This window comes from Melopsittacus undulatus, chromosome 4, assembly GCF_012275295.1.
Source record: "Melopsittacus undulatus isolate bMelUnd1 chromosome 4, bMelUnd1.mat.Z, whole genome shotgun sequence".
NCBI classification, from domain to species: Eukaryota; Metazoa; Chordata; class Aves; order Psittaciformes; family Psittaculidae; genus Melopsittacus; species Melopsittacus undulatus.
The window spans coordinates 61033538-61177716 of NC_047530.1; the positions used below are offsets into that span (position 1 = coordinate 61033538).

At 41.7% G+C, this 144179-nt stretch overlaps 4 protein-coding genes across 5 annotated transcripts; 2 read left to right on the forward strand and 2 right to left on the reverse strand.

Moving 5' to 3' along the window:
- The first annotated feature begins 20802 nt into the window (after positions 1-20802).
- On the forward strand, positions 20803-60550 carry CDHR1 (cadherin related family member 1). The gene is made up of 17 exons (XM_005153629.2): positions 20803-20990; positions 21751-21846; positions 29890-30035; positions 30891-30941; positions 31872-31961; positions 32469-32555; positions 33144-33260; positions 34911-35054; positions 37700-37778; positions 40662-40762; positions 41625-41828; positions 44776-44928; positions 47637-47801; positions 49475-49542; positions 52009-52237; positions 53160-53414; positions 59691-60550. The coding sequence occupies exons 1-17, from the start codon at positions 20930-20932 to the stop codon at positions 60240-60242; spliced, it is 2598 nt and encodes an 865-aa protein (XP_005153686.1). The 5' UTR covers positions 20803-20929; the 3' UTR covers positions 60243-60550.
- A 3764-nt stretch (positions 60551-64314) lies between these two features.
- LRIT2 (leucine rich repeat, Ig-like and transmembrane domains 2) lies at positions 64315-68340 on the reverse strand. The gene is made up of 3 exons (XM_034062489.1): positions 68105-68340; positions 66935-67716; positions 64315-65132 (listed from the first exon to the last, which is right to left on the reverse strand). Exons 1-3 carry the CDS (start codon positions 68332-68334, stop codon positions 64315-64317), a joined length of 1830 nt encoding a protein of 609 aa, XP_033918380.1. The 5' UTR covers positions 68335-68340.
- Positions 68341-75438: 7098 nt separating this feature from the next.
- LRIT1 (leucine rich repeat, Ig-like and transmembrane domains 1) lies at positions 75439-83972 on the reverse strand. The gene is made up of 4 exons (XM_005153630.2): positions 83792-83972; positions 80493-80959; positions 78215-78520; positions 75439-76409 (listed from the first exon to the last, which is right to left on the reverse strand). The coding sequence occupies exons 1-4, from the start codon at positions 83911-83913 to the stop codon at positions 75439-75441; spliced, it is 1866 nt and encodes a 621-aa protein (XP_005153687.1). The 5' UTR covers positions 83914-83972.
- A 14968-nt stretch (positions 83973-98940) lies between these two features.
- On the forward strand, positions 98941-116769 carry RGR (retinal G protein coupled receptor). 2 transcript variants are annotated; one of them, XM_005153631.2, is made up of 7 exons: positions 98941-99076; positions 102218-102374; positions 104093-104214; positions 113046-113199; positions 113750-113867; positions 115326-115439; positions 116329-116769. In XM_005153631.2, the coding sequence occupies exons 1-7, from the start codon at positions 98998-99000 to the stop codon at positions 116470-116472; spliced, it is 888 nt and encodes a 295-aa protein (XP_005153688.1). In that variant the 5' UTR covers positions 98941-98997; the 3' UTR covers positions 116473-116769. The 2 variants fall into 2 exon arrangements, with proteins under 2 accessions (XP_005153688.1, XP_030909169.1); XM_031053309.1 differs by lacking the exon at positions 115326-115439 and having other exon boundaries at positions 98967-99076.
- The last annotated feature ends 27410 nt before the right edge of the window (positions 116770-144179 follow it).

The following is a 144179-nucleotide window of genomic DNA, read 5'->3' on the forward strand; positions in this document are numbered from 1 at the left end:
CGTATCATTATTGGTGGCAGCAGTAGTGGTTTGTGTTATACCTTAGTTACTGGACTGTTCTTATCTCAACCCATGGGAGTTACATTCTTTCAGTTCTCCTCCCCATCCCTCCAGGAGTGGGGGGACGAAGAGGGGCAGTGAGCAAGCAGCTGCGTGGTTCTGGATTGCTGGCTGGGCTTAAACCACAACAAGGGGATATTTTAAAAGCTGACCTGAATGAGTATAGTATAATTACTGGCAAATATATGCTGAGTAGAGGACACAGGCAGCTGGCAATGGCAAAGCAGAGTGCGTGAAACAAAGGTTGAGGATCAAGAAGTGTAAGACTAAGGGTAGTTTCTCTTACAGAAGGTGATGTGTCTTCAGCAGAACAGATGAGAGTATCAAGGCAGATGAGAGTATCAAGGCTGCAGGTACTGTACACATTGGAGAAGAGGAAAACACATAAATTGACCATTCTGCCACATTCAAATAGCAGTCACTGATCCTCTCTGATCTGAGGACCAAAACCACTTTGCAGGTAAGATCTTCAGATTTGCTTGACCAAAGATGTACAGATAGTGGCAGCCTCCTTTGGTAGCAAGCGGACTTGTAGGTTTGTGGGCAATACTTCAGACTCATCTGGCAAAGTCCTTTGTGCTCTTTTTTGGCACAATAGCTTTTAAGTAAGTTGTTGGTTTGGCTTCTCCAGGCTCAGAAATACAAGGGCAGGCTGAAAGGCAGAAGCATAAACCATATAAAACTGTTCCCCTGAGCAGACAGCAGAGCTTCCCACCAACTGTTTCACTGCCCCTCTGTGGGGTATTTGTGTGTGCAGTGATAAGTGTGCAGGTCTGCTTCATTTCCCATCACAGTAGCTGGAGGGCTTGGATAGACTGAGAGGCTGCCTGTCTCTTTCAAGCAGAAAACAAATGGGGCATCGAAGCAGCACATGCAGCTTTCTTGCTTGGGGTGGATGGTATGATTATAATGCAGTTATCTATGTTTCAAAAACATCTTTTGTAAACACTCCTGTTGCCAATATTCTGTTGTAAATGTTTCAGAAGAAAAATGTTTGGGGGTTTTTTGAAGTAGGTGTTGGCAGCAGCTGTAGTTCATTTAACATTTCAACATTTTTCCAGTTTAATTAAATTAACATAGCTGGGAATGTCAGTAGCCATCATGTGACAAGGTTCCCTTACGCAATTCATCTCCCATCTTACCTGCTTACCTTCCTCTTTTGTATTCACTTTTATTTCTTACTGTGCACACTGGAAGAGAAGGCAATGGTTCTAGTCAACACTAAAAGGACATGAAGAATTCTTTGGATATTGTTGTGGTTTACTCCCACTCAGCAACTAAGCACTAACCAGCCTCTTACTCACTTACCCTCCTGTCTGGACAGGGGAAGAGAATTGGAAGAGCAAAAGTGAGAAAATGCATGGGTTCAGATAAGACAGTTTGATGGGTAAAGCAGAAGCCGCATGCACAAGCAAAGCCAAACAAGGAATTAATTCACTACTTCCCATCGGCAGGCAGGTGTTCAGCCATTCCCAGGACAGCAGGGCTCCATCACATGTAATGGCTATTTGGAAGACAAATGTCATCACTCCAAAGGTCCCCTCATTAGTCCTCCCCCAGCTTTATATGCTGACATGACAGCATGTGGTCTGGGGTACCACTTGAGTAAGCTGGGGTCAGCTGTACCAGCTAAGAGTCTGGAAATAAGGGTTTTTTGGTGAAAATTGGTAGGTAAAGAGGTGAACTGATTTGGAAGGCTGCTGATCCAGTGCAAGAAACAATCCAAATCCACAGCTTTAAAATACAATAACTTTGAAATTTGGGGAGGGGAAGAAGGGCAATGTATGTGCACCAGAGTGAAGCAACCTGTTCTGCTGCAGTTCCAAGTCTGAATGGCTTGCAGGTACCACTCCCAGCTTTTAAGGCTACATAGCTCAGAGTATATTCTGTTTGCTGAACCTTGATACTGTGTTGAATTTGATGGACTTCTTAAAACTGATTGTTAACTGGAATCTCTGTAACAGACTTAGTTATCTGATATAATAGATACTGAGAAGTTAATAATAAACTCAGAAATCTGCTGCTTATCCAGCTGTCCTGTTAATTGTATTAACAACACATTGGCAGGTGCTTTGATTTAAACACTACGGGTTTGGTTTTCCTTTTCAGTTCCCGTTCATTGTCCACACACCTTTATTTCAGTGTACTTGCTGCTCTTCCAAGCATACAAAGGAGCACACAAGGTCACCTAAGGAGGCTGCTGTGAACCACACTCAAACTCTCTCCATCCCTGTATACTCTAATACTGAAGGCCAGGTGCTCCTTTTTAACTGGAGCCAACTGCTGCCTAATTTTGAGTAAACTGCTTCCCGTAATAGGAATGGCTGTTTCATTTCATCCACTGAAGTGCAATGCAAAGGCCAAAGCTCCACCCATTCCAAACACAACATTCCTTTCATCTCCCTTATATAAAGGTAAGGTTGCACTGGAGGCAGACTGGAATGCTTGTTCAGCCTCGGTAAAGACGTCTGGTCTCATGATAGTTGGAAAGATGAAGCTTCTGGTGTTCTGTGAATTTTTGTTTGTCTTTCTTTTGTTTCTCAATGCCTTTACCGCAGAAGGTACAGTATATCCTTATAACAATTGTCTCCTATCTTATTCTTTCCTTTTGTGATATAAAAATACTATTCTCTATGTTGATTTTCATTAAAACAGAGCTTGATAACTGGAAAGGAGAAAATAAATGTAGGAAAGGAATTAGACTGCAGAACGTGTTTGCATATCAATGCTTTGTTTGGTATGGACAGTAGTGTTTCCTATCTGTTACTTCCTCTTGCATTCCCTCAACATGATTAACTTTTACCTTAATCTGTGTTCTGAAACCTGCTCCTCTGAAAAAAGTCTATTACTTTTCCAGTAGATAACCATCTGCCAATCTAAACATTATATATTTTTTCTGAATTGTGACAAATGCATTAATGGAAAAAGTTTCTACCCTTATGGAACAAGGGAATAGGTAGCATTCAGGTCACCAGAACTGGAGTAAATGAGAAGTTCTTTATAGAACAGTGAAACAGGTGGGAGTAGCTCTTCTGACCTTCAATCAGTCTTGACTCATTCTTTAACCACTGGTATTCCACTTTAATGGCAGTATTAGCTTGTGGCACTGAGTTACCATTTTGCAGTATTCCAAAGTGTGCAAATTCATTGAGCAGTTTAAATCTTAAAAACAGGGGGTTTACATCTATCTGCAGCCACATCCCTAGGGATGTCATTCCGGGTTTGCAGGGAGACAGTTTAGTCGGACTTTTAAATTGAAAGTTGCAACTTTTAGAGTGACCTGTTCAGATTTGATGTTTGATGTTGTAAATCTTGGAGAGCTACCATGATTGTTCCACGGGTTTATTTTACACAAGATGTAAAGAATGAATGTGAGATAAGGAAAACCAAATAAGCTAAATGTTCCAAGGTCGGGAGCAGCATATTTGCCATGCTTTGTATTTTCTAGACCTCTCATTAGAATCACTTTATTTGTAAATGAGTGTGGAGAGATGTGGAAGACAACATGTGATTGTCTTTCAAACGCATCGAGTTAGCTGCCCAATTTCCTCATTTACTGGAGTCTGTTCTGAGTGGTAGAGCTGTTTGCCAGAGCGGTGAGACCTGAAGTTCTTCTGCTCCCTTTGCATTTTCCACTTCTCTATTTATTCAGGCTTCCCAAATTCATTGATGAAAATGTAAGGAAAAGTGCTCTTCAGGAACATAGCAGAAGTCTGTCCAGAAAGGACAGGAGACAGGAGTACCCTGTAAACCTAAATGAATACGCTCAGCATCCTGTAATAATGCTCTCTTTTTATTACTGTGTGTCCTAGGAGTTTGGTCCTTTAATGAGTCAGGAGGTGGAGAGAAAGTGTGCAAAGGACACTGTTCCTTACCCATAAATACACTGATGGGAAGGTAGAAGTGCCTGGGTGTGCAAGATGAATCTGTTTTTTTGTGTAAAGCCTATTACATCAGAATGAAATGATGGTGACAAGATACTTCAAACCTCTTAGATGCTACAGCAGCCACAACCACTAGCCTTGGCTGTAGAACTGTGCCACAGGGATTTCCAGAAACATTGAGCACATAGGAGATTTTGTTTCTGAGAAATCACCTACCTCTGTCCTTTCTGGTCTACCTCAGCTCCAGCATCAAACTTCCTTCCCCCTTTAACGTGTCCAGCACATAACATGTCAAGTGCAAACAACAGCTCACTTATTTAGGTTTAGTAGGGAGGGAATAATTAAATGGCTTTGCTCACCCAAGGTAATTTACTCAACATTCCTGTTCATATGGACACAGAGATGCGCTTTCTCCCGCTTGGTAATCTTTTATATATCCATTAGTGATGTAACTATAAAAAGAGTGCAGAGTTTTCCTTAGGTTAAAACATCTAGAATTTGCTTCTTGTATTGCCTGCCAATATGTGATGTTCTAAAGGGTAAATAGTCTTCATGTATCCAGTGTGTGTTCTAGTGATGATGGAAAAGAACAAATTGATTTCCATTCCATGCTAGGAATGGGAATAAATAAGTAAATAAATAAAGTTGTGCACAGATGTAAGCATCAGTCATGACAATGTTTTGTTTCACAGATCTTTCTGTTCAAGGATTTCAATGGTAAATATGGTAATTAAAATGTCTGTTGACTGTAACCCATTTAGAATACATATGTAGAGCTATTTGCATTATCTGTCTCCACTGGTAATGTATTCTTCTTCACCCTTAGGTAGGAAGGTTAAAGAAGTCAGTCGCTCAAAACTACCCAAATTCAACAAAAAAGTGCCTAAAGGTAATAAGATTTACAGTTTCATTGCATTGATTAGGTAATCATTATAGATAAATCACAGCATCTAGAGGTTTTTCTATTTGAAAACTTTGCAGAATTTTCCATGAAGGTTTTGTCTTTATTGCACTACTGAAATTGTTCTCTTTTCTCAATTAACTTACTGAATGCTTGGATCAGGAAGAAATAAGAGTAGAAGAGAACCTGTTTAGTGCTCACAGTGTAAAACAAGCAAGAGAAATGTGATTTAGTCTGATCAATGCATAAAGTATTCATATCACTTCCTGCTTCCTAGAAGCTTTTATTCTTGTTTTGAGAGCAGGAAGAACAGTATCATAGCATAGTTCCTCATTAATAAGAATAGTCTGCAAAAGTCAAGTTTTTTCATTCCTTTGCCTTGCTGTATTCCATCATTGCTTATTTGTGTCTGCATCCATCTCCGTGTTTTGAGAGATCAACCAAAGCGTGATTCTGTAAATTCCTAAAAATACAGTTTTTGAACCAGGAACAAGAATTACCTGGGATGGAATTTGTCCTAAATATGCGTGTCTAAAGACTGCACAAGTAGAAACCCACTTGCATTGAAGTACACAGTGGTTTTTTCAAGCCAAATATGTTCCCTGCTCAGAGCAAGTGGAAGGGGAAGACCACCCTGTGGTATTTTGAGATGATTTATTCTAAGGGGAAATAGAGACCAGCCTTCAAAGTGAAGGCAAAGCACCCTGCTGCTTTTTAAAGTAACCACATTCTAGAGAGTTTAAAATGGTGTCTTTCCTTTGAGGAAACCAGTCTTCACTATTTGAGTTTTAGGGCTTTTATTCTTTCCTTGTTTTCTGAGTGGCTGGTGTCTCATTGTCAACTGGAGTTTCAATGCAAATACTTCCAGCTACAAGCTCAGTATTCCCTGCCTGTGTACCTCTTTGTCTACTTAAAATACTCTGTGTACCTACACAAACCAGCCTAATTTGCCTGGCTCTGCAGCAAGGTAATGGCAGGAAGGAGTGAGGCAGCTCAGAGTTACCTTAGCTTCTCGCTGCAATTAGAGAACTAAATCTGAAATTCAATTTCCCATTCTAGTTAGAGCTACTTTTGATAGCAAAATGCAGATTTCCTGTGGAGTCAGTGCTTTCTAAAGCTGTGATTGGAATTTCTGCCACCAAATCAGTGCTTTCACTGTATAAATATGGCAGTTTTATCTCTTAGCAACCTTGTCCACTTTCATATATCCTTATTACGGTGATTTGGCACTGTCACTAGTCCAAAAAAGCTTAGTTTACTTCTTTCTATATGTCCTTTCTATATGTCTATATGTCTGGTTTCAGTAAGACCCCAATAAAAAAGCCTAAACCATAAACAAGTTTAGGATAAAATGATTAGGTATGCTCTTTAGGATAACAGTTTCTAAAGTCACTAAAATGGCTAGCTGATAACTTACATTAAACTCTAAAGATATGGAATTTGATTTAAAATAGTCTATTTCCTATTTACTTATTTACCTTCTAATCTTTTCATCATAAAATGACTAATTTGGAACTACATGATCTTAAGGTCCTTTACAACCTTAACTATTCTATTAGTCGATGATTCTATAATTAATTTGAAATTCCCAGCAAATTCATTCCAGCTGATAAAATACTTTAAATGCTTTACTCCTTCTTGTATTTAGATAAACCTAGGTGGAAATCCCTGTGCTTTTCTGTGGTTTCCCTTTACCTGGTGTCTTGCTGAATCATGGGTTTTGTTTTGTAGGCAGTGTCTAATTGGTACCAGGAGCAGTGAACCCATTTCGGAGTTATGCCTGTGGGTCACAGGTTTATATCTGTTTGGGGTCTTATTTAATTGGTAGGTGTACTAGCAATGGAGAACTTCAGCTACAAATGATCTACAGCAACAACAGTGGGTTCCCAGCCCATCTAAAAGGACCGTGGCATGCAGTGCTGAAGGCACAGATGTGGCTTTTGTCACTCTTGGGCTGAAAGGGATACTGTGTCTTATCTTTTGAGGCCATTAACCTTTCCAAAGTACTGAGACTTCTTACAATGAGCATGGTTATTACTTTTCATTCTGAGGTATGTTCTGCTATCTGACAAAGTAGGATGTGGTTTAGGGTTTTTTTATGCAACAGGCATGAAATTCTCTGATAAAACGTGCTTCCAAAACAAATGTTCCTTTGAAACTGTTCCCTGTGGGTAAAATACTGGTCTTGCAGAGCAATGAAAAGTACTATGTTGAGGGTGAGAAAGAAGTACAAAGGAAGCGCTCCATAAAACCCTGTCAATTCACCACAAGGATCTCTTACAAAAGGAATCTGAAATGTCTTTCTCTGTTGGAGACCTAGTAATACTTGATGATGTTTCTTGTCCTCGTTAGACTCTGCCCTTGCTCTCTGAGCACTTGGACATGCTTACAGTGACGATCTCCTGCCCGTGGCTGCAGTCAAACCTGGTTTAGGTCAGGGATTGCTGTTTATCTGCTTTCACTCAGGGTGCCCCTGTCTGCTGCACATGCCTTCTTGTCTCTGCTACAAACCTGCTCATATGAAAACGCTTCACCTGAATCTGTTTTGACTCTTATTGAGAGGCAGGTAACTGCCCAAAGCTGAACACAGTGGATTGCTTCATACATAGTTATGGACTAGAATTGTACAATGTTAGATTCGTTTTGTGTTATTAGGAGAGTTCTGGGTGATTTGTGCTTCTGTGGTGCTCTCTGTTCTAGAAGAATGCTACTTGCTTTATACAGAATGGTTACTCTGCACCATTCTTTGCACTGGGCATGTGCTTAGGGGAAGCTGCAAAGCCACTCAGAGGCTAACTCAGTGTGGCTGAAGGAGGCAGGTAATTTAACCATACTGACCACTTTTAAAGCAAAACCACTGATTTTGGTTTAAAACAACATCCCAGAAAGAGAATGTTTCAAGACAATGTCAGCCTGTGGCTTCTGCCCAGGAAAGGTGGTGAATGTGATGATAGTAAGGGGAAGATACTGTTGACTGTGGGACTCAAGCCCTGGAGAGAAGAGTAGCACTGCCCTGTAACTATGAAGACCTTCATCTGACTATGGAAACTTCCAGCACCATCAATCATGATTTCAGTGATTGTGGACCCTTGGTACTGGGAGATAAACCTGCTGTGAATGATTGATCTCCAGGAACCTAATGACAAGGGAAATAAAAAGGAAACTGCTATCACATCTGCTTTCATTATCCACCCTGATAATCTAAGCCTGCCCATACAAACACAGCTCAGCTTCAGGTATTAAGGTTTTGTGCCATGCTCCACACTCACAATTAAACAACTCTTTCCATTTTCTCTCCTTTCCATCTTTGTTTTGCAGATGTGAATTTCAAAATGAGTCTGATGGAAATGAGGAAATACTGCAAGAATTGTCCTCAGAAAGCCCTTAAAAAAGTTCCTGGACCCCTTCCACAGTTAAAATGAGTGGAGTGAGAACAGGATGAAGAACATCTGCCTGCTGGCACATCTCACAGTGCTTTATTTGGTGGAGGGCCCTGCTTTCACGGACAGGACATGAGTGTATCTTATGTTTTGCATTTGGGAAAGGCTTCACTACTGTTTATTCATTCACTCAGGCTCCATCATCTTGATAACATCAGCCTGGCAGCTAAAGAGTCAGGAAAAGCTTTCTGGCTGCCACCAGATTTCATGTCACTTGTATATTCCTCTGCACCAAACAGGGATTTAGGTCCTCCAGTGAGAGGAGAAGGAGAGCTGTTTGAAGATCTGGCTGAATCAGTGTATTTAGTGTTTAGGGGTTGCCTGACAGGTGGTAAAGGACTGATGTTATTGTTTCTAGTTATTGGTATATGTGCATATTTAACCTTTTCTGTGAATGATTAATTTTATATTGACAAAATGACATGTTCGTAGCTTGGCACATGATGATTTTTCCTGCAGCCTTTGCTCTCAGTTCCTGAAATCCACTTGAAATTACATTCCTAGCAAGTGAGATAGAGTTCGTCATTTAGAAACAACTGGGAAACTAGATAAGCAGATTGTTAAAATAGTGGTAAAGGACCAGATTTGGTCCTTACAGTGGTAAGCCTTTGAATATCTCCTCTGAGGACTTAAATCTGACTTGAAAAGCAAAGAGGCCTGTTTAACTTCCTAGAAGAATGTCATCAGGTGTTATTAAACAGCATACTGGAAAGTGTTAAAGCTAATCAGATTAAATACCTTCCTTCTGAAGCCAGAAGGCGTCTGTTCTTTCAAGACACCTGAGTTGTGTGATCACCCAATAAACAAAAATTGCTGGAGCATGAAATTAATGCAAAGAATAATACCAAAGGGCTGAACAACAGAGAAACTGGAGCACACTCTGCTGATGCCATTAGCAGTGATTGGTGTCTTCACTCACGTACCTTTTGTCCTTTCCTAATTGTCCTCTGCGTATGCTATTTCTCTGCCTGGAGGTGAGGCCTTAACAGAGTTATTTGGTTATTCATAAGCTCATTTTTCCTTCTAGTGACTATGAGGAGGAATAGGAAGATTTCCTGCTCTTGGGGAAATTGCAGGTTGGAAATTACAGTTTTTCCCTCAGTACTCATCGTACCACTGATTCTCTGAGAATAATTTTCACTACAATAGGAATGGTCTCAGTGCCCTTCAGAATTTGGGGGAGTTGAATAGGGACAGTCAGAGGCCTGTTGTAGCCCACACAGGCAAGTGCAATTGCCAAGGGTCACATTTATGGGCAGTTACATGAAGCCATGCTCTCACTGTCAATGTGTCTATTTGTAATGAGCAATTGAACCTATTTCTCAGTCTCCTGTGTGCTTGTTATTGTTTTATTTTCTTATTAGTTTTGAGATTAGATAGATCTGACTCTCAGCTTCCTATTTTTGAAGAGCTGACCATGCATAGCATTTTTGTATTGAGGATGAAGGAGCTGCCAGTTCTCCTTGCATGATGCTTGAGTCAGGAGGATGGCAAAGCAGTTATGTTTGATTGTTCTGTTGCTGATCACTGGGCCAACGTATTTCATTTCTATTTTGTCTTTTGTAGAAGGAATCCATAGAATACAAATGACAAATAAATGTGAAGAGAATGTTTGGTATTAGTTGTTTGCAACAGGTTTTTACTCTGTAAGATACAACTGTGTGTGTTTTCAGCTCTATGTAAAGCATTGTGAACAAGTATGAAGTTTTCTTTTACATCTGAAACATGCTGTATGATTTTTCTCTTTGCCCCACACTCTCCAGTTCTCTTCAGGCAAAATGTTTTCTCTGATAGCAAAAACATAAGCATCAAAGACCAGTAGTACAATCAAAAGAATACTATGGGTCTCTGGAAGGATCCTGGGATGCCACTTAATGCACTTCAGTGTTTTTACTCTCTGAGTTTCCCTAACTGGCCTTAACCTAAGGTTAAGGGCTATTCAAGTTAAAGATGCTACTTGTGTGAGGTCCTAGTCTTTGCTGAACAAAATAAAACAGATATTCTCAAGTTATTTCAGCATAGATTGCGACTGCTGCCCAAACATGCTTCTTTTTGATCTAGAGGTATCAGGATGTTGTGCGTCAGCCGTTGAAGGTGATTCCTCAACAGAGTTTGACTTTTATGTACCAGGCTGTTTTCCTCATGTGGTAAAACAGAGCTACCATCTGATGCTGGGTTCACTTACAGGCATCTGTTCTTCATTTTGTTTTCCTTTCACTTCTACATACATTTGTTTGGTATTACCTGAGGAGTAACATATATTTGCTTTGTGGGTTTTCAAAGTGCACAAGCTGTACGCAGAAATAAAGTAGTAAAATTAGCTTGTCCAAGCTGACAAATGTTTTGGGTGTTGGGTTTTTTTTGTATCTTGTGTTTTTGTGTGTGTTTGTCTGTCAAACAAGAAAATTGCACAATAGGAATAATAGTTCCTTCAAGTTCCAGTAAAGGTGTTTTTGAAGCATCTCTATGCCTGTCAGAACAGATTAGATCCTGGTCTAGACCTTGTGAACTAAATGAGCCAGGTAGCCCCTCACTTTGTTTAGAGCTTAATGCCACCAGCAAACCCCAAATCAGTCTGTCTTATTTGGCACTATGACTGTGAATTGTCAGGAGCAATGGAGAAATGATCCCTGCTGTCAGGGGTGTTGGTTGGTGCAGGGGCAGGTTTGGGGATCTCTCCTTTCAAAGTGGGTAATAAAAGAAATGAAACTACGTGGGTTTTATACAGAATGTGATCCTGCTATTGGCCTTTCAGCCCTTTAGACTGTAGCAAACAACTGAGGCAAAGGCCTAGGTATAGTTGAAGAATTTAAGATTTTAGCTCCGGAGAAGTTCTGTTTATCCAAAGTATGGACTAATGGCAACTTCTTGGAATTGTGTTTGCTAAGGAAAATTAACATTCTTCATGGGCATTGTCATCTCAAATAATAAACTCAGGTGAAACATAAGAAAAGAGGGATAAATACTTCCTGTTGTAGATATACATGATATATAAGATATATAAAATAACTCTTGCCAGAACTGAGTGGAAGACTCCTGGTGACTTCAGTATTCATTGGATGAAGTCTGGAGATCTGTTGCCTGATTCTATTTAGTCTGATATTGTTGCTACACACACACACACACACACACACCCTGCCATGAATAGCTTTAGGAAAGTATTGTCAGATGGTGAACGCAGATCAGATGTGTATACCCTTTTACTAAAGATCTTCTAGGAAGAATTTGGCCAAAGCTTAGCACTGACTTTCTCCTCTTGTAGGTGGAAGGTGAGGAGAAAACCCCCTTGCACATCAATCTTATTTTTGCCTCAGATCAAGCAGTTCCTATTAGACGTGAGCAGTTGTCTTCGTCGCGGCTAATTTCTCTGCAGGACTGATTAAGTATTCTTTTAATTGCTGGTGGAAGCAAGAGAGCTCCTTAGTCCTACATGAAATTACATGAACAAGGATATTGATTCCAACCCATGTGTGTCTGTGATTCCCAGTAGCCCTTCAGTATTACAAGACTTAGAGCAACCATTGGATAACCTGTATATTGGTATTGAACAAACAATGGTCTTGTCATGCTTTGCCTTTTAAGCTTAGAGGAGGGGTATTGGCACAGAAAGCGTTCCCAAAAATTACTTTGGTTTTCAATATCTCAGTGATATTTGCCAGCAAATTCAGTGTCTGGACATGGATTTGTTCAAGTTGTCATTCAACCTTTGTGCCAACATTTGTTAGTGTGTTTCAGATGCCCTGACTGTGAGTATCTTCAGAAGTAGTGGATTAAATTCCACGTTTTCAGGCTGATGCTCTGCAAGGGAGTGGCTAAGGCCAGAGATTTGCTGTAGGATAAGCACCTTACATTCACAATGCCATCTGGTCAGCCTCTTTCAGAGGCTTTCAGCATTATCAGAGAAATCAGGTCACTATGTGCCTGTGAGAGAGAGATCCTAAACTGAACATGACTTGTCTGTCTCCTTCAGCCTGACGCTATTGCAAAAATCTCTGTAAGAAGCTGTCCTTCCAAGCCCAGTTTCTGTCAGAAACTCAAACTGCATCCAGAATGATGCATAATGATCCAGTTCAAGAGTTGATTAGTCCCAGCTGGCAATACAGCTCAGATACTCACAGGTGATGATTTAAACCTTATATAGGAGGCATTCAAAAGTTCAGTGCACACAAAAAGGCCCGTTCAGTGGATGGTTGTGATTAACTGCCCATGAGGCACTTGTACAATTTCTTAACTATATTAATGTACACATGCATTTCTGGTAAGTGTAATGCAGTTGAAGCAACTTATAGAACCTGGCTAATAGGATCTCCAAGACCAAAAGATAAACAGCAGCAGTTTTTCCTCATTTGACTGGCAAGATGGCACTTCAGCGCTTAAGACAGTGAAGAAAAGTGGTCTTCTACTGGGTTCTGTGATTGTTGTTTGGTCATCAGCAACGATCTTAACTTTGGGGGGAAAAAGACATTCTTGAGGCACTGTTCAGTTAGACTGTAGCCTGTACAGTTTCCCTGGTCTATGAAAATCAAATCTCTCTATCATGCTCTTAAAATCAACTTCCAAAACTGAAATGCTGTCTTTGTAAAGTGAGTTCTAAAGACAAGACTTCCTGTTTGCACTGTTGCAGAGCCCTGTTGTGGTCAGTGCCAGCTGTGTGGTCTTACACACAGCTTTAGCAAGGCTAAAACCTATTTCCATCCTGGAATTTTCCCCAAGAGGTTAGTATGCCTGGGAAGAAAGATGTTGTCATACAAAGAGATGTGTGAAGAAAAAGAGAGAGCATTTACAAATGCTACCAGAGAAGCAGCAGATGGTTCAAAACAAGATACTGAATGAGATGAGGTAATGCAGCAGTGTTCTCAAGTCCCTCTTTAAAGTGTTCTTTCCAACTCACTGGCTTTCCAGTTAACTTTTCGTTATTTGGGAAACACTAAATGATGGCAATTGTCACCGGGCTCTTATCTTGAAGCTGTTTGAATGCGCCAAGGTTAAACAATTCGTCATTATCCTCTGACTTAGTTAATTATCTACCAGTATTGCTGCTTTCTTCTGCAAAAATCTTCAGGTGAGTGGCTGATGAAAAGAGAGATTAAAAGAACATCTGAGCTGAAGTTATGTCTAGCAAATCACTATGTGCATGGTCGGCCTTAACCTCATTAAGCTCCACCTTCAATGATCTCTGGAGAGAATTCCCCTGGGTTTCCATCAATTTAAGTCAAGACTCAAGAGATTTTAATACAGATCCTTAAGTCTGAGAAGGGAAACCAATCTCCTCTTTGTGATGTTATTATAAATGTGCTTTGCACCTTCTCCTGTGTATTGAAAAAAAAACACCTCTCTGCTTCCTTCCCCAACATTTTTCCATGCTTTCTTCTGTTCCTACACGTGTTTACAGTCTTTGATGCCAAGCCTTCCTTACTGGCTGCTCTCACTGACTAGAAAAGTCATCTTTTGTCTAGGGCATGATGGCCCCCCACCCATTCCTTATCAGATCTATGTGAGATCTTATCTCAAGATATTATTCTGCTGTCCAAATTTCCTCAAGTTGTTCTCCTTGTGCTGAACTCCTTTGACTCTATGAATTTCTGCTCATGAAACTGACTGGAGTACACATTGTCAAAAAGATGTGGCATAAAATATTGCTGCATTGCATTGTTGTTTCCAGACATAATTTTTATACCAAGGATGATTTCAGTTACAAGATTTGAGCATCTCTGTTTCTAGGCATCATCTAATCATGTTAAAGTCACAGAACGAGTAGGGATTTTCCTGTCACTTCGTTTGTGTTTCAGCCTTCACTGCAGTAATTTTGGATCATGTAATCTCAGTTACCAGATATGGATGTCTGCTCCCAGATAATTTTATTAATTTCTCAAATTAAAATTTGTTGTTGAGATTCTTATATAGTTCTATAGATTTGCTTTATTGACAGATTATCATAATTAAAAACAACCCAAAGAAGCACAGTACTTGAAGGTGTGGGAGGAAATGGTAAGAGCAGAGGTAGACAGGAGACATAGGCAGAGCTGGTAGGCACGAAGAGCTGACATCTGGGCTCTAGCAAAGTTAAACTATTTCTTTTGAGAACCAACATATGTACAGGACTGTTGGCTGTAGAAGTCTCCTCAGGCAAAGGCTAGAGCTGCTAGAAAAGTGTATGTGGGAATAGAGATAGTCCCACATATCTTTGAGGTAAGGTAAATTGCCTCAAAGTGGAGTATTTAGGCATTTTGTTATAACTAGAAAACTTACTGAGATACATCTTGCTTTCTAGGTTAAGGATAAGCACTACTTTCATCTAAGGCTGCCTAAATGCTCAGGTTTCTCTCTGTTATAGAAATCGAAGGCTGAGGTATGCCATGGGTGGTTGGACCTCCCAGACCCTAACAAGGTAAGTAAGTACCTCAGTATTTGAGAGTTGCTGAGTTCTGGGATTCCCTTCTGAGGATGCTAAGGCTCACATCTGCATTCCAAAGAGGCATCATAGGAAGACCCATCTGCAGCCATGGTGTCACACATATATCTGAGTAGAATCCAGGTAATTCACTGCACCAGCCCCTGTGGCTGAAGGGCTGGTGTGGTCTAGAGCAGATTTCTAGCAAGGGTTCATCTAATGGTATTCATGCCATTCCAATACTGAACAGCTGAGTTTGGTTATACATGGCAATGAAAGGAGCATGTTTATTTTTCATACATCCCCTGGTTCTACAGATCACATTACTGCCATGTAAGCAAGGCATCTTTACAGTGATGCCCATGGTGTGCATGGCAGCCAGAAGTTATGGGAAGAACACAGGCATTTCTTTGCTCTGCCTTGACAAGTCTTGTTATTTTTCTCAGACACATCAAGTAAACTGTAAAACCTTGATTCATTTGTTATTCACACCCCATCTCTGGGTTACATGTACAACTTTTACAGGAAAAACAATGAACTGTACTAGTTCTTCCATAAATAACTTAGACTGTCTGTTGTTAAATGTCATACTTCCGATCTGTGTCATGCTCTGTGGCACCACATCCATCAGAGATCATGCTGCTGAAGTGAATGTAGGCCACCTAAATATACCCGGGTATTCTAGGGACTATTTGTTCTTTTTCGGTCCCTGTCAAAACAAAATGAGGAGAGTGATATGTAGCTTCCAAAGAGGCAAGGTTACTGAAGCGTAAATGGATTTTGCAGAGGCCTTTAAAAGCCTCTAAGCTAGTTAAATGGCATAGCAGGAACCTTAATTACCTAGCAGCTGTGGCAAATGTTCTTCTTTCCCCAGTTACCTACAGCACCTTTATTGCAAACGCTATAAAACACTCTTGGCAGACTACAACCAGGATGAGCTGTACCTGAGATGAAACAATGGTAGCATTACTTCTTTTTCCTAGGCGTTCCTAAACTTTCTCTGCTGCCACTCAGTCAAGGACAATAACTCGTGATGAATCATGCAGGCAAGTGCCCCGAGGTGTTTGTTTTGCAGACTATAGTTTCTTTTCTGAGGGGATGACAGCATTGCCTCTTTACCTATATGGAACAAAACCTCACTACAGTTTGGTGGGAAGCACTCTGACATCTGATTGAAAGCCACTGTGGAAATCATAGAATCATAGAATAGTTAGGATTGGAAATGACCTCAAGATCATCTAGTTCCTTACTAGATGCTTGGTGTCTGCAGTCTCTCTGTTTTCTTCCCATTGTCATTTCTTAGTTCCTTTGGAGATAAGGACATCACAGCTGTGTATCTCTCATGATGGTGTTGTACAAAGCTGTAGTATGTCATTAAATATACTGTGGTATGTGAAGTAACAGGGCTGTCTGACCTCACAGGATAGTGTTATTAATTTTTTAAGACCACTTTGTCTAAAGGAGCCCCGGGTACATCCTGCTCCTAGACCATTATCTTCCTGCTACTTGTGTACCTTTATTGGTTCCTGATGTGGTGCAGTGAGTCATGTCTCACAGTTTGTGCCAAGCAGAAACACTGTCAGAGGTCCTGTAAACTGGGGTCCACAGAGAATTAAAATGGTTCCTAATATATATATGTGGAGTTTGGCCTTTAAAAATACTCCCCCAGCAAGAGAAGATTCTGGTCTGACTCAGCTATATATGACCATTTAAGAAGTTAGGGACAGGAAAATCTGACATTATTCTGTGCCCTATAAAATATTGACCATACATACCTCCATAATTTGATCTCTGTCTGTGCATGCTTAAACAATGAAGTATTTCCTCCTTCAAGGTTTGTCTTGTAACCTTACAATAACACTTCACAAGCAGTTACTGGAACAAGACTGCTGACTTCCTTTTGGCTTTTCATGGCAGTGGGAGTGAACACAAGTAAGTGGTTTTAGTGCAGGTAGACTCAGTTTGGGGTCATTTTCTTTGAAAAGCTCCCACCCCCAGATTTGGTCATGGTTTTAAAGCTCATTTTCACAGGTATGAGATTCTGTATGCATATGATTGTATACCTGCTCTTTTAGAAAGTCTTACCATCCATTTGGAAGAGAAGCTTCTTGCTATACTTATTGCTTTGTATGCCAAGTGTATATGGGATACACATATGGGACAGCCAGCTGTGATTCCAGCTGTGTTAAACTCAGGGTTGTTAGGGTGTCTGTCTTACCAGTGCTGTACATTGCAGACACCCCCTGCTCACCTGCCTTTGCTTTCAAATCTATGTAAGAAGTTTTCTATCACATTCAAATTTGCAAGAATAAGGAGAGTTTTAACTCAGAAGCAGGCATAAGATCTGAAGTCTACATAGTTAATATAAAGCAAAGCAGGGCAGTGGAAAATAATTTAGTCTCTGTTATCTCTCTAATTTTATTTCTTTCTATTCTTAATTGCTAAGTTGCAAATACACGTATCCATCTGAAAGCTGATTGAAATGCAACTCATGGAAACCTCACATTTATATGCCAAGCAGGCAGTCTCCAGGTAGGAAGCTCTAATGTGATTGCCCTGAGGTGGAAGGGCCACCCACAATGTGGAAAGAGTCATTTATCTCTGTGCCAGCTCAGACTTTGCCCTCTCTGCTCAGACTGCCAATCTGGGTAGCAGTGAGTGTCCACAGGGATGATAGTGGCCAAATAGAGGTGTCTGTTCATTGCCAGCTGTAAGCAGGCCTCCTGGGGAGCCTGAGCTCAGACTGGTGTTCTGCAGGGGTGAGGGGCTGGGGTCCTGTGGCATTTTATGTGTCCTTTTAGTGCTGGCATCTGTTGCTAGTTCTAGTCTGGCCTACATTTTCTGTGTAGCACTGGGGCTGGGCTCAAGAACAACTGTCTTGGGGAGGCCCATTATTCCCATAGTCAGGGATGTAGAAAGATCTGGTACTGGTGGAAGGCCATTTCTTCTCAGCCATACTTGGCTAAGGAAGACTACTAGTCTCAGACTTAAACTGGGGTTTAGGGCTAAGAAAAGTAAACATGTTGGCTCCTGGGCTTTTCCAAGATTCTTGAAGGCTCAGAGCAATAAGAGGGAAGAAGTTGGTAGGGACTTGTACATGGTCAGCTTTTTGTCTGGCCCCTATGCCCTGTAAGGATCTGGTTTTGGTTTGGGGTATGGGTTTGTTCTGGGGGAAGAGAAGCTTTCAATGGCTCAGGGTATCTCAATGGGCTTAACAGTGCCCAAATCAGCAGTTGCAACAGTGCTGTCCTGGTACTAGTACACACATGCTGCAGTCAGAAGGGGTGAAGTCTGCAAAAGTATTCATTGCATTGTCGTAGCATCCTTCAACACTAAAACAGTTAGATCGTGTAGTAGATCGTGCTGTCAGTGACCCAGACCCAGAACTTCTTTCCTGAAAATATTGGATCTTTCCAGATATGCTTTCATACTGAACATTATATATTATATTTCATAGTAAATATCAATATATTATATTTCATAGTAAATAGAACATCCTGGGAAAATAAATGGTTCAGATCAAATGTGTATATTTCATTCTTCTTTTATGGTTCTTGCTACTTGATATGCTAAAAATGTATGAAACCAAAAGTTTCTTCTACATAGAGGGATCTTTCTATTGCTAAAACTCTTGGGACAGAATATACTGCTCTCCAGAAACCCCCTCCTGCACCTTTTTTTCACCAAGAGAAAACGTATCAAAATCAGCTTGGATCCATGAGCTGTATTAGCCTTGACCAAAGTATATGTTCTGAGAGAAACAGAAGTACTGTCAGAGTATTGCTGTGTTAAGTACGTATCTGAGTGTGCATAGACACATATTAGCTAAGTTTTCAAACTCTAAGGGGATTAAGAGCTCAAATTCATTGAAATTCAGAAGTGAGACATTTTGCTTCCTTGGAGATGCAGCCCCTAAAGATTTAGATTCCCAGGGGAGGCAACCAGGGGAACAGCTATTAACTTGAACAAAAACTATCACTTTTGCTAGGAAAATAGTAGGTAAAACAAAACAAGCTTGTTGTTAGTTCTGCATTGAGGAGGCAGGTGAAAGGACATCCAGATGCTATTTACGTTTCCTTTTGGGCACCATGCAGGTGCATTTCTCTGATTTTATCAGTGGTTTAATATTACTTTCGATAGTGGTGACATGGTTAAATCTGTAACAGGGACTACATTTGTATCCATCTTCTATATGTGTATCCCCTCCCACACAGTTTTCAGCTTTAGATACCCATATCATGAATTTAAATGTACTAAAAATACATTTGTTTTCCTTGGTTGCCTGCTGCAGGCTCCCTTGAGCTTTGCAGTCACGCATGGATTTGACACAGAGCCTTTGCAAACACTGCTCTACAAGAACAGTCATGCAGTCACACCTAAAGCCTGATCTTCAAGGATGTGGTTAGGAAAAGATCAAGATGACAAAGAGCCTTTCCTTAGTTTAACTTCCTTGCTCCTGGCAGATGGTGATTTAGTGCCTTACCGAGCCAGGGTTTGCATCCGTATCGCATTTGCTAGTCACCGATGAACCTAATCTTCAATGATTTGTCTAATCAAACAAACTGGAGCCTTTTTAGGCTTTTGCTCTGTGTCCCACTATCTGGCATGTTCCACAACGGGTGAGGGATTTGGGCAATACTGTATCCAAGAGTTCTACCTTTCTGGGAGCCTTACAGCTGATTTATTCTCAGGCAGAGGTGTCTTCCCAGCAGTGCTCTAGGCTCAGGGAAACCTGAAGGTGCAGAAATGCTCTGTCCACAGCATGGGAGCACTGTGTCTGCAGCAAAGACTTCTCTCCTGCGGCCTCCTCCATCATTCATTCACCCTGCAGCTTCAGCAACTGGTGAGTAAGGTATGCTTGCTTTCTGTGTCTCCAGCCTGTTCTGGAGCTAGCAGTGGTTTGCCTGCCCACAGCCTAGCTGGATGCTGCAGCACATGCAGCATCCCACTGAGTTACATGGGACCCCTGCACTGGTAGTGGCATGAGGTCCTGCTGTAACAGGAAAGCTCCTCAACCCTGAGAAGGCCCCGAGGGGCTGACAGCACCATCACATCATCCTGTAGCAAGCTCTGCAGCAGCAGCTCTGTGGGAGACCTGAGTGTACCAGATGGGGTACCAGGGCTCTCCTTGCCAGCACCAGTGCCAAGGGGTTCTGCCTTGAAGAAAGTGTAGCTTCTGTCACGTTTTAAAGGGTTGTAATGGAGAGCTCTGTGATTAATTTCTTAGACATTTCTTTCAGGCAGGCTGTTAATTAAACCCCAGAAAACTCCATTAACACATCCTTATAGGGCAAGAGCTTTGCCTCACTCAGGTCAAGTTTAAACAGCTAAGCCACTATGTAAACATCTCCTTGACTGGAAGCTAAGTAGTACCACTGATGAGGTTTCTTTTAAGCAGCCGAAAGCTTTGTATGTGAGCAACTTCCCAGGGTTACTGCTTTTTAACTCTATAATTATTGGATGGTGTATATTGTGCAGTAGTGCAAGCACCATTTATGTGCAGAAAATCAAAGCAAGCAATGAAAAAAAGCTACTCTGTTAACTTGGTGGTTCAACACAATTTTTAGTATGTTGGTCAAAAATTACCTGCTGAATGTAAAAGACACTCTGAGAAATTCATGCAGTTTAAGAATTAAATGATCAGGCCAGCTCTTCAAAACAGCATTTTGACTTGTGCGTTTTTCGCATGCAATTTTGTGTACTTTTTGCTATCATAAATGTGATTGTTTCCTTTAAATGAGGAGCAATCACATTTATTGTTTGTTGCTAATGTTGGATTTTCTTCCTTTGTAGTTTCTTAAGATTACCAAAGCTAAAATAAAGGGGAAACTCTTTTAGTTCTCAAGATAGAGGGCTGGATTAGAGAGCTGAAGACAGAGTTTAGAATGAAAATGGTTTTTTACTTTACCTTCTGTCTGACTTGTGTGCTTGGACATCACAAACACGGTGCTAAAAGCAGAATCTGTGAGAGTTCACTGATTCCTCCAAATTTTGACTCAGAAACGAGTCCCACAGCTCCCTGCAAAGTAATTGATCTAATTAGGTAGTAGGAAGGAGCTTCTTTAAATTCCTCAGAAATTAAGACTTGTCATCCGCTTAACATCTTAGCATCTGTTACTGCCTCTTGCACATTTCTCTGCTACATCGGTCTGAAGGACACTTTCCTGGACCTTTCACAGAGAAAACCAAATCAAAACAAACCAAAAGACCCATACCTTGAAACAGAGAAGAAATTGGCACTTTCTGCAGTGGGATGAAGCATGTAAGGCATTTCACTCCCTCCTTATTTCTCAGTTTGGTGCACGTTTGTCTGGGTGAGTACAAGAATCAATTTGTTAAATAAGAATGCAGGAGGGTACAAGCATAACCTTAAATCCTGTATTAATCCTTACTGATGTGGTAATGTTGTCCTGAAATATTTTCCTTGGCAACTGATCCCTGTGCAAATGTTACTCTCTGTGTTTATAATTCAGAGTTCCGTTTCAAACGGGCTGTTTTGAAGCTCTAATAGTCAGTCAGTAGAATGACAACTAATTTGTTGTTTCTTTTTTCTTTGTTTTAACTTTGCTGTTGTCTGGCAGGAAGTAAGTAACTATTTCATTCTGGGTAATTGCTCTTGCCATAGGCGTAAGTTTAAGGCACAATGTGGTTAGAATACTGGGTAAGGTACTGAGGCAGTGGGAAAGTTTCAGACTTATATGTATAGGGTATGTGAGAGGTGTACAGTCACTGGAAGCTGAAAGGGTTAATTCTGCAATGAAGCTATGTGTGACTGAGATGTTTTAAAGAGACCCTGCTGCTTGGTGTATTTCTATTGGTTTTGTTTGGGGTTTTTTCCATATACTCTTCCTCTATTTGCTGCTGTGTGAATACCATCACAGTGATATGTAGATGCAATATTATTTCAAATACCTGCACAGATATAGTTCTGAAAGTCCATTGCAGCAAATATGTAAGTTACACACTCATAGTATTTCCCAATCAGTTCGTGTTCACTGAAAGTCAGGTAACAAAGCCAAATAACTGCCACCTACAAAATGCTTTTATTTGGCTTCTGTTTTGTTTTAATTGCAGTTCAGGCAAATTATGCCCCCTATTTCTTTGATAATGGAGCCAGAAGCACCAATGGGAACATGGCACTTCTCAGCCTTTCGGAGGACACACCTGTGGGTCAGTATTAAAATGAGTATGTTTAAATTGTGGCACTGGACCTTCTTGCTCTTTTGATTAGCAACATATATCTTGTTGTCGGTTGTTGTTATGTACTGTGGTATTATGTGCTTTTCTCTCAAGCTTTTAATTGGCCCAAATTTAAAATGACATGTTTGAATTTGAAAATGACATGTTTGAATTTCAATTTTGAATGGAAACACCGATTTTAGCTCCGCTTTTCTTGGTCCACAACATCAGAGCACAGATATTTCTGGGATCTGAAATGAATTAATGGGGGTGAGGGGCTTCTTACCAATTTGTAGATACTTATGAGAAGAAAGCCTAGTTGTTAGTAATTTTATCAGCCTTGGTGAAAACAAACCGTACATTGAAAAGTAATGATTTTCTTCAGCAGTTTTCACATTTTTCATGTTTATGGTACAAATGTTATGGTAGAAAATGTTTCTACTCGGAGCGAAAATTGCTTTGTCCAAATAACTGATGTTTTCCAAAAAGGGTTTGTTTTATTGAACATTCAAAAATTGATACGTTTTTCAGCTTTCCGCATTTTAAGGCAGGTCTATTTATGCTTCTTTTAACTGTAGTTCCATTAGGAAAAATTCAGTAAGAACAAAAATGCCATTTATAATCAATATTTTTCATGGAGAAAGAATAATTTCTGAACATTAAAGAAAAATATATGCAAAATCTATTACAGTGGTGAACACTGCCTTTTCTTCAGACATTGTACTGAGGTTTGGGCTAGGATTTTCTCCTGTTTGTCTGTAGCTTTTACAGTCTATATCAGGAGAGTGCTTAGCTATTGCAAACTGAGTACTATCTATTACCTGCCTCATGCATAGAGGAAGGAGATGGCTGTGCAGAGGTTGCACCCAAACCCTTCGCAGGGCTTAGGCAGCGGGGCAAGAAAAGGATCCAGAGGGCACAGCCCCATCTGGAAGACCAACACTGCTGGCCTTGCCTTCCTAAACATGACCAGGGTCACTCATTGCTCTGGGAAGCAGTTACCTGGCCTTTGCTCAAAGTCTCCATTTCTAGCCCAGTAGTCAGTGTCAGCCAAGATCCATGCTGGGCATTCCAAAGGATGAGGAGAGGGTGACTAGGAAGCAATGATTTCTTCTTTGCCTGCTCAACTGGAGAAGAGGAGAAGGTGTGACATAGCATAGAAGTGACGCATCTAGCCAAAGAACTTAAAAAGAGCTTGCTTATGATGCAGAAGGGATTTGCTAAAAGCTTGGCCAGGCTTAAGGTGGAAACCTCAGCTGAAAGCCAAAAATAATGTAGTGGCACTTGCAAAAGCCAGAAGCAGGTCAAGCAGCTGCAGGTTTTGCTGTGCTTCTTTCTGGATTCATGCAGAAACCACACTTGCTCAGCCTTGGTGACCCAGACAGCTCTGAGGATTGCTGGAGTAAGATTAGCCAGTGGAATCACTCGTCTGCTAGTGTACATAAGGCTTGTAATGCCAGATAGCCACAGAATGGAGCTCCAACTCAGTTTGGGGTGGTGTTTGCCAGCTCCACCACTCAAACTGCATGCAGTACAAGTTGCTTGTCATCAAACTCTCATCCCCTTGTGTGGTGCCAGACTGCAGACATTTACAGAGCATCAGCCTCTACCTGCATGAGGCTGGGGAGCTAAAGATGGCACAGAGCTGCAACACAGTCAGAAATGTCCTTCCTATCAAGAGCACAGCACCACATGTACTCTCGGATGACAGCCCTCCCTGAAGCAGCAAAATGCAGTAATTTGCCAGCACTGAGACACAGTGCATCAGCTGTGGGGCTCCAGGTAGGGGAAAAAGGAGAGCATGCGTGCTTCAACAGGAAAACAGGAGTGTGGGGGATCAGAACCCAGGTTACTGTTCTTCTAACTAGCCCAGGGAAGGATTATGACAAATACATGGTGGGTTTTGTATGTGCTTTTGTAACATTAGCAGCCAGTTTAGGTACATCGGGGTCCCTGGAGAGTTTATAATTGGGTTGCAGCAGTGAAAAAGCTCAAGCTGCTCTGCCTTCAGTGCTGCTGTGCCTCACGCCTGCTGGTTCATCCAGAGTGTGGTTACAGTGCCTGGCTTGAAATTCTAATTTGCTATATAAATGTGCTTTAAAAGACAAGAGAAGAAGCTTCTGAGCTGACGTTGCAAAGGTGCCACCAAAAGCATTTCTCTGAGGTGAAAGCTTAGGAAAGTGTTGAGCTTAGGTTTTTCCAAAGGGCCTAGAGAAACTCTTGGGAAAGGGAGATGAGACCTTACTTTTGAGAACTACAAATGTGGTAGCTTTGCCATGCAGCTGCCAGTGATTCTTCGGGCTAATTCCCAGAACACTTTGACTAAAAGCTGTGAGTATTGCAGGGTCCTCTCTCCTGAAAGCACTTTGGGAAATCCCACTGGAATATGGGTGTTTGCAGTTCGCGCCATGGAAATTGCTGTGGCTACCCCCTACCCATGTTAGCACACTCACCCCGTGGAGATGCTTTGGCAGGGATTCTTCAAGGGGAGGGCACAAATGACACCAACACTTCAGTGCTGCAGTGCTGGGTGTGCATTCAGCTTTATGCAGGGTGAAAGGACCGGTGTTCATGTCAGACCACAGTCAGAGCTTCGTGACAGAGCTCAGTTGTGTTAAATGGCTACCAAGCTTACCCTTTTCTGTGACCCCAGTGATGGGTCTCACACCACAGAAGAGGCTGTTGCTCTTCATCACTCTACACTGATCTTCTCCAGAAGGAGGAGAAGATATCTGGTCCCCCATATCCATGTGCAGTCTCAAGCATCCGCACTCCAGCAGTCATCTTCCAGTTTGAGGAGGATGATCAGTGGCAAAACAGGGGGATTAAAACTTCCATATGTTTGATTCTGGATGGCTCCACTCAGGTTTAGGTGCTGCAAATTAGGCAGGTTGCCATTAGGTCTTCACTGTGCTTACATAAAACATGGAGTCATAGGCAGGACACTTTTCTCAGCAGCAGCAATGTCATGGACAGAAGCTTTAATAAACCTCCAGGAATTTTACAGTCTTTGGCCTTGCTGAGATTACAAGCAGTTGGCAAGGTGATGTGTACTAGTTATATTCCCAGGCATCTGTAGGCAAGGAACATGGAGCATTTTGAGCGCTGAAAGGAGATGATGGATTGTCTTTGTGACTATAGAAAGAAAAATTGCAGTGCTGAGGCTGCATGAATGCATCAAATTCAAGAAAATCACATTATCCTGCTTATATCATTCTTAACTTGACTTTCTTTTCCCTTATGCAATTTTGCTTACTTACAGATAGTTGTAATCTACCAAGTTACATACACTGTGACAGAAGCTATCCTAAAAAGAGCAAATACTATTTCTGTATGAAAGCTTTAAAATGTCTGCAGATTCCCAGATCCCATTTATTGCTGCAGAGCATGAGACCCCCTGAGGTAAGAAAGGCCAGAACAGCAGTCTTTTCCTGTGCCAGATTTAAGAAGAATGGGGAAAGTTATGACCTGAAGTAGCAGTTGCATTTTGTGTGGCTGTTTGTCTTTGCAAAGAGTTGCCTGTGTACATACAAAAGTACATGTGCTTGTCCTAATCAAGGTCTTAAGGCATGTGTGGGATGCTATTTCAGGTTGTTTGTTTCATCTTACCTCATTAATCCCTGTAAGCCTTCATAGTGAGGACAGAGTGGGACTGAGAAGAGCTGCAAAGCCCAGGGAAGGCCTAAGTTCATTACTCTCTCAAAGCCCAACCATCATCAATGCCCTTCAAGCTTCCCCTGCTGTTCCTGCACACTCCTGGTCTCAGTTCTTCCCATCCTTCTTAGCTGGCTGTGGAGAGCCCTCTTGTCCTCTGTGGTACCTATCATTTCTCACCCTGATCCAATACTGGTGAGAATCCCTGCTGAAGTGTTTCCTTGTCCTTCCTTCAGCTCTCAGCAATCCCACCCTGACACTGCCATCTCTCTGTATGTGGTTCTGTATTTCATCCTTCACAGACATAATAGCTGAACCTGTAAGGATTTTTTTCTACCCCCCATTTCCAGCCCTCCTTGTCACCAAGAGAATCCCAGTGAAAGAGTTGACACACATCTTTTTTATCTTCAAAAATGATAATTCCTTTCTGACTAGAAAGGACACAGACCTGGATGATTTGTCCCAAACTGTGCCTTGAAACCTATAGACCCACCAACACATCACATTCAGATGGTTCCAGAAAGGCTAATATTTTGAAGGGGCAAAAATATTCAGGTTTTTGCAGAAATTAAAGTCTTCCTCCTATAAAAACTAGAAGCTTCCAGAATAAACCTGTAAACCACAGCTTTGCAGGCAGCACAGTGTGCCTGTGTGCAGGGAGGGAGCAGGACTCACCTGGCTGTGTGCAGGAAGCAGGTAGCTGGTAGTGAATGGGAAGGTAGATGTTCTTGGTCCATGTCCTCCAAGAGCCTGAGCTCTCTTTCCTGGGGTGAGCTTGGAGTGTAAAGCAGCTGTATGTAGGTTTTGTGTTAACTGTCCATCACCTTTCCTGGTGGGGAAATGAGTCTATGGCTGAGACAGGTGCAGAGCAAGCATGGAAAACTGGGCAAGATGGTATTTGCTGTGACACTGGCAACAAAGGTGCCCTGTCCTGGGAGCATGGCCATAGATGTCCCTCTCAGCATCTTGTTAACAGATGTAGTGACAAAGGACAATGGGGAACTTAGCATGAGTCCAAAATGTGTTTGGCTTGTTTGGCTTGGCAGGGAGAGGATTTGATTGCTGAGATGAGATGAGCAGAGCTGAGAGTGTGTCTTCAGTGAGAGGACAAAACCAGCCCCCAGAGAAAAACAGAGCAAAACCAGCCTGGCTGTGAATAAATTTAAGTCAGAAATGAAGTAAAATGGAGCAATGGCATCATGGAGCAGCCATTCATCTTCAGTGGCAGGAGCAAAGAGCAAATGATATTTAAGATGGAATAGGAAAACAGAGTGAAAGCCTGGAATGGCTCCTGGGAAGCAGCTGTAGCAGGGAGCAGCATGCAGCAACCTGGGGCTTTTCTATCCTAGCTTGCTGTGCCATCCCTTAGGTACTCAGAACATGTAGCTCTTCAACCAGGGCCCTTACACAGTATTTGCTAACTCCTTGGGTAAAGATTCTTCAATTCCCTTATCTTTCTGACAAGGAGAGGTTGTTTACTTGGTCCTCACTGATAAGATTTTAGCTGTTTTTCTCATTTATTTTCTTTTCAGCAAGTGGAGACACACTGAGAGGAGATTTTTAATTGGCATTAACACTGTGCTGAGAAGTGTTCTCAGAGGTGTTAATGATACAGAGAGTACTGTGCAATTCAGAGGAGAAAAAGAATTATAATGAGCTAGAGAAAGAAATTTTGATCCACAATCTAATTTAAAGTGCACACACGTGTTCTGTGTTATGAAAAATGAAAAAGTATCAGTTTTAGCTAGGAAACAGACAGTCCAATGTAAATGGATCAATGACATCCCTCATTACTTCCTCAGAAACCTCAGTAATCTGAGTCTGCACCGATATCAATGTTTCTTCTCACATTCAGCAGCCAGAAAATTCCTGTTTTCCTTGTAAGAAAATTCCTAGAAAATGTGGGAGAGACAATTGTGAGATTGGAAGAAGCAGCCCATGTTCAAACATAATCACCTAAACATTCGTAGTCCATTATTCTTTAGCACATGTTCTGTTCGTACTACCAGGGTGGGTGGTTCAGAGCAGCCCCAGTCATAGCACTAGAGCTTGTGCCTGCTTGTTGCCTGCAGGCTCCGATAGACTCCAGATGTAGGTCATGATGACCATCTTGTTTCTCCACTGCACATGAGGTAGAAACAGGCAGAACAGTCAGAGGTGTATAAAGTGGAAGGGACAGGAAAAGTGAAGAAAAAAGGACAGAAAAATAGCTAATAATAAAAACTTCTAATGGCCAAAAAGAGGCTGAAGGAAAGCACTGTATTGATAAAGATGCCAATGAAGCGCTGGTAGTCAACACCTGAATTCTCCGTTTGGCCCCAGTTGTGATATTAAGACAAAGCTTTTGAAAAACACGAATAAATGCACTCAGTTCTGGTGCTGCAGAACCTTCAACAGGCTTGAAATTGCTGTCTGTTATGCAGACAGCTATGTTAGGATGCAGGTGTCCTTTCAGGACACTGTATTAGCCTAGCTTATTCCTCTCCTTGCATTTCTTTGTACTTACACATTTCAGTTCCAATGAGAGAAGTGTCTCATCATACCACCCATTGTCTTTCCCTAATAATCTTGGCGAATCTCAGTTACAGATGAGTTGTTATTTTGTACTCTGTTCTGTGGGAAAGACTCCAAGAAAAGTGTTTTGTAGTTTTATGAACCTGTTTTCCAAATCTTGAACATTTGTCGGATGGCTGAGCCAGCTTATAACAGGGTCTGTGGTTTGAGCCCACTGGATTTTGCAATGTGAACATTTGTCTGTACAAAGTCACCCAAATATTGTCCTGGTAATTATCATAAGAAAGGTTACTCATAAGTGAGCACAGATCCCCCATGGCTTGGCATAATCTGTTGTTATGCAAAGATGACAGCCATGTTTGCTAAATATCACCTCTGAAGCCTGGACGTTGCCTGTCTGTTAAGCCCACTGATCTGTTTGCTTCACATTTTGCATGCCAAAGAATAAGGACATGAGGAATGAAAGGTTGCATTGCAAAACTGAGGAAACATTCGACAAGCTGATCTGTTAGTGCTGTGGGCAGGACCTTAACCAAAGCTTAACAGAAGCTTATGGACCAGGCCAGTGAAAAACTCCACTGCTACTGCAGAGAGGGCATGAGAACAAAAGGTTATGACTTTTGAGTACAAAAGTAAAAATCATGCAAACTCAGGGCCAGGGTAGAATTGAGTCAAAATAGGAGTCCTCTGGGCTCCCTTTAACAGTGTTCTTCCTTCACTTTTGGCTGTCTTTCTTAGCAGGATCCTCCCATCATATCTTTGAGTCCCATGCACAAGCAAAACTCACAACTAACCACTGAGTCACTTGGCTACAGTATTTCCAGTGCAGAGAACTTAGATGTAAAGCTGAATTTCTGTTCCAGACCTCTGCAACTTGAGTATCTCAGATAACATACACAAGGCACAGTGCATTGGAAGGAAACGATGGCATTGGTTTATATTTCAGGCTTATTTAACTGATATTTGTAAGGTGCTTGAAGTTTTATTTGCATGAAGATATTCATGCACAGTAAAATGACAGACGTGTAAGTTTAAAACATAGAATCCTGATAAACCCTTCCTGTGTTTTGAAACCGTGAGTGTTATAACTCCCCCAGGAAGCAGCACTTGTGATAAACAGTCAGTTTTCTGGGATAACTGGCACCAACTTCTCACATGTCAAAAAATAGCAACAGCAATCTCTGTTTCCTCAGCCTGGAAAGAAATACATTGATGAGAATTTATTCATTGGCATGAGCATGAGTGGGTTTGCCAAGTAGAGAATTTAATGAGAGGGAGCTAATGAGGGGGAGTGAATCAGGAAAGAAGCCTCTTGCCTTAATTAGTTCTGAAAGTGGAAAAGTCTGCAAATGCCCTTGCATCTCCTGAGCGTCAGAGCCTAGGTCCACTCCTGTGGGAGTGCTGCTTTCCATTGCCAGATCCTTTGCCTGCTGCTTCACAATGTTATTGTTTCCATAGAAAATGGGAGAGCCTCTGGTACTGCTGATGTTGTCGCCCAGTCCTATAACAGCACCACTTCTGACTCACCTGGGCTGACAGTTAGTCAAGAGCTTGTCATCTGTGTAAACACAATTATGTGAACAGTGTTGATCTAGGCACTGAAAAGCCCTGAAGTGGGAGCAACCAGTGCAGATAAACTTGGTTTAATCAGTAGTCCAAAAGATGGCAATCAGGAGTATTGGACTGTCTTCTTATCCATACATCCTATCATATATATCATATATATAAATCTCCATATATATGAGTAAGTGGGTTTTCTTCAGAAAAGGTTTGCCTGCTGCAATGTAGCTAAGTCCCTAAAGAACAGACCTATGAAATACTGAGTGAAGTAACCACAGCAAAACACTGTTAAATGCAAAATTTCAGGTACCCATGTGTACACTCTTAATGGAACTGACCCAGAAGGAGATCCCGTGATGTACAGCCTGGCCTATGAAGCTGGATCAAGACGCTACTTTTCTGTTGACCAGAGCCTTGGAAACGTTACACTGATTGAGGAGCTTGACAGAGAGGTAGAGTGAAATGGCACCACTCCCTGTGTTCATGGATGTCTGTCTGCAGCAAATGTCCTTGGTTTCAGCTTTGAGTCACAACACCAGCTTATTTTCCCCCAAAACATGTAATATGCTTTGTAGTTCTGAGACATTATGCTTCACTCATTAAGGGTTTTTGTCAGTTGACTTTTGCCACTGACACAGCTATCAAATTTCTCAGCAGCTGTCTGTCCAGCTTTTTGTTAAAGAGAAGTTTATTCTGTATTCCTATCTTCCCCCAGCTGCACTCCATCAAGCACTTAGGGTGGTTAGAGTCCTCTCATCCTCAGACAGGGACTCACCTGTCATTAGGAGAGAGATTTGTGGTGTTCTGGAATACTTCTATAGTTCTACCATAGTCCTTCAGCTCATGTAAACATGTAGGGTAAAGATGTTCCCAGCAACAGTGACCTAAGGCAGCTGTATTCTGGGAATACAGACACTGAACCCTTCACGTTTCCTTCACAGTGAAGGGTACACAGTTCTTATTATACCCTTCAAAATACTGCGTACTGTAACAAAATAATTTTGAGCCAATTGTACCTTTTTATGGAGTATTTTTTGAAAAAGATGACTGATTTTCCTTAGTTGACTGACAAAGATGACTGATTTTCCTATAGGACAACAGGGATTCCCAGACCAACCAGTTCCTGACAGTAGCCACTGAAAGTCCAAGGAAGCCCACAGCTGAAGCCTTTGAGTGGTCTTCCTAGCCTCTGCTGTGATTGATTTGTGGTATTTCACCTGCCTGCTGAGACACATTTAAATCTGCAGTCCCTTTTTCAATCAGGGCAAACACCATCTTTCTAACAAAGGAATTTTCTTGGATTACAGAAGGAAGATGAGATTGAAGTTATTGTCAGTATTTCAGATGGCCTGAGTACAGTGAGTATTTAATTATGCTGTAGCTTGTAAAACTGTCTGTCTCCATATGCCTCCTCCTATTAAATTGCCTTACAGGGACTATCTCATTTTATCAGAAAACATAATCTCATTAGAGTCTTACCTTCTCTTTCAAGAGCCACTGAGCTCCCAATAACTCAAGTCTCACTCCAGCTTCTTGCTCGGATATTTGAGGATAATTACAGTGTAGTGTGAGCTGAAAGACTGACTTACTTAGTGTCTTGCAGAATTACAGCAGTTTCCTCTGAAGTTTCACTCTCAGATCAGTAGTATTTGTACCTAAGAAAGATCTTACAGGCTCTTTGGAGAAATACATGTCATTATAGGAACTAGCATTGGACACCCAAGAACTGACTGTCCCTCCACCTCCGCAATGTTGCTCTAGCATGTGATGTTAAGATTTGCTTAGACAAAGGTGTGTGTGGGTTTCTTGTCTGCTGCTGATCAAAACTTTGCTCACATCTAACCTGAGGATTTATCTGAGGCATTGCGCAAACATCCAACCTTAATTCTACTTGGCATTTTCAGTTTATGGACAGATGCTGCCACAGCCAGGTTATTAGACCCGGGCTTCATCACTAGATGTGCCATAAAAGTAGGACACTTACTATAGATAAGACTGGATAACTCTAGAGCCCTTCCTCATCTCACACAAAGTAAGTGAGATTACTGCTGTGCCAGTGTCCTACAGCCACAACTGCCCTGGCAACCTCTGTAATTAGGAAATAGTGGGACCAAATAGTGGGAAACCAAATGGGATTTCCTCTATCTTCTTTTGTGTACTCACTTTTGGTAGTGTAGTGCAAAGATATTCTATTACAACATAATATTTCATTAACTTTGACTTCGTAGGCATATGAACATGTTGAAAATCAGCTTGAGTCCTAATATGCCCTTCATATTCTACTCCAGGTATCTGAAAAAGTCAGGATCCTTGTAATGGATGCTAATGATGAGAGCCCAGAGTTCATCAATACACCTTACATAGTCCAGGTCCCAGAGGTTGGTGAAGTTATTTTGCATACTGGAAGTATATATCAATATGATGTAAAGGGGAGCTAGTATTTTTTCAGTAAAATAACAAGGTGTGCAGGACTAACTTGCATTCTTTTGGTATAGGGTTTGGATAGATAGTTAATATTCACTTCAAACTTAGGGAACAGGTCTGTATGTACTTAAAGTGTGCTATTCTGTGGGTAAGCTCCAAGATGTGAGTCGCTGGGGGCTTTCAGACTTGACTTCAGAGGGAATAAATTGTGTCCTGTCTTAGCTGAATTTTTTTGTCATTTTTATTCCCAAAAGTGTTTCTCCCTTCTTGTTCTTCTCCAGAACCCTCCATTTTTAATCTCTTGCCTCTCTTTTCCTTCTGCTTTTTGGTTCCCTCAATGCATTTATACTCTTTCTACCACCACTCTCTTGTTCTGCTTCCTTGCATGTTCATTTTCCACTTCTTCTAACTCACCCTGTTTTCCACTTTGGCATAACTCTGATAACTCTTTCTGGTCACAGAACACTCCCTCTGGCAGCAGTATTTTTAAGACTGAGGCAGTGGACAAAGACACAGGCTCTGGAGGAAGTATCACCTACTTCTTGCAGGTAAGGTTTTACCTGTACCCTCAGAAGTCATCTCTCATTTACTGAGATCTCAGAAATCAGGTTAAAAAAAGAAAGACTTTGAGGATTGAGACTGCTACTAGTCCATATAGGGCCAATTTTGTCCTTTGAAGTTTCATTTGTGTATTGCAAAATTCACCGAAACACGACTCTATTGACAATAATCTATGCAAGCAAACTTCCTACTTTTGTTTAGGCCTGTAGAAGTTTGAAATACTAAGGGACAAAACCTTGTTTTCTTTTTCCTTTTCCCCTCATCTTTTTTTCTGTTAAGCCTCCCTATCTCTTCCCATGCAATGAGCACTGTTAACCGAAGTTTAAGGTTTCAAAATGAAATAATAAAAGATTGCAAAAATCTACATTGCAGGTTACTAATTTATTCTGAATAATGATAGACTTGTGGTTGGTTCATGAATTGTTCATAAACACACAGAGGTGAAATTCATTATTCACCCAAGCCATATCATTATTCTAGTTTTTTCCCTTAGCAGATGAAATTAAAGATGAATCCCTTTGGCAGTGTTATTTCCATGCCTGTAATCTCTCTCTGTTTCATTTCTTCTCTTCTAGAACATCCATGCTAATAAGTTTACAATAGACCGTCACAGTGGTGTCCTGCGCATCAAAACAGGGGTCACCCTGGACTATGAGAAGTCACGAACACATTTTATTGTTGTCGTAGCCAAGGTATAAAGCTTTTATCAAACTACAGAGGTAGGGGGTTTATCTGAGTTATTAGTTCAAATACAAGTGTGACTTAAAGGTTTGCTGAAACATGAAGCATAATACTGAGGCAGCAGGGTCACTCCGTTTGTAACATCTGGAGGTATGTGGGGTAACAGGGAAAAGTGAGAAGGACTGATGGGGAAAGATGACTGGCGTTTGGCACAGGGTTTCCTACATTTCACTCATGCTGCAGGAGCAGGATAGCACGCCCCACTGTAGAAGGTCACCTGTGCATTTTGAGACTCACCTAGAAGTGAAGGGTTGTGTATGCAGTCCTAACTCCAAAAGGCATCAGCATTCTGTCAAATGGAGGAGTTCAGGGCTCTGCTATGCAGCCCAAGGCATGGCCTTACTTCAACAAGTGCAAACCCCTGGCAGGCAGGTTGTGCAGGTCACAGTCATTAGCCACAGTAAGATACAGGACACAGCTGGACCCAGTGCAGCACAAGTGACTGACTTCTCTTCTGGAAACATCTGTGGATGGTTAAGTTTACTTCTCTGCTGCCTTGTGGCAGGAGCTTATTCAAATCCTGCAGATATTGCTGCACATCCCTTCTTGCCACTGTCATTGTCAGCAGTGCTGTGCCTGTGGCTCAGCTGAGGATTCAGAACAGGCATTAAAAGTTTATGGGTTCTCAAGTAAAGTCTCTCAGGATCCTGTGAGGACCTGTCACACAGACAGACTTGCAGGGGTGGAGAAAGGATGATTTGGGTGTTACTTATGGGGACTCGGAGTTTCTTATATTTTATGGAAAATGTACAGATCCTTCTATGTATTTATTTAGCCAGGGTTCTTTTGGGGAGAAGTAACAATATTTGGCTTTAATAGTGCCTTTGGGGCAGGAAGGAGGGGAAAAAAACTGAAACTTTAGAACTGGTACAGCAGACATGCTGAACAAGTCACACTTTTATACAGCAGCATGACTACTGACTTCCAGCCGGTGCTCTGAGACTGAAGGTGTTAAAAGCTTCTGAAATTGCAACTCATCTTTCTAATTGGCTCTGTGTACCGGTAGCACAGTGTTGATTGTAGTCAAGCCCCCAGAGACTGTTTATACACTTTGGCTATCTAACAGTTCTTGGCTGCACAGCTCCTCAGTGCTTTCACTTTATCACGTAAGAGGCCCTAGGAGACTTTGATCATGTGCACTATTTAATTTCCCTCTAGAAATGCATTAGCTTGCTACTGTGCATTGCCTTGTGTTTATGACAAGGTTACATGGGATGAAAAGCTATAGACCTTAGCCACTAACTTTTTACATCAGTTTCTAACATTCTTTTTTTCTCTGCAACAAAAAAAAAAACCACAAAAAAAACCCTTGAATTTCCTGTGTCCCCTGTGTTGTTGATAAAAGATCATGTATGACTGCATATATTGGCACAACTATTTGTAATACAAGAAATTACTTCTGAGGAGCTGCAGGCTGTCTTCCCCATCAGAGAGGGAGCAGACAAATGGAACAGAGAAGGGAATAGAGCAGCAGAGATTAATCTGTGTATTGAGAGAGGGAAGGGATTCCTGGTACTGGGCTTCTGAAGGCTCATGAGGCACATGCAGCTGATTTGCAGACATGTTTCAGCAGAGGGATCTGATGCTGACTTCTCTTCTAGGATGGTGGTGGGAAGCTCCGGGGAGACAACAAAGTCTTTTCAGCCACAACAACAGTTACTGTCAATGTGGAGGACGTTCAGGACACTCCTCCCATGTTCATTGGGACTCCCTACTATGGATATGTTTATGAGGATACACTTGCAGTAAGTGCTAGGTTTTGCCTGTAAGAGAACAAATGCAACCTGTCACATCTCAGTGATAATGGCCCTATGGTTTCTAGCACAGGCTTTATTGGAAACTGGGACCTAAACTCTGGTTTGACTCCTAGGTGCAATGAGATGACCAAATCTGACTTGTTCTTATTTATATTCATTGCAAATTTGTCATGAAATGCTTTCTGTTGCTGTTATTAAAATAAAAAAGGATTCTGCCCATTTATGTTGGTCTAAGCCCAGACAGTGACTAAGAGCTCTTCTGTAGCTGAGACCTTGCCTGAAGGCTTAAACAAATTGCCAGCTACCTCACCCAAACACATCATGCTAGCAGCTTTTATGTGTTTGTGTGCTGTGTGGTTTCACAGTGCTTTTATTTAACAGTTGATCAGTTCAGTACCAATAGCTGTTTGTGCAAGGTGTGATGAGAATTTGTGCCTGACTGCTCTAGACTCTTTCTGCTGTCCTATAGATATAACCTGGGGAAAAGCAATCCTGACACCCCCAAAATGCAGGATGCTTTCTGCTCAGTGATGGTTAGACAGGCAGAATGTCCTCCCAGGCCTAAAACCCAGCAGATGATCAAGCAAGCAGGTTCACACTTAGGAGAACTACTCACAAGCGGGGACGCTGCATCTGTTGCATGGGTCTGCTGATTAAAATATCACTTTGTGTCTGTCATAGACACAGAATCCAAGGAGTACACTGAGATCCTGGTTGTGCCAACTCCTCAGAAATGCCTAACAGCAGATTTGCTTATAATAAATTATTTGCTATGATATTTTTTTTATCCACCATGATGCTTTCAGCCACATATTCTTGAAGCTGCAAACTAATGTATTTTCTTTATATCTGAGCAATGGCATGATATTGTGTACGGATCAGTTTTCACCCTGATATAGAAGATTTAGTTAAAATTTTCTTCATACATAGGATGAGAAATGGTATCTACTAATGAAATTACCCAACATTAAACTATTGCTCTCTTTGGCAATGTGATTGCATATTATTCAGCTGATCTCCCTTTGAGCTAAGGAAAAGATGGTGTCTTTATTTTCTGCCCAGAACTCCAGTGTACACTGCAGCCCTTGTATGACTGTATATTGTAGTTCAGTGCTTAGGCTGTTACATTTCAGCAGGGCAGAGAAGCAATGCTTGTGTGTTTTGCAGATGTTCATAATGAATGATATTATGTATATTGATTTATTCTGCATAGTTAGGTATAGATCTTGAAAAACCTATCAGGTGCATACAGGAGTTAGTGTTTACTATGGAAACGGGAGTCAATAAATGTTAATTACATCCAGCTTGAGCTCATAACTTACACCATTATGATATTATAATGATGGAAGCACCAATCAGGCCTTCTCAGTGTGGATTTTGCTATTAGAATGTAGTCCACAGAGAGAGAGGCACTAGCTGATTTTAGTGTTGTTTGCATGTTTGGTGTTAATTTTGTCACCTTCCTTTGTTTCTCCTTGTTGGCATTGTCAGGATTTATAAGTACTCTGTCACTTTCAAAGGGACCGTACTGCATTTTGCTCAGTGGGCAGATTTTATTGCAGCTTCCAACATAAATGATAATAAATACAGTTCTGTATTTCCAGTTGCTCTAACAGAGACTCGCTCTTGTTTGAAAAATTCACACAAGGGCTGCCATGAAAATGTAGACATTTGTGACTAACTGACTGTTGCTTCGGTGTTCCCTGGTTTTACAGCCCCAAAAAGTAGAACTTCAGTTGAGAGGCCTAAATTACACAGCTCATTGCCACTTGGGTTAGCATTTTAATGCTGACAGTCATCATCGTTCTGAACTGATAGAAGTAGTCACACGAGCAAATGGTCTCCAGTACACGGTACATATTGGCCTATGGCCATATTACTTGCACAGAAAGAAAGACAGTGAAGGTGTAAGGACAGTTAAATCATAATTTACATCACAATTTTATGCCCTAAATGTTCTGTAGGTCAAGTTGCTTTGTGATCTCTGCTTTTGCAGACTTTAATTAGTTCAGATGACTCCTCAGTAGCTGCCTGTGTCTCAGCACACTATGCAGCCATGGGTCACACAGCTACACCAGGAGCCTGCAACAGCAGCTTCCAGAGGGCATCTTGGTAGTGACCCAAACTAAACCTTGAGTCTCAGACTGGTTACGCTAAAGCCTCTGTCCAAGTCCGTGGCTCAAAGTAGGTGTACCTGGCCATGGCTTCCGACTACTCCTGTGCCTAGCCAACCTCTGTGGCCACACAGAGTCTGCAGCTCTTTCACATCCATGCCGTTGGCACTGCACAGCAGTGGGCACTGAGCAGCCCGTGGGGAGCATCCTCACATTGTCTGGAGGTACAGTGCATGGGTGACATCCCCAGAAACAACTAAAACTATTGATGTAGGAACAACAGAGTTGCTCCAAGGAGTAGTATTCAGCTCCTGCCCTGCAAAGCCAAGCACTGATTTTTCTGGGTGGTAGTCAATTGTCATTGCTGTGTTCCCCATGCAGCACAAGCAAAATTACTTAGTCTGCCCCCTCCACCTCATTGCAGAAAGACTTACAGAAGTTCAGTTTATTAATATGCAGTTGCAGTTTCATTTCTCTTTGATCTCATCACACAGACTGTAATTTCCCATTACTTCCCAGGGCTCGGAAGTCCTTACTGTTGTTGCTCTTGATGGAGACAGAGGAAAACCTAACAGTATTCATTACAGCATTGTGAATGGTGAGTAGACTTCTCTTTTATGAAATTTGAAGGGCAGTTGAAACCAGATCTGACATTAAATTAGAATGGGATATGCTAGAGTTTAATAAAGCTGAGATAGACTCTCATGAAATAATGTCAGGTACCTCAGACAACTTCTTCTACCAGAGAACAGCCAACATACAATCCACTAAGTTTGAGTTTTCCAGTCCACAGAACTACACTTGGAGTTGGTAATTCTGGTGTTTTGTTAGGCATCAGTAGGCTGCTTGTCATTTTAGAAAGCATACAGGGAGATGAATTCATTGCTGCTGAGCATCAATAATCTGAGAGGCAAGAGAGTGCATTGGGTGATGCAGAATTGGTATCTAGAGGAATATTTTTGTTAATATTGTGGTAAAGTAGTTAAATGGTAAAACCTACGAATTCTTGGAAGAAATTATAAGTGAAGAGACACTGTCTGTACACTGCATTGGAAGAAAGCAGATATTATCTGAAGATTAATGCTGTTCATTAGCTATTCTAGGAGTGTCTGTCACACGTCTTTTAACAGCGTGAATGTGAGACTTAGCTGAATTGATAATGACTTAGCTGAATTGATGATTTATTAGCTAGTGAAGTCAACAACTTAGCTCAACTGAATTCCAGGATACAACCTTTTCATTTTTGTTTGGTTCCCTCTTCTTCCAAACCAAGACTTCCATGGCAACTGGGCATCCCAACTCCCAGATGTGAGACATCCAAGAATCTCATAAGAAAGATCTGAGATTTAGTTGCAGAGCTATGCAGCAAGTTCTTCACTGTCATATGTGATCTAAAAATCAAGGTCTAGAGAGAACAGAGAAGGTTGCAGCTGAGGTTTTATCTTGATGCGGGATGGGATCCCTGCTGAGGTTCCTTCTCCTAAGTACAAGAGAATGGGTGAAAGAGTATAGGTAAAAGGAAAGTAGAAACATTGGGGGGAAAAAAAATAATGGATTGAAAATGAGGAAAGATAAAAAGAAAGGTGGAGAATGAGGAGTAAAAACAAATAAGTGGGATGAAAATATGCTAGACAAGGGAGAAATTGAGTGAGCAGAATAAGCAAAGGCAGAGGAACCAGTGAAAATGTCAAAGGGAAATAAGATTAATAAGGAAAGTTATTAGATTTCCAAAGAAAATAGAGAAGGACCAAAAAGGTGGTATGGGATAAAAAAGGTAAATGATTCGGCAAGAGTGGAAAATGAAGATGGAGGCAGATGACAGATAAGTAGCATAAAATATAATGAAGAGCAGTCTTTCCTCATGCACATTAACAGGGTTTTGTTAGCAAGAAATGGAAGAGAGGGGAAGAGAATATGCTTTTAGTGTGTAGATAGCTGAAGAAATAAAGAACAAAATATGAGAACAGCCAATCTGTCCTGCACTTCAGATGTGCATTACGTGTGACAAACTATCATTCTAATACCTGCAGGCTGGGTTATCAAAGGGTGAGAAAATACAGCAAATAAGAAATTTATTCTTTATAAGCATTTTTTTTCTCTGGGGAGTATGGGATAATTTTAGAAAATACTCCAGTCCTCTGAACATGCTGTATGAAGGAACACACATAATGCTACACACTTAGAGTTACCAATTTCCTTATGATAACTAGGCAATAACAGAAGTATGGTGGTTTGAAACCACTTCTTCTCAATTAGGCTGTACTTTCCAGGCCAATGTATCTTAATAATTGACCATTGTATAAGTCGATATCTGTTCAATGTTGTATCTAGTGTACTTTAATGAGGTTACAGTTATTGCAGGTATTACCAAAATGGTATACTATCAGAGGGTTTAAAAATTAGCACTGGAATTGAGTTAGAGGGAAAGAAAAATTACTGGGCATTCAGGTCATCATCCGTTATTTCTGAAGGTTTAATCTCCTTAATTATAAGGGTTTTCCTCTCTTACTTTCAGTGGTAGGCTCTTCTACAAAGTGTATGCTGTGACCAATACTATATATGAGGTAGCATGTACTGGTGTCCATAGGGCCACCTTGGCAAAGCAGGGCAGAGCACCCTGTGCTGCTGGCTGGTCCTCTCCCTGGGCATGATGGAGAGATGGATGCAGACATTGTGATGAGACATGCTGCCTCTCCACAAGCTAACATTTACTTCAGCACAAATTCACCAGGTCTGGAGGGATTGCAGCCATGTAACTGATATTCAGAGCAGTGGAAGTTAGGTCAGTGGTGCCAATGTCAGCCAGCAGCCCTGTCCTGTCTGTGTTGTACTTTGCCTCAATGCAAAACCACTGGGGTTTGCCCCATATTCTCAAAAAAGCCTTTTTGTTCAGCCTTGCAAGAGGCTGAGAGCTTTTTTAACAGCTGAATATCTAAAGGCAGAAGATGCTTCTCCAGAAATGCTGTCTACAGAAAGAGTGACTATGTCTCTTTCAGACAGATCATCAGACTTTTCACCTTAGCTGATATTAATGAGAAAAATGTTCTTGTTTCTCAGACTTAATTATCCATTTGCTAAATACAATAAGGAATGTCTGTTTTTGTCTAAACCAGCATATAAAGAAGACAGCATAATAGAAATGAGTACCAAATTTGCATGCCTGGATGCTGAGGCTTGCAGGGAACCTTACCAGGATGGGAAAGAGGAAAGTGAGGGTGGCTTCCCACAGGGCCAGAGATCCACTGAGCCATTCTAGGGGACGAAACCCTTTTTGGACCTTACTTGTATTTTTGTCTCACTGTGACTGGGCATAGAAGTGCTTCATTTCTGAAAATCAGCTTCAAATCTACTGATACAGGTGGATGCAGATACTGACAAAGATACGGTGAATTAAATGTATGGTTGGTTGCCAAAGCTTGCTAATGCTTGCTCTTGAAAAGAAAGTGTCATGTGTAGCTAGAGCATCTTGGTTTTATTGTAGGAAGTGAAGGTTCCTTTGAAATCGACAACACAACTGGAGCCATTTCTGTTATAAAAAGCCCAAATCAGCTCAAGAAAGAAGTGTATGAACTAAAAGTTCAGGTATGTTCTGTAGCCACTTGAAGTCTGTTGGTCTTAAATGCCATGAGTAGGCATGATTGTCTAAAATAGCTCAATTTAGCTGACTTTACCTGTTTTAGAAGCTACCTCCCATATTTGAGAAGAGTGCTGGATAGTATAAATCCAAGCAATTGGTTTTGCTCCTTGGAATATTGCATGTCTCAAATGACTTCTTTCAAATGAAGTAATCTTGTCCTAATTTCATCTCTGAGTCTAGAGAAATAACAACCTTTACAGGAACTGATCCTTCCATTCAGAGAAATGTCAACTAGGTTTGCCTGTCTGTCCAAACTATATCCAGTTTAAGTTAATCTCACCTCGACAGCAAAACAGAATTTGAAATGACAGACTAAATCTCAAAAAAGTGTGTAATTTTTCTTCTTCAAATATTTGCCTGAATACCTCAAGTACAGTTTTCCTCGCAGAGTTTTCAAGACTGCAGTCCTTGTAGCAATGTGAAAATCAGCTACCTGTGGTACCACAGCAAATTTAAATGTTGTCTTCCTTTTCTATTTTGTCAACACTTTAGGCAAACAATTACTTTGTCTCTATTAGATTACTATATTGTCTTTAGAGAACTGTTTTCAAGTAGGAGAGTTACTAAGCTCACAAAATGAGGAAGAGTATTTTTTCACTGAGGCTTTATTGGGACTAATTTATTACTATAACTTTGTTGTAATCATCAGAAACTTCAGTGTTAAATGGACTGAGATTTCGAGAGAAATATATAGTTGTGAATCTTCATACAAATTAGTTAGGGTGATTTGTACACACAGATAATAGCTGAATATGAAAGTGATGAAAGAGAGTACACCAGCATTATTCTTTCTCCTGCCTGCTGCAGGCATCAGAAGTCGGTCAGGAAGGTGACATCTCAGCGTACGCTTTTGCCATGGTGACTATTCGGGTGGTCGACCTCAACAACCATCCACCAACATTCTATGGAGAAAATGGTCCTCAGAACAAATTTGAACTGACCATGTATGAGCATCCCCCGGAGGGTGAAATCTTGAGGGGATTGAAGATTACAGTCAATGATTCAGATCAGGTAAATGGAAATTATGTAGACTTTTAGTATTCTTGCCCTATTTTCCCAAAGACTAGAAAGAGCTGTCAAACGGGGAAATGTCCTTTTAGGAACCCAACTATTTCACCTGCCTTCCCCCAAAGCCTAGGACAAACAAAGTAGTTGTAGGGTCCACTACCACAGAGAATTTGGACCCAGAATCAGTATACTTAATCTGTCATATTACTCTTATGTTGAGAAGGGTGGTCCTAAACAGGCAACCCATTTCTTGCAGCAGCTGAAGTTGAACAGTCCTCATGAACTTCCCCTAACTTCTAGTTACATTCAATTGTTATCAGTGAAATGACTGAGAATGTAATCCAATCAGCAGTTTACTTAGAGTTTCCAATCATTTTAGTAATTGCACCTCAAGGACAGTTCCTGTCTGTATCTTCTAAGCCCCTGATGGAAACAATATAGACCATACTCTTACACTCGTTTTAGTAGAATATGTTATCCTTTGACTTTTAAATTACAGCCTGAGTCTGCAATGCATGCATTGATAAATCATTCCCAATGGAGTGATATTTATAGGTAATCTTATCAGTTATGCCAACTGACAAAGTCTATGTCTAACCAGATAAAGGAAAGAAGACTTCATCCATCTCAGCCTAGTATTTAACTGAGCTGTGATGCCCATAGATACTATGGTGATGGTTGCTATAGGGATTCCTAAGCTAAATACTGTATGAATGGCATCCATCTGAGTTAGCCAGAGGTTAGCTAGTGACAAGAGCAGAGCTTAATGCACCTGAGAAATGTATTACTAGTGGAAAGAGTGCTCTTATATAACTGTGCTCAGTATTGTACTGTCTTGACTGTATTGTATTCTATCAAATTCACCAGCTTCTTCCCCCTCCCTGCTGCTGCTCTGCAGTGAGCAGACAAATGACTGCTTTCAAAGCAGTTCTACGTCTATCTTGCTGTTGTCACAGGGGATGTTGCTGCAGAAGGAAAGAAACAAAACCCATCTCTTCTATTTAGAGACAACATAGATATGTAGCATATGTAGGCTGAAAAAATGTTTAGGCTGCAAGTTAGACTACAAAATAAGCAGAAAGCATTGCTAGATTCACTGTATAGATTTCTCAAGAAGCTTCCTAGTACTGTATAAAACATCACTCTAGGTTGGGTTGGTTTTCTTTTAAGGCATGGAATGCAAATTTTTCATTCCTGCACAAGTGAGCTATATAGAGAAGAAAGTTAAACAAGTCTGCTTCTGTCACAGCCATTAGTGACTCTTTTGGGGGAGTGCCTGAAACAGGTGAGGAGGAGGAAGCTGTGAGCAAGGTCTGCCTTAGGCATACACTTTGATGAAAATTCTATCTACTTACATTATACAGGATTTTCTTTCTCAGCCCTCTTTACCCAACAAGACACAGCTTAGAGGCTCTGTGCTATGCTCTGTTCCTTCAGTCATTCCCATGTTCCATGACTGGCTGCTTGGAGACATGAAGCAGCATGGCCTGCTTTGAGAAGATCTGGGTTCATGGGACTTCACAATCAGAAATCACTTAGCTGCTGGAGGGAGGCAGTTCTCTTTCTCCCTGCCCCATGCCACTGTCCCTCCAGTCACATACACTCCGAAGGGTGAGGACTTTGTACTGTCAGACAGAACACTTTTCCTATCAGCACTATTTTCCACAGTCCAGCAGCTCTGACTTTCTGGTGTTTTGCTTTTCTACTCAGCAAAAGAGAACCTGTTGTCATCTTTGTAGCTGTGGGGATTTATATGACCAAGCATTGCAGACCATTGAGTTTGGATCCAAGGTCATTCTGTTTCCCTTGGGGAACTACTGCTGAACACTTTTCCTCTTGACATGAGCTACAGTTGCAGCAAAAACTGTTCATAACAAGCCCTCCAGAGATAGAGCTGAAAGCAGAGTTATCCTGTTTAAAGGTTATTACTAGAAATTCTTCTTCTCAAGATTCATGCTAGGGAGAGAACATGGTACCAGTCAGGTGATGAATCCGGTTGGTTTGTCACAGTGTAAAGATGACATAATTTGAAAAACTGATGTACCCAGGGGGTTGGTAAAGTGCATTCATCTTATTTTCCCACCTTCCCTGCAAGAGAGAAATATAAAAATCACCATTGCATCTTTTCTCTTCCATGCTCCAGTTTGATTTAAGAGAATTGGTCTGGTCAACTGGCTCTGGCTCGCTCTTCCCAGCTCACACACAACTGGGGGTAACCTTTTAGATACTGATGCTTTCCATGTCCTCTCTGGCTAGAAAGTTTAGCTGTATAATGGGATTTGGCTTCTCACTTCACCTGGATCTGTCAAATGCATGTCAGATTTTATTCTGCACAAGTGGAGCTCCTATGTCCAAGTGTGTCAACTTCCAAAAGGTCTAATGGCTGTAACTCTGGGCTAGCTTAACCCAGTCAATGCAAACCACAGCATTCCACCTCTGTTTGAAAACTGCACATCTTTGTGGTTCTTTGTCACCATCCAAGGCTGTGAGCTCTTAGCACACAGGCTGAGTGTTTGAGGTGTCTGTTGTCCTGACAGGCAATTCAGTTGTCTTTCCTTGGCAGGAACCAGAAGGCAGGACTTGCCTGCCAGTGTGCACACGATGTCAACTCTGTCACTTGCACTAGCTCACAGTGTGAGGTACAAAACCCCAGGCTGCTTGCTGCAAGATCCCTCTCTTAGCCAGTCCTGCTGCAGGGTAAAATTCTGACTGAAAGAATAACCACACTTGTCAAGCTATTTTAAGAAAAGCTCTGTCCATTTTGTGACCAGGGCTGGAGGGATTATATAACTAAGCTTCTTAGCAGTCTCTTGCCAGGGGATGGAGAGCAGAGGATTCTAAGCAGTAAGACTCATTCTGGTATTATACAGTGTGAAGAAACAGAGACAGTCTAGGCTGTAAGAAATGCATCATTCACTGAAAACAATGCTGTATCTGCTTTTATTCACAGGGAGCCAATGCTAAATTCAACCTCCGTCTTGTTGGACCTGGTGGCATCTTTCGAGTGGTTCCTCAAACAGTCCTGAATGAGGCTCAAGTTACAATAATAGTGGAAAATTCTGCTGCTATTGACTATGAGAAATTCAAGGTGTTAACCTTCAAGGTACTTCCACTTTTCAGGTCCTCTCATCCTGTGTATATCATGTGTATATGACGGCTTATGTATCTGATGGGATTTAGCTTCTTACTCCACCCAGAGCTGTCTGATGCATTGTCAGTGACATTAGATTCCATGTAAGGGAAACTCATTTCAGCCTCTGGTTCATCAACTTCCAAAGGTTTAATGGATTCATATGTGAACTAATTTATTCTATCTCTCTCTGTGGAGACTGCACATGTTAGTTGCTCTGAGTCATTCTAGGCTGAACACTAAGGGTGTTATTTCTGCTCTTAAAAGGATGAATGCACAGGATGAAATCCTATTTATTTCTTTGGGGCCAGAACTTTACCCATTTGATTCTAAACAGTTTGGTTCATGATCATGCTTTTGAATGTTGGCAGGCTGAAGATCCCAGCCGACTGAAAGATAATTACACAAAACTGCTGACTTTGTCAGAGTGTCTCTGTCTATATGGCATTTTGCAGTCTGACCTGAATCTACCTCACCCATGCTCTAACCTAGCCATACAAGAACCAGCTTTGATCCTAAAGGTGGACCTTTGCATTATCACCTTCCCAAATGGGTTCATTGACTCATCAACAAAATAATCAAGTCATCTGGCTTTGTGTCAGCTGCCTGTGAATATGAGGATACATGGCTCAGTTCTGGCTGCAAAGAATGGCGTAGACAATCCCTGATATCATTAAAACAAAAATGCCGCCACTATCTAGCAGAGTATTAACATATGCTAGTTTTGACTTTGTACAGAATGGGGTTTGCACAGCCCAGAAGCCTTCTTGGATTTTTTTCTCACCCTTGCTATATGGTTTGCTCTGTGTCCTTACTAAGTTCCATTGCAGTATGCTTCATGTCTCCTCTTGTAATGTTCCTTAGTCATTTTGAGCTTCGTGGGTTATAGATGCTACAAAACTATGAGGCACCATTATTGGATTAAAATGGAAGTTTCTGAAAAGGCTATAAAGTGCTACTGACACTAATTATAGTAACTGTACATTTATTCAGGTTAAACTATTGAAAGACCAATAAAGAAGTTACCAATGGCCTCCTCATGAATACTAATAGAAATCAAAGTAATTAATGTGATTGCCATGAGTACTGAAAGAATTAATTACCAGAAAAAAAATATTCTTTTTTTTAGCTTAAGAATTATTTATTTTTGCCTTTTTTTCTTTTTTTTTCTTATTTTCAGACAATTTTTTTTTCTGCTGGAGAAAGACCATAAGGCTTGTTGAAAATGTGGAACCTTTGTCTAGATTCTAAATGGAGAAGGTGCAGCTGAATGACATGGTAGAAATACATGTCAGCAAATAATTTATAAAGACCTCATTGGTGTCTCCCTTTCCCTGAAAAGTCCAAATCACTTCCTACCCAGTTTTAGTTGCCAAGTAGTCAGTCTGGAAGTTTGATGAAATAGATTCTTATTTCTATACAACATGTATCCCACAGCAATTTTCAGAAGCTGTTTTCAGGGGGGTTTGTTTGTTATTGAGCAGTAAAATGCCAGAGAGGAGTTAAAGTTAATTTGACTGGGAGATGCACAGAAAACCTACCTGAATAAAAGACTAGTAGAGAAAATCTATCTTCCATGAAGGGCTGCCTCTTAACCATAGTTAGTCAGGACCTCCTTCATTTCCAGCTGCCCAAGAGCTAGAGTGGGTTTCTCAAGATATAGCAACTGTTGTAACTTGTAAGCCTCCAGCTTGGTCTTTCAGATCTCAAGTCCCTCTGCCAAAGGGGGCATACTGTTGTCCCACCTTGTCAGGGGCTTCCTGCTCTGTGGTGGCTGCTCTTCCCTGCATCAATTAGCTGTGCATTAAGGGGCAATGTGAGAAACCATCTTGCTAACCCAGCAGTGCCATCCCTCAGCTGAGGGATGCAATAGAAGTGCAGTGGTGTTAAGTTCTGCTGATGGCCAGCCAGATCATCCATGCTACTGTCTTCTCCCCATTAATGGTCTTGCTGTATGTGGTTGACTCCCTTTTCAGATGAGCAGAGTTATGTGAATATGTTATGCCAGAGTCCTCTGTTTTCCCACAGATACAGTGAGGTAATTCAGAAGTCAATGTGGGTATGTGATAACATCCTAATCAGCATGAGGCAGTGAGGGTACAGTTCCCACAAGTCTGGTGGCAGGATTCCTCACAAACCTTGTGAAATGGGATTCTGCTGCACATGTCTCATTCCTGACCATCCTGAATTTTGGGTTGGGGTACTGCTGCTTCCAAACATCTCAGGGCACCAGCTGTCCCATCTATTTACCCTGTTTATTGCCCTGACTTCTTTCCTGATGAAGAATGTATGTATCCTCTGCAAAGGATAATGATCCAGTTTAAGTAGTTATTCAAAAGCATTCTGTGCTTATGTTTCCCTAGATTCTAGGGACTGCCCAGGGATGGGCATTTGCTTGCTTCTGTTATGGCTTTTCAGCTGTGTTGGTTAGTTACGATCAACCACATCTGTCACATGAAGTACACTACACATGTACAGGTTTGATGTGCTTTTTCCACAGCTGATTGCCTATTGCAAGCATGCAGAAATGAGCCTAGGCAGCATACTGATATAGCTCATCATGTCCCTGTTTCTGAGCCATCCAGGCTAAAAAGCATCAACACACCATAGGCACTGGAAGGAAGCTCCTTTAAGAAATAATAATAGTTGTTTTGTACTAATTCCCTCTTTTCTCTTCCTAGCTTCTTGCAATAGAGGTGAACACACCGGAGAAATTCAGCTCAACAGCTGATGTAGTGATACACTTGCTAGATACCAATGACAATGTCCCAAAGTTCTCTTCTGACTACTACATTGCCAGGATCCCCGAGAACTCTCCAGGAGGCTCAAACGTAGTTGCTGTTACAGTAAGTTTCATTCATCTCTTAAGGAATTCTGTCTTTTCTAGGTGTCTGTGGAGACAGTACCTTAAAAATAGAGGACAGAGACAAGTAACAAATCTTACCCAACAGAACTCCAGATCCTTTCCAGGATGCTGAAAGAATAAACTCTTAGGCAAACACCACAAATTTACTTGGTGTTTTAATTAAAGGCCATCTGCTTTTAAGGCAAATCACATGGCCTGTGAGTATTAAGAAGGCCCCAGTCAAAACAGTATCCAGCAGGAAGATTCAGTTATGATTAAGTGGAATTGAATTTACTGGATTTGCTTGCTTAAGTATGAGTAAAAAGAAAACAACATGGTTGCTAGTCAGTCTTCTAGTGAGAGAAATCTGGCTGCTAAATGCATAATTAGACAGTTAATGAAGACAAGAATATAACATTAAAACAGAGAATGGAAAGAAACATCCTCTCACAGTAGGAAAAACATGCTTATGGATTTTCCAGTATCCCATGTTTTCATATAAAGAAAGTCAGGGTATTACATGGACCACATGTGCTGGAGAAGCATTTCCAGCCATTCTTGTGAGCTGTATCTCTTTGGTGCAGCTGCTAGGACTGGAAACAAACCTCATGCCACAAAGCTGAGAACACACCTGGCCATCTGGGGCTCAGTGGGTGATGCAAGTCACCTTGCAGAAGCCTCAGGGATGGGTAAGAATGATGGAGGCAGGTTGCCAGAGATCTGCAGCACATGCTGACTGCAAGTAAGAAAGAAAGAGTCAGAATAATAAAGTACTACAGGCACATTTTAGGGATGGAAGAACAAAAGAAGTGGAACATAAAGAGTACAGAAAGTTTTATTAGAAGAGAACAGCTTTCTGTTTTCTGCAGAAAATAGAACCCCAAACATCACTATCTTTGCAGCAAGAGGACTGAGAAATACTACGAGGTGAACAGCCAAGGTACACAGATCATTGTAGCTGGCAAGTGCATATAAAATTTACTGTCATGTGCTGTCAACATGTCCTCAGAGCTACCAGAGAAGTAGGAGCTTCTGGAAATCGCTGTTACCAAATCAATATGTTTCCTAATCCTGAGCTAAGAAAGGAAGCCAACAAGAGTCTGGAACGAAGATATCATCTGGGGTAGTATCTGCATTACTGAAAATCACACAGGCACAAGAGGGATTAAAATATAAAAAACCTGAAACATTGGATATAATTTGAAGCATTTGTTATGCATTAAATTGAATCCATTAAAAAAGCAAAGGCTTAAACAATATAGAAAGCAAATAATTTTGTCTGGAGAATATACATTAATATTTAACTGATAATTAGGAAGGTTTGAGAGTGGATTTTTTTTGTTTGTCATTAAGATTAGCTCCATCTCTATTAAAGGAAGAATGTGTTAAATGTCAATAGATAGAGCCATCTAGTGGCTTTCCCCCTGCTAGAGCCTCTGGGCACCAGACTGGGCAGGAGACAGGTGGCATGTTAACAGCTTCCTGGGAAGACCAGTGACATTTCCTTGTGTTATATTTTGCACATTTGTTTTATGTGGTTTCCCCCTACAAATGTGATGGCAAAAAGAGTGAAAAGCGTTTGGGTTTTCATATGGCCTGCTTTTTTAAAGAAAAATTAAATATTTCTCTTTTGCAGTTTAGTAGAGGTTGATTCTCTTATTTCCTTTTATTAAGGCTACAGATCCCGATTCAGGGCTTTGGGGAGAAGTCAAGTACTCCATCTATGGAACAGGAGCAGATCTGTAAGTAAAAAGAAAACTACATGACCTCTAAGCAGGGTTTTGAAAGATTTTCTTCATTCTTTTTTTCTTCATTCTTTCTTGACCTGCTCATTTCCAAGGACATTTATGCCATGTTCTCTGTGAGTTCTGTGAAAACAACAACAGCAAAACTAGTCTGATCATTAAACATCTGCTTCATGAACTCATGGAGTTTTACCCACAAGTCCCCAAAGAGATATAAGGCAGCTAAAGTACCAGTACAGAGGATCTGTTCAATCACCATTAAAAAACACTTAGAGAGAGGAAGAGGAGGTTTTGGTCTAGTTGTGAAAAGTCAGTTCTAGAGGACAAAAAAAAACCCAAAATATGTTCCTTCCTCTTTACTTTCCATTCAGTTGCATAGATAGTTCAGCTTTAACTCTTGTCAACACAAATCAAAAAAGACATGACTTTCACAAGCTTCAGCTTTAGAGACCAGCTGCCTTGAGGGTTCAGAACATTTTATGTATTTAAAACTAATAGTTCTGTATCAGCAAAGAAGGAAGTCTGTTGTTTACTTGATTTTGTAATGATGCCTAGCTCCCTGTCCCTGTTTTTGGGAACAGTGATGGGTAACAACATTCTGAACCTGAAACACTGGTTTCTGCCACACTGCTTCTATCCCAGGAGTTGCCCTGGCCCATTTGCTTCCATGGCTAATGTCACTGGCCATCACAGTTATTGCTTCTGGTACTTGCAACTCCAGGATATGGCTCATCTGCAGAATCTGGTTTTCTATGTACATTATCCACCTGTAGTTAAAGCTGAATCTTCCTGTTAAGGTGAAAGCCTTTTAGGAGGCACAATCAAAGTTCAAAATACAAGATGACAAGGGCAACCCTCTTCTGTAGCCAGAAGGCTACACATACAAGAGCATTTCCACAATGGATTGTTGTGAGCTCTTCATGAAGTTCTGAAGCTAGCTGCTAACTGTATAGAGGCAAGCAGGCAAAGGTTATGTTATACAGGCAGACCTTTCAGGTTTAGAATATAGCAGCTGGTGCAAAGAAGCTTATGAAGGTTATTGACTAAAGATTTAGAAAAACAATGTGAGTGCAACTTTATTCTGATTGGAATTATGGGAATGCTCAGACTCACTGGTCTTCTGTGAAGACATTAAGAGTGAATACCTTTTTTCTTCCTTCTTTTTTACTTGTGCCTGAATGGCATGTCTCTGTAAAGCTGGATTGACTGCATGGTCCTGGGACCCCCACATCTGCTCAACACACAAGTTTGGTGCAGATGTGAGAGTTTCAACTAGATGCATGATTTTTTCTGTCTCAGGGGTTTCATCAGTGCATATGTAGTTGCTCTGGCAGAAAGATGAGTTGCATTGGGATGAGAAGAATCGTGTTAACTGTTGAAGATGAAACCATTATGCTTGTAATCCTACATCTAATCTCTCAGTGGGAGTGGGGTACACTGCTGCAATGCTTTCACATTTCTGTGCTTCTATTCTTCCACTAAAATGTGGGTGATGAGAGTCCTCTCTGCATGCTTACCCTCGGCTGTGTACTAAGGAGGCACTTGGTATGGACACTGTCTCCTATCAGGAGTTTGCACAGATCTTTCAACTTCTATGTCTTGGCTTTCATCAAGACTTGTATTTGTATTTAACAGGGTAATGAAAACAATTGAAGGATCTGGGTTGTTAAGTCTCCTTTTTACAATTACTCTCAATTGTGCTCACAGTTGAAATCCAGAAAATATTTTGTTATCCTGTACATTAATTAAAGTGTATATAAAACCCCTCATCTGTTAAAAACTACCGCTTGGAACCTACACTGACAGCCCATTTTAAAAAGACACTCTCTTAGGATCTTCTCTATAAATCCAAGGTTTCAGCTGACACTTCTGACAGTGTCTCAGTAATTACAAATGTGTAGAACCAAACTTGCTACAGATAAATCTGAACACCCACTACATCCCAGTGCCAGTCTATGGAAAAGTCATTACTTGTGGAGGAGATAATTAGCCCCACACTTTGGGGGATTTGAGAGCAGCCATTTTTCTTCCTCATTTTTAGAAGTGAAGAGGTAAAATATAATATGCAGCATACATCCTTTAGCTATTAAGGTCGTATCAATCAATCTTAATTTATGCAGAACATGATCTAATATACTGTACTTATAAAAAAAAGGCAGTTCCTTAGTGTTTTAACACTGAGAAATCATTCTAGGAGAAGACCATCATACTGTGTATTTACTGAGGACACATACTTTAACAGAAAATGCACCTAAAATGGCCAATGCTCAATAGATCAAAAAACATCAGGAACTGATAATTCTCTGGTTTTAAAGTCTAAAGGAACTAGGCAGACAGGAGTTAGATGAAGAATAACTAGTCTTTTGGCACATTTCAATGTTTAAAGCCTACCTTTGCCCCCAGGCTGTAAACACACATTAAGTGACCGAAAGAATCAAAAGTCTTTGCATGCTTCTTTTGCAGGTTCCTAATCCACCCATCAACAGGTATAATTTATACCCAGCCCTGGGCTGTATTAGATGCTGAAGTGAACTCAAAGTATAATTTCTATGTGAAGGCAGAGGACACAGATGGGAAATACAGCTTGGCTGAAGTGTTTATCACTGTGCTAGATGTCAATGACCACTCTCCAGAGTTCAATGAAAACATCCAGGAAAAGACGATGATCATTGGGTCACCAGTGAAGATAGAGGTAAGAGATAACACTGTGTGTCACAAAGCAGAGTGCTTTGGAAAAGCCTGAGCTCTGATGTTTATTGTTCAGGAAATGTGATGGATGTCTGAAAGTTGGCTTCTCCTGGGGCTTTATTTTTCACATTCATGTATATGTAACAAGTGAATTAAAGCATGGAATGATAGTATTTACAGACTGCTGAGAGGGAGAAATAAATTCTATAAGCAAAAGACACTGTTCTGTTACAGTATTTGAATCACCCACTGGTGAAGGACCCTGGATTATACAGTGATCATAAGAAGCCCAAATAAGATGAGTGAATGAAAGTACAGGGTTTTGAATACTTAATCTTCCTGCCACATCTTCGTGCCTAACCACACAGCTTCTTTCCCTTGGCTTTGCAGAATTGTATTCATTGATCCAGTGTGGAAAAGGAGGCTAAAAAACTGCAATAACAATTCACAGGCAAAGGAGCAGAACATCTAGTGTTACACAGATTTGAATGCATATAGTGAAGATTACACAGCACTTAATGTTAGCAGAAAAAATACCACAGCACAAAAATTAGGGCAGCTATAGTTTATAGTGTGGATCTAATGCCATCGTTCCCTATTACTTCACATTTGTTCCCATGCTGTGCAAGGAACTCCCCAGCAGTGGACCATTTGCATTCTACAAATAGGTTATGGCTTGGTTTTTCCTCTGATATTGTTTAATCTCAAAAATCGCTTATACAAAAATAACTCTAGTCCTGCTGTTTTTCACTAGAAAATGTAGCATAGCTGATACCAGAAAAGAGGAAATTGTTTCCAAGATGAAAGAAAAACAGCTCAGTCACAGCATGGGTATTATCAGAAATGAATGCTCAGAAACTCTGAGTTTTGTCTTCAGGCAAAGATACAAACATTCACATCTCTATTCTTTACACTTCTCCTACCAGGCTATAGATCAAGATGCAGAAGAACCCAACAACATTGTGGATTATTCCATCATGCAAGCAGATCCAGCCAACGTGTTTGATATAGACCAAAGCACTGGAGAAATCAAACTGAAATCCTATATCCGTTCCCTGGACATCATCCACAATATCACAAAGAACAAAGACTGCATATGGTCAGTGGTGGTGCAGGCCAAAGACCGAGGCTCCCCATCCTTCAGTACCACAGCAGTCCTGAAGATTGATATCACAGAGGAGGTAAGCAAATGTTAAAGAATCCTTATGTGAGAGGCACCAAAGAGTAGACACTGTTTGCTTCATTCCTGACAGTACTTTAAAAATGCTTCAGGAGTTGAAATCTATCCAAAACATTGCCAGCCATTCCTTCTCCCTCCTGGCTAGCTCTGTTTTGTAGTGTTTCTAGAGTGTTGTGGTGAAGCTGGATTCTACAGCCACAAGTGTAAAAGACATTTTGATCAGAGAAATTGCAAAAGTACAAAGGTGGGAGCATAATATGGCTGGGAGATTAATTTGCATCTGATTTTCAGAGATAGATGCAAATAAAAGACTACAGACTCCTGAGAGTAAAGGTAAATCCTGATTGCTAAATTTCTGCACTTTTTTATGTAATTCAATGGAAGAAGAACAATCTTTTTCCCTACAAAAAGTGAGTAGAAAGTAGCTGTGGCCAGAGTGAAATGTATCAGACCAGTATTGCATGTCAACATAAGTGACAGGAAAAGTGAGAAAACTATTATAGAAATGCTTTAAAGTACATAGAATTTTAGATGTGCATGTAATAATTGAAGTATTATCAGCAGACAAAACAAGAACACACTAAGATTGCACACACAGATTGAGAGTTTCCTGTTAGTCCAACTTTTACATCAATGAAAGAACAAGTAGCACATGCTCGCATGATTCTTATTTATAGTAACTGTCTTGCCATGCCTTTAAGTAGGTACCAGCAGGGTGGAAATGGGCTTTAAAGTAGGTGAGAAACACATCATTAGCCTGACAATCTCTGGACCATACACATACTGGGCAAAGATGCAAATCTCTTTCTACAGACAGCAGCTAGCCTTCTCTTTGGTCAAAGTGCACCTACTGCTCCTTTATCTGTTACAGTCTTTCTCTGTTTTCTCCATACCCTCTTGTTCCATTGATACTCCTTATCAGATGCATTTATATGATACTTCTTGTACACAGTTCATAGCCTGATGGAAGTTAAAAGCTGTCTTCAGAGAACACTTGTGTGCATTGGCAAGATAAACTTAGCAGCACAAGGATAACCCTGTTTCTGTTGTGAGTGCCTGTCCTGTCAGAACTGCCAGGTGACTTCAGTCTGTCCTAGCAGAGGGGGTACCTAGCATGGGGCTGCTTCCTGGGGCTGGCCAGCCCTGCTGCAGGCACCTTGGAAGCTGCTGTGCAACATTGCTGAGGCTCATTATGGGCAGAGCATGCTGCTTCAAGGCCATGACACGTGGAACTGGGGGACTGCACAGGCTGGGTTTCTGTGACCACTTGAGAGATTTAGCCATTCTTACTGATATAGAGGAAATAAAGGAAATAAACTGCTTAACACTGTGATTTTCCATGGAAACCAGATGTTTTGGTGGGTTTTAATATAGCAAATAAGAATTTCTACCTGCAGCCAACAGTGGGATCTCCAGCCCTCCCTGCCTTGCTTCCAGGCTTCTCACAGGGTGCACATTCCAGGAGTGTGTGGTACCAGGTGGCCACAGGCACTGTCCCCAGTCTTGGCCCCCACTATTTGGTCTCCAGTTTTCCTTTCTCTCCCAATGAGCTGGTGACTTCTCCATTAGAATGCAGGGCTAAGGCACAGGGTTGAGAGATGTCGAGGGGATGGAGGGTGCACTATACCTCCTCTGCTGGGGTAGAAGATCTGCCTCTAAACCAGTTGATGAAGGACATCTGGAAGGAAAACAAGAGCAGCTTATTTCCTGGATTTCCTTCTTGTGCTTCAAGCACATCAGCACTAGTCTTGTACAGATTTTCCCCTCTGCTTCCTTTCCTCCCCCTCCAGGGGCACAGATTTGGCACAAAGCAAGGCATAAACTCTAAAGGGGAAGAAGAGAAGGCAATGAGGCATGTATTCCTCTCAGTTTTTCTTTCTCTTCCTTCCATGCTCGATGAAAAATCCCGACACAGAGTCTGAGATAGCAATAGTGTCTTCTTTCTTCACTTGAGTAAGTCTTCAGCAGGGTCTGCACTACTGATCTGATGTTGCATCCTCCATAAGACTTTGTACTTTTCTCCAGTAATTCTTCCATTGCTTGCAATGATTTGTCTTGGTTTGGTTTTGTTTTCATCCAAAAGCATCACATCTCCTTGCAAAAACCACTCTCAAATTTCAGCTTGCATGTGAGTGAGATATAACGCAACAACCTTTGGTCCCTCTCTGTGTCCCAAAGACCATGTAATCACTGCTAATGCTTTGTGAAGAAGAGTCTCTCATTGTGTACTCTCCAGCTTTCTCTCTGAGGCTGTTACAAATACATATTTCATCCCTCTGTGCTCCAGCTGTAAAGTCTCTTTCACTTAGCTGTTTGGTGGGCATATATGTATTACTCATTTTGGATAAGGAGGATGTTTTTGAATGCATCCTCTAGAGGTTTCCTGCAGTGTTAATCACACTATGTAATTAACAGGCATATTTTCTGATTAACATTTACCATTGCAATTAGCGCGGGGTTGTGATCTTTGAGATAGATGCCTAGTGGCTAAGTTCAGCAGTATTGCACATCAAAAGGACCTTTTGCTCTTGGAATAATACAGTGATAAAAAGATCGAGAGGCCTTTTAATTTAACTGAGTCTGGGTTTATGGAAATTGGTATTGAGTGGCTACTGTTAATCTATCCTTTCTCAACAGCATATGAAACATGCTGAAAAAGCCACTATTTTTCCACCCTTATGTCTCACTCAAAAATCTATTGCTGCTGCCTGAGATGTTCATGGAAAGCTGATTCCCACTCCTGATCCTGAAGTTTGGCCGGATGAAGAGATCCCTCTGCCTCTTAATTACTCCACTGAGATTCTGCAAATATATGGGGGCATTTATTTATACCTCTTCATGAACTGAGGCTTAAATCCACATTTAGACAGCATAATCTCCAGTCCTTACTAGCTTTGGCCACTCATTTGGACTTCTAAATGTAGCTGATGAGTTTCAGTTTTAGATCCTCCTAACTGAAAGTTTAACAAATACTATCTGTGAATTGATGTGGCGATCTCCTTGTCTCTCGTATTAACTCTGCAACCATGGAAACTGGTTACTGATGGCACTAAATATCCTTTACCACGGTTGCAGAGCAGTTAGCCTCTTCTTTCTGCAGTTACATGGACCTTGAAAACAATTGTTCAGAGAAGGTTAGTTTGATTTGAGAAGCCTTGCCCCATGCTGGCATTTGTATTGCAAAGTGATGTAAATGCAGCCTTCGTACACAGTCATAGCACTGCTCTTTGGGATATGCACTGAAAGGGGCAGCTTATGTTCTACCTCAGGTCAGGATTTACTTCTGAAGCAAATCTCCTTATCAGCCCACTTTACTGTGGGGTGGCTCATATCTCAGATAGCTCCAAGCACACAAACTGTATTTCGTTCAGATGATGAAAATGTGTTTGTGAAGCACACCAACTGTGCTTTGGCAGTAGCAAGCAGTCTGTCCCTGCAACCAGGCTAGAGCAAAAGTCCAGCAATGCTTATTATGTGGAAATAGGCTCCACAGAACCAGCTGGTTGTTGCATGAATCCAATTGCTCAAGTCAACACAGCCTGAGTTGTTTATAATCTGTGATAGCTTGGGCTCTTAACAGCTTCACCTACTTAGCTTCTAAATACAGCTGATGAGCCTCAGCTGCTCTTGTGGTTGAACAGCTCAACCACACACTCCTGCTGTGTCCAACTTCCAGATACATCAACCACTTGCTCTGTTCACTGCAAACCATGCACTATGAAAGGCCCTTGAGGCGCTGCCAGGAGGTGTGTGTCTCTGCACACTGCAAACTGTTGTGGCAGGAAAGAGAAAAGCAAAGGAAATTAGTTACTATTTTGGTAGCAAAGGCAGATATGGGAATCCTCTTTGGAAAATATAACAACATAAGAAGAACGTGAACGTGCTAGAACAAGTCCAGAGGAAGGCCACAGAGGTGATCAGAGGGCCAGAGCACCTTGCCCATGAACACAGGCTGAGAGAGTTGCTCAGTTGCTCAGCCTGAAGAAGAGAAGGTTCCAGGGAGACGTTGGAGCAGTTTCCAGTGCCTAAAGGGAGCCTACAACAATCTGAAGAGGGACTTTTTACAAGAATGTGTAGTGATAGGACAAGGGGGGAACGGGTTCAAACTGAAAGAGAGGGGATTTAGCTATTAGGAAGAAATTCTTTATTGTGAGAATGGTGAGGCACTGGAACATGTTGGCCAGAGAAGCTGTGGCTGCCCCATTCCTTGAAGTGTTCAAGTCCAGGTGGGATGGGGCTATGAGCAACCTGGTCTAGTAGATGGTGTTCCTCTCCATGGCCAGGGATTGGAATTAGATGATCTTTAAGGTCCTTTAAAACCCAAACCCATTGCTACTTAAATAATGGGAAAATTCTTTGCACAGCAAAATGATGAAAATTACTCACTATGTGTAAGGTTATATGATCCATGAATTTCAACAGCATTTCTTCACCCATTTCTCTTTGACAACAGGAAGTATTCAGGGTAGGAGAAGAGTGGGATTGGATAATGTGTTTGAGGTAGGTTATGAAAATACAGAACAGAAGGCAATGGGGGTATTTATTAATGAATTTACATTCCCCAAGTTTAGGGATGTGATTTAAATAGTGTTCCTGTATAATATGTGACAAGAGGTACTCTGAAACATTTTGGGGGGATACTTTTAGTTGTCTTCCTCCACAGACTAAAAGCCAGAGGTTCAAGACCAAGCTAGTCACAAGGCTCCCTTTATACTCGCTTGTCTTTGAGATCTATATTAGCATGTGGTGGCTACTACTTTGGAGGTGTCATTTTCTCCCCATTGACTAAAAAGCTGGGAGCTTAGATGACCAGCTAAAATGCAGATAACCTGTTATTAGAAATGGAAAGTTTGGGTGATGATTCCCTCCCAAAGTCTAGGCCAGAGGATTGGGGCCCTGTCTCTCCATAGCTTCATGACCAGCTATTTGTTAAATGAACCTGCTCATGAATGTGACATTTCTGAAGAACCTCCTGGCCTTCCACAACACTACTTTCTGTCCAGATACAATTGTGGGAGCTTGTATTTATTATGAACTTCTCTTGGAGATGTAGTCCAGGGTGGACTATCGTGCTGTGAATAAAGGTGATCTATGTACCACGCTGCTACCCTCTATTCTCTGATCAGCCAGGTGTTTAGAAGTGCCTCCTAACTTCAGTTAGTGTTTCTGGAATCTGTTCAATGTCATTACAACTGTCTCTTCTCCTGTGCCTAGTTCAAGACTTAGCTCCCTTTACATTATATGCTCTCTGTCCTGTATGCACTTCACCTTGGTTCGCTAGCTGTACTTATAATAGATATTGCCCTCCTTCAAATATACCTATGTGGGGGCTGACCATTTCTCTTATTTTTGATATTTCCAGATCAAGTCCAGGGTAAGATCCTATATTTTAGGCCTCAAGAAGCGTCCATGGACGATATTTGGAATTTGCATGAGTGGCGTTCTTTCTACCATTTCTGTAACAATGGTGATCTCCACCATCATGTACTGGAAAAGTGTGAAAAGATCCAAGCTCCACCCACAGGGCAAAATCCGCAAAATTATACGGGGACCTCCGAGACGCACAGTGTGCTAAGCTGCAAAGTGAACTGGCCATTCATTTGTCCTTAATATGCCATATGTAGCTTATGTTATTGCTTATTTCTTTTCTTTCTAAAAACAAAGCTCTTTCTTTAACTCTACTCATCTCCCCTACCTCAAAGAGTTTTGTTATGTCTGTAAAAGAGTACTTGAAAACAGAATGGAGCACATACCTGCTAACTACTCTTTTGTACACTGTAATTTTATGAAGTGAGGTTTTCTCATAGACTTTTCAATACCGTGCTCAGTAATAGTCCTATAAACTGCACACCATACCACCTGCAATTGTTGTTGGAAGTTCATCTTCTACTCATAAAGTTCTGTTTGGGTTCAACACTATTATTCCTAGGAAATCAACTCTGAAATGTAGTACAACAATACAGCTGCAGATCCTGGAGCCAATTATTTTCTTCCTCAGTTCTTGCAAATTAAACAAACACTATGGTGACGTGCACGAATCCATCCTAATTTGGCAGTAGAACTCCTGTAAGCTTTCATGTCTGATGGTCATTCCTTGCTCAGTGTCCTACTCCATCTAAACTCTCCAAACCTGGGCAGGCTCTTTGACTCCCTTTTTTTTTTAGAGACAACTTCCATTAGTTAACCCTGCTTGTTACATATTTCGGACAAATGAAATTTCTGGGTCACTGTCTGTCCCATAGAGTAAGTCATGTGTTTTCTCTGTACTCTTTTACAGACTCTTCACAAAGGGCCTATGGCCGCCTTTTTGATGCAAACTAAAGATAACCCCATGAAAGCCTTAGGAGTGCTAGCTGGTGTCATGGGCATAATGGTGCTGATAACTATCATGATCTCTACTGCCATGTTCTGGCGCAACAAGCGGTCCAACAAAATTATGCCGGTAAGAAGGATCATAAAAAAGAGACAGACCCCACAGCCCCGAACAATAAGGATGGAATGGCTGAAATTCAAGAGGCCCAGCAATGCTGCAGGGAAGTTTATTGTTGAGGATGATGCCAAAGATCTGCACAATGAGAACAGCAACAACAACATCCAGGTTGCCCCTGTGCCGCCGACTGCTCCCTTGCCTCCGCCGCCCCCCAATGTGGCTCCCAGGGGTGACGCCTCAGGATGGCAGGTGCCAACTGTGTCCGGCTCCCTCACTCCCAAGTTTATAAACAAGCAGGTGAAGAAGAGAGGTCATGGCAGTGCCCACAATGCCCTTGTGTCAGAGCTCAAAATGAAGTTTGAGAAGAGGAATGCAGCTATGGGTGAGCCCCACATCTAGGTGCTCTTGGCAGCCCCCAGTGACTACAGATTGTGGCTGTGCATGGATATATTTACGTGCTGTGGTTTTCCCTGTGTCTGTCAGCATTCTGTGAACTGACAGCAGCTTTGTGCTGGAATAGACACCCCTCACCTTCTGCAGGTATTACATGCTACAGAGTCACCCCACCTATAGTATAGCTGCGGTCATTGTCCAGTTGTGGCTGCAGTTCCTTTGGCTTGTGTCCCAGTGCTGGTCCTTCCCAACAGCTGTCTGAGCAGGGTACCGAGTACCTTCAGGCCAGCCACAGTTTCCCCAAGTGAACAGGGATTCAGGTTGCCCCCATTTTGGTGGTCCCTACCCAGAGTCCAAGTTTTCAAACAAGGAATTCTGCAGCCAAGGCACTGGAGGATGCCAGTTCTGACCTGAACTCATAGGTGTGTCTGAGGTGTCCAAAAACCTGTCACTTCCAATCCCAGCCTCACTTTTGAAGACACTGGCCTGGCTGTGGTGCCAGCACTGACTCGATGTGCAGGTCTCCTACAGCAGTGACACTGCACGCTGCAAGAAGGTATAGCATAGCTGGTGCAACACACTTTGCAACAGCTGGCAGAGCAATGTGCTCATGGCCTGAGTACCTTCATTCCCAAAAGGTAAGCAGACAGACCTGGAGAAGGTCATCATTTTCCTGCAGCTTATGATGGGTTTTGCCAGAGTACATTAACATGATGCTGTGCTTTGCTTCTGCTCTGAACTTGCCTAGTAATCAGCAGACAGGAGGGCCACCTCAGCCTTCCCTAGACCAGCTGGGGCAAGACTGGAGCGCAGAAGTTCAATAGCAGCACTTGCTCAATACTGCCTCCTTTTGACACCTTGTCCCCCAAGGAGAGGAAGCCCATGAGGAAAAGGACAAGATTAAAGCAGCAGGGAAGACAAGGGAAAACCAGGATTAAAATGATAAGTGCTGGAAAGTTGCATATGTCAGCCAGGGAAGTGTGTGGAAAGATCATTTGATTTTGTACACTGCTAACAGGAGATGTTGAGGAATATATTTAATCACCTCTCCCAGCTTGCTCCAGGGACTGGTGAGTTCAAAGGACGTTTCTGGTTTGTCCTGTCAGTACCTTTGAGTGAATTGTGCAACAATCAGGAGGGGGAACACAGGGGGTGGGGGAGAGCTGACACTATTTTTGCTTGTTACATGGCAGTAAAAAGGCACCAAAGACAAAACACTTTTGCACTGGATCTTTCTTCACTGGATGCAGTTTCCCCTTCCTGTTTGTTTCTGGGGGCATGCTTTTCAGCTGGGACTGTTTCCTATCCCTCTGGGATAAGGCAGTGTGTGCCAGGCTCGCTAGGGAACAGCACACAGCACCTCTGCCTGTGCCCTGGCCCAGCAGGGCAGCCGTGCTGTTATGGATTGGCACTGCAAAGGTCAAGATGGGGAGCAAACCCTACAGGACAGGACACTTAATTCAAGGGGTTCCTGAGACTCTTCTCCACCTCCAGCAGACATGGCCCTCAGGGATTCATCTCCTGTCATCCCATCAGCTGGTCTAATTTCCTTTCTCTGCACAAGGACTTCATCAGCTTGGGGGATAGCTGGTTGAATATAAAGCTCCCTAGATACAGGGAAAATGCTGCATTTTTAACTTCAGTCTGATACACCCAGAAGTCAGAGGGTGACCACAGCTCACGTCACCTGTGGGCTGGGCGAGGAGCTGTATCCCACTGGTGCAAGGTCTCAGTGAGGTGCTGTGCCATCAGTGCTGCTCCCCTATCATGTCTCTCATTTCCATCACTTTTCTTACTCCTCCCTCCTCCTGGGCCTTCATGGCATGAGGCCCAGGCTCTGGTGTTGTGTGTGGTCACCTTGTCCTCTGGCTGTGGGTGGATGGAGGGGATGTGCAGCCACTGGGCACACTCCCACTGCCTTGCGCAAGCATGTGTGTTCTGCCGGTTGTGTCTCCACCAGGTTGTGCAGTGTTTCCCAAGGTATCAAAAGTCTGTGATTTATTACCCGTACTACTATTTTCCCAGTGTTGTGTTGAAGTCAGTATTCAGTGTTTGCTCTCCAATGAGGAAAGCCTATAAAAACCATTCAGTTAAGTGAGAGTTATTAGGCATTATAGTCTTACAGTCTTAGAGATTGTATTTAAGAGAGAATAAAGATGGTTTATTACTATGTTGAGAGACTTTTCTCCAGTTACTCTGTATTTCAACTTCAGAGTGTTTTTTTTAATAAATAAATAAATTATATAAAAAAAACTGCAAAAGGTGCTTCTGTGCATGATATGCTTCTGTTGGCAGTGAGGCCTTGCTATTGTTTGGTATTGACCACATGGGTGCAGGCAACCAGAGGTCTTTCAAGGATAACAAAGTGGCCGCTTTTGTAGGCCATGAGTCCGAAGAGGGGCTGTGTGGATTTTGGGCAACACCAGCCTGGGAGGAGAGGAGGTGAGAAGCAGGATGCTGTAAGGCACAGAGGACAGGCAAAGTCACAGATGCCCATTGCACTCTGCAGCCCACTATGGCACAGCCCCAGGGGCAGGAAGGCTCCCTGTGAGGCAACAGGTTTGTCTGATGCCAGAGCTCACTGGGTATGCAATTTGTTATGAACTTTGCACAAGCGGTAATGGATTGTTTTGCCTTTCCTTGGCTGTTCCCTCACTGTGATTCAGCAGCTCTCTCCACAGTCTCCACAGTTTGATGTTGTTCCTCCATGGTGACTTGGGTGGCAGAAGGCCAGCCATTACAGGCACTGGTTTGTTTTTCACTCACCCCTCGCACATGGGGGGGTGATGGACCTCAACCAGCATCATCTCTTGCCTGTCCCTGTATGCACCATGTCCTAGAGATTTCTCCAGGACAAGGTCATCTCCCATGCTTGGCAGGCTGTTGCTGCTCCTTCCTCATTGCTCCATCCCCCCTGCGATGTGCTGCTCCCTCCATCCCTGCAGCTGAACCTCAGAGGCCCTTGCCATCCAGGAGTTTTGCAGTCTGTAACTGTAAAAGGCTAGAAATGAAGCGGAGGACATCTGCATATTCTGAAAAGCCATCACGTTTATTACTTTGACAACAAAAGACTGACAAGATTAGGAAGTCACATGAAGTATAACACTGAGAGTCAGCACTGACAAAACAGGTCTCTGTTAAAAGCTGTGCAGTAGCTTACAGCAGAAGGAGGTGCTGGGGGAGGAAACACAGGGCCTGAGGAGTCAACACAGCAAAAACAAACCTACAACTAGAAAGCCAAACTGCCATGTAGCGAAGCTCACATTAGGCTGTATCTCTGCTTACTTCTGAGGTTCCTGCTCTATCTTTTGTCTTTCTGAGGAGGTCTAGAGCACATATTTAAAAGTGCTGTGGGTCTGCTGGCCTCTAGAAAGGAGTCAAGCTTTGGTTTCAAAGCAGCAGGGTGGGCAGGCAGCATATCTGCATTTGGGGAAGGTGCCTGGCTCCCAACCCTGGCTCCACCACTGTCTGCCCCATGCCGATTGTCCTGCCAGCCCAATCCAAGCCGAGCATCCCCATCACGTCCCATATCACCCTACAGCCACAGCACCATCTTTTCTCCAAGTGAATTAAAATAGTTCCATCATGTGTACCCAGTCTTCCCCTACTACTTCTTGTTGTTGGTTATGACCACAGACCTGCCCTGGCTCTCTGCCCCTGTTTCCATGAGGCGGCAGCTGGCACAGGGCAGAGCTGTGAATGAATCTCTCTATCCATGCTCCAGCTGGGAAAAATAAAGTGATCCTGTGTGAGAACAAGGGGAGACCTTTGGCCTTTTGCCACATGCACTGTTATTGGTGTCTTTGGGGTTTTTTGTTAATGCTGTGTTTGTATGTTTATCGTGCATTGCTCCATGACAGTGTTGTAGAGGCAGACCTGGGCTGTGGGCTCACAGCCACACACCCTAAGTCAGCACATCCCAAGCCTGCTGCAGTCCCAGCGGTGTGCCCAACCATGCCCCGAGTACTTGCAGCACGAAGCCTCCTTTGCAGGGTCCCTCAAACCAACCAGCACATGTTGTGGCTTAAAGTAACCCATAAAGGGTGCCGTGCAGACAGGCAGGGTGGGCACGGCTGGGCTAGTAGAGGTCGGCGCTGTTCCTGTGGGGCGGCCGGGTCTTGCCAGGCTCATCGTGGGCCGGGGGCCTCCGGCCGCCGCGGCCTCCATCAGGGAGGCAGAGCCCATCCTCGCTGCCAGCGGGCAGGCTGTCCAGTGTGCTTTCCTTGCTGCCCGCAGCCTGGGCCTGGCCCCCGCGGCGGCGGCGCGGGCACATGCCGGGGAAGCGGGCCAGGCAGCCGGGGCGGGCCTCAGCAGTGCAGGCGTACATGCCGGCCGGCACGGCCAGCACCATGGCACAGACGATGACCACGATGTGGATGAGCTTCTCACGCTGCTCCAGCTGGCTGATGTCGCTGCCCGTGACGAAGACGACGCACTGGCCCTTGCGAGGTGCCTGGTTGCGGACGGCTACGCACACCTCGTACTTGGTGGCAGGCAGCAGGTCAGTCACAGAGTAGGTGTTGATGCCGGGGCCAATGTATATGGCATCCTTCTGGGCAGCATCGTAGCGGCCCACCAGCAGGGTGTACCAGGTCTCCCCTGGCTCAGCTGCTGCTGCCGCCACTGCAAACCACTCCAGGGTGATGCCATAGACTGTCTGCTTGGCAATGCGCACTTGTACGTGGGCTCCCGACTCAGCTGGGCCAACGGGGGCCCACCCTGGGGTGGTGGTGGTTGTGGATGCCCACGGGGAGCGCACATGGAGGTTGAGGGCCACTGAGGTGTTGCCCAAGAAGTTAGCAGCTGTGCAGGTGTAGCTGCCGGCATCTGCTGGCCGTGCTGCTGGGATCAGCAGCTCTGAGCGCACCATGTCCTCACTGATGGGCTCCGTGGACACTGCAGGCAAAAGGAGCTGTGTTAGCATGCAGAAACACCTTGAGGTAGCCCCAGGACAGCTCTAATGTGGGAGTGGTGCCAGGAGGCCAGGCAGAACCTGCCTTGCCCCAGGGAAAGAGGAAGAGGGGGCACAGGAGTGTGCCAAACCCCACAGAGCTTGTCACCGAAGCATTTTCAAGGCAGAAAGGCAATAAACACACTTGGACACCTAAGGATGGGAGACAGGGAGTATGGCTACCCCAGCATGAGTGGCCGGGATGACTGCTGTGGGCAGAGGGCAAGCCACCTGTATGCCATCTGCCATCAGTGTCCTCAGGTCATGGGAAGCCAGGGAAAGCCACCGAAGTGCAGCAGGCACCACTGCCTTTTGGACACATGCTCCATCCTCCATTTGGATTGAATGTAGAAAAATGTCTGTCCCAAGAGGCTTGGGCCAAAAAGAGATGTGTGAAACCACGCATTGTTGGTGCAGCTTTAAGAACAGTATGAAACACCCTGTTGTTTACCCAAACAGGGGCACATGGCTGTGCTTGAGAAAAGCCTGTATGTAATTAATTTAACATGTGCTTGCAGAAAGATGCACAAATGCTACAACGCTGCAATTAAAGCAAATATCAGCCCAGGATTAAGGGATAATGCTATCTTATTTAGCTAGCTGGCTTATTAGGAGCCCACGTGCATTATTAGCTTATCTGATGAAAATAGCAACTTGCCCTACTGAAGGCTCTTAGGAAGAATAAATGTGAGGGAAGCCTTGTAAGACCCAAGCTGGATAAGGAGGAAAAGGCCTCATATTACAAGGACCTCAGTAAAGAATATAAATAAACAAAGCTTATGGAGAATGACAACCTTTGTTTTGGTTATAGAGCATTAATGAACACAGACAGGCAACAAGTCTGCATGGTTTTGTGGTTTATGTGGGTATTTCTTGAGAAAACGTGGGAGTAGTATAGAAACATACAAGTGTAGGTGTGTGTGTGCTCCTACAAATACACATGTACATACAAATATATACTGTGTGTATATATATGTAATATATCATATATAGCATAAATTAGATTTGTGTCTAGATAACTACAGATTTACTATATATGTGTGATTATATTGATAGTTCTTAATATCATGTGTGGTGATGAAAGAGCCACTGCTAAAAATCCATACGTAGAATCATAGAATGATTTGGGTTGGAAAGGATCTTAAAGCTCATCCAGTTCCAACCCCCTACCATGGGCAGGGACACCTCCCACTAGACCAGGCTGATCAAGGCCCTTGAATGTTGCCAGGGATGGGCATCCACAGCTTCTCTGGGCAACCTGCTCCAGTGCCTCACCACCCTCACAGTAAAGAACTTCTTCCTTATATCTAAATTAAACTTCCCCTGTTTAAGCTTGAACCCATTACCCCTTTTCCTATTGCTACAGTCCCTGATGAAAAGTCCCTCCCCAGCATCCTTGTAGGTCCCTCTTCAGATATTGGAAGGCTGCTATGAGGTCTCCACACAACCTTCTTTTCTCCAGGTTGATTTACATTAAATAATTGTGTAAAAATGAGGCTCTGCTCCTTTCATCTTTGATTGATATCCTGCATGAAGCAGCTGTTCTCATGCTGATCAGGCATGCTTAGACATGCAGGATGATTAACATTATTTGGATTATTGCCACCACAATAACAGTGATTCTCTGAAGGGCTGGAGAGTTGGTGTGGTCACTGTGGTGGCCTGAAGACCTATGCAAGTAGAATAGCAGAACATAATCTTTTAATTAAAAAAAAAGAAGAAGTAAAGAAGAAAAAGCTTTGCTTACCATTAAATCCCCTTAAAAGTTTGAGTGAATAGGTCCACCAGACAGCTGGGGCAGGGCTGGCTTGCACAAAGCAGGTCAAGGTGATGTTCAGCCCCACTGGGACGGTCAGGTTTGTGTCAAGGGCTGAGGTCAGGGGCTTCATGCAGCTGTTGAGCTCCACTTCGTAGAAAAACTTCCCTGCCCTGAACTTTGGACTTGAGCAAGTTAAATAGGAGTTCATCAGAATGATAGGTGGGCCAACTGACTTGATAAACTGGACAAATCCCCGCAGGCGGCAGTCACAAATCCAGGGGTTGTCATGAAGAGCCAGGACAGCATTGGAAATAGCTTCTATGTGCCCCTCTGCCCTCTGGCTTCTCTGGTATACTGGCCAGCTGTAGAAGACATCCCTGGATATGACAGTAAGCTGATTTGAGGATAGATCTAAATAGGTCAGGTTAGGCAGATAGCGGAGCGCATGTTCTGGAAGGACATCCAGCCGGTTGTGCTTCAGATCCAGGATTTTCAGAGCCGGGGTGTCTTGAAATGCTGTCCATGGCACAGAACTTAATTTGTTCCCTTGCAAGCGCAGCTCCTTCAGAGCTGGCAGATATTGCAGGCTCTTGATGTGCATCACTGTGATGTTGTTAAAATTGAGCCAGAGATACTCCAAGGCACTAACGTTCTCAAAAGAACCACGAGGTAATTCTGTTAGGTGAGAATTTTCTATTCTAATTTTCCGGATGTCCCGAGGGATGTTTGCAGGGATCTGCCTCAGCGGTGCAGACATGCAAAGCAAACTCCTAAGGAGGAAACCAGAAAGATCTCCAGGTCGTACACCATGTTCATGGCTAACAAACCAGTTCCCTTTATGGGTCTACAAGCACTTGAATAATTAAAAGGTATTATATACAGGGCATGCATAAGCCACTCATCATTCCTTCTCTGGGTCTTACATCCATTTTCCCACAAAGAATACATTTAAGTCATAAAAATTGCTATGTATGCAGCTACATATCTCAGGGAAATAAAAGGAATCTCACTCTATGCTCAAGCTAGTACTATTCAAGTATTAGAGGAGGCACACCATGAGGCCATCAGTTTGGTTTTGATGCTCACATCATCAGCAAATATATATTGGAACTCTCCAAGCTGCTTCACGAGTGTCACAACTAGGGTAACTGGTCTTACCTTCCAAAGCTGTCTTGAGAACAAGAGCATCCTGTGATACAAGATGAAACAGACAGGTTTATCTCATGGAAGGCCAGAAGAAGAAGAAAAACATGACAAATGGGGTCCATATTCTCCTTTAAGAAAGCACTGTGCAGGGTTTGCACCAAACATGCCAACAGCCTCCAAGAAGCAAATCCTATTAGCTGTAATCTTCCTTGACGCAGAAATAAATCCTGCTGGGGACCCATCCCCAAAGAAGACCTGTAGCATGGTTCATAGCCTGTGTCAAAGTGCTAAAAATCATCCCCAGAACCACCCCTGGCATTTATTCTTCATGTCTCAACATCTGTAGGAAATTTGAGACATGTTTATTTTGTTGGTAATACAAATACGGGAATAAAACCACTTCTGTTCCCAAGCACTCACAAGTAGCTAACCAGGCCTAGTTACCTTTTCTGTTCTTTTCCCTAAGGGGTCTGACTCAATCTCCAATATTTTAATGGCATTTAAAGGGGCACACAGCAAAAGCCAGACTTCGCAGCTGTAATTTGTCAGTGCATAGTGCCATACTTCACACTCCATCAGGCTACAAACTCCATCCATAACTGTGGAGGACATACTTTTGCACATGGTGAGTGTGAAAACTACTCCCCAAATTCAGTTGCTCTGTCATAGGAACGTAAGTATAACACTACTTTTCACCCAGAACAACTTCCCCCCTGAACTATCCTCTCCATTCTTACACACTGGTAATGAAAACAGCAATGTCGTTTTTGCCACTCTGTGGACTTCTCTGAGAAAGTAGCATCTTGGAAATTAATCTCCATTATATAAACATAAAATTGCAGTGCTATTCTCTGTTCTCCTGTGAGATGTGCTGATTGCCTTTTGGTCAGCTTGAAAAACCCAGTCTAAATAATTCTATGAGAAGGGACTTGAAGTAACCAAATTTATCTTTTAATCCAAAATAGCAGGGTTTGGTTGTAATTTCCAAGCAGCACTGTGTTCTCCTGAGGCCATCTAGTGTGTATGGGCTTTATTACAGCATGCAGAAGGCAGAGTGCTGCCAGAAAAGGGCTTAACCCTGCTGCCAGTACGTGTGAAGCTGGGTCACCAATCACGATTAGCCTGAACCTACTTAACCTCTAACCTATGGGACCAGGATAGAAAAATATTTATAGTGTGATGGCTTATACCTATACTTGGCTATTGGGGGGTGTGCAATAGTAAAGTCTACCAAAGACAAGGGTTGACAAGTGGTTTGATTTCAAGGCAAATCAACAAAATTAACTGGTAGGGAAACAGCTGCGAACTGCTGCAATGCTTCCCAATTGCATCCTATGTACGAGCAGCAGGACATGAGTAGCAGGCCTGTTGGGCTGTTGATGCTCGCTGTCCTCGGCGTCTAACCATGGAATTATGGGATCTTTTCTTTTCTTTTTAACTAACTGAAATGCTCCTTATTTGTTCATGATGCTAAAACCTACTTTGCTCGCAGGGAAGGTGCCCCTTTGTCACATTCACATCCCTTCTCCATGGCCTGCAGGGAGGGTCTTAAAATATAAGCTAAAAATCCTAAAAAACACCCCATTTCAATTATTAACACCAGGTTTGTATATGAAGTAAAAACTACTGGTTAGTTCCCCATTCCACAATGTACATCTATGGAGACAGTACAGGTGAATAATGTCTAATTTCCTGGGATGCAGCAAATAAAATTTTATCCAGGATTCTCTGTTAGAAATATACTAATTTAAATAAATCCACTGGTTAACAAGGAAAACAGAGGAATTGCAGTTGTTTCCTTTCTCCCACATCAGCTCTCCTCTCAGTTCCACCTGTCTTCCTCAAGACTGAAACATGGCCTTTCATGGTGTCAGTCAGTACCATGAGCCAATCCTCCAGCTGTTTTCAGGCTGATATTTACTTGCTGTTGAGAGGCCATTTCTCTAGACAGTCCTGAACCCCAATTGTACTTAGAAGATTCAGTAATAACCCAAGTAAATAATGAATTACTAATTAAAATTGGATGAATTAGTAGGTACAGAGGCTGCCTACTCTTGGGGGGAAAAGGGAGAAGGAGAGGAAAGAAAACAAAGTTAAAGTGTTAACCACAGCCATTATGTTTATGTTCCCTAGTGGAGTGTGCTTTTGTTGCCTTTTTAATTCAGCCTAGTTTATGCCAGCCTGTAAATTTGATGGTGGCTTTTGTGACAGCAGATGTCCACTCAGTTCAGCTGCTCTTTAATGTCATGTGGCATCCTGGCCAAAGCCAAAATGCAGAACAAGCTGGTTAAAACCCAAGCTGTCAAAATAAACCTCCATAGTGGCATTGCTGCTAATCCATGGGAAGTGGAGTTTAAGAGACTGCACTGATTGCCAAAGGAAGTGTTGGAAGTTCACCTCTTGTGTGCTCCGAGCAATGGTGAGGGAGTTCTGAACTCCATCTTGAAACCACAACCACACACTGTAAGAAATCAAGGCCAGGTGTTAGAAGTCTCTGCTGAGGAGGATATAAGAGTTGAAGGCTTCAGCTGGGTATTTCAGGTATGGCACATGTAACACCAAATAGGAGAGGCTTGAAAAAGCACCTTTGAAAGAGAAGAAGATGACTTGAAAGGAGGTAACTAAGCCTTTTCTTCACAAGCCTTCAACAACAGCAGCTGTGCAAACTTGCTAGTCTTTCCACAATGTTATTTGAGTAACCCAGTGCCCCTAACAGCTTCCCATGGGACACTGCAGCTCCAGCCCTACGGCAGCAAGTCCCACAGAAAGCTGCAAAGGGCCACAGCCCACTCTCTTACACCCTCTGGAGGAAAGGAAAGGCTTCAACTCTCACTCAGGGGTGGAGCAGAGTCTGTATCCCATGTCAAAACCAGGAGCTAAGACCCCCAAAACTTCTGTGGGCTGTGACTGTGGTCACAGCAGCCTCACATCAGCACCAGTAGCCCCTGGCTCTTGGGAGACATCGGCATCACTCCAACGCTGGCTGCCACCTCTGCGAAGCTCCTGGTGCTGCTCTCTGGGGTGTACACACGTATTTCTGGGAGGCTGGAACCTTTGCTGACAATTGTTAAGTCCTTCCTTTATGAGTAACAGGAAAATAAAATGTGGGACAATTCTCTTGGTTTGGGAAACAATTTATATCTTCTGTTCGTGAACTTTAAAGCTGGTGAAGCTCCAACACATCCTGAAACTTTTCAGATGTTCCCAGAGCATTTCTGACATTGAGAGACTTTGATGTCAGCTTCTTCAGGAGCTTTTTAACCTTGAGATTTTCATTTTACCACTGGAATACTTTCAAAGTCTTCATTCTTCAATGTCCATTCATTTTTTTAAAATTGATTTTTTTTAATATCTTTTATAATGTTTTATTGTCATTCTTGACACAGTTGGGGGGTGGTGTTTGGGGTTTTTTTCTCATTAATTTATATACACATTTATGCACCATTTTTGTGTCTTTCATTCTTTAGATCATTTAAAGACCTTTTAGCCTATTCTTTCTGGGCACACTGAAATAAATGGGGAAGTGACCACACTCATGCAATTACAGCCTTCCAGCAAGCTTAACCCATACTGTGCAATTAAGACGTTTGTCAGCCTGAACATTATTTTGCATTTGTGGAATTTTTATGCATATGTGGCATTAAAAATCTTTGAAGAAACTTTATAATTCAAAGCAAATATGCACCTTTGTCTGGATCCAGCCACCAGGTAATCTGGAAACTTCTTAGCACATTTGGCAAAACATATTTCAAAGCCTCCACATGTATTTTACATTTCTTCTTGTACTTTGCCTACTTGCAGTACTTCTCTTTAATCATTCTGGGCACATTATCTCATTTATATTCTGCACAGTTCCCTCATTTTCATAGCTGCTTTTCTCCAGATCTTTTTAATAAAGAAAAAAAATTATGGCAATTTTTCAGTACTGTTCAGAGCTATTTGGGTCGAATTTTAAAACACGATTATCTTATTTTTAAAACCTTACCCTTCATTTTGCACTTCTTCACTACTCTGAAGTCCAAAACAAGTATGAAAGGATACCGTGGAAGGAGAAGCTTGTCTTTGTTATGTGTAACGTGAAGTACTAATCAAGCAGTGGCTCGTGCTGCTACAAAGTGCTCAGCCCAAAAGGTCAGTGCAGACCTCCTGCCTAACACGGGTGGGTTGTTACTTTAGTGCTAAGTATAACTGAAGTGGTTCAACACTCATGTTGCTTCATATTTTATATTTTAAAATTAGCTACCCTAAAAGTAGGGAACATTGTACTTGAAGAGGCTTGCTTGACAGTGGCAAAATATTTGAAATACACCCCCAAAAATAACAAATTCATCAAAAGTTGACACAAAAAGATCATTAACAGAGGAAACATTTTGCAAGAAAAAAGAAAGCCAAACAGAACAAAGTGTAAAAACAAACAAGACCTCCGATATTTGAAATGCTACTTATACAGTAATTCCAAAAGATATTCAGATTTCCATTTCAGTTCTTGCAGCACATACCTGTCCAAAGACTGACTTTACCCAAGCAAGAAATTGTTTCCAGGGATGAATATTCTCCTTGCCCAAACTCTGCAGCAGCTCCACTCACATGGCTTATGACCAGAGAGAGAAGTTTACCTGAGCTAACCCTGACAAAACTAGGTACCTAATACCCCTTTGGTTAAAACAACAATAGACATGCCAGTGAGATATTTATTTTTATATGCCTTCTATCACTGAAAATCTGACCCAAAGCCTTGAAGTCACATTCAGCAGAAAATCGGTTTACTTAATGTTTTGAAATTTCCCTCTCAGTTTAGCAAGTATAGGGTTTCTTTCCTGACCAGTACCAGAGGACGCAGAGCTTATGCAAGTTTCTGTCACCTATCTTGTGTGAATCACCAGGGCAGCAGTGAGGCTTGTTTTGAGCAGCAGCCTTTGAGATGCTATACTGTGATGCCTCACCTATGAGACAGTGAGAATAGCCATAGGAAACAGAGAATAAAAGATCATGTTTGTTATACCTGGGATAGATATTTATTCAAAGTGCAAAAAATATCCAATAGTGTGTGAAACTCAACACATCCACAGTGAATGTCACAGGATGACCTCTCCATCCTCCCCTCCTCACAAGCAAAGAGCAACAGTGCTGGCCTGCCTGGTGTCTTTTCCATTGCTGACTCACAGGCTGTGTGTCAGAGCTTACACACACAGAGCAGGTGAGAGATGCTTCTCACTAGGGCTGGATGTGGCACATTACCCCAGCAGCCAAAAGGTAAATATCTCTCCTTCTCACTCAGTGCCTGCAAACCTGACTTCCAGGAAAGTCAGTAAGTCCACTCTGTTCACTTCAGAAGCACTTTAGGACAGTCTTGTTCCATCCAGGGCCACATCAGGTTCGTTTCTGCAGAATCCAGGCTCAGTAATAGCCTGCAGGTAGGCAGGAATCAGGCTCAGTAACACAGCAATCCTTGCAACTCATCCCAAAAACTGCTACTAGAAGAATAGTTTTGCTCTACTTTGGAAACAGATTCTAAAAATCATCCTGGGAATTACATCTGTATAAATATTATTACACACTAATATATCTCGATTTGTTGTATTAAAATACGTAATTTTACAAAATGTTATCTGTAAACCCAAAAATCTATGCAATCCAGTGATAGAAGTAACATGCTTTATTTTACACAGAGTTTGACAAATTCTTCCAGTGCAAGAGAAGTTCTTTCTCATTAATGTAAGAAATACAGGGAGTCCTATCAGAAGCTATTGTAATGTATTCCCTGTTGCTAGTATTTATGTTAGGATCAAATGACCAGCTTTTTCTGTCAGGTAATCTGACATAACTGAAACCCATCTCTACAAGGAGAATGTTCTTAACCCACACTGTACATACTCATCTAGAATATGAGTGAAGATCCTTCCAGTAAGTTTACAAATACACATTTCAAAACAACTCAGCAAGTTTTATCAGTTAACATTTCAACTTGGCTGGATCCCTCACATTCAACGTTTGGCAGAAACATACATAATTTTCTTCATTAAGAATACTTATTACAAAGAGAAAAACATTATATACAGTATTACTACATGAGGGACTGTAGTGGAAAATTATCAAGCTTGGAAGTGCTTTGTGATAAGCGCTCAGATCCAGATTCCAGTAGAGCTGCAGGACTTAAATAACTACTTAGCTCACCCTGACTGTGAAAGTATATTTAGATGAATATTAGTTATTTCAGGGTTCTTAAACCTGTAAATTGTTTGAAAACCAGAAGTCCATGCTGAGCCTTTGCCATCACTGATGCCATGATGGAAGTATGGCTGATGTGTGCCTGGGCAATAGCCCTCCACATCACATACCCCTGCTCTGCACAGAGCAAGATGTTTTCATGAGCAACCCACAATGTACCTGACTGAGCCCTGTGGTCTTCACCACCAGTTTTGTCAAGAGAGCCAGCAGCATGATAGGGCTGGTCTGGGAGATTGTTGCAGAACTGCCTTACACAGGTTTTTCAGACTGATAACAAAGCATTATAACACTTCACATAATTTGCAGAGTAGACTATTGTATGATTTTTAACTAGCACAGCTGATATAAAACATACTCTATTAATTACAATATAGCTAGAAAATGCCAGTGAGTCATAGTGATAGGAGTGATACTCAAAGATCTCTGCAGAAAGATACTGTACCTTAAAAATAGAGTTTAGGACCAAAATGCAACCACAAAATATTCTTTATTATGTATTCTTAGGAGTGGGTTGGGTTTTGTCTCTTGATTTCCATCTCTTTTGCACATTTCTCTGAATGCAGAACAGAAAGCTGCTTTTATGTTAGACATACTAAAAACAGTTGCTGTGCATCTGTCATTACTGATTTATTAAGCATCAAGCTGCATGTTTCATGCAAACATGGGGGATGTTAAAGATAAGACTCTCAATCCTTACTTTTGTAGATATTTATATTAAAATTACTAAACACTCCCCTGTTTGTCAACCAAAAAATGCCAAAAGAACTGAAAATGAAATATGTAGCATATTGCAGAGTAGGTACTAAAGAACACCGAGTACACTCAGAAATGTTGCTTAATGTGTTCACACTCAGTGTGCACACTTCGTCTTATGAATATAAAAGTGGTCCAGGAGAATGAGGCCATTGTCACAGAAGCTTCTGACTGGGTAAAAGCAGCAAACCCCATGTGGGATGAGCAGCATGTTTCTGTAAAACTTGGCCAACCCTTTTCCATCATCCCCCAGAACATGTCAGAAACAGAAGCACTGACAGGGTGGCCTGCAGTGCTGTAGAAGAGAGTTATATATACAGCCATGTGCTTTCCATCTGTTGAGCTGACAGTCAATCTAGTTACCATCAGCAAAAGTATTCATTAGGTTGCCCTTCTATCTTTGGTATTGCTTCTGAATCCACACTGGATCGGGCAGACAACAGCCTGTTCGACTCATCGGGGGTATGTCTAGTCAAGTATTCTCCTTCCACACCTTTTGCCTTGGCCCCAGGAGACAGGCTTTCAAAGGTGACATAGGACTCCTGAATTTCCTTGGGCTTCCGCACAAAGCATTTTTTGCAGCGCCTTTTCAGTGCTCCACAGCAGACCACCAGTGTTAGAGGAACAGCAATGACACAGGCCACACTGATGACAACCACATTGATGAGCTTCTGGGTCCCTCCTGCGCTGGCGACTTCATCTGTGGAAAATATGATGCATTGCTCTTTCCTGGGGATCAGCCCTTTTACACAGACACACACAATATATTTGGTCTTTGGCAGCAGCCCATAAATGGTGACCTTGGTCTTCCCTGGCTCCACGTTGATCCGCCGCATGTCCCTCTCTCCAAAGATGGCATAGAGGACACTGAATACTGTTGTGTTCTTTGCCAGAGGAGCCTTCCAGGCCAGGGTGATACTCTGGTCGGTGTCTCCTATCACCCTAACAGATCTCACCATTCGCTCTGGCTCCTGCTGAGTAGTAGGTGGACTCACCAGCAGGTTTCGGGGGTTGCTGTCTTGTGCCACATCTGGGAGGATGCCCTCTCCAGTGCCCAAGGTAGGCACAGTGGAGGTGGTAATAACATACCTTGCCACTAGCTTGTCATTGTAGGCAGCTGCTTCCATCCCACTTGCCTTCCCACTCCATGCACCTTTGACATTAGAGTTGGGGTCATCTGTGCTCTCTGAGTCTGTGATGATGAGAGATATGAATGCCTCTGTTGCCCCCAGAAAATTCTTTGCTTTACAAATGTACTCTCCAGAGTCCAGATAAGAGACTACAGGCAGGCCCAGAATAGACCAGCTCATCCCATCACTGGAAATCTCTTGGTGAACTGTAAGGAAGGAAAAATGTAATAGGCAGTAATCAATAAAATTAATAACATGGTTTCTTAAATACTAAGATTCAATCAGCCACATGTCTACTTGGTATAGTAGAATCCTTTCTTTTTGCCACCAAGAACACTGCAAAATCAAAGTAAATCCAAGAAAAGGACAGTAATACTAAAATTAGATTATGCTGGGATTTACACTGTTTCAGACCGTGTATATATGAAGCATTTGATGGCATTTCCTCCAAACTGAGAGTTTGAAAACAAAACAGAAAAGGTTCTTCCATTAAAGAAAAAAAAAAAAGAATAAAGCTTTAAAGCTGTTATGTAGGCACCATGCTAAGTGAGCAGAAGCAGTAGACAATAGCACAATCTATCTGAACATTAGATGCAGTCCTCTGAGTCACAGAAAATACAAATAGCGGAGATTTTCTTCTAACTACCCTAAATAAATTAGTCTAGATTATATGGAGAAAAATATCTGGAAAATAATATCCATTTTATTGCTAAATTCATGCAGGTTTTCATGTTGACCCGCACACAGGGAAGTCTGATAGATACGTACACAGCTGTGTGTTGATTTTCTCACTTGGGTTACCAAGAGCCTAAAACTAGCTCTTTTTTGACTTTTTTTATTTGTGCAGAAAAAAAAAGAGCTGGAATCAGGAAAACCTTATTTAACCAGCCTCCTTAGGATGAGTACATACTACCTCTACCCTTTCCCATTGACAGCTGAAAACCAGGGAAATGTCTGAAAGGCAAAGTTAAGACATGATGCAGACTTCCCCCAGGCACTTGTGGGGTCAGGATCCAGCCTTGGCAACCAGGACATGTTCCAATGGTAGTAAAATACAATGGCATCAGAACTTACTTTTTCTGTTTAATTATTTACTGAATGGTTATATTAAAAAAACATTAGGCTACTGGTCTTCCTATGGCACCTAGCCATGCATACAGACTGTGGGCTGTTTCTCACTCCTTTCTATTCAGAACACCAGCATTTCAGTCATATTATAACATTGGCACAGAAGCTGCCATTGTTGAGAAATAATTTTCAGCTAGCTTTTTATGGAAAGGTCCTGAAGTCTGACATGATGGGGCACAAAATACATCATAGAAGGGTTACAGGGTACTTTGGTACACAGAAACAGGGGAGAGAGCATTTTTCTTTCACAGCAGTAGAACCATTTGTAATAAATACCCCTTTTTGGGGTCTGCAGAATTCATTGCTCTGTTGTACATGATGTGCAAGAGGTAGCAGAGCTGCTGCTCACAGCAACATCTATCCATTTTGCTGTGAGCATCCCTCCTACACTTGAAAGAGACCCACAACAAAAAATAAAACAGAGAATGCTTTCCTGAAAGTATATGGAGAGTTTACTTTGAACCTTTTTAGTGACTGAATAACCATCAGGCTTAATACAACCTGTTGCTACAGCTGGACATATTTCTTCAGCTCCAACAGATTTGCAGAAAACCCCTTGACTCGTCTTACTACCACAACTGTTACGAAACAAAGTAAAACCAACCCTTTACATGACAGCATACATTTATCTGATTATATTTACATCAACTTGTAAGTAATTTCATAGTTAAAGAAAAATCACAATGCAGTAGTGAATTACAGAAGCTACTATTGTGAATTATAGTGAATATTAATTTTGCACCACTTTCATCTTTTAGGTTCTTTTGGCAGTGGGAAGTATCTATTGTCATGGAAGCTTCCATTTGCTGAAGAGTCTGTAGAAAAACATACAGGTCTCCCTCACCCATTCTGTGTGCAGCAAAAAAACATAAACCAAACCCACCTGTGCCATTTAGCTGAGCACCATCAGCTCTTCTCCAGCTGAGCTCAGGAATGGGCACTCCTGTTGTTCCGCATCGTAGTAGGACAGTGCTGCCCAAGATGGTCTTTACTTTGGCTACAGACGTATGTACAACGGGGCTTTGACACTTCCTTAGCTCAACTTGGCTGAAGTAGACTCCTGCAAGGCTCCGGGGGGTGAAGCATTTCAGCCTGGGCTCAATGAATGCTATGTTAGGAGACTGGAAATTTAGGAAATGGGCCATTTCATACAGACTGCAGTCACATACCCAAGGATTGTCTTGCAAGCCTGTCAAAATAAATCAGAGCACTAAGTCACTCCAACAGCACCTTCTAAGGCCATTGCAGACCATCTTCCCTGGGCTTGGAAAGGGATTTGAAAGCAGGGGACCTCGGTGGAAGAGTATGTAATGTAAAGAATGAAAGTTCAGCTTGGCTTGGTGCCTTCCGGCATTTTTGCTAGCAGCTTACTTCTGACTTCATGCACAATTCCCTGGCAGACACCCCAGCCCCAGTTGATGCTGTGGCAGCCTTAAAGCCCTGGCATTTGCTGCCGTGCATGGCAAAACCCTGTGGGTTCATGTGGGTGATTCTCCTGTGCAAAAGCTTGCAGTCTTGGCACAGACTATCAGCCAGCAGGCTTCCACTGAAGGTACTTCTTGAAATAGCCGACAAGCAAGGGATCTAAACAGGAGTCACAATGATGGACTGTAGACAAAGGAAGGAACTAGGCTGACTCTTTACTATTCATGGGGGTTTTTATACCTCCATGAGAAGCAGTCATGAGCAGAGTGAAACAGAAACATGCAGCTGTGTTCTCCCATTCTGCTCCTGTGGGGGACATGTGTTTCATATACCTGCTCCCAGTTGGTGTCAGCAGGATAGGATCTAGGAGCCTATACATTACAGTGTTAATCTTAGCTTTATAGTCATTTTTCTACATTAATTTTTTAGGATCCTGGCACAAGCAATCTGTACACAGCTGGCTATAAAAACACTCAGGTTGGCCATGAGCATCAAGGCATGAACTGTTCTTCTTGACAGAATACTCTCCTAATCTATATTTAATGGAATAACATTTTCACATGTAACTTGACTCTAAAGAAAAATAAAGAGTATGATCTAGGCAGTGTCTTGTTATGCCACAAATGAAATGGGCAATCCCAAACTGCCAGCTTTGGCTTAAAGAACTGATACTGCATTTGGCAAAACAAGGTGACAAAAAATCTGCTCCTCTCTTGATGTTAATGAAACCTTAAACAACACTTGCTACGGAACAAGCTCTATAGGTGCCAGTTTGAATCTTCTTAAAGTCTTATGCCTTTTTCCACTGCATCTGGTTTTAAATACTTTTCTTCCTTAAATTTATCCAGCAAACATGGCTGCAGAGGCAGTACACACAAACACACACAGTCCAGAGATCAACCAGTCAGTGGAGCTAGGTCAGCTCATAGCAAGGAAAGACAGCAGATGGCAACTCGTAACCATCACCAACCTGACATGGATCTGAACTAGTGCATGACAGCTAAAAGGCTGAGTAGTAATCCCCAGAACCAGTAAATGTGCTCAAAACCTCATCTGAGGATACTGCATCTAGGAGGATTCAACACAGTCATCTGTAATGTACCCTCAGAGACAAAAATGAACAATCACCCTAAAGCCATACTTCTGAGGAGCCCAGAACAATCACCAAAAAGTGTATTCTTGTAACTTTACAATATTAAAAAGACTTCGTAACAATGCCTTGGTGGCTTTGGGGAGACTAGGGTTTAATTCTGTGTGAACAGATAAACAAGGCTCTGGAAAGAGACAAACTGGCAGTCCTGACACAGATTTTGTGCAAAGTGATGCCTTTATTCCTCTTTAATTTGGGCATAATAAATATCTGTCTTTTTATTTAAGTGCTGCTTAAAATTGATCTATTTCATAGCAATTGTTATTAGAAAAGAGCACACGAATGATGTGGAGCTCTAATCATGTTTGTCTTTCTGTCAAAAATTAGTGTCAATAAATAAAAAGGGCTTGAGCAAGAGTCACCATTTTTATGTTACAAAGATTCAAGTAAGTGATGAAGTTTATGGTGATGGGGAGCCTGAGGTGAGTTTGTTAATATGTAAAAAAATAGGCTCACTTTATATGGGGTATTAAATTATACACAAGAGTATACTTGCTGTGGTAACCTGAGTGGGTGAAAATGCTACAATAAGATGTAGAGCTCCTGACATTTGTACCCCCTGCAAAATGACAGGCTCTTCTCTTACCTAGGATCATCTTGGAGTTATCATTGGGGAAGTAAGGAACAGCCTGGAGATTGGCCCAGGTGGTGATAAGAGCCTGAGGAAGAGTCATCAGCTTATTGCTAGACAGATCCAGGTATGTGATATTCTTGACATAACGAGCAGCATCTGGAGGGATTGAGGTAAGTTCGTTGTTATGTAAATCCAGAAGTCTTAGCTGTGGCATGTCAGTCAGGGTTTCCCAAGGGAATGATATTAAGTCATTGCCATCCAGCCTCAGCTCCTGCAAGCGATGAAGGCCCTTGAAGGTGATCCTGCTGAGGCTGGCCAGGGAGTTATAGGGCATCCAGAGGTACTCAAGGTTGTGGAGTCCATGGAAAGCCTCTCCTGGCACCCTGCGGATGGCTGTCTTTTCTATCCGAAGCTTGGACGTATCTACAGGAATGTTCACGGGAGTGAGGGTCATCTCCGGGTCATTACATAGCACTGTCCTGGTGAAGAAACAAACACAGATGTGACTTTCTCACATTTTGAACAGGTTTTGAAACTTTGTTTATATGTAAGACTTTGATCCGCCTTTCTTTTCTTACAAGATTTCCTCTTACTTGCTGCTGATCTCTACTACATCATCACTATAAGTACATCAACTTGCAGCAACTCATATGTACCTTTTGATTGCAGAGGTTGCAGTGTTGTGCCTCTGCTGGAGTGGTGCAAGTCTAAGTCTGGCCCATACAGTGTTCCTGATTCTTTTTCTCTTTCATTTTTAGAGTACTTATGATAGACAGCAGTGACAACATTCACACACAACAGAAGATTCTAGTGCGTGTTAAATTAAAAGGATCCATAAACTGAACTCTAAAAGACATATGAAAAGAAGCCTTGCTGACTTGTGGAATGGAAATAAACAATATAGATTAAATATGGTACAGGATCTTTGATTTGTGAAATGAGGATAAGAAAGAAAACCCACTGGAAATACACTTCAGCAAGTCTGCTTTACTATGAAATAGTCTGGAAGGTGTGTATAGTCATAGTCTCATTGAATGGTTTGGGTTGGAAGAAACATTAAATATCATCTAGTTCCAACCCCCCTGGCCATGAGCTGCGACACCTTCCACAAGACCAGGTTGCACAAGGTCCCATTCAGCCTGGCCTTGAACACTGCCAGGGATGGGGCAGCCACAGCTTCTCTAGGCAACCTCTCCCAGCCTCACCACCCTCACAGCAGAAACCTTCTTCCCCTAGAGTTACTACCAAGAACCAATCTTCTACAAAGAAGGAGGCATGTAGTGTTATGAGACTGAAAGTGCAGAAAATTAACTCTCTGGAAAATGCTATATATATATATATATATGTGCTATATATATGGAAAATGCTATATATAATGCCTTGTTTTAACAAGGCAGATTTGTGTGTCTTAATCATTCCTTCATATTTCTAATCTATAAAGGTCAATTCATGAAAACCCTATGCTGTATTTCTACAGCCTTTGTACAAGAAATTTTAACTTTGACTTTGCCAAGATGCAGGATTGTAGATAGCCATGAGGAATGAAGGGAGACAAAATCAGTCTCTCAGACTGCACTTTAATTTGTCTATGAGCAATGAGAGAAAAGCAAGTTCTTAACAAAATACAAAGCCACCTTGCAAAAGGTAGCAGATTAGATAGGCACTTCCCACTCCACAGGCTAAACAAGATACCTTAAGAAATGTAGTGTGATCAGTCAAGTAACATTTTCTTATCTTGCTGCCTGACTGATAGAATATTACAAAGCTGACAAAACCAGATTGGTTTTGGCTGAAAGCAATTATTCCTCTACTATCAGCAAAAAACAAATAACATAACTGAACTGCTCGTGCAAGCTTTCCAGAGTTAAATGGCATTTGAGCCTATAGTTAAATTGTTAATTTATAATCAAAGCATAGTACATTACTCTAATCCAGCACTTACATTGTGGCATTAAAACCTGCTTACCCTCAGCTGAAAGTTGAGATGTTGACAAAGATAAAAATCCTTCAAGTAAGAAAAATCCAGAAATCCTCTTTCAATAAAACATTGTGTGTATGTGTGTGTGTGTGCAGGCACGACACAAAATGTTTGATAACAAAGGCACTATGGCAGTAAACCAGTGTGCTTCTCATATTGTCCCTAAACTATGTCAGTGGTCACTAAACATTTAGTCTATGAGATAATCTCCTTCTACTAGTGAGAAATATGAATCATAACGCAGACAAAAAGGTCACATTACGCTTCTTAATGGATATTCCCTCTATTATGTGTCTTACCATAATACAGTACAGCATTTTACAGTCAGTGAGAGGAAATTCCCCTGCAAACTGTGACATTTATGGAGCAATAATTGGTTCTCCGGCTATTGCACTCCCTTTTAACAATTGCAGATTACTGGTGTCTCTATCATGCTTCTTACTGGGAAAGTTTCTGGTGTTGAACCTATGGCACCATAAAAGCAGTAAGAAAGTAGATCTGTATCATGAGGATCCAAAATACAGGGACAGCCTTTCATTTCAGTACCGTGGTCTTGTCTAGGAGAGATTTCCTCCAAAGAATTCTGCAAATATTGAATCTCTGTCACAAAACCTCCTATACTGTGAGCCACACCTTATAAAAATGTAGCATGTGTTTCATTTAAGTCAGATCATTACTTTGTGATTACCCTTCAGGAAGACTTTTTAATTACAGTCCTCCAGAGAAATGTCTGTACAAGGGCATTGTATTCAAAAAATGTGTGTCCTTCTGGTCTTGTCTTCTTTTATAACTGAATGTTTAAAGTTTGAGAAGTATATGAATTGATTTTTAGTATTATTATTGTCTTCTTGTTGTTGTTGTTGTTCATTCTCATCTAGAGTCTGTTGCTTTGCCTAAAATATCCATCTGAAGGATTTTTCAAGTAAATTGAATTGCAGTTTGTGGTACCACAACATAAACCAGATCTAGTTACACTTCAGAAACAAACCAGCAGAGCAGAATAAAGCTTTTTTAAACTCGTATTTTCATCATAAAGCTAAAAAAAAGAAAGAAAAAAATTAAATTTTATTCCATTTTTGCTATTGCACCAGTGGTAATTATGTCACTTCTCACAGATGAAATGCCCAAACGCTTTCTCTGAAATCAGCTTACTGTGTTTTTAGAAGCTAATCCTCTGCAAATACAGCTAGAGTGCAAAGCAACTGGAAAAATAATGGACAGGGAGTCTGGAAGCAATATTTTCTCCTGTGAGCATTCTTACAGAGGAAAAGAAATAGAATCCCCAACACCCAGAGAAAGAGCAGCAACAACCCCCAGTGAGATATTGGCATACCTGGCTTTCGTCCCTTCGCTGAGGCTGTGGAAGGCGCAGCTGCACTGCGATGGGCATGAGCCACCCGCCCGTGGCAGCCCTCCGAGCGTTACACAGCAGAGCAAACTCACCAGGATCCACATGGCTACCTGTGCATGGGAAGGACACCTGGGAACTAGACAACGTGGAGGGCTTCACCTATTGTTTTATCCATTGACTGGTCACATCTTGTTAACTCGCTTTTGTTTTCAGCCGCACTGTGATCTTCCAGCCCTCGCTGAGTCCATCAGATAAAAAGGATAGGCAGGGATTAAGGATGGGGACTTGAGTTATTTTCATGAAGGTGCTTATTGCTTCCTGGAACCGTACTGACAGTATTTCTTCCCTTGGAGAGCACCATCAAAACACCTTCCTTGGGCAATCTGTGGCTCTTTTGCAAGAAAAAAAGCAAAGATACTTTTTGGGGACCTGCATCACAAGCAAGATGACTGTTATCTGGCTAGGAATTAGCAGTAATTTACTTCCTTACAGGGAACCAAAGTACTTAGAAATAGGTTCTTGTGCTAATGGAATGTAAGCCTCCTATATAAGAATACTAAAAATATATAGTGACAATATCAAAATGCCTAATTTTCTTTTAAAACTCCTACTTTGATCAAACAATTATTGAACTGTTGGCAGCATGCCTGATATTGGTAAACAATGAAGAACCCAGTAAATACACTCATATTTCAGTTTATACCAGGACCAGCACACACCTGAAGGACTGAGCACTGTGCTCTATCTTGCTGATACAGCAAAGCTCAGACGGGGGACCATTTTCAAGAGTACTGCCTGATGCAGGGTGGTGGAACAGCTTTAGGGATGCTAAGAAAAGCTCAGATGGGATGTCTTAAGGACATCCCAGGACTGACTGTCAATTTATTTCTGTCCACTTTCCTTGAAGACAGTTGTTCCCATCTATTAGCAGAGGCAGCCATAAATGCAAAGCTGGTGGAGACCACCCATGTTTTCAGCTGTCTTCCTCTGACTCTGAAGAGCACAATGCATGAGTAGAGCCCAGATATGCACAAATATAAAGTTTAAGAAATTGTTACTTGAGATGGGAGCAGAATTTTATTCATACTAGCAATGACATCTGTTTACAAATACTATTGTTTTCTGTTCTATGTAAATGTATATAGATCACTCATACCACAAAGGTGAAACACACTTAAAAGTAAAAAGCTTTGGAGAAACTAATGGATTACTACTTTCAACCTGATCAAATTGCTACTCTCCCAGTTCCTAGTTATACTGCTTCATATTCTGCTTTGGCAGAAAAATTGACCTCTGTGCCAGACACAAAACAGAAAACACAAGTTAAAAGTTAACAGAAATGAGGAGTAACTGAATAGTGCTGAGCAGCTAGTAATACAGCACTAACCAGAGACTACTTCTACTCCTTCAGAGATGCTTCTTTTCCAGTTCTGGAGCTCAGGAAAGCCTCAGTGTCCAGCAGTGGTACAGGGGAGAGTCCCAGGTGCCTCACTCCACATAAAACATGAGCAATTCTACTAAAATCCTGGACCCTGTGATTAGAGAATAGAAACTCTGACAACTGCTTCACCCAAAAAAATGGTAGTGTGGGATCAAACATGGCTTATTGAAGCAGAAACTATCTGACATCCTCTTGGCTCTTCAGCACCTGTCACTTCCCAGCCTCCCTTTTCTTTACATAAAGTCAGAGAAGAAAGGGAAAGGAATTACAGCCACAAAGATTTCTTTAAATGTTAGGTTTTCCTGGATCTTAACCAAAGTCATATTGATCAGGAAAAGTGCCCTTCACAGTCTCTTCTGTCAGTGTTTGAAGATGCTGTGGCTCTTCTGTCCACCTCTTGTAGATAACCATTTAAATTCAGATTTCCTTAGGAGATACAATTCTGCACCTTTTTAAAAGCCTGGCTGAATCTACAGCTGCCCTTCTGCAGTGACACATAGGAGAATCAAATCATATAAGCTGCTGTAAAGCCAAGGAAGAAATATGAACAATCTAGTCCAAAAGATACTTTGGCATTTAGAAGAAAATATTTTAAAACCCAACCAAAGAAAACCACAACCGACCATTCAACATGCAAAGCTTCCATGCAAGAGTGCTATGAGAGAGAGACATGTTTTGAAGACCTCCTGTGGATGTTACACCTAAAAACTCAAATCTCTTCCAATACTTGTGCAGCCATCTCAGGTCCCTAACAAAATACTAGTCAAAGGTATCTGTCAAGATGGACAGGGTGTTCCAAAATAAGTGCAACATGGGCAACTTGAATTGCCTGTTGACAAAGCTTGTCTCTTTTCCTGTTGGCAACAGTGGTAATTAAGGGAGCCCAGTTCCCCAGCTAAGATGGATGCAGAAGGCTACATGGTGTAACTACCATCACATCTCCACTGCTTCCCCCATAGCGCCCTCTCTCCCACCTGGGCTGAGGATCTGCCTGTAAGAGGAAGATCCCTACGGGATAAACTGGCTGAAGTATCTCCAGCTCCAGAGTTCATCTTGCACCTCTCCAACACCCCTCCCTGTTGATTTTGCTTTTCCTTTCAAATATATAATCAGAAGTTACCAGTCAGAAGTGCAGCAATAACATACCTACCCCTACATGCAACCTACCTGAAGGGTAATGAGCATGCTACTGCAGCAGTATAAGGAAGGCATTGTTCCTAAGATTGCTTGCCAGAATTTCTGGCTTATGGCTGTTTTCATGCAGATTCGTCCATTCTGTGTTCTTCAGCAGAATGAAATTACAGTGGCAATTTTTCAATAATACTGTGTAATGAACTCTGAGAGTTTCAAGGTAATATAGATGTGGTCTGGAACTAACTATTAAGCAGGCATTCTATGGTGCCATACTTTCACATAAGCTTGTTCCACAAGAAACTCCAATAATTAATTAAGGCTTGTCAAAATCATGTACTGAGAGGATGGCCCAAAGCATTTTTTTTCCCATGCTATCTTCACGTTTTACATTTATTGTTGTTCAAAGAGAAATTCAAGTATCTCATTATTTATTTCTGAACAGATGAGAACAGGATGCACTGCTGCTCATTAAATATCCATTCTTGTTCTCCCATCGACTTCCATTAGGCCCCATTTCTAGATTTAATGATTTCTCCGTGCCCTTAATGATCTCCAGCTAAGACCAAGCTCATTGGTTTTTTTAGTGCACTCATTGGTCAGCTTGCCTTGCCACCCAGACTCTGTCTCAGCTCAATACTCGCAACATTGACCGAAACATCTCTCCCAAATGAAGTTAAATTCTACTTGAAAAAGCAATTCAGAATAATTAACCTCTTGGCTCTATTCTTTTTGAATGCATCTGATAGAGTGGTGTCTCTCCATTGGGCCTCTGGAACAATAAACTTGTAGAAAGCAGCCAGTAACTGTATGGTAAGATTTGTTTTCACGAACCTCAATTTTGCCTCATAAATGAAACATCTACATTACAACTAAATGCCAGGAGCAGTAGAAGTAAACCTAATTTATAAAAAACAACAGCAATAAATAAAGCATGCCTTAGCGACCGCTAATGCTATGCACTTTGTCTAGAATGTTGCTATTTAGTTAACATGACAGACTCACTTCTGAACAAGAAAGAGAAATACCTCCTGGTAGACTGAGAGATTAAGAAAACAAGATAAATAAAAGTGGTTACATTAAGGAGTAAGGCCTTGGTGCACAGGGAGCAGATGTGTTCCCCTGGTGCATAGGTTTCATAGATTTAACAGAAAGGAGCAGGCAGAAGAGGGAGAATTAGTAAAACAAGGGCAATGAAATGACATGCCTACAAACATAAGGATAGATGCCAGTAGTTTCACATCAGGGATTACATGACAGAAACTGCAAGTATGCGTGATGCAGCATCCGTAAGTGGGCTGCAAGGAGATACTGCTTCTGGTTACATCTATGCTCCATCCCTAATTCAGGGACATGGAAGAGACAAAACTGGAAGTGAAACCTAGCTACTCTGTTGACCAGACCTTGTACTTACCTTTACACACAATTCTGGTTTGTCCTGAAGCATTTGCTTGCAATGCAACAGCTTTCTAGATCTTCATGGTATTTTTAAGGCGTATTACGTCCTCCCAACTACTGAACAGGTATTCACACATTATGCTACTTCATTTAAAATGAACATTCATTAACTAACTTTCTTGTAGGTGCAGGTGATATTTATGTGAGACTGTTTTGCAAGTGCCAAAGGTACCAGTGCAGAGTAAAAACATTTTTCTCATGACAGTGAATTTCATTCCGTAATGAAACTAGTGGGAGTTAGGACCTTCACTTCCATGGATACAATTCTGCACTTGAAATCATAAAAATTGTGCTCCTTGCTGCATACTTAGGAAGTAAACAATTTCTTCTCTGCATCAAGCTAAAAATATCATATTAAAAAACAACAAAAAAAAAGAAAACCAAATACTAAAGAAAAAGTGTAAGAATTTTGTTTGCATTCTTTGAGAATAGCCAGATCGCCTGTTTATATTTGTGGTGAAAGCAAATGCAAAGCGAATGGGGTCAAAGCCTACTGTTAACAAAGTTCAGTATATGGCAATCTTTCCTTAATGATGTATAAAGTAGAGACATTTTCTTACTTCGTTTTAATAGGATTAAGTTCACTAGACATTATAGTTTCCATTTTTCGTCCAATATAGACTTTTTTAACCCAGAATTGATTTATCAGCAGATTCTACCCACAAGCTCAAAAAAACCTTGAGTGACGAACTCAGCATGCTCCGCTAAGTCACTAATTTTTAATATGGCCATTGAACAGAATTTATTTTTACTTCTTTTCCCCATATACTTAAGAGAAATATGGCATAAAGCAAATAAAACAGCATATTTTAGCATAAATGAAAACCATAAAATACCTTATTATCATTATTTTATCTGAAAGGTTTTATTAGCATGCAACCCAAGCCAGACACTAAATCAATTCATTAGGCAAATGCATCTCCAAGAAGCTTCTGGCAGGGCACATCTTTTAAAGTGGAAAATCCTTCCCACTGATGCAAGTCGAGAGCACGTTAATGCATTACGTCATTCTAAATTGGATCTTGCACTTAATGCTGTTGAAGGCAGCTCCTCCAGACCTATAGGACTGAAGTCATTAATAGACTTCTGGGCATGCTGAAGAAAAAAAATAGACCCAAAGAGGATTTTTTCATGGAGCATTGAAAGTTTATCAGAGGTATTTATTCTTTAATAAAGTGCATACATTTATCTTGGTTATTATAACCAGTACAGAACAGCAGAAGCGAGTACAGACCTCTAACCCAAGGGGAAGATAAAAGCATACACCTCCCCTGCAAATGCAGCCATTGACCCATTTCTGCCCACACAGCAGAAGCCGCTTCACAAGGCCACGCTGCAGCCAGCAATGCTCAGTGAACCAAGTCTAGCAGAGGTATGCACCAATCCACCAGGTCTCTCCCTCTCTCTTCCCTCTTGGGCTCGTGCACTAGGCAGGTCTCATCATGGATGATGCAAAATTTAAGATGCTGGTATCTGTGATGCTATGGTACCCAAGACCTCCAGGTCCAATGGGAGATGATCCTCTCAGTAACTAGTAAGGCAAGTTTGGCCCTAGGGTGAAGGAGGTGACACTAAATCTTGCCTCCTCTTAAGGGAGGAGTGGGCCAGTCACTGCGGGCATGGCTCTTCTACTCTTCTTCTCCAAAGGCCCCTGTGGGACAGACAAACGCCCCTGTGGGACAGACAAACGCCACTGGCATCACATGAAACATTTTTTGAGACAAACTCACTGTAAACTTTTCTGCAGAAGGAAGACAGCAGAGAAAATATCTATCTTTATTAAAAGCTGTCTGCAGACCTCTCTTTGAGTCTATTGGTCTTGAACACTAATGAGAGAGTGAACTGGTGTTGCCCACTAGATGGAAGCTGAAAGATGCTTCCACCTGTCCTGGGTGCTTCTATTGTATTATAAGTCATTACCATAAAGTACAATGAGACAAGAACCTTAGCCCAAGCCCCCCAACTGAATAAACACTAACACAGCAAATACCAGCTGTAAGTAGGGTATGTTATATTGAAACTGTGAGATCAAGAGAAACAACTTTGAGAGACAATAAATCAGCATTGTGCTGAGTGACTATTAATCCAGTTAGATCTGTCGTTATCTCAACCCCTCGTGCCCCACGTTGGGCACCAAAAAGAACTGTCACGGTTTAAAACCCAACCACAGTCTCTCTCTCTCTCACACACACACACACACCCCTGCTCCTGGAGGGATGGGGAGGAGAATCAAAAGAATGTAACTCCTATGGGTTGAGATAAGAACAGTCCAGTAACTAAGGTATAACACAAATCACTACTGCTACCACCAACAATAATAATGATAGATGAAATAAACAAGGGAAGAGAATACAATACCACTCGCCAAAACGAGCTCGACCAGCAAGAGAGAGAGCCCTTCCAGGGAACCATTAGGGTTATTACCAGTTACCTCCCCGAGCATGACATGCTGTGGTATGGAATACCTCTTTGGCTCGTTTGGATCAGATGTCCTGTCTCTGCTTCCTCCCAGCCTCCCCTCCTCCCTGGCAGAGCATGAGACTAACAAAGTCCTTGACCAGAGTAAACATTTGAGCAGTAACTAAAAACATGGGTGCTATCAGCACCATTCCAAGGCTGAAAGTCAAAACACAGCACTGCACCAACTACCAAGAAGTAGAAAAAATGACTGCTACTGCTGAACCCAGGACACCACCCAAAACTCATAAATGCACAGAAAATATGTGTAATTCCATGTCAGTAAACACTTTAACAACCACAAAACCATCCACCAAGGTAATATAAAAAAACCCTCACAAATGTGAAAAGCACAGCTGAGTTGCACAGAGTGAATCTTTTTGCAGATACTTACGTTTCAGACTAGCTTTTTTACACACAGAAAAAGACCTTTAAAACTTGAAACAAATATAATTGATACATGTTAGAGTCACCTAACAGCTTTCTGCTATGTCAACTCTCTTGACATTACAGCTGTTACTGGGGGGAGGAAACAAAAGGGAAAAGGGGAAGCATTGAAGCAAATTCTCACTGCTCGTATGTATGCTTTACAACAGGTTTACTATTTCACATTCATAATGAAAAAATACCTAGGAGCTCTAGTAGGGCATAAGCAATCTAAAAGCGTTTGTCAAAGACTGACACCTATATCTGTAATGGAGCACAACCAAAGAAGACATGACACAACAATTAGAGAAAGAAACATAGAAATAAATCAAGGTATAGTAGATACTGTAGATATATATACATAAGCATCTAGATTTAAAGCTTAATTTATTATTGTCCTGGTTTGAGCAGTAGCAGACTTTTTTTCTACTTCTTGGTAGCTGGTGCAGTGCTGTGGTTTGACTTTTGGGCTGGGAACGGTTGCTGACAGCAAGTATGTTTTGAGTTACTGCTCAAATGGTAATGCTCAAAGGAGAGGCAGGACACCTGACCCAGGCTAGCCAAAGAGGTATTCCATACCATAGCACGTCATACCTAGCATGTAACAAGGAGAAACCCAGAAGGGCTGGAGCTCTGGGGGGATGGAGGAGGTATCGGTCGGTGCTCGGTCGGGCAGGGTGGGGTGAATTATGGGTTGGTGGCTGGTGAGGTGTTGTATTCTCTTCACTTGTTATTGGCTTTATCATTATTATTTGTAGTAGTAGCAGAGTAGTGATTTGTGTTATACCTTAGCTATTAAACTGTTCTTATCTCAACCCATGGGGGCTACATTCTTTGGATTCTCCTTCCTAATCTCCGGGAGTTGGGGGAGCAGGGGGGGGAGTGAGTGAACGAGCTGTGCAGACTTGGTTTTAAACCACAACAATTATGAACAGAAAAATTAATACATATGCTCTCCAGCCATAAGCTCGTGACTGACTTCTGACCAGAATAGAAGTTAAAGGGGATTTTTACAAGTCTTCTAAAGAAGGAAACCAAACACATGATGAGTAAGATTGAAGAAGTATTTAGGTGTCTGTATACACATACACACACCAAAACATACACCTAGAACAGCATAAGTGTAATGTCTAGTAGCATCATTCCCACAGAAGAAAACACTATTCTCAGATGCCACAGCTCCACTGTAGTCCATTTTGATAAGAGAACATACCATAATCAGATCTGTCATGGGAATTTTAAATGGGTAAAACTTCTTTTAGGTTTATACTTCTGGCCCCTCTTCTTTATTGTATCTTCATTCCCTAAAGTCCAGTAAGGTTCCTACAATTTAACAAAATTAGCTAACTTTGGGCTTAGCATCCTTAGCTGTATGACAGAGGGGGTCATACAGTAATAGTGCTGACTGCAACAACCTTTTCTGATTTGAACCTTAATAGTATTAGTCTAAGCCCTGCAGAGTCACCTTTGCTTAGGAAACAAAGCCTGTTTTGTTTTGCTTCCTCAGACATGCAAGAAGAATTAAACTTCAGGCACTGTTTATCTGGTTACTGAATGCAGATAGAGCATAATGGTTTACACAGCAACCCTCTTCCCTCTTTCCAGTCTCATAATCACTGGCTTTCCTATTCTGATTCAGCTGCCTACAGCCTCGAGTTTTTGCAGGCTAGGTACATGTGGCAGTTTTAGTAAACCTCTAGGAAGCTGCAAGTCTTAGACATAGGGACCAAAAAATATAGGGGGAAAAGAAAAAGAAGAAAACAAAAGAAGGGAGAAAAGGTAGGAAGAATGGAAAAAGGGAAGCCTTTGCCCTGGTGTATTCTATTTTCTTAACATTATTCTCAGAGCAATAAGCTCCTCTCAATCTATTCTCTTTAGCAATGCAACGTATGTACATATGTGCATGTGGTGGGGTCATAATAGGTGAATTGCATTGCCTATGCCATTATTCTATTTTAATTCTGATTATTAATGGACTAAATGCTTCATGATTTTTTTTTCAAATATAATTACTTGTGAAATAAGAAAGGGGGAGTTTGGGGAGGCAATACCAGAGGATCAGGGCATGCTTCGGGTAGCTTCTCACACCCGCAACTGTCCTACTGAGACACAGAAGGGCAAAAAGGAAAAGTACCACGCTTCAGTCCTTCTGATTTGCCTTATGGCTCATACTTCATTTGTTCAACCCTTAAAAACAAATAACTAGACTAATTTTGACAACTTATCTTTACAAAGATAAGAGTGAAAAACAAACCTGAGAAGATGAGGGAAGTTTATGGTAGTCACGAGCTTCCTCTAAGTGCTGACTTCCCTGTTCCATCTGCCTTCAGACACAGTAATATTAAGCCCATGAATACTCATCTTCAGAGAAACTCGATTTACTTCAGATCTTTGCTAAAGCAAAAGCAGTCTTACAGTCCCACTCAGACCAGAAGAAACATAAGGAAGGCTGATGCTCCAAGGGCAACAAGCAGCACATGGGCTGCAGGCTGCAAGAAATGTATAATGAGATGAAGTATTCCCTAAGGAATTCCCACAGAAGCAAGGACTGTGCAAGGTCCTTGGAAGGTCCTGTCACCTAGGGAGAGTTTAATCATCTGTCATTATGGACATCAAGCTTTTTTACTAATATACTGGAAAAAACACCAAGCTTATCTGGTTTTCTTGATAGTTTATACTTCATTGCCTGTATTTTAACCTCAACAATTCTAGGCATTTCTACATTACTAAGTAAATACATCCATTAAGGTTTTAAAATTAGCATTTATATTTGCTTCAATGTCTCATATAAAGTGCTTGGTAGATTATTTCACTGGAGGAACATAAGAAAACCATTTTTTTTCCCTGGATATTCTCTTTTATTCCAAACTGGTAGATTACCTGTAAAATACCCATGTAACATGCCATTCATATATTTTGTCTCTCTGAAAAGTAATTTTTTAATCAAGACCTCCACTTTATGGGGAGATTTGACTTACCAAAGATTCTATTCTGGAACCGATTGGGTTTTTTTTTTCTGTAAGAAGAAAGAAAATTACCAGGACAAAAGTAACTGAAAGCTGAATGGGAAAGCCTGGAACTATCATTTTGAAATGGCACATTATGATAATTCCTCTCCTCCTTCATTAGCTAACTACAAAACAAACAATAATTCAGCAACATTTTCACATTAAAGATGACAACCAAAGCACAACCGAAGGCTTTGCCTTCATCATGATTAGTTTTGTTTTGTAAGATAATATAATGTAGTTTTTACAAGTCTCATTCCACTCCATTATAAAAGGCAACTCAGCCAGAAGAAATTGCTTATTACACTGAGCTCAAAGGGTTGGATAACAGAAGCTGAAACAATTAGAAAGTCTTTAAAAAGCCAGTAACACTTATTTTATGGAAATGGAGGGGTTGAAGTCCTGGTTAATTCACAGGTGTAATTTATAACTAATTCTGTTGATTGTCCCTAATGTGCACTGGAAAGGGTACTTGGATGTACAAGATAATTAGCACATTTAGGTGTTACATTAAAAGTTTAGAGGTGATGAATCATTCTAAATGTAACCACAGATTTTATACTAAAGTCAAGGAAAGCTATGCAGAATTCAGGCTTAAGTAATGTTTGTGAGGGAAGTATCAGCAGAAAAATTGGGGAAATCCATACAGAGACACACTGGCAGAAGACTGCAAAGACAAGCAAGATACAGAACATCACAGAGTGATGGGAAAAATTAGGTTCTTTTGTCATACATGGTCTAGAAGTTTATTTACATACATGGTCAGCAGGATAGACTCATTGAGGAATGGTTCAAAGAGAGTCATGTTTCTTCTTTATGAGAAGAGTAGTAAATACAAGGAGAGCTGAGGTGCAAATCCTCTCTCAATACAATTAATGTCCCTCTTGACAGCAGAGCTTCTTTTGAGAATTGGATACTGGTCTTTGATCTATAACTCCTGGAAGAATCATTATTCTGCATGCTGTGGGAAGGCCTCAGCCCCAGTGTTAGTATATCCTATACTCTGTAGGACTTCCTTCTCCTTCAAAGTCCTATTCAGCAGAGAGAAATAGCACATTTAAGCATATTGTGAATATGTATATGACCCTCAAAACTGTAGAATAACTGAAAGGAAAACATTATTTATAGGTGTCTAAAATGTAATTCGAGATAGGTAATAGATCAAGCCAACAACTATGCATACTTGATAATGATTATGATTGGTGTATCCAGCAAAGACTAAGAAGTTATGCAATCAATGTTCTAGTAACTTTATTAATTTTCTAGCCTGGGTGGATATCCATATACTTATCAACTACGTATTCAATTTACTATGAATTAAGTTACCTCTCTCTAGAGGGGTAACTCAAGCAGTAGAAAGGACTGAGAGGACAGGCAGTGCAGAGACCAGGCCACAGCACAAGTGTGAATGACTGTCTGGACCCAGGCAGCACTGCATCCTTGTGTTAGCCAAGCACAGGGTTAATGCATGACATCTGGGAAGGAAATGAGGGATCTGCATCCTTTTCTGAAGGAATTTTCACACAGCACCACTCTAGCTCTGACTCTGAAGATGCCCCTCTTGCTTTCCCTAATTCACTCTGAATTTACAGCTCCTTCACCTTGGCTCAACATGGTTGAGAAGCTTTCTCTGATCTTGTCTCTCTGCGCTTGCAAGTGAGCCCTTCTGTCTATCTTCCTCTGCACAGGCAGCACCTCCCATCCCCATCCTGTCTACAGAGAGCACAAACCTGACTCTGGAGCCCTTTGCATCCTCCCCACTGGACCTGGGTCTGATGCACTAACTCCCTAAAAGCACAGCCACTGGCTCCTGCCTCCACCCCAAGCCTCCTTAGCCATCCCAGACCTTCACCACTAGCTCTTCCTCCAAACACCTCTGGAGGCAGCTGCAGAGAAAATCAGATTGAGGAGCATGTCAGACTGTTGAGAGAACAGCTATTATATGGCTGCAGGCTTGTCCAAAGGACTGAAGCCTGTCCCCTTGCTGCTCTGCAGCATCCCCTGCATTGTCCTCCTGTGGCCAATGCCAGGTGCCTATTTAGAGCCTGGGGTATATTCCCAACCACTGCTTCCAAGTCAAACAAATTTACACAACTGCAACTAGAAGGCCTCCAGACAGCATGGTTTTGTGCTTTCCTTTCCTTGGATAGAAGCCTTTCCAGTGGGAACCAAGACTACCGCTCATTTCTCTGATAGCAGACTGAAGTCTCATGTGACTGTATTCCCACAGTATTTCTGCTGAAATGCTGCAGTCAGTTGAAGGTGTTTTCAATATAAAAAGTCAAAGACAATTTGACTAAACCTGAATCAGAAGAAAAGATTGGGAAGTCATAGGAATAATAATACATCAATTTAGCAAAGTGCTTGCTGTGAATATCAAAAAGTATGTCACTAATCTGCATTGATTGCTTGGAGAAAATTCAGAGTGCATGAATGCTCTGTTATCTTTGCACTGCACCTTTTTTTTTGTTGTGCTTGTACCAGTGCATATTTTACAAAGATTAATATGCTCCCACCAAATCCATACAGCCTTACAAAATCCATGGGGACATCTGGCAAGAACTTATCAGATCTTTTTTCCACATGTTCCTTGCAAACAGATTAGTAACTAGTGAAGTATTCTCAAGTGAGACGGTAGAACGAAATGGATGTTTTATTGATGCAGAGAGGAGATCAGTGGGAATTCAAAACATGAAGTTGCAAGATAACATCAGGTTGAGTAAAAAACCTTTTCCTCTGAATTTGGAAACAGCAAGTAGCTATCAAAAGAGTGCATAAAGTAGAAAGTGATCACAGAAAACTCCATCACTTAAGGAGTTAATAAACCTCTTATGCTTTGCATGTTTTCACTGGCTTTACAAGAATACACAATGTGAAGTTGTGTCTTACATAAAAAGGGGAAGAAAACGAATGCAGCTTTGTTTTACCAACTAGAAAAAGAAACACCATTAGTAGAGTCTATCAAATTCAATAATTTACTCGCTATTTATACTGCTTCTTTGCTTGAAGAAAATCCTTTATAACTAAATCTAGCAGCCATATTGGACCATACATCTTTCTATACTATCCCAATGAACTTAAAAAGTCAGCTCAACACAGCACCAAAAATAGATATTGAGAGCCTGATATATAAAGCTACTATTGATACCAATTGCACTTGAGTCAGATGCTGAACCACGACTGGAAAGATAGCCTGTGACTTACTTGTTTTATTAGATTCAACATTGATAAAGTAAATAAGTTTTAGACACAGAGGGGTTTAAGATACTTGAAAAAAGTAGCCAACAAGTTCACCATATTCATTCTAATAAAGATCTGCTAAATCCAAAGAGGTTGGAGAAGTAGCCTGCTTTCATGGAAAAAATAGTTCTGGAATGAGCAAAGTCTGCACCCCACACTTGAATAAACACCACAAAGATACCAGCCCTGTAACACATTTGAGAAGGTGTTTGCTTGGAAGTGAGGGCAAAGTACAGTGGCAGTCTACCAAAAGCACCTGACAGCCCTCATGAGGCCAGTTCACACAATATTCATCTCCCTTATCCCTAGTCCAGAAGAGCTGTGCAGCTGTATGTTGACAAGCTTTATAATGAGCCATCTATTCTAAAAACTATCATACTAAAAAGATTTACAGCACATTTAGAAGATCTAGCACTAATTTTTTGCAACAACCCACAATGGATCACTATTAAGACACAGGCTTAGGTAAGTTATTAAGCTGTCACCTTCTTTATCACCAAGACATGTAGGTGAGTGAAAAATAAACATGTCGATGGATTTATGTAGTGGGATATAATTTTGCTCTGCCTAAACCAAACATCTGTATAGACTAACAGATATCAAATCCTCCTGAATCCTACATCAAAATGCAAGAACATATCTATCAAGGCAATTACCTACATCACAAACAGCTTTAAATTGAATGCCAGAGATCAAACACCACAGCAAGTTTTCACAACAACCTCGAAGCTCCAATCAGTTCTCTTGGGCATCACAGCATATAAGCACAGATTTCAGGAAAACCACAAAATATCTACCACTGTCTTCAACCAAGAGTGCTGACTGTATATGCACCTCTGCTGTGTAGCTGGGAGAACCATGAAAAAGCTCTGGCTGCATCTGGAGCAGATTCACTCTGCCTGACATCTCAATCAGTGACTATTGTGTTAGTAGCACCTTTTTCTTAAGGCAATGACTGGGTCTGTAGAAAAACAGTACAGAAAAAGAAGTGGAAAAAAGGAAACAAATAGACCAGAAAGGGTGGAATAAAGTACCATTAAAAGACAACAACCCTGTCTAGTAAGCTACTCTAAATGTAGGTTAAAATATGAGAACTATGGCCTAGTTGCTCACTTTTAACAGACAGGCATTGAAAATTGCATAAATAACAGTTGTATAACTAAAAAAGTACCATTTGTTTCACTTGGACTCTGAAAGCTGCTGCCTTCCATTCTGCAGGATCCAGGCTGTCAGATTCCCAGAGTTAGATAACTGATCAGTAGTACAAGAAATTAAAGGAGGATGGTTGACCCTGCTGGGAACTGACAAGATCTCATACACGTCTTAGATCCAAAAGGACAGTAACAGAACTCCTGTGAGCACTCACCACTAGGCAAGTCCATACAACCTTGTGTGCCTGGGGCCCAACATCAGTAATTTGTTTTTGCCTTTAATCAGGCTGTGCCAATGTGCACATTAATTTAAGCCCCAGTTATGAAGAGGAGATATGTTAATATACAAAATAGTCATTGCCAGAAAAATACACTAAAAAAGTGGTGAGAGAAAGACCTATACGGTACAGAAACTCTTGGTTCATACTTTTCCTCTAATTACCAACTCAGTGAGTGCCCCTTTGTTTTTCAGGTCACTCCCCAATTATATATTACATGTCTCCTTTGTTCCAGAACCTTTAATTCTTTTCCAGTGTTGCAGAATTAACCGGACAGGCTTCTTAATCTTGTCTCTACAAAGAACTTGTTGTAATTGCAATGAATGCTTTCATTTTGCTGGTGTCTGAAATACGATTTGCAGGGGAAGGGGGAGTGCGGGTTGATGCTAGTCCCATCATTAATAACATTCTTGCAGGGATTGTAGTGGTGGGAGTAAAAAACCCCAAAGCTTTTATATAATAACAAGCATGTGTCTGCACGTGAGGTGTTCCTTTAAGAAGCCTTGGGCTAGCGGAAGAAGGGGGATCTGGAGAAAAGGCAGCCCTACAGCTGTAACATAGGGCAGAGGTTAAATCTGTTGCCATTTTTATTGCAAGCATGGTCACTGCATACCCTCTCCCTGAAGGCTTCACTGAATTAGAGGTGTTTGCCATCGGCACTGCCCTGCTGGTAGAAGGTAAGCTCGGTGCAAGACATCAGCAAGAATAAGGTTTTTACCCTAATTACTCCTGGTGGGAGGGGGAAAGAAAACTGAAGCAAACAGCAGCATCTGTGGTACACTGACGAGCAGTGGTTACTGCTGCTATGTCACCAGTATTACTTGTGAGTAAATCAGGGTGAACTGCAAGCTGTTCGCATTGAAGATCCCTGTGGCAGTGAAGTTCCTGCTATATAGCTTTCTTATCAAGAATTTGGGATGCAGGATTTTGTTGTTGACTTACTTTTAAAGGCAATTTTATCCTCCTATGGGGAATATTGGAATGACCAATAATCTCTCAATAAAACTGGGCTTCTTGTTTTGTGGGCTGTGATAGTTGTTTTAGAATCAAAGATGATAGGTCCAAAATAACCAGTTCACTGTTAGCATACATACAAATTGCATTGGTAGTGCTGCAGTTAATGGCTCTTGGATAGCAGTAAAAGCCAGAAATATACTTGCACAAGATTCAAGAGCTCTCATGGCATTATGAAGCAAAAGTTGAGATAGGAGATTGTATTCATTTAGTTGAGCTAATGTGGGCTTTTCTTAAGGCATGTGCCACTTCACTGAGAGACTGCAGTAAAACTGTGAACTTGTATCTACCTGGCAGCTAAAGGACAGGTGTGTAGCTAGGATTATTAGGTGTAAATCAGCGGCATCTCTTCTGAGCTACATCCCAGTCAGGGTGCCTGGGACTCCATCCCTGCATAATGGTACTCAGCTGGGGAAGCAGGGATTGTGAAGCCCAGCAGTAGAGGGGGAGAAGGTGTAAGCGGCATCAGAATGGGATAAATGCTCATCAGCTCACCCCATGAATGTGGAACATGGAAGAAAGAAGAATGCTCTCCCTTTCCTTGCAGGCGAGCTCAGCTGGAAGGCAGCATCATATCTGCCTGCAAAGGAAAGCTGGAAGAGCCGTGTCAGAAACTCTTCCGTGGGAGACAGAAAGAAAGAAAAACCTTTTCCTTCTATCCTAAACAGAGAGTTCAGGGCTAAACTGGGCCACAAACATTAAGCCATCTGTAGTGCCCAGCAGGGCCTGACATGACTTTGCACTTCATTACTGAGGGGTGAGAAGCAGCAGGAGGACAGGCAGGCTGCTGGGTGCTCAGGGGGCTGCAGCCAGCCGGGGACCTCCTGCTGTTGAAGTCCAAGCAGAGTACCTGCTGCTAACCCTCACCTAAACTAGATGTCATCTAGCACGTTTATGCTTTACTAAACACAAGTATTTTCTGTAGGGTTTTAGGCAGAATGTGTCCAGTGGATTGGCAGTAAAACTTTATCTTTTCCATCTGACTTGGAAGACCTAATTAAATAATTAAAGATTCATTCACTTTCTCAAGGCTCTGAGAGAAATCAATGAAGACAGCCTTCCAATATCTGAAGGGGACTACAGGGATGCTGGGAAGGGACTATTCATTAAAGACTGTACTGATAGTACAAGGGGTAATGGATTAAAACTTAAACAGGGGAAGTTCAGGTTAGATATAAGGAAGCAATTCTCTACTGTAAGGGTGCTGAGGCACTGGAATGGGTTGCCCAGGGAGGTTGTGATTGCTCCATCCCTGGCAGTGTTCAAGGCCAGGTTGGACAGAGCCTTGGGTGATATGGTTTAGTGTGAGGTGTCCCTGCCCATGGCAGGGGGGTTGGAACTGGATGATCTTAAGGTCCTTTCCAACCCTAACTATCCTATGATTCTAAGACCTCCTTTTTGTGGCAGTTCTAAGTGCAGTTTGCAAAAAAGTCCTGTGGAAGAATTGAAACTTGCATTCACTTTATTAGCTGTCCTAAAAATGAACATATATTTTTAACTGAGTTCTCTATTTGTACACTCATGCTGGCCTTCAAAAAGCGGAGTGAGTTGAAGCCTGGAGCTTCCAAAAACTGGGGAAAGATAGAGGAAAGTCGATCTGTTAGTAACTCTAAATATGGTCACAACATACCTCTCCTAAAGGCTTCACTGCCTTTGGAAGAGTTGGCAGTGGTCTTACCCTGTGGGTGGGAGGTAAGCTGGCAATAAGAACAGCAGATCTCAAATGGCTTCAAGTATTTCTCCTGGAAATATTTTGTTGTATGTTGTGTAATGAAAGGCACACATCAGCTGTTACTATGCTTATGCCATCAGCCATTAATGCAATTAAGGTAGGATTTCTGACTGAAAAAATCATCCATCTTACGGAGCTGCAGAATTAAGACAATGAGCATAAGTAACTACACTGCAGAATTAGGGTATATGGGTTTTCTCTGTGCTACATCATTTCTCTTTCCAAGAAGAACACAAAAAGACATACTGGCTCTTATCTAACCGAGATCTGGGATGTTAGTCAGAGCCTCATCAGAGCTAGAACAATTCAGGTAATTCATCTTGAAAAGGACATTAAAGGACAAAGCTTGAGTTTAAACCAGTGAAGAACAGGTTTCAGAGTGGCACAGCTCTGTGCTGGGTGAACAGCTAGAGCTGCTTGGATGCTCCTCTCCGAGGACTAACATTAACTTACTTTTTAAATCTACCAGTGACTGCTTTTTATAATTAGATTATTCCTTTCCATGTATAGTCTATTGACGAAGGGCACTAATAAGATTGAGCTGGTGTGATTCAAGCACTGTCTAGGCTAACCTTAGACAGAAGCCCAAAGGGACGCAAGCTGACTGAAACACAGCTGAAGGGTTTAAACACAAAAGAATGTTACAAATGATATTAAACACAGTCCATTTCTTTACCAAAGACAGGCATGGGGATGTGTGCACCAGCAGCATGCGCTGGCTGTCTGCCCTTCTGCATATCCCTCATTCTGACCCATGTGTCCCTGGATGGAGCCCAGCAATCAGGTTTCTCTATTAAAACAAAAGGCAGAATACAAATAACATTAAAGCATTTCTGCTCCGCATGACCAGACATACCCCCAGGGCAGTGTGAAACATTGGCTTCAGCTGTCATCTATGACTTCTATGCTGAAAGTCTCTGCAACTTGTGTGAAGACTGTGACTACTGTCTATATACATTCCCTGTGCATAACTTCCATGGTAATTACTGTTCTCTCATTAAAGAAAACAGCAGTATCATTATAGATATTTCCCAGTTCTAGCTGAATCACACCAAACAATTCTATGTTTCAGCCCTGCTTGGCTTCTGTCTGAATGGCTTGACAATTATCTCCTTCCGAAAAATCAAAGAACTCCGAACACCCAGTAATCTGCTGGTTCTCAGCATTGCACTGGCCGACTGCGGGATCTGCATCAATGCATTCATCGCTGCCTTCTCCAGCTTCCTAAGGTATAGCTTCTTCTTCCTAAAGAAGATGAATTAAAATTAACAGCTTAATTCCTAAGAGGTTAAATTAATACAAATTATTCTCTAGTATACCATCTAACCAACCTTTTAATTCTTTCTATTTGAAACCACAAAGTGAAACTCTATATAGATCTACCAAGCAAGAAAAACATAGACTTTACTGCATATAATTACTTGCAGATTATAAAACTGATTATAAAAGACATTTAATCAGGCAGCTCTACCAGTGGTTACAGTAAAAGCTGCTTGAATATCGAAATAGTAGTACATTTTAATTTGACTAAACCTCTAGATCAACCTCAAATTTATGTTTAAGTCTTTCTGGGTTTTTGATGAACCTTTCCATTAAAGCACTTATTTGAGAAATCTGCAGAAAATGAAAATGCCAATCTTCAGCAGGGAGTTTACATCAGTTGTGACACATTTGACTTTCCACATTTTCACACATGTCAATCATTTAACCAAAGGACAGAAACAATATCAAGCATCTCAGTGAATAATTACAATAAACAAATCACAAGCAAACCATACTCAACAAAACCCCTGTAAAATAGCTGATGAATAATTCTGCCGTACTACCATATTGTTAAACCCTGGACATACTTCTAACAGAGAACAGAAATACATTTCAAGACTTAATGTGACCATTTTATCCTCCCTTAATAAATATAAAAACATTTTTGTAAATTAGCAATTCAAGAGTAAGCTCCAATGAGGCCTTATTCAACATTATTTTGCTTCCTGTATAGGTCACTCTTGTTCAGACACATATGTGTCACTGGAGTCAATAAAGATGCCTTTACTGAGCTGTAGCTGAGAAGCTAAGGTCGATCTATCAAAATAAGCTTGGTTTTAACAGCTGCAGGACCTTTTCTCTTAAACGGGAGCAGAAGTTTCCCAGCTTCCCAAGCATTCAGCAGTCTCCTGTCAATGGGACTTTCAGGAGTAGTCTCCTAATGAATTATACTGTTGTTCTGTAAACACATGGCAAAGTGGTTTGCTGAATATTTCTATCTCCTAATGAATTATACTGTTGTTCTGTAAACACATGGCAAAGTGGTTTGCTGAATATTTCTACCTCAGTCAGCTTTATGAGCACAAGAGTCAGGTTAGATGAGCAGAGAAAGAAGGAAAACCATGGCTTTTTGCCACGGCTGACCAGGATATTGAAAGCACATGTCAGCAGATGTGACATGAGATTATCACATGGTTCTTCTCTTTTGATGTCTACAAAGACATTTGGAGGCCACAGACTTGCTATCAGGAATATTTGTATTTATTGTGAGCTTTTGTACTGTGTTGCATGGTGAACACTGTCTTTCCAAAAGGTTATCAGTCATTTGCTATATTCACATGTTGACAATTGGCTGCTCCCAGTGGGTGCAAATTTTGAAGATATGGATAACTGGATAAAATGGAGATTTCAAATCAAAAAAACAACTTTCCAATACATAAATTAAGGGTTTATTTCCTTTTCCATATTAAGATTTAAAATAGCTGTTGTACTGTATCAGGCATCACAGCAAGATAAATGATGGCAAATACCTAAAGGCAACCACAGTAACATTTTTCTCAATGCTTCTCAGACTTAGAAAGCATGACAAAGTCTATCATCATTTTACCCTTGCAATTAATACATTTCCAAACATATCTTCACCTTTTTCTATCATTTTCTTAACATACTTCTTGTTTGTTGGCAGATACTGGCCCTATGGCTCTGAAGGCTGTCAAATCCATGGATTCCAGGGTTTCTTGACAGCACTAGCCAGCATTAGCTCCAGCGCTGCAGTTGCCTGGGACCGGTATCATCACTACTGTACAAGTAAGGGATACAATTTACCTGGTAATCTTACTCAGATCCTGCTATATGGCAGCTTGCTTAGATTTCAGAGAATCAAAGCAAGCACATGTTTATTATCTGAGTATCTTATATGTAAGTTTATTTATCTTGTACTGCAGAGATAGAGCAAAAACAAGCAATCTGTCCAAAGGACCTTTTCCCACTAACCAACCACCTTCAGGACATATTTCCTCTTCCACATCACATTGAAGTTGTGACCCTTTTGCCATGATTTCACTTTCCAATCTTCAGAACAAAATCCAAACTAAAATACAACTCATATTGAGGAAAATTTATGCACCTTCAGCTTCCATCCAACACCCTGCCGTGTACCAAACAGATCTTCATGCCCATGCAGGGCTTCCTAATTACAGATCAATTTGGTGCAGCTAGAGAGCTGCCTCCGCAGAGACAGCAGCTGGAACATAGCCCATGGCAAAGCACTACTGCAGAGCTACAGTCTTGCAGACAGAGCTCAGCAGCCCCATTGTGCAACAAACAAGCACTTTGGGGTACAAGAGCCATTGGTGAGGTCTGTGCTGCATTCCAGATTCCCTTATGAAGACTGGAACTTCATGTATTTGTTCCCAAGCAAGGAAAAACTTATCTGCAAGTTTTAATAAAAGTGGCAGAGCTATTTTGAAGTACTAATAAGAGGAGGAAATGTTGTTTTTCTTGTCTTAGTGAAGGCCATTCTTTGGTTTTTTTTCTTGCAATATAGTTTTTAACTACCTCTGACACCTTTGCTGGATTTAATGGAAATCCAATTTTAGACAGGGAGATCAACCCAGGAAAATAAATTTGACATTTTTTATAGACTTATGAAAGCATATTTTTGAGTTAGGTGACAGTTTGAAAAGATTGCCAGATATGTAGATTTATAGAGATAGATATGCTCTGTTTTATCACAGAAGTTCCTCCCAGACTTTGGCAGTACTGCATTCACGTAACATAAGTGGAAATTGCTGTTGAATTAGGAATTCAACAGGCTTTGGTGCCTGTACAGTCTGCTGGGATTCATGCTGGAAGTCCAGATGTGCTCCAGCCACCACTGTGGATGGGAAGAACAGGGGAACAGCTGTATTCTCTTAGCACAGAAGTCAGGAAGCACAGCAAGGAGCATTATCATCTGCTGTGAAACAAAACAGCAACCTTGTAAGCACTGGAACTTGCAAAACCTGCTTTCTTGCAATCATGGTGCACAGGGATGATATTTACCTTTGTCTAATAAGATAGATTTGTGCTGACTGCTTGTCCTGGTTTCAGCTATAACAGCAGATATGGGTGTTTTCCTGGGGCATCACCTCTTCCCAAACACTAACTATCACAGTAAATGCAGCAGCTTAGTATTGTCAGTCCCCACTTCTCTCTCCAGTATAAATCTAACTAGCCAACATTTTTGAAAGCCACAAGGAAAGGACTGACAGACCAACACAGGGTGTACAATCTCACAGCCCTCATTAGGGAAATGGGAAAATACACAATGTGAAATACAAGCTTATTCTGAAAGGACATCGTCGCACTCTGTAATGCTAGAAATGCCCTAATTCACATTTTACAGTAATTTTTGCAGTCGTGTGGGAGCTCTGGCACCTGGAAAAATTGGTGAGGTTCTCCCATCTGCAGCTTTCGTACCTGCTGCTAAAGCCAGGCTTTTTCCAGAGGAATGAGGAGTCCAGAGCACTTAATGTGACCACGCCATTCCCTAAACCCTTTTGTCCCTTTGGCAACGTTGGTAGACAAATGCAACCCTCCTTTTATTGAGCTAAAGCACAAGCTGCTCAGGCCACTGCATAAATGAAAGTGTAAAAGGGAAGAAACTGCTGAGCTGCAGTGCTTCAGTCCCCTCCACCACTGGCATCCTCACAGCCTTTTAGGCACATCTTTCATACGATTAAAGCAGTAAGTGGTAAAACACAACCAGAGCAGCCAACAAACATGTTCAATGAAGATCCTGTTGAGGGTGGAAGGGTTGCCAACTTTTTGTTCTGCAACTCTTGTCAAGAATTTCTCTCTTTTCCTCAGGCAACACAATGTTGTGGGTTTTCTTTTTTAGGTCCAAAGGCCCCAGATAATGCAGGCAGTAAGCTAAATCCATACTAACACCCTTTGGACACTAAATGTGTTTGGAGCCAGAATAGGAGCATCTGTATTTTACAAGAGAGAGCCTGAAAATAAGCATGTCTTTGGAAAGACATTTTACTCTCTGCAACATTGGCTTTAATGCTTTTATGTCATGCCCTCCTCCAGTCAAGAGGAAAGAGCACAGGCAGAGAGACCCTAAGGGCACAAGCTTCTTTACTGTACTCAAATTGTTACTTACTGATGGACAAACATTGCTTCTGTTAGTGAATACTTTGAACAACAAAACAAAACAACCCAAAAAGCCCTCAAAACCCAGAAGGTTTTAAAAGCTCATGCTCTGTGGCTATTCCAGTAAAACCAGCCACTCCTGGTTTCATCCTTCACATGCTGATTGAGAGCAAGATTAAATCATATTTCATAGATCTGATATCCCAAGGCTCCAGGCTATATGTGTTCTCAATCCATACATTAAACTCCTGCTGACACTGGTATGAGTTTGCATGCCTGTACAGAAGGTACAAAATATCTCTGCCTAAAAAACAAAGCTACCAACCATTTATCTTCATTCCCTGGGAACTGGTACTCTTTCCAGCCTAAATTACATCAATGTTTTTGCTATGCCCTAACAGTTTCCCAATAAACCCTTTCTTGTGACATTCCTCTGCTTGACACTTGATTATCCACTATCCATATTTCTGAGGAAGAAAGAGCTGATGAGAGTGTGAGGTTACTAAGATGGTGAGAAAAAAATGGGACTTCTCAGCCATTCTGGAGTCTAATAACACAAAAATGTTCACCAACATCCTGAAAACTAACCAATTTTTTAATTAGCTTGATTTGAAAGTCAGTACTACCCTTGGTGATGTAGTGCTAGCCTTTAAAGTGTATTGAAAACTAGACATGTCATGCATCAGAAAAGAGGCTGATATTGATTGGCATATGGAAGAAAATAATATGATCACCACACATGACAGAGACACTAGAGTTTCAAGACATTTTACTCTCCTCCCCCTTTCTTTCTTCCTCACAGGCAATCATGCAGGGCAATTCTTTTCATCCCCTAAATATGGCTTTGCAACCTATGGGGCTATTTTCACAGCAAGGAGGAAAAAACTACATAAAGTTGTAGTCTGAAAGTCTCTACAAGGGGGGAAAAGGCAGGGAAGTCTGAAGGGTTTGAATGTCCACCACTAGAAAGATGGGGAAATAGATAATTGTGTTTCAAAATCCCATCATTAGGGGTGGAAGGGTCAAAACAGAATCGGCTTGATGTTAGTGCCTGACAGCAAAGTAGGAAAGGGCAAACTCTGAGGAAGCTACCAACAGCCAAGCATTCAAGAAAGAAGATGACATTTTATATCATGATATGTAATATCATTATGACATTGTATATAGATGACATTGTTGAAATAGATGACAATGTATAGATGACAATGTTGAAAACATCCTGGATTACATTCTCAACATAGTAAGGGAGGAAGGAAGTATCAGCATGGGAAGTCTCACTGCAGCAGGGATCAGGCAGGCTGGTGGACAGCCCAGGGGGTCAGTGCCCTGCAAGCAGGCAGACATCTGTCACAGAGACATCTTTGCTGAAGGCATTTCAATCTAACTCATAGCTCACTTTAGCAAGAAGGTAGCATTCTGCCATCAGCAGCTTGTGGAGAGGGGAAGGATCCTGGTCAGGCTTTTTTCTTTTCCTAACCACAGCATACAGATACAGTCTTAAAAGAAAAGACAAAAAAAAAACCCTAAAAAAACTCTATCAGATTTTACACTTGTGTTTAAGAATTAGGGGAAATGGAAAATCTGAAGTGATTTATGTCAGTGCTTTTCTCATTATTACAAAAGAAAATACAAACAAAATCAGCAGGGATTCCACAGCAGCATTTAATTTCAAGTAGAACTGTGGTGACTTTTATCTAATCCTTAACATCCAATGAAATCTAGGTTGTTATATCAGTATTCAAAGATTAGCAAACTGCCATTTGTTTCAATTGCAGCTGTCAGATCTGTCAAATTAGGATCAAGTGCTTACCTCCTGTCACACTTACTGCAGCCACCCTGCCACATTTGCTTCGTCTAGTCTTGTACCAGCATCAGTTTTCCCTGACAAAATGCCAGTGTTTATACAGCTCTTGCATTTCCACTGAAGCAGGAGATAATTGCCAAGACAGCTTTGTGATCACGGAGAACCACAGCAAAAAAATCCATGGAGTCAAAAAATACCTTTATTAGGTTATTTTAAAGAGCTTTTTCTAATGCTATGCACAAAAGAAGCTATTATGCTGTGCAGCTTTCTTATTCCTACAAAAAAATGAATGATTGTGAACACCAATGACTGGTGCTTTCCACACTGCAGATGAAACAGGCACCAATACCTGTTTTACTTATGACTGATATGTATTTTCCCTTGTAAGATACTCAGATATTTTTGTCTTTGACAGACTTTGCCAATTTTAAGTGATGCATACCTGAAAGTCTGGTACAAGCCATATTGTTCTGAAATACACGAACCATTATAATTTAACCATTTCCAAGAATGAGGAAAAAGGACTTCTCCCTTTGTCCTAGAAAGTCCTTTAATCCTTCTGTTTGACAATTTCCTTTTAAACACCAGCCTGAGATCTAGCTGAAAAAAGCTATGGGAAGCTATAAAAGATCTTGCTGTGTCAAAGATCATTTTTTTCTCTTTCTGTGAAAACTGGCAAAATTTTAACCAATTTACAAATCTACCAAAAAAAATAATCTAAATTCATGAAATATCCCCACCAACTAGAGATGGAGAAATAGTTTATGATTATGTCACTAAAAACTGTCCAATATCATCAAAAGGATTAAGGTTCCATGCTCCATTTTAGCACTTCCTAAGATTTTAGATGTTGACATCACAGGTTTAAAATCATTAAATGACAGGGGGTTTGTTTGTAAGAGTGAGCTCTTTCGGTTCAAAAGCAATTACAGAAGCTGTTTCAAATCCCCTGTATTAATATTTCACTGTATGGAAAAGAGAAGCTTCCCTCTTGCTTTTCAAGGAGAGAAAGCCCAAGTACAAGAGTGATTAGACTTAATAAGAGCAAACTGCCATCTCTGGGCCCTAATTAAGAATTCTACCCTTAAGCATAAGCTGAGGCCCATACATACACTTTTAACTGAATTAGGATCTACATGGCTATTATATTAAATTGTATCAGGTCAAAAAAGGCATTTAAGGTAAAGCAATGGCCTGCACTGCACAAAACCAACTGAACTGCTCTTGACTTGCTCCCTGCTGTCAGCCCTCTCCGAGGAGGGCATTTTGCCAACTGAATGGAGCACAAGTCTTTTACTGTTCTTGTTCTGGGAGTATATTTTTGGATAAAACCGAGATAACATCAGGTTTGTTTAATTTTACGTTTCATACATGTCTGATATGTCATTAAATGTTTTCTGGATTATTTCACCATAAATCTCACTTTGCAAAAGGCCAAATCCAGAAGAAAAAAGATAGTTTCATTAGTTCTGATTCTCTCCTTTTCTAATGTCCAAAATAGGACTCCTTCAGCATGAGGAGGCAGAACATATGAACTTAGCCCTAAAGATGAGCTTCCCTAATGCAGACTATCAAGACATGCCTGGTGCCAGACTTCATTATTGTATGGTGGTCTACATCTAATAAGAAAATGGTGTTACCTTATACCCATGGGAAAGTAACTAAAATTAACCTTTTCTTACATGTTGTCATAGAGGAGGCACAAAAGTTAAAGCAAAAAATTAGGAAAACAAAGGGAAAAAAGAAAGCAAATGGGAATTGAGAAGTGTCATCTCCCTGTGCTGCCACAGCCCTGCCAGGCATGGGGACCTCCCCAGCTACAAGAGAAGGGGAACTGAGGCAGGGCACTGCCAGCCAAAAGCATGCAGAGCTTTCCCCTGGAGTATCCCATGGGCTGCACTTTTCCTGTTAAGAAACTATACGTAGAATTCTTCATTAAAGACACTCTTGACAGAAAACATTTGAAATCCATTTCAGCAGCAGGCCTCACAACTTGCTGCCTGCATACACCCCAGCTGGTAGCACATGGGGCCACAGGAAAGATGTGGCAGCAAGAGCCTGTGCACCATGAAAGACCCTAAAGGTGGTGGGAACCTGTGGAGCAAGAGCTTCTCCTGCAAGGTGAGAGCAGGGAAGGTGAGATTCCTACCAACCACTCCATACACATGTGCAGGCAGCTGGATCAGCTGCTCTGTCACCCACAGGCTGCCTTCAACATGCCACCAGTGCTATCCCAGCAGTTGAGGGCAGATTTTGCCAATGCAACATCTTTCCCTTAGATGGACTATACATGAGGTGCTGGCATGTGGCTATGACCTAGTGGCACTGGAGTGCCTCAGCCAGAGCTCATCATGTTTCAAGACCTTTATAATAATGGAGTAGTAGTTGAAGTGAAAAGATGGGATGGAAAGAGAGCAAAGTCTCTGCCACAAGACACCAAGAAAAAAGAAATTCGCTATTTTAAGGAATTTCTGAGGAAAATAATCCAAAAGACATCACGCAAAAGCAAGCAACAAGATTTAGTTTTTCTCAGACTATCAGGAGGACTTACCACTTACAAAATCGTATTTCCAAAGCAGTAAAGCTACTTTTGGCATGAACTTGGTTTAAAAGAAACACAATTCAGGTCCAGGTTTCAGTGCAGCTGCTTATGATAATGCCGTTAAAATGTAACTAGACTGTGGAAAACACAAAACAGACCTGACAGATTATGGAATAACCTTTGTCCTGACTGAATTTCAAGCTATGCTTGCGTAAAGCGAAGCTACAAGAACCACTATGCAGAACACAAATGGACAAATGAACAAATGGAAATGGAAACCTTGCATGAGTGACAATTCTAACATGCTAGTTTGAACATACACCAAAATACAACGCAGCTCTGAAAGATACAACTTAGGCTACACTGCTTCTTTGAACTCGAAGAGTAAGGATAATTACAAGTTACTAAAAAGCTTTACTCATATTTCTAGTTCCCTGAATCAGAAACTACCCTTTTTTTTTAATCTATGTCATTCTAGAGTCCTCTTATGTCAGTACTAGAAAACAATATTTGAGCCTTTGTAGCCACAGTGTATCTCTTATGTAGGAATTACAAACGACAGATATTAGTCCTTACTAATCATTCTTCACTAGGAATTATTAAAAATCATGTTTTAAATGATGAAAAAAAATCAGAATGTTTATTGGTAACTGCCATAGCGAAATATATAGTAAAAAGGATTTATTTTACTTTTCCCCAGTATTTAAACTGAAATGTGTACACCTGTTTTTCTCCCATAACTAATTTTTGAACGCCTGCACCAAGCCATTTTTCTAGGTTGCTTTTTTAATGCCATTCAAACTAATTCTTCTCCCTGAAGAACCTCTGTAAGAAGGAAAGTGGCAGAGGTAGAATCAGCATTCCTGTAAAAGGGCAATTTCACTAACACATGTACCGTATCATCCTTCTTTAAAATACACAAGGACAGTAAAACACAAAACAGCTATTGTAGTTTGCAGTTCTTCCTGGAGCTGCTGCCTTATGGGATGCTCTCCATCCACAGGTCAGCCACATCCAGTCCTGTGACAGGGCCTCACCCCATGCATCCCACCTCCAATCCTTCACCCTTCTGAGACAGGTTAGAAGTGGGCTGAATCTTTCTGGCCTGCTGTCATAATGGTGCTGCTGAGGGCAGACAAAAAGATCACTTCCCTACATCATTATTTCTCCCTAATGACAGATCTGATTAGAAAAGAGTAATGGGAAAGGTCTCCATGCTCCTTGCTGGTGCAGCTGGCGTCATGGGCTGTCCAGCATGGGCATGATTACAGATGTTAGCCTCAATAATAAAATTATCTAAGCCTTTTTAGATGCAAGCATTGAGGCTAATACAATATCCTGCAGCAGCAGGGAAGCCTGCCTGCTTTCTCCATGAAGAAATACTGCTTGTGTCTTCTGAAGTTTCCAATCTTTCATTTCATTCATTGACCTATTTCCATGGGATTTTATGGAACTAGATGAGATAGGCACAAGTGATTTTTTTAATTGTTATATAATTACTTTCTTATAAAATTAATAATGTTGAGCTTCACATTTCCTGTTCCAGGCTAAGTAATGACGTTAAGGGCAAAATAATTTGACCAACAGTATTTTTAGAACAAGATCTTTTATCAGGTTTTGTATATATATTCATATATATATTGACAAGCAGCAATTTTAGAACGGGGTACATCTGATATCCATGCACACCCTGCACTCCTGGCAGGGGAGAGAGGAAGCAGGCAGAGGCCAGAGAGCATGTACAGAATCACATTTCTGATCTGACCCACACCGTGCAGCAGTACTCCAGTTCTTAAAACAGTATTTATTGTATCGTCCTGGTCATTCTGGTGTCCACTTCATCCGAATCTCTAAAACACACCCCCAAAATATAAGAATATAATGTTTGAAACAGCAGTACAGTACAAAGCTGAGCAGCAATACAGCATTTGTCTAAGTAAAGCACAAAGGGGAAGTACAATTTGCTGTTTCCTAAAGCCTAAAATCTCCCTTCATATTCAGGGTTGATTTCTTCATACTCAGGTCAGCTTCAGGCTACAAAACACAGACAACTGTTTGTTGGCAGTTGGCGCTTGGCTCTGGCCCCACAGAGCTGGACAGCTTTTGCCAGTGGTTTAATTCCAGGCACGGAGATCCCCTCTTCTCTTCCCACAGGGAGCAAGCTGCAGTGGAGCACGGCCATCTCCACGGTGGTGTTTGCATGGCTGTTTGCTGCCTTTTGGTCTGTGATGCCCCTGCTGGGGTGGGGGGAATACGACTACGAACCCCTCCGAACCTGCTGCACCCTGGACTACAGCAAAGGGGACAGGTGAGGGCCAGGGACAGCTCCCATGGGAAGGAGGGATGTGGCTGCCATCCCCTGGGATGGCTTTGGCATACACCAACGCCCATAGCTGTCCCTTAACGCAGCTGGGGGAAGGCAGGCATGATCTGAGGGTGCCTTGGCTCCCATGGTTGGCATGTGGAAACATCTGAAGTCAGCTTTTGCTGTGCTCAGGTTTCTGCTACTCCCTCGCTCATTTGTAAGCTGCATATTTTCTGAGGTTAGGACTTCAAACTGTTTCAGAATGGCTCTGGTTTTATGCAGTCCAGCGCAGATGTCTGAGTAGGGATGCTTGGGTTTAGAACCAAACACCCATTGTGATTTTCTACAATGCAATCAGTCACGCACACAACAGTATGGCACAACTTAACCAGGCTCCAGCAAACGCTGCACCTAAAGCACATTGACAAAACTGGTTTTGGAATTAAAAAAAGAAAAAACAAACAACTAAATATTTACAGCAGCATAAGGTATATACAGAGATGCCCTAGAGAAGAATTAACAACCTCTTTTCTTTCCTCCTCGCCTTTTCCAGAAACTACATCACATTCCTTTTTGCTTTGTCCATTTTCAATTTCATGATCCCGGGCTTCATCATGCTGACAGCCTATCAGTCCATACACCGGAAGTTCAAGAAAACTGGTCACTATAAGGTAAGAAAGCTTCCTCAGCCCTGCTCCTACCTTGCCAAAATAGGACTGCATCCACTAGAGACAAAGTCCTCAAAGAATTTGCCTTGGCATCCTCTGTGCTAACCCCCAGTGCTGTTACTTGAGTAGGAGAGTAGCACAACACAGATGGAGACACCCAAGAAGTTTGTGGAAACTCCATCCTTAGAGATCTCAAGGTTTGACCAGCCAGCCATAACTGTCCAGCCCAGCTCTTTAAAGAGCTCCCCATCAAAGCTGGGGTCAGGCTAATGACCCTGAGGATTCCCCTCCACCAACAAAGGTCCAGCTCTTGTTACAAAACAGGCAGCACAGAGAATATTCACTAATAGCATATATATATTTACCTAGAGAAACTGCTCAGGAAGGACCATTATTTCCTGCTTTGCTACAGGCCATTAGCTTATCTTAGAGGAAGTCCATCAGAACATCAGCACTGCAAGGAATCATGCAAGCACCTCCTGAGGGAAGAAGGACCTTCCTATATATGCTGTGTTTTCACATGGCTGAGGAAATTCAGAAATCTTTATGAGCTGGAAACAAAGGAATTTCTCTGGTGTGGCAGGTTTATGGGAATGTAATGTTGTGATTATATGAGTTGTTAGGTGCAGGCTCTACAGTGTGGGGCACTATGCAGAGCAGGCAGGCACAGCCTGACCCCTGCACTCAGTAAAGACAGTCATATCTCAAGGAGGATGTTATACCAGCAAAGAAACAGGCAGATTGGTTTCTAGCTGCCTGGAATAAATACGTGTACCCTCTATGAGAAATACTTGAACACTTCTCAGTGTTTATTATTATACGCCTACTGCCTTTTCTTCCAGTGTGTTTATGCAATAGTGTGTCATTTCTCCCCTACAACATTCTCCAGCTGTGCAGACAAGTTACAATGCAAAAAATTTAAGGATTAAATTATCACTTCCCTATCATTAACCTAAGATACATGGGAACAGCTGACTGTGAACACCATGGATAAGGCCCTAGAGTAAAGGATAGAAGAATCATACTACCACAACACAAATGCCACTACATGGATCTGTTGCACTGCCATAGTAGGCTTCACACAGTTTATTTGTCTGCAACACCCTCTAAGAAGTCAGCAAAATGCTGTTCTTTTTTACCTGTTTTCAAACTTCCACACTGCCCTTCCTCCTCAGCAGTGATTACCAGCCATGGCTTCTCCATCTAGCACACTCATTCATCCAACTGATCTGCCACCCACCCCTCCAGAACAGGGCTTTGGGGCTTGCAGGCAGCACATGATGCAGAGGGAGCTGCACTCCCCCTGACTTTGACAGCAAAGCAGCTATGATGTGGCATATCCTGCTGGCTGATCCTCTCCTGCTGCTGAGCACAAACCATGGTCTCTTAGGATCTGTTCTACCTGCTTGTTGCAGTGTGAAATTGTCAAACACAAAGAAATGTATTGCTCTTTTTTTTCAGTTTAATACTGGTTTACCACTGAAGACGCTGGTCATTTGCTGGGGCCCTTATTGTCTTTTATGCTTCTACGCAGCAGTTGAAAACGTGATGTTCATTCCACCAAAATACCGCATGGTATGTCTGTGCCACCCGAGGGCATTTGAGCAGCGACATTCTCCTTGCTCTCCTCTCTCCATTCCTATGGAACAATGCCAGTTTACTCACAAATGGGTTTAGTTGTTATAACATATATAACAAGTAGATTGTTTCCTTAAACATCTTGTTCATCCACCTCTTTAAGGCAAAACAGCTAAGCACAGTGATATAACAGGCATTATAGTAATGCTTAGATCAAGCAACAATTTCAGAAGTCAGGGGGGTTTAATTTAGCTCTCAGGAGTCTGTAGTGTGCTGCTTTGTGGTTCATAGGAGCTTTTTCTGTCCTTCCCAGAGACAAGCACCAGCTCCATGGTTGTAATTTTTAAGAGACTGTCTCATTCATTTTGCTAATACTTCTCTGTCCTCAGGGAAGCTACAATTGATCTCTGTTAACATTATGCCATCCCCTTTTTTTCCCCTTCTTCCTACAAGTCCTGGCTCCAAAGCTGCCTCTGGGACTCACATCAAACCTTTCAACTTTCATTCAGCCCCCAAGAATCAGCTCAGTTTCAGGTCACCAAATGCATGTCTGTACTTAGGAATTCAGTACACCACATAAAATGTGTTAGAAGCATCACTGCACTTACCCATCAAAAGGTGTCCACAGCACACCTTTCACTCCTCCTAAGTGTTTGTATTGACTCTCAACTGAAATACACCAGTTTCAGGGAATACTGACTTAAATTCTTTCTTCTGGAGGCTACAATTTCCTGAGTAAGGGCCTCCAACTGACCAAATTGCTTTTACCTGTCATCTCTCTGGGAGTAGCAAACTACTGGCATTGGAGACAGGCGTTTGTTTGGTAAAGGGAAACTGAGCCTCCTCAGTGCATTTTCCTATTAACAAATACTGTGTCTCACTACAGATTCCTGCTGTTCTTGCCAAGACTGTGCCTACGGTGGATGCCTTTATATATGCCTTGGGGAATGAGAACTACAGAGGAGGAATATGGCAGTTCCTTACAGGACAGAAGATTGAGAAAGCAGAAGTTGATAACAAAACTAAATAACCCATTATAGCACTGAGCAAAATTAACACAAGTGCATCACTGAAAGCAAAACTCTAGAGGAAACTGTGCGTTCTCTGATGTGTACATGCAAAGGTGGTTCCACATTGGAAAGGCCGTGCATTGGCTACAAGCAATAAAGTACTAAAAGTAAGCTCTCCGGATAACTGTCCAAACCATCATGAGCTGCTTGTCAAACAAGCTGCCTTAAACCTGTGTTGATTGTCATCAGGTTCATTTTATGTCACTGCAAATAAACTACATGCTGGAAAGCATTTTTTTCCTTTTACACTAACATAAAAGCTCAGCAAATTAATTGAAGCAGGGTATTCATTTATCCAGTGAGACCTCCTCAAAGCAATCTGTACAGTTTGTCCATATGGTAATGTCTGGATTACTAAAAGATTAAAAGAATATCCACTATTACACCACATGTCTGCATAAACAGCTTGTTCATTGAACAACATACTTTCAATGCACCCAAAATGGGAGTTCCCAGATTTTCAGGATGAACCTGCCATACTCATTCTATAAAACTATTTCAGTGGGCGTTTTACCCCAGTAAGGAATATTAGCTTGGCTTCTATTCAAACGAGTTAGTATATGACATTCAGCTTTGTCACACACTAAACTGCATCAGATTTTGCAGCTGCTGCTTACAAGGAAAATCAACAAGCTCATACTCCATCATAAAAACATTCACCTTTTTATCAAACACTGAGCAAAAACTAAAGGCATGGACAGGTCCAATTCTGTTCTAAAAATGTCAGAAGAATAAAAATTAACTTCATATCTGCCATTAAATTCCCCTGTGCTCTACATGAGTGAGAGCAGTCACTGAATCAGTTGTGACTAAAGAGTCTGAGCAATTAAAAAGCCATTCATTGTATAATTCACAGAATTCATATATATTTTTAACTATTAGAAATGTCCATTTTAAACATCTGTATTTGTGCATGTTGCTCACACTGCCTACAGGCTGAAAAACTGTCAGTTGGTATCGCCTGTTACTACAAGGTATGTCTCAGAATGACCTCTCTGCAAAAAACAATATAGGCATGACACACAAAATACAAGAGATTGTGTGTACAAAAAGCCAAACCTAATTGATTCTTACAGGGATCGTATGGTTCATTTCCAAGCATTGACAGTGAAAAAGCTTTTGAAGCTAACCAAAGAAAAAGCTGATTTGTGCCTATGATGCTTCCCAATATATTAAAATGGTTGTGTATGGGTTACAAAAGGGTAAGGAAAAAACAGTTGTATATAGGTTACAGAAGGGCAGATGGAATCTAAATTTATCTAAATCTAATCCTAGAAACTCCACAATCAGTGGGTAGAAAGGACATTCCCTTCATGGCCAGAAAGAGGAAACACATGTCATTTTGTTGCAAGTTAAGCAGCAGAATCCCATTCAGAGGCATGCTCTGGGGCTTGTGAGGCTCAATAGTCTCAAAAAAAAGCTGACAGAACAGTGAATAACACCAGCACAAAATTATTCAGAATAATTACATCTAAAGCTGACAGCTCAGACTTACATCTTAGGTACCCATATTATTAAGTGAGCAGATGACAAAATGTTTGCAGTGATAAGTGCAAAATAATGTGTATGGGGGCAAAATTACCTTTAAGTAAGTATCTGCAGTGACAGGCTCTGAATCTGTAATTATCTTTTTCCCAGGAAAGAGACCTGGGCAGGTCTTGAGACCATCATTTCACTTGTCAGCAGTGTCATACTGGCAAATCCCAGCAGAATGCTAAAAAAACACTAAAAATGGAATAGGAAACAGAAGAGGACACATGGTTACACCACTTTAAAGCCACTGTGCTCACTTTTATGGAATAGGGTGCATAGTTCAGGTCATTCCAACTCAATGAGCATACAGATAAGCTAGAAAAGAGCCACAGGGATAACCAAACATAAGGAAAAGCTTGAACACAATTGGAGAGGGCTGGCTCAGAAAGGGTAGCTGGTGGGGAGACCAAAGACAGCCTTATTAAAGCAGGGGTTCAGATACCTAAAACAAATGCTTCTCAACCAGTCAGGCCCATAACTGTCCCAGCCTAGAGGCTCCTTCATACCACTTACAAAGGCTCTTGACTGAGTAAAGAGATGCAAACGAAGCATTTGAACAAACCGAGTTCATAATGCCTTGGGTGCTGACTTCCTAAGAAAGAGTGGAGGAAATGAGGCTGCTGGTGGCTGATTTACCTGATGGTGGATAATCTCAAATTGAAACGAACTAAAAAGAGATGGAAATAAACATTACTGTTTCTAAGAAGTGGTCACCAAGACGAAAACCCTCTTCTAGCTAGAACTAGTTATTACCAGTAATTCATCCACATTAAGAACTGGCTGACAACTACTTACAAGTGCACCAACAAGCGTTCTGTCTTTCCTTCAGAAAGATGTCTGAAAGCAAACTGCAGTGTATCAAGAAGTCAAACACACATTTCCAGTTAATTACACAGTTTATCCTTAGCATAGTGAGCCTTTACCACAACAGCACTGGCCAGGTGCCCTCTGACACTGCTGGTCTCCCAGAGCTTGCCAATGAGTATCTGTTACCATGCTGATAAAGCCAGTCACAAAAAAGTCCCATATCTCAAGTGGTTACACTGAAGTGGGTTATGCAAAACCCCACTAAGTTTCCACACTCTGGAGAATCCCAGATGGCTATAAACAGGTTGTATATTACCCTGACCGAAGTACAGCCCAGGGTATTATGCAGGGACTGGGAAACATTCCCATACAGGTAATACCCCACCTACTACCCAAAAAATACCCATAAAATAGGGAGAAAAGTATAACCTTTGGATGCATTCAGCAACTCAGCTTAAGCCAGAACAGCCTGTCTGAACATCACTGATTAATACCTGCCCTGTCATTAAAGACAAGAGCAGCTACAACCCACTTTTAAAATTAATTAGATGGCACCTCAGGGTACTTCACATTAGCTATGGCAGCATTTGCTGGGAACGGTTTGGACAATTGATCATGATCAAGATAGAAGAGAAAAACATGCCTCTCCTTAGTTGATACAGTATCTAATCACTCTTAACACACAATGATCTGCAGTATTATATCCAATGCTACCCCAACACCCTACTACTCCTCTTTACGGGAAGTCTGATTTTGCACATTTGCCTCACAGGGGATATCTTGATGCACTGATGAAAAACAGACTTCTGTAGAAGAAATAGAAAGCAATTTTTCCTCCCTACCCTAGACACAATTGGCATAATGTCTTCAGGTTTTCTTCCAGCAGACAGAAATGCCTTAAATGTTAAACAGCATCTCTTGCAGTCCTATTTTCAAGGCTATTAAACACCCACAACTCCAAATGAAGTTGCTGTGTCCTCAATAATGCTGCAAATGAAGGCCTTGCTGACTCAGCTTCCCTGCACTGCCCATACTTACAAACACCCTACAGTTCAATATAGAAGAGTTGAGTTTTTCTGCAGCCCACATTCTTCATATGCTCCATACATTTTCTGATGAATTTTTCCTAGCATCTCTTGTACATCTGATGATGGCATTACAAATTGATTTAGGATTAGGGTCAGGGGAACAATCTGCACTGCAAATTCACTCCTAGTCTGCCATCTCACTACTTGGAATCACATTACTGTAAAACAGTGAAGTGAGCTGGTTTTGTCACCACAGGGAAAAAAGCATTGCCAAATTCCTAAGCATGGACACAAGTGCTAATGACTGGTCTGGTTCACCAAGTTGGGATACAGAGACTCAACTGCAATGTAAGGTCCTTATAATATGATGACAGCAAGTGTTAGTCACAAGTACTTACCCCTCCTGTCATGTCTCACTTAAATTTCTGGTCCTCACTGGTTTCACTTGGAAGGATGGCTAAGTGGAGACTCACACCTCAGCCTACGACACTGTGAGCTTGCATTTTGAAGTACCATCTGCCAGGTACACATATTTACACGTAGAGATTATTCATCAGAGAATTACAATCTATGGTCTGTATGAGCTACCCTGGACAGGCTAACACAGCAGACAGAAGGTGCTAGGAAAACAGGCATTCCACTTTCTGCAGAGAAAAAGGGAAGATGGACCTGTTGCATTAAGATTATGCAAAACAATAAGAATTTTTAAATGGTGAACACATATGCCCACACATCTGGCTTGGAAATTTGCTAGTGTAAGGTAATCCCTTGCATATTATTAAAAGACAAAAGGATCCAATAATAACAGCAACAGAAAGTATAACAATTCTAGGATCTCAATAAGATGCAAGTTTGAATGATCACGAATACAATTAAAGTTGTACATGCAAGACTTAAGAATTACTTTTTAACACTTTAAGACCCTTGGATTTCCACAGGCAGGATTTTTGCCTGCATTAGCATTGTATGAAGATTTCCAAAGCAGGTTTTGTTCAGAATGCAACATCAGATCATAGATCTGTCAGAAAAGGAGAGCTAGGGCTGAGTAAAGGTGCTGTGCTGGACTACAGATTTTGTTCATTTGAGCAGTAGACAAGTTCAGGGCTCAGCCCCCTGCACACTGGTTAGAGATGAACTGGTTAGTCCCTGCACAATGCCAGAGGTGAGGCAAAGGGAACTGAACTTCTGCCTCGGGATGGGCCCACAGTAATAGTTAATACAACTAAGGATTTTCACCTAAATGTTGATTTCATGTTGAAAAGCATTTCAGATGCAGATTCAACTACCTGCTCTAAAAGAAAGCTGGTTTTAATTAGCCAGGTTCAAATTAATGTAAACTAATCAAACACTGTTTTCAGAAATACACTTCAGAGCACAATACTTCATTCGTTAGGTCTCTAATGGTAGAAAATGTGCTTCCTTTTAATAACAATTGTTCTTAGGAACCTGAAAAATAATTGTGTAGTTATAAAGCACGGACTAACATCTTTATATAGTGCTATCATAAGTCAAGTTTTTAAAATAATTATTTCTAACTGCAAGTACAAGAATGTGACTGTAGGAAGACAAATAATTGTGGCCTACAAACCTTACTTGAAAAGAAAGGACTGAAATGGAGACAGCATCAGTTCACTTTCATATGGAAAACAGCAAAAAAAACTAGGCAATTGGAAGCAAAGAGCAAACTATCAAGCCTTAATGGCAAGAGTGCTATATTTTCAATGTGCTTTAGATCTTGACAGGAAAAACAAACTGCATTTTGGCAGACAATAGTTGGAAGCTGTAATTGCTGGAGAAGTCACTATTTGAATTTTCTTGGTGAACAGTGAGGTTATGGATTTTTTCCTCATCATGGTATTTAATGATTTGTGTCCACTGCCCAAGGTTCATTGTACTGAACTACACAAAGAGGTGCTTCATTTCTTTCTCCACAATCTGACCCAACATCCAAATACAGGCAGTTCTGCAAACAAATTATACCACATTAGATGAGAGGTTTTGCTGAAAAGAAGCTGTACATGCAGAAGCTTAAAGATGTTATTAAGTACAGATGGGGCAGGGAAAGTGCCGTTAAACAAAGGGGAGAGAAAACTACTGTTTTGATGGTAATATCTGTCAGCTCTTTCACTACTGAACCAGACTCACTGAAACCTCAAAGCTGATTGGCACTTTGTAGTTATGCTTCTGTCCCAGCAATGGCATTGAGTGGCAGCATGTCCTAGATATCACACTGAATAGCACTTCTGATGTATGGATCAAATGCTGCATTTCCTACACTGGAAAGGTTTCAACTTTCTTGAAACAGCTAATGAAGAAAAATCTTAATGGAGACAAGAGAGTAGGCTGATTTAGTGAGTTAGCCCTTTATCTACAAAGAGACTACATACTGAGATACTTGGCACAGACATGTAATATATACAGCCCCTGCAGAGTACTCCCCAAGCCAAGTTTGGTACATATGCTCTCCCCTAAACATAGGATCCACACACAAGGTAAGGAAAGACATCTTAGACTATAAATCTGAAAAGAGGAGGGGGTCTTTTTCATACCCTGACTGCTTGCCTTTAGCACCACATTGAGCCCCTTCCCTACAGTTTGTTGTTCCAGCAAGGATTCAAAACCTTGGACTAGGCAATTCAAAGCCTATCTTTTCACAATGAGCAAGAAATCACTGTTCCAGCCAAAAGATATGTGTTTATGCAATAGCACTTGTCTGGAAGTGGAGGGATTCAAATCCATCTGTCCTCCACCTGATGTCAGTTGCACATCTTCTCTTGCTCAGCAGAGCCACCGGGCAACACTCTTCCATTTCCCTAGGCTACTAACAGATCTTAAAATACAACTGGTAGGCACATACCACCAAACAGGGACATTTTTAAGACAGAGATGTTTTCTCAATCCTTTTTGGTTTCTTTGCTTCTCTGTGCTATAATCACATATTTAGGTGACATAAAATTCTGTAGACTATTAACTGAGATAGATGGGTTATCATTACAGGGTGACCTGAGACACCTGAGTAAATAGATGTAATCTGACAAAATGTATTCTGGTAAGACCAGGTGTTTGAAATCCAAGAATGGCATTCGCTTATATTTACATAATGGAAGACTTTGCTTTGAAAAACAGAGCTCAGAAAAGGATTTAGGGGTCATTATAGATAATCGCCTCAATGTAAGCTGTCCAGGCGATGCTGTAGCAAAACGGACTAATGAGATTCTTGAATGTGGGGGAAAGAGAAAACAAAATATTATGAAGCAGAAATAATGAAGGATTCCAGCATCTCTGGACTGCACCATCAAACCCCCTGCTAGGTCACTGAGTCCTATCCTGGTGTCTGCATTTGAAAGAGGATTTGAAGACACTGGACAGAGCTCAAGTGAGTGTCACAAACTGATTCTCTGGCTTTAACAAAAAAATACCAAACCCAAACCCAAGCCTTCTGACGTGATGGGTAAGGAGCTCGTCATATTCAGCTCACTGAAAACATAGATGTACCCTCATCACACTGTGTATATTGCACTTGGGGAAGATACACGTGATGGGCTTTCCAATCTGGCTGAGAAAGATCCAATGAATAAGAGTTTAAACTAGATAAAACCTTGAAATAAGGCAACATTTCCTAGCAGTAACGAAAGACAGGAACAGCTTATCAGGGGAACTACTGAAAACACCATGACTTGTAGCCTTTCAGACAAAGACAGATAGCTCTGAAGATACACCTTTAGCCTACTTTCAGACTACATGATTATGATTGTCCTTCCTAGCTCTGTAAGCTGTGAACCCCTCGTTCCCTTAAGGTATGCATCATGCATACCTTACTTTCCTCAGCCCTTGGTGGAACAGGACTGCCTACACTGTACTCAACAGGCTTGAAGGCTCAAATGATGCTATGGGCATTATGGCTAGCAAGGATGCAGAGTTAGCACTGTGGGGCCACACTGGCCTCATGGTCAGGGAGAAGGGGTGATAAAGGGAAAGCATTCCAGATTCTGATATGCATGAGATAAGCAGAGAGAGGCATCAGGTGGGTGAACCATTGCTCCTTCTCAACAGGAAAAACATCTTTTTATCTACACCTTGCTTGTTCTAATGGATGCAGTTGTGTTGCAGTCCCAGAAACAGCTACGTATAGCAACAGGCATCCCCACAGGAACTTAGAACACATTAGCTGCCATACATGGGAGGTCAGAGTAAATGATGTCACAGTCCCTGAAGCTGTTTCTTTATCTTGTATTACCCCAAGTATGTTTTTTCTTCCTTTCACAGGCTACTGGAGCAGAAGTATACAAAGAAGGAAGAAAAAGTACTCACTTGGAATGAGGTTTTAACCTGGTGTCCCCTGGGAGCAACTGAGTGAATGCAGTGACTTCCAGGCTACATGAAAGTAAGCAAGACAATAAGAAACCCTGTCAGCTGAGCAAAATTGCTTGTCTGTGAACTCCACTTTCTGCCACCCTTATGTCCTGCTCTGATGCAGGCAGTCAACCAGCCCTAACAATCAGCTAGGATTTTGATAGCAGGTGTTTGAGACATTGTGATCTGTTCCAAAGGTAGGAATGAGCAATTGCCACAGCAGGAGGGTGGCCATTAGCAATTCTATTTTTTCAGATAAACAACAAAATTAAAAACAAAATAAGAAAGCAATAGGGTGCCTGGGATGGGACTGAGTAGTACTCAGTCTACATGTACTACTTACATACCGAGTAGTAAGCTCCTGCTCTTGAATAGCAGAGTGCTCACCCCTTCTGCAGGTAACAAAGCTCTCCTTTACAGGCAGCCCAAAACCATCTTGGAATTGTCTTCAAACTCACCCACAGAGCATTTAGAAAGTGGAGCACACCACAGACGTGGTCAGATCTGACCCCAGTGAGCTTGCTGAAGGGAGCCGCAGCACCCAGCTTCACCTGTTTAAAGAGTTAGGACACATCAGGTCTTCTATGGTCCCTCTGCCCACTCAGAGACAGGGTCCTCCAGAGGAAACTGCACACTGGAGGGCATTGCAGACACACACATTTTGCCTTCCCCATCTATCTAATGCACTCCATCTGTTTAAGCAGGTGCCAGCACCTCTGTCATTATCACCTATAGGCAGCATCAAAAATCAAAGGTGTATAGCAGTCATACTTGTAAATGCAGCACATGAAGCAGCAATGAGTTTAGAACAGAAACATCAGTGGAAAAACACAAGAGACTTTACTTCAGTGAAAACCCACTCAGCAGCTGAAATTAGAGACGTTAATCCCATGGCATTGCCCATAATTAAAGCTTCCATCTACCAGCAAACAGCTGTGTAACTACTGCTGACCGAACTCAGTGCTTTGAAATGGGATTAGGCTGAAATGAAAGGAAAAGCGAGCACTGCGAGCATCAGCAGGACAAGCAATACCTTAGTGTATCATATTATATTGACCAAATAATAAAACCAGCTCTTGGTGTCATTTTGTGGCTGTTCTGAGAACTCATTACTGGCAGAAATGAAAGTATCATAAGCAAAACAAAGGAATTCAGGAGCTGAAACATCTGCATCATATTACCCAGTAGTCTATGCTTAGATCCTGCAATGAGAAGTTATTAATTTCTTTTTGCTATAAGATTTCAGAGACCTGAGCTTGCCACTTGTGCTGGCTTTACCTGGGGTAATTTCCTTCACAATAGCTAGTATAAGATTAAGGTTTTGATTTGTGCTGAAAACAGAGTTGCTAACACAGGGATGTTTTCGTTACTGCTGATCAGTGCTTAAACAGAGTCAAAGCCTTATCTGCTTCTCACCCCACCCCACCCCAGTAGGCTGTTGCTGTACAAGAACTGGAAGGAGACAAAGCCAGGACAGCTGACCCCAGCTGACCCAAGGGATATCCCAGATCACATGGCAACATGCCCAGCATATAAAGCCGGGGGAGAAGGACTAATGAGGGTATGTTTGGAGTGATGACATTTGCCTTCCAAATAGCCATTCCATGTGATGGAGCCCTGCTGTCCTGGGAATGGCTGAACACCTGCCTGCCGATGGGAAGTAGTGAATTAATTCCTTGTTTGGCTTTGCTTGTGCATGTGGCTTCTGCTTTACCCATCAAACTGGCTTATCTGAACCCATGAATTTCCACACTTTTACTCTTCCAATTTTCTCTTCTGTCCAGACAAGGGAGGAAGTGAGCAAGAGACTGAGTAGTGCTCACTTGCTGACTGGGGAGGGGTAAACCACAGCACCACTGAAGCCTGTTCTGTTGACTTACCACCATAAGAGAACACGCTTCAGACCAGACATGAATTATCCAAAGGGGTGGTGAGCTCTCCTTGGGGGTCTTTAAATGGTGCATGTTGTTTTTTCTGGCTGAAAACTATTTGTAGATGCTAACAAATTACAGGATAGGAACAAAAAAGAATCATCATCCTGTGGCAAAGGTGCCATATGGTACACAAATCCCATTAAGAGGGCTTAATTGTTATTTTAAAGCCTACAGGCAAGCAGGAATAAAAGGGGAGCCCAGTTCAGATACTTTCCAGATGCTGATTTTGCTCACATTTTGGTCACACTGAGAATGCAAGATCCATCTGTCCTCCTGCTGGCAGCCACTGAATATGACAGAAAGAAGGTGCAATAATTCCCAGTTACTGTAAGCAAACACCAGTAACCCAGTGACGCGTTACCTCTCATCAAGTCACCGCACCCCTGCAGTGTTTATGTGTTAGCAGCTAGTCCTTTCTCAGTTGCACTGGCAATTCAGATAAGGTAGTTCATTTACACCACAGTGATGGGACTTTCCCAGTCTAAACTTTGGGTCTCTTTTCAGAAGTAACCCACAGAAGAGGGGTTGATTATGTCCTGCCTCCAGCAATCAGAACTAATGGCACAGAGGTGGCTTGTCAAACTTCAAGTAGTGTCGAAAACATCTACCTCTGAGTACGTATCCTGGCTGTTCCATCAGAGGTGTAACTGAAGTGTCTCATTTGATTTCATGAAATGGGTGTATGAAAATAGTACATCATTTAGAATCACAAGATTTGGTTAAAGCTCTGATTGCAAGGTTTTAAGCAGGTCTAAGGCCCAATTAAAAAAAATAAAGTCCAGAAAATTTAATCCATCTTTACCTTTTTTGCTTCAATGTGACTCTTGCCAGCTCCCTAAAATTAGATTTTTAATCTCAGATTGGCACCCCATTCTCTGCCACTCAAGTATCACAAACAGAAGATTATGGCCACTTATGTAGCATCTATTTTCCCATAATCCTTTTAGCACCATAAATGCTAAATATAGCTTCCAGTCTAAATTAGCTTTAACCTCCAGTTGACTCCAGTTAACTATGCAGGAAAAGTCATTAAAAAGAAGAAAAAAAGCTACAAATCTTCCCACACTAAAAAAAACAAGAGCTGTTAAGCTGTTCAGACCATATAAACAGATCACCTCACCAGTGAGCTCCAGCAGCTGTTTGTAAACCTAGGACACGTGAGCCATTAGCCTACCACACATAGGTAGACTAGTTATAGTGCTCACCCTTGCAAACAGCCATCCCAAAAAGCACCACAAGAAACTAGTGATGCTCATGCAGATCCTTTATCCTGGCTATATTTGCACATGTTTAACACTGAAAATCACATCATTTTTGTGAATTAAATTTGCACTGTTTTTTCCAGGATGGCTTTTGTAGGCCCTGTATGACCTTCAGCAGGAAAACTGGTATCTCCCTTAACTAGGGGAAGACCATCACTGGATATAAGCCACTGGGGAGAAGGGCTAAAACAAGCTCAAGAACTGGAACAGAAATGACTTCAGTGAAGCAACTGCAGAGAACCCTGCCTTTCGCTTGGCCACATCCTTAGGAACAAATACGTCCTCAGCATCAAAGCAGGGGTTTCAGAAAGGCTGCCAGAGTGCAGAGGTCTCCCACATTTGAACAGGGACACCCATAACTGGTCCCAGGCTCCTGCTGACTGCAGCTTGGGTACACCCAGGGCCAGAGCTCACTCTGAGTTTTAACTTGGACATTGATACATCACATACTTACTCATTAATCTTTATGCTCTGTCTGCCTCTGCATCAGCACTTATTCTGGACCAGCTCTTTTCAACAGCCAGTTTGCCTGAGGAATGTACCAACAAATGGATCCCAATGCCCCAATCACATTGAAGTAAACAACCATCAGGTGCAACACCCTTAAAGCTACAGTTTCATCTCAAAACTTCATTTATAAAGCTTCAAGTTGTTCTATGTCCTTTTCAAAGTACCACATGGAGAGAAAGGAAGTCCACCTCCAGCAAGCCTGGCACTTTCTCACACTCCATGGACAGAATAACTGCCAGTACCCTACCCTGGCATGGGATATGTCATAGAAATGCAAATTAAAGTATATCTGATTGTGCCTGCCTGTCCATTTTGCTTTAGCTTGTTAGGAACAATTAAACAGATGCCTAAAGCTGAGCAGTAAAATGAGTACCCAGGAGCTCTTCCCACAGAGCTTTCTCCCTTCACTTGGAGGACTGCCACAAACACAGATTGTGATATTCTCAAATGTTCATTACTGAGACACACTCATCTGTTAAATACAGATTGGAAAGAAAGGATAGAGCTGGTCAAAGGAAAAACACCAGATCAGAACATGTTCTTGTGAACTGCCATGACCACTACTGAAACATTCTGTGAGCCTCTATTTAAGAATGAACTCCCAGCAAAATAAACACACATGTTGAAACAAACAATAGTAAGGTTCTAGGTTCTATTAAAAGGTTCTAGGTTCAATTAAAGCAAACCAGAAGGCTCAAACTGGCTGTAAGCATGAAATCCAGACTCCAACAAATACTCTCAACCCACTTCCAGAATGGTTTTCCTTTACAAGTATCAGATTTCTTTTATTTTCTGGACAAGTCATATAGTAGAAGAGTAAATAAAATGTTTTCAACTACTCCTGGCTACAAAACCAAGGAGCAAGAAGACAGTAATCAGTACAGGAAATATCATGAGGAAATACAAGCTCCAGGCACTTACATCAAGCCTCCTGAAGCTAAACTGAGCATCTCGTGGACCTTAGCAGAGTGTCACTGCCCTAGGGGCCTCCAGTCTCACTGAGACACTAGGAAAGAAGCAGTACCATAGAGAGGAGGGGGACACAAAGATCAAGGACAAGAACACGTATTTAGAGAAGTTCCTTCCCTGTATTACAATTTGCAAACATATTCAGCTCTTGACTTGAGCAACGTCTTTGACTCAGACCAAATCCCCTGCAGTAGGTGGTGGACAAACATCCCAAGCAGGTTACACACTTTAGGAAAGGAATCATTTGGCTTTCATAATGAGGCCCTTTGAAATAAAGTGTTTCTGTTTACTTTCATTCTACAGAACTTTTAAAGCTTTCTCACTGGTACTTTTAATGAGATTAAGCAACTTAAGCAATTATCTATGCTCTCGTTTCCTCATGAAATACAGGTTAGTTTAATCTGCTCAGGCTCTGCAATGATACTGCAGGGTATAGCTACAGTATGAAATCACATGTCACTCCACATGGAGGCTGCAAAGCTTTTGCTCTCTGTTTATTATTATAAAACAAACAGATATCATCATTACCAGTTTCTGTAATTTGCTTCAGGGGCATCTGAAGAAGGCAATTCCACCCTCAAAAAACAAGCCAAAACAAGAGAAACAAACAAAAAAGAGGAAAGAAAGCCCAATCTTTGAAATTAGAGGAAAGATTAATGTTATTATGCAAGTGGGGACACTCCCTGTAATAATGAAGAGTCAGCATGAGTTTTTCCAGGTAAAGAAAACAATACAGCCACTACATGTGTGACAGTGATGGGAATCATTTGCTGTAGCAAGTGAGTCAAAGGGGTTGCAGAGGGCATCTGTAATGACTGAGGCACAGCAGTGACATCCCATAAGCTATGCCCATGTCAACCCAGAGGAAGCCCTCAAGCTGTTCCAGTGTAGTGGCACACACTGCTCCATGCTGGCTCTATAGTGCAGATATTGCAGCTTCCAAGGAAAACGACTCACTACCTGCACATTCATTTGCGGGGGACATAGAAATAGTTAACCCTGACCTGGAATTAGTGTGCAAATGAAAACTCTTTTTCTTCCCAACTCATATTCTCTTTATTTGGTTCCACATTACTGTTACCAGAGAACACTGAAATCAACTTTTCACCATACAGACAAAATAAGTATCACCACATCCTACACCCACACCCAGGAAAGCTGCACAGCGGGTACACCCCTGAGGCTGCTCTATGGAGTTTCCCATCACTGAAGCAGCCTTAGTGGGGCCCAAGGAAACCTCAACCAAGCATTTTTGTCCTTAGATATTTCCTGTCATAAAAAGTCTTCAAAAAGGGGAGTGCAATGAGAAAAATACTCCTTCAATACTGCTCTAAAGTGTTAGGTTTGGCCAATGCCCAGACACTTCCTAATGTCCCCTGACGAGAGCACTGGACCTTTCTGTTTATTATTTACCATGGAACAAACAGGGACAGACCCATCCAACACCGGCTTTCTCCTCATCCTCCCCTCAAGACAACACTGACATCAAACCAAAATCATATTGCTTTTAATTGTAGTGAAACAACTGATCTACACATTGAGGAGTATGCAACTTGTCCAGGGTCCTGTTGCTGGCTTATAGCTTCACACATCTTCAGGCTGTCTTTTCCAGAAGCCTGGGTGTAGCTGCTGGGAGCATTGGGGAGGCACATTCCCAGTACAACCAACCACAAATAGCATACATAACATGCACAGAATTTATCCCAATTAATAATGTTGAATCCAACCTACTACCCCATAAGTGTTGCTGAGGGAAGAATCGGTGGCAAGTGCATACACGGCAGAGGCCATTTGACCTGTTCAGTCTGACCAATTTCAGTGCTGTGACAAGCAGGGCACCCTCCAAAGGACTGCAGGGCACCCGATGCCCATGCTGCTGTTTGTGACCATCTTTGCTTATTTAGCACAACTGGCTGAGCAGCACTGGCAAAGAACACCAATAGAAAAGCCCTTCTCTCTTCCCATGGCATCTCTGGAGGGGAAGGGCACTGACAGCTTGTCTTGCTGTTCGTTTCCAGGCTGTTGCTCACTCCAGAAGCATGCTCATATAGTGACATGAGCTCAAGACATGGAGCTGTACCCACCCAGCTATTCTCAGCTCCCAGGCTACCTTCCTTCCCTAGGAGCAAGTACTGCCCTTTCTGTTCTGGAGAACCTAAAGACCTCTCTAACCCAGGGAGCCACTTAAAGTAATGATAAAATCAAATCATTTCCTCAACAGACTGTTTCTAGTAAGAGCAAAGTATTGGAGAAAGAACAGTCCCTGCACTGCTTGCTGGGGGTATCTGGTGTCATGAGCATCCGTTAGTCCACTTAATACAGTGACCTGTATCCATTTACTGAATTGATTTGGCATATGAATGTTTACTCTCCTGAGTGTATTTAAACTAATGGCTGCTAAAGCAGCTTATGTGACTTTTTAATCTAGCTTTTCCATGCAGTCATTTGCGGAATGGCTGCTTAAAAGGGAAACAGAGAAGAAACTGGGGCAAAACTTCCACTGACAGACACTGAAAATGATGTGCCCACAGCACATGCAGTTACACAGGTGGGTCTGTGGCTCACTCGTTACCATTAGACTTTTCCCCACAGCTGAGCATTTATTTATACAGTATTTATTTATATTTATTTATACATTTATTTATGTATTATTTATTATATTTATTTATTTATACAACAATATTATATTTATTTATTTATACAACATTTATTTCTACAGGGCACCTGACAAGAGGCACATGCACATTGCCTGTGAGCAAGTCCTGAGCAGGGGGCACTTTACAGAACTATTCTCACCCTCTGAAGAAGAAAATACAGATATTCCCCACCAGCCCCTTTCCTCAGGGAGAAAGGGAACAGGTCCAGCCTGGTGGCTCATTCCTCTGCGCTCTCCCTCAAGGCTTTTGACTATCATTAAGTACTGAGGCAAGAGTAGCACTGGGCAATGAAAGACAATTTCAAGGGCCTGCCTGGCTCTGATCACCAATTACCTGATTTCTTGAGCAGGTACAATCATCTGTGTCACTGTAAAGAAGTCTCTTTGTGCCATTTTCCTTAGAGAAAATAAAATTGATCTCTTACAAAACACTAATATCTCGTCATCTGTTATTAAATATATCTGTATCATACTATTTTCCTTTTCAAGGTCAAGGTCTTCCATACCTTTCTGTAGTCATTAAGCATGCCACACAAAAATCAAATCAGTGCAAAATCATGTTTAACCCCAACATACCATACATCTCATGTTGCTTCATCATATGATAGAAAAAGCTTATCGAAGGACAGCAAACAGTCTTTGCAACAGTAAGCACCAGATTTACTTCTTCTAACACATTGCCCATGACCTTCTGATGACTTCCCCAGCTTGTGTACTACAGGGTTGCTTATCCACCATGCTGCGTAACTGCGGACAAAACAGGACCATGTCTAGATATCGTACATAACCTGTAACTCCTTCACAGATCCTCTTCTAGGCACTGGTTTAAATGTGATCAATAAATTGACATAACGTTCATTTTGAAAATGGAAATTGTCTTGCAGTTCTGATACTGATATATCCTTACCAACATTGATACAGACACTGCTTCAAAGTTAGAGACAAAAAAAGCCAGCAGAAGACATTATCCTTCAAAGGGACTAGCACTGCCCACCCCATCTCTACCTGCACATGTCCCCACAGAGCCAGGAGCTGCCCTCACAGCCACAGATCCCCCATGACTGTCCCAGTGCTCTCACAACATCCAAACAGAACAGCTTGAGAGCACCTGCTCAGAGCAGGGACTTGGGGATCCAACATATAAATGTAGGAAATTGAGCCAGGAAGAGATAGATAACATAAACACAATTATGGTTCCTGGGTAATAGATCCTATCTTTAGCTTTCTGAAGAAAACCCTATTCCATCAGCATGGCTCCAGAGGTGAAGAGTCAGTTCCCATCACCTGTCACAGCAGAAAAAGAATCACCTTTGGGTAATCTCATCCTGGGGATAATCAAGTTAGCTCAGGCTGGCAGGTGCTGCTGATCTGAGGAGCAGATGCAGCATGATGTGGCCAGCCCAGCTCTTTATGAAAGCCACCTTCATTTCTGAGTGGCTGGATCCATGCTTCAGGCAAGGGGCTTCTGGGCATCCCACCTTCCCACAACAATGGCATCACCCAACCAAAACTACAGAAGGAAACAGCATGACCTGCTTAAACCATAAGATCCAGTGGGCTTCTGAATGATTACCACATACCTCCGGTTGCCTCTTGACTTTAATCACCAAATAAGTGGGATAATCTCCAAAATACATGCCTTAATGTGGCTTATCAGTGGTAGAAAATGACATAGAGTTGTGCTTTCCACACACACTTGGATCTGGCATGGATCCCAGGAGCCAACTCATGCCCTCTGTTGGGTCAAGCGGAGGAAACAACTCTTTTCCTTTGCCACTGCTGGCTCAAACATACACCACAAGGTCATCTCCAAATACATCGCATCAAGTATTTGCTGACTAGATGATTGCATGCACAGCTGATAGATGGAAAGGTCATTCAGTGCTGTACTTCCTCTCAAAAAATTACATTATGTGGAAGAAAGCTGCTGAATATAGATCATCAGTCCATGCCTGACAGCACAACCAGGCAGAAAGACGAGCAACAAGAAGGGAAAGCCACAGGTCTCTGAGATAACTATTTATTCACTTTTAGAAATCCCTTTGATGAGCTCTCAACAGGGGGTAGCTGCCATTTCCTTCAGTCTTCACTGAAGCTTTCCTAGAGGCATGGGCTATTTCTGTTGGATTTTGAATCAGAAAAGTGGACTATACAATTTCCTGCAGAAATCAGGGCACCCTCTCTCAGCATCCATCCAGACCGTATGAAAAGGGAGACTGAATAAGCAAAAGAAGAACCAAATGGGTGTTTAAGTTCAAAGACAGCACCAGTAGAATGCCTGAAAACCTAGAAAATATTCTTTGGATAGAAGGCCAAGATGCAGAGGCATCTTTTTAACTACACCTCAGACTGTAGTTACAAAGAGTTGAAGCATCTAAGCCCTGTCTGGCCCCTCCATTCAGCTCCTTGTCTAAGGAGCAGCCACAGATCAGCTTCTGATTCATTTCAGACCTACAGGACAGATCAGACTATAACCAGTCAAAGGGAGGTTCACTGTTCAGTCTCTTCAGGCCAATGGCCACTGGCAGCACACCTCACTGCAGCTTAATCTGCTCTAAGCAGCCCAGACAGAGCAGCTGCCGTTTGCTCTGTGTTCTTGCATAAATGCTGTGGATTTTACTGTGAAATCTGGATTTGACAGACTGGGAGCAAATAAAAGCAGCTGATGATGATACTCAAGCATCTGAGTAGATTGTCCTTAATGGAAACAGACCCTGCCAGAAAGAAATTTGTTTCCCTAAGAAAAATAATGTTAAGATTCATGTATTTCTTTGCTGTTCACCAAACACCACGTGAACAACATTAGTTTCCTACATTGTGACACATCTTCACTGGCATCATCTTAATGCATTACTGATGTTACAAGGAAAAGAAAAAAAAAAAGACAATGTCACAAACAAATTAATATCTCAGTCGAGCATAGAATCATAGAATTAGAATAGTTAGATAATAGAATAGTTAGGATTGGAAAGGACCTCAAGATCATCTAGTTCCAACCCCCTGCCATGGGCAGGGACACCTCACACTAAACCATGTCACCCAAGGCTTCATCCAACCTGGTCTTGAACACTGCTAGGGATGGAGCATTCACTACCATAAAACACAGCATACCATCAGAAAGAGGAAACTTTTATTCGTGATGCTCATGACTGTTTAGAGAATACAAAACTCCTGCCAAAGCCATTAATTACATTAAGGTAATCCCCATGTGAGGAAGAAGTTGCTAAATGTCGTATCAAGCACAAAGATACGAACATCTGCCAAGGGATACATTACTTCTTATGACAAAACTGCTATCTTGCAATTCTTAATTCCTTTCAGATAATTCTACCACTAAATACATACCATTACTCCATACAGAATCTAGTGAAAATAGGTAATATTAACAAGATTTTTAAACATATAAAATATTTCTATATCAAACACTTTAAGATGCAGGAGGAAATATTGAATAAGCAAGCTCTGTCAACTGTGGGTAGAATCAATCTGTGGTGTGCCCCAATAGCTCCTTCTCATTTGAGAAAAGCAAGTCTTTTTTACATGCAAAAGGTGGCATCAGACCTTCACGCCGAGGAATGCAAAAACAGCAGTTGTTCTATGGCTCAAACATGAAAATAAAGTATGTTTGCACACCAAACAGACACGTAGAAATGCTCTACTGTCAGTAACAATAACGTACTACCTAGTAAATAAAAGTGAGTTACAGTAAATAGAAGGAACCCTATTCCCTGTCAGGCTGCATCTCCTATAGCAACTGGCATATGTGCAAAGTGAAATCAAATTCTATCAAATAATGTTTCTCCATCTGCTTACATTCTGCTGCTCCTACACTCGCTTTTTCCTTTGCTGTGCAAGATTCCCCTAAATACCAGCCCGCAGATAACCAGAGCTGGGGCTGAGATAGAAAAGAGCTTCTTTTCCCCCAAATATATACGATACCTTTGCACCCCCTGCTGGGAACCGAGTCGGGAGCGAACAGACCGAGAGCTCTGCAGCGGAGATCCCCTCCCTACATGACAATTGGGCTTCATCATGAACATTTTCTTTTAACTCCATGATATCAGTTCAATTCTACTCATTATCTCTGCTGCCTTCAGTAGCAGTGAGTGAAAAGTTTACACAGAGAATTAATGCACAATTGGGAAAGCTCAGGAAAAATCCTTATTTTATGAGTGACCTTCTTGCAAGGTCACTCAATTCTTCACCTTTCAGAAAGAAGAATACCTCTTGTGCTGGGTAGAAAGGCTATTTTAATACCAAAAATCATTAAAAAAATAAAAATACAAAAAACCCATCAAAACTGAAATAGCAATGTATTGTTAAATAACATAACAGGAGGACAGACGTTTGCTAGCTACGGAAAGCCAGGCCTTTGCTGCTGACAGACAGAAAGCACTAGGGCAGAGTTTCTATAGTGAGGATGGTGAGCCCCCTTCTGGAACCTTGTCTCTCTCCCTTTAAGGTCAGCAGCAGCAGATCACTGTGTGATTATTTTATCCTTATCGGTATTTTGTATTCATTTAAATAGTAATAAAAGACAAAATGTTCGTGTTAAAGTATCCAAGAAAGCTACTAAAGAAGTTAGGTATTTGGTTATTCCAGTTTATCAAAGAAAGCGGTAAACCCATTTTCAAAGAGCATCTCTGCTGTTATATTTATGACCAGAAGGTGGCATTAAATTGCCACAAATCTGCTCCAAGTATCCTTAACTGCTGCCTGCCAGAGCCCAGCAGGGAAGAGTGTCAATTCACAGGGCTACAAATCATGCCATTTAAGCTACCACTTCGGTAAATTCCCTGAAATTGGAGAAATATAGCCAATATCTAATTCATGCATACTGGCAACAAAAATGTTTTACTTCTTGCATCCTACCTGGTCTCACAATGCAACTGGCCCCTGGCATATCTGCTTTGGCTTTTCTGGAAGACCAGTGAAACTACAGGACTCAGAAGAGCCCTACACCCCTTTGGTATGTACAACATGTCTCATGTCACCACTTGATCCAAATCTCAAAAACTATGGGGAGTTTCAGTGGACCAGGTTCCCATAACACTCATCACCTCCAATGAAAAGGTCACACTATGGAAATCATGGGGGGTTCGCTGGATCCTCTGTTGGTTTACGGCAAGCCTGAGGGCCATGTGTCTGAGGACCTTGCCTCTCCCACAGTGTTTCTGTATAACTTCAGGGATGTGTTTGTTTTGATTGACCAAGCAGAGGCTTCCCAGGTTTTACTGGGAGAGAAGTTATCCCAGTAACTGGTCCACAGCTTGGAGCACTGCCCAAGTGCAATGGAAAGCATATTTCAGATGGGTGAAGTTTCAGGAAGGAAAACTCACACATGCACACTGACACCAAAGAGAGCCTCAGAGCCCTCTATGTGGTTCAACTGAGCAGGAGGCTCTATTCCCTCCTGCCCTGCTCCAGATCTGCATCACTCCTCTCAGTCCTGGGGATGATACGCACTCCTGAGCAGCAGGACACACTGGGACACACACTGCTCCGGCTGTACCACCAGCTGTCTGTCATGGATGCAGAAGAGCTGTCCCATGACATAAAAGGAAGAGGTTAAAGGAATGCTGGGAACCTGATGCTACAGATAAACCTTCACCCCTGCTCTGTGAAGTGAATGGTAGGTTGTACGAGCAGCACTAGAGACACACACAGGCATAGTTTGCCTGGCTCCAAGACACCCCTTGGTGAAACAGTGATTTCCAAGCAGACTGCAGGAAGCAGGGAAGCAGAGAAGAGGAGCCAAGGTCCTGCTCCCCTTGGCCTGCCACATCCCCATGCCAAGTTGCAGCCCCACTTTGAAGGAGATGGGTTTGCTGCTAGGTGCCAGTCAGACAACTAACAGCATGCAAATACATGGTGCTCTGCCCATGAAGAGTTGCTGTCTCAACACAGGCTCTCACATACTGCCAGAAAAACAATTTAAAACAAACAAACAATTGCATGAAGATAGCTCAACATGGTTATTTCATTTTCCATATTTAATAAGTTGGTTATTGATCTTTTTCAGTGACTCTAATGCAGGATAGATGACAAGGTGAATACTGGGACTTCCTTCTTTTTGTGAACTGCACAAACACAAAAGAGGTGTTGGAACAAACACAAAAATCCAGGTGTTGGAATTGCTCTGTATTTACACAGAATAAGTAGCAATTCTCTCAATGAGCTTTGTCCTTATATCAAAAATTACTTTTATTTTTTCTTGGGAAATAAATAGAGAAAAAAAAAATCCTGCCTTTCAGATAAATAATTCAGGGGTCTGAGTGTTTGAAGACTTCTTTGTTTTGAGAAGAAGGAAGAGACTCCAGTGATGGACATTTGAAGAAGAGATCAGCTTTGCCAACATCCATGTGGCAGCGCAGACAAGATGAGTATGTGCATGCAGAGGAAAAGCAGAGAAATAAAACTCAGGATTGGAAGAGACCTTGCCATTTGGGTTGCCATTCATCTGGATCAGCACAGCCTCCTGGCAGCCCATAAATCTGCACTGCCTTTGCCTGGGACTTGGTGGTGCAGGGACAGAGACGACAGACTGAGAACAGCTGTTAGCATGACATGAGTTAGACATGGTCAAGAGCCATACCTGGACCCACAGTGTAAATGTGGGTGAAGGGAGGGGTATGTACAAGTCCTGTTACTGCTGCTTGAGAAACTAAGACAGGGAAAGGTCTGAAGAGAAGCAGCAAAGGCAGGAAGCTCTGTCCAGAAGCACAGTGATGCTCAGTTTGCAGCATGTGAAACTGCTGAGAGATTGAGTGCTCAGAGAGACTGAGGGAAATGCAAAAGGAGCCTCTGGAGGGGAACCATTTTTCAGCAGGTCATGAGCAAGCCAATAATGATTTCCACTTCATTTGTGTGTGCTAAACACACCTGGCATTACTTCAGAGACGGGGGTCAAAAGTTCAATGATTATAGATCTTTGCTAAAGGCATTATGCTGGAAGATGCATCTGGATAGCTGCTAAAGAAGGGTCAGAGCCAGGTTTGCACTAACTTTTATCCCTGTCCTTGTAGGGTTCCTCAGCTGAGATCAATTATGTATAACTGGCACACTGAAAAACAACCACAAAGCTCATTTTACATGTTACCTCACTGCCAGGATGCTCCAAAATAGCAAACAGGAAGCAGAACAAGTAGGCCAATATTCATTTAGCATCTCACAAGAGCCTTTCCATGCTGCCAGTCTCCTGGGCCAACAAGAGCCTTCCTTTGTCCAGACCCTCTTCAGCATGTCCTCAAAACACATTTCTAAGCACAGCACACACAAAAGTTGAGTCATACATGTATGAGGGAAGGGAAAGGATAACCATCTTCCATGTAAACTGTCAGGGAAATATGGGTAATTACAGTAGGACCAACCAATTACAGAAGGATCAGTGCCTAATCCCAAGAGTGCAAAAACCCTCCCTTGCAATTAGTCAGCATACACACTCTTGCTTTCTCCACAGTGGTGCCTGGCACTGTAGTTGGCCCCTTGTACACCCACTGTTTTCTCACCACACAGTAGGACACCCGTTTTCCAGGTACAAACACAGCACCTGGCATTGAGATGGATATCCTTACGGGGCTTAAAATGGGACCTAACTGTCTGCTGCTAAAGGAAGCTTTGGACCAGCCTCATTTCCCAAGGAACAGCAGCAGATTCCCTGGATGTAGTAGCAGATGCATCTGGCTTTTTTGCCTTTATCCAAAACATACCTGTGTCACAGAGGCTCTCACAACTCAATGGGTTTCAGCACACAGCTTAACTTCCTTTATATTGAACTGTCAAGAAAGGGGAAGATTTCTTTTGGCCCCAGGCGTATTACACTGACTTTGTTTTCCAGCTGTGAGGAGCAGGGAAACCTCTAGTAGACTCAAGGAAAAACAGAGCACCAGAGGCTTTCATTAACTCACACAGGGCTTGGTTGAACTGGATTCAGGTAATAAATACTGTCTGGGAAGACATGGGTTAATTTTTCAAGGACCCCTAGGCAACTGGCTTGAACTTTAATAGGTGCTTTCAATGCATTCTTTAAGGGTATAAGCCTGGTAGGCAGCATTGTCAGTCTGACTTTTCGGGGAGGTAAGGGGGGGAACCTAAGGAAAGCAAACCCATTTCTTATTTAAACACTACCAAAAAGAAAAAGGGGTTGGGAAGGAAGTTCACCATAACAACCACTGCAATCAAAATCTAATAAGTCTGAGTTTGTTTTCATTGGTAGGCACTTGCACTGATCAGTTTGGGCATCTCACCAAATTGCAAGACAACCTTCTTGAGTCAGGATTAAGACAAAAAGCTTACTTAGACAGTATTAAATCACTAGAATTGATTGCACCCTATTGTTTATGCTCTGATTCCACTGGCAGAAAAGGTATGAGCTGGTTTATTCACACACACACACCAGTGAACTCATTCATAAACATCTGCTTTGCACCTCAGAGCAATGAAAATTAATAATAAAAGTAATTAAACCTCATCAGCCTTCAAGAAGCCCCAGAGCCCATCATCAGAGCCTCTGAAAATGCATCAGGCTCCTCATGAGAGAGACTGGGGCTCCATTCCTGCAGAGGCTGGCTGCCAAGAACTGCAGCACCTGGTTGTCACACACCAGCAACAGATTATTCCATGGTATCGACCCCCCCCTGCTCTGGATTAATTCATTTAATTGTTTCACCACATCTTTTCCCATTAGGCTGATGTAACTTGTTTAAGCATACACAGATTGATTTATGGCAGCACTAGGGATGTTAATCACATGCCTGCTCTCCAGTTAATGCACGCTCTGTATGAGATGCAGGACAACAGTCTCCCATATGGGAGCTCTAGCCTTTTGCCTTGAAATCAAAGGCAGCCTCACAGTGGGAGCAGAATTACACTGCACTAAGAATAGGTGGCTTCCACCGGCGTTGTGGGTAAGGCAAGGTCATTGCCTCCTGCTCTCAATTCTCAAGTGCCATCTTCTTTACATAAAGCTGCAATCAAGGAAATGGACTATCTCTTTAAAAGTTCACTGTTAGGAAGTTATTGGAGCCCATTTAAATCTTAAAACCCTGTCAGTCAGTAAAGGGTTCCCTTCAAACCAACCTCACTTGTCTCCAATTTAAAGAGGCACTTTCCTTCCCAGTGTATGCTCAACATTCTTTAGCTCACTGTTGCATGTTCCCTGCATTTCCCTCTTACTGAAGTCATGCAGATAGTGTGGAAGCCTGCATATAACAGCCTTCTTTTCCATACATACAGTTCAGGTCATGCAACAGATACTAAGACATAATGTTCAGATACTGTAAAGGCAGTTGAAAACAGTTCTCAATAGTACCAATAAGATTTGAAAGGTCTTGGAAAAAAATAGGACATCCTGCAGATCCAAGATACTTTTCATTCCGTTGCTGTATTCAGATTTAAATTAGATACATGCAGTAAGAATGAAGTCTGTCTGCAGGCGCCATCATCTCACTGAAAGTCAAAGAAAACTTGCCCCCTCACTTTGTGTTCTAGAAAAAGAAACAAAGAACTCCCACACATCCACTGTGCTAAAGAAAACTTTAAAAACTTTAAAAAGTTCTGATTCTCGCTCTAACCTACATAACCACTCTTTGGGATTACAACCAGGAGACCAGCAGTCCCATCACATTTTGACAGCAAAACTGCATTTTCCCACCAGCAAGAGGACTCGGAGCAGCAGCTCTCTCAGCTGATGCTCCCAGGTGCTCCTCCTGCTACCCAACTGGTCCTGCCTTGGTTAGCAAAGAGACTTCATCTCCCCAGATCTTCAAACCCTCCAGAGGAGGCTTTCAGTACAGTTTCCAACACAAAGTTACTGGATGTGTTGACAAATCTCAGCACTTCTTAAGAAATCTATTACACTTACAGCCTCCTCAGATCAAGGGAGGAGGAACTTACATTAAAAATCATTTTAAAATTACATAAATGATCTCTTGAATTGAGTTCCAGACCCTTTAAACACAGCAGAGGGGAAGGTAATTTGGACATAACCAAGAAAAGAGCAGATACATAAGGGCCTAAAAGTGGCCAAATCGATGGCAGCAGCAGAGACTTTGGGGAGAAGAAACATTCACACAGTCAAAGCAGGCACATGCTTCCAGAACTGAGTAACAATGCAACACCTGCCCTCTCACAGTTCTCTTATCTCATTTGGCTGTTTCTCATTTGACTTCTGCAGCCAGGCCACAGTCAGCAATGCCTTTCCATCAGTGCTGTGTGGCTTGGAGCAGGGGCCAGGACAGCCTCAAGCATGGAGCAGGATGCACCCCACTGCCCAGCCCTCACCTAGCAAGGATCCCCAGGAGCACTAGCCTCAAGAAACAGTTCTCAAAGCCCTGCATCATAGCAGAGATGTGCTAAGGATGAGACATCAGGAAGGAGAGGTGAAAGTGGCACTAACCCCAGCCCAGGCAGGGAGGCAATGAGAGGTGCAGAGCCCTGAGAGCCAGCCAATGCAGTCCAGGTTTCTAATGTCAGGTATCTCACATTTACAACAAAGCCTTTGGGAACAACCTTCATGCTGAGAGCAGCTCGCAACATTTTCAAACAAAATAAGTGAGACAACTGTAAAAGTACCTTCAGATGAGTCACAAAAAAAGACCCCAAAACCTTATCTGATGTATTATTAAGTATAGATTATTATTCAGCTCTATTCAAAAATACCAAAGGCTGCTTTGATAGATCTAAAAGCTCCAGCAGGAGCCATTGCCCTTTGTACCTTGCTAAGAAGATCCCCCAGCTGACAAGAACCACATAGACCATATGCTGCTCTGAAGCCACATTGACAACAGGGAGCTCAGCAGACACATGAAGAGTTAAACGCACTATGAAACACTACCTTCACTCTTCTGCATCTACCCACAATCTTTCCCTGACACCTCACACCAAGAGGGGCTTCAAATAAACACTTGGTTTACCCCAGCCTAGGGGTAACATCACCTGAGCCTATCCTCCATAGCAGCACAAGACTCAGTCTTATACCTTTCTTAGAAACCAGCCACAACTGCGCACCTAACATCCCTTCCTAAATTTGTGTTGATACCAATCCTACACACCTGCAAATACCCACAAGGTGCCTTCAGACTGTATTGATTTGATCTATGTTGCAAAAAAGAAGCTTTTTCTCCCCTTGTTCTCAAGTGTTTTCAATGCTTTGAAATGCCACAGCCATTCAAAATGTTAAGGCAAAGGATGAATGTAACTTCTTACAAACAGAAAAATGCCACTAGAAGAGATGGGCAAGACCAGTGATGAATTCTGCCACAGCCACACTTAACATGCCTATAATGAGCAAACACAATAGGCACTGAGTAATTATTTAGGTTTATCTTTTCTGGCTTTCCTAAGTTACATAGAAAAGTAGGATCCATTACAACACTGTGCTGTTTGTCTGCAGGCACTAATGCCTATTTCATACTTCACTCAGAACTGCCTCTTTAGCAGCAGTTTTGTAGAAAGGCATTACAAAATTGCTAGATGCCAGAGGTTTTCTTGACAGTGAAATAGTATGAAGATACAAGCTGGCTTGTATCCTGTCACTGGGATGTGTCACATACAATATATCCTGCAAACACGTTTTTAGTTCTTTACCAAGATATTTGCCTCCCCATTTAAGTAAAACATTCATATTCAATTCATTCTGCTTGGGACAATGTTGATCACTTTACAGATTACCAAACCAAAATACCTGACAGGCTCTTTGAAATACCCTTCTGCAGCCATCACCAGGAGAATGCTCAACATGATAGAAACCTACATTTAAACTGTCAGCAAATCAGACTGGCTATATGATGCCATTTTTAAAGCAACAGAAACTATTTGTGAGTGTGTGGAAGTGGTTTCTGCTGTCTTAGTTCTAAGAGGCTATTAAGAAATGAGGAGCTAATGAGAAATTTGATTTGGGCTCCAGCAAAGCCCTAAAAGGTGAGAAGACATGAGTGGCTAGTGGGGAATCAGTAGCTTTGAAACATTTCTTCAGCTCCTGCTCCCTGCAAAACTGGATGAGGAATGAGTGCCTGCATGAACTTGAGAAGTTTTGGAACAATGATAGATTCTGTATTTTTACAACTGAAAAGCTGAAAACCAGGGTAACTTGGGGAAAAGATTATATTTTTATGGTTGGTTGGAGAACATGTTGACAGGCTTCCTCAAAAGAGCAAATGACAAAAGTTATGCTAAGGTACTAGGAAGAGAAGCAGTCATTGGGAGGAACAGGATATTCACAGATCTAATAGCTGCTTCTTGTATCTCAAAGATAGACACCATTTGTCACTCTCATCTAGTCTGGGACTGACATAGCAAATGGCTAAAGGATGTAAAGAAGAGATGAGGGTGGTTTAAGGTGATGTACACAGTAAACATAGGCACAGCGGGAACAACACAGGAAAAGAAACTTCAAATTAAACATTAGGAAACTGTTCAAGCCATGAATTTTATTGGACAACTAAGTATTCTCCAAGGGGAGAAGTGGAAACTCCATTCACTCAGCCATTTAGAAGCAGAAACATGACTTTGCCATACAGAATACCCTGTACCTTCAGAGTTGGAAGAGACACTATAATTTAATTGCTCTCTTTTACCTCTAACAGAACAGCTATTACAACTAACAAGAACATAACT

Coding starts and splice junctions, on each gene's coding strand:
- RGR (XM_005153631.2), top strand. CDS start 98,998: ATGGTCACTGCATACCCTCTCCCTGAAGGCTTCACTGAATTAGAGGTG. Junction 102,375..104,092: donor GCCTTCTCCAGCTTCCTAAG/GTATAGCTTCTT, acceptor GTTTGTTGGCAG/ATACTGGCCCTATGGCTCTG. Junction 115,440..116,328: donor TTCCACCAAAATACCGCATG/GTATGTCTGTGC, acceptor GTCTCACTACAG/ATTCCTGCTGTTCTTGCCAA.
- CDHR1 (XM_005153629.2), top strand. CDS start 20,930: ATGAAGCATGTAAGGCATTTCACTCCCTCCTTATTTCTCAGTTTGGTG. Junction 30,942..31,871: donor TTTCAGATGGCCTGAGTACA/GTGAGTATTTAA, acceptor ATTCTACTCCAG/GTATCTGAAAAAGTCAGGAT. Junction 53,415..59,690: donor AGATTGATATCACAGAGGAG/GTAAGCAAATGT, acceptor ACTCTTTTACAG/ACTCTTCACAAAGGGCCTAT.
- LRIT1 (XM_005153630.2), bottom strand. CDS start 83,913: ATGTGGATCCTGGTGAGTTTGCTCTGCTGTGTAACGCTCGGAGGGCTG. Junction 80,960..83,791: donor AGCGAAGGGACGAAAGCCAG/GTATGCCAATAT, acceptor TTTCTTCACCAG/GACAGTGCTATGTAATGACC. Junction 78,521..80,492: donor TAACTCCAAGATGATCCTAG/GTAAGAGAAGAG, acceptor TTATTTTGACAG/GCTTGCAAGACAATCCTTGG.
- LRIT2 (XM_034062489.1), bottom strand. CDS start 68,334: ATGGGTCCCCAGCAGGATTTATTTCTGCGTCAAGGAAGATTACAGCTA. Junction 67,717..68,104: donor TCTCAAGACAGCTTTGGAAG/GTAAGACCAGTT, acceptor TTTCCTCCTTAG/GAGTTTGCTTTGCATGTCTG. Junction 65,133..66,934: donor ACTTTTAAGGGGATTTAATG/GTAAGCAAAGCT, acceptor TTTTGCCTGCAG/TGTCCACGGAGCCCATCAGT.